At 38.4% G+C, this 113582-nt stretch overlaps 5 protein-coding genes across 5 annotated transcripts; 3 read left to right on the top strand and 2 right to left on the bottom strand.

Annotated features, from left to right (window-relative positions):
• The first annotated feature begins 3314 nt into the window (after positions 1-3314).
• LOC139736334 (cytochrome P450 2D6-like) lies at positions 3315-7390 on the top strand. Its single transcript, XM_071647085.1, has 4 exons — positions 3315-3723; positions 5157-5662; positions 6133-6601; positions 7212-7390. The coding sequence occupies exons 1-4, from the start codon at positions 3315-3317 to the stop codon at positions 7388-7390; spliced, it is 1563 nt and encodes a 520-aa protein (XP_071503186.1).
• A 6272-nt stretch (positions 7391-13662) lies between these two features.
• Positions 13663-47549, top strand: LOC139736338 (RILP-like protein 1). The gene is made up of 7 exons (XM_071647097.1): positions 13663-14149; positions 16326-16461; positions 17183-17301; positions 29946-30293; positions 32212-32363; positions 38497-38586; positions 45833-47549. The coding sequence occupies exons 1-7, from the start codon at positions 13850-13852 to the stop codon at positions 46398-46400; spliced, it is 1713 nt and encodes a 570-aa protein (XP_071503198.1). The 5' UTR covers positions 13663-13849; the 3' UTR covers positions 46401-47549.
• Positions 47550-54910: 7361 nt separating this feature from the next.
• On the top strand, positions 54911-56641 carry LOC139736349 (carbohydrate sulfotransferase 1-like). Its single transcript, XM_071647107.1, has one exon. It carries the CDS (start codon positions 54911-54913, stop codon positions 56639-56641), a length of 1731 nt encoding a protein of 576 aa, XP_071503208.1.
• Positions 56642-58971: 2330 nt separating this feature from the next.
• Positions 58972-71191, bottom strand: LOC139736359 (complement factor H-like). Its single transcript, XM_071647118.1, has 6 exons — positions 71011-71191; positions 70110-70307; positions 64468-64641; positions 63498-63677; positions 62893-63014; positions 58972-59007 (listed from the first exon to the last, which is right to left on the bottom strand). The coding sequence occupies exons 1-6, from the start codon at positions 71189-71191 to the stop codon at positions 58972-58974; spliced, it is 891 nt and encodes a 296-aa protein (XP_071503219.1).
• Positions 71192-71508: 317 nt separating this feature from the next.
• Positions 71509-76522, bottom strand: LOC139736370 (C4b-binding protein alpha chain-like). Its single transcript, XM_071647129.1, has 6 exons — positions 76396-76522; positions 75701-75874; positions 74052-74237; positions 72997-73188; positions 72478-72612; positions 71509-71690 (listed from the first exon to the last, which is right to left on the bottom strand). The coding sequence occupies exons 1-6, from the start codon at positions 76520-76522 to the stop codon at positions 71509-71511; spliced, it is 996 nt and encodes a 331-aa protein (XP_071503230.1).
• Between the last annotated feature and the right edge of the window lie 37060 nt (positions 76523-113582).

The following is a 113582-nucleotide window of genomic DNA, read 5'->3' on the forward strand; positions in this document are numbered from 1 at the left end:
TACAGATAGAGCTATAACCCCTTCGAAAGAGGTGGTTTGAGTATGTTTGACCTTCATGCAAAATTTCAGTCTTTGCATTTGGCAGTCTTTGCATCTGGCATGACTCGCAAACTGCTGAAATTGTCATTCTGATGCAGAGTCTCGAGAAATTTAAGCATTTTGCAAAAAGAACGGTCGTATTTATAGTCGTGGTATGAATTACTGAAGATATATTGAGTTTGCTCAGTCAATTACATACTGAACGAAATATCGTACTTTAATAGGAATGATATCCTTCAATGGATACTACGAATGGTATATAGAGCACCTTGACACTTATTGATGTCTTTGAAAACGAGCGAATGTATTTGTCAGGTTCTCAATTCACATCATTTATAAGTAAAATTTCAAGTTTTCTAAACTTGAAAATGCGATTCCAAAGGTATGAATGAAATGCATATCAGAAGTGATGATCATGATAACACTATCCAAAATTAGGGCAATGATTTGTAAATATAATAAAGTGCAGCGATTACCAAAGATTATCCTATCCCTAACAATGTTCGAAGCAATTCTACAATTTTAATGTGCTTGGACATGTTGGAAGAGAAGTAATTTTAACTATGATAATGTTTTGGGAAGAGAGATTTGATCTTAACTCTGATTGAGATTAAAACGAAAATTTAGAAAAACTTAAAATAATAAACAATGACGACGTCAAAAAATGTTGGTTTCAACCACGACATCGTATTCTGATAGGCATAACGTCGTCAAATTAAAAAAAAGCGTAAATGATACCTCCTGTGCATTTTGTTCTGAAGCATAATAAATTGTGATGTTGTCCTTCTTGAGTGTCCAAAAGTGTCTTCATTTTGGAAAATGTTATTATTTTACACTTAGTCTACAGGGTCTATTTCCGGTAAAACGTTTTGTCTTTTTAAACGAGAAATCGAAAATAATTGGCGGTGAATCACAGCGTCCAGATGCAACAAATACAAACTATTTTTTAAATATACATGCCCAATATGCAATCTTTAAACAGTGTTATGATAAATTTGTTGAAAGACAAAAGACATTCATATAAAGGCTACAAAATATATGGATCACTTTCAGAAATGGATTAATGATAGATAACGTTCAAGAGTTATGTCACACACATTAACCCGTTCCGTGCGGGAACCATGATGACCTGAGTGTTAAGTCTGTGGGCATTTGAGAATTCAGTATCGAACGGGTTAAAAATATTTAGCCACTGAATATTTTACATTGTTTTGTATGTATGTATCAATTCATCAATTCTTCCATTCCTATTCCTTTCTATGTCGCCTGTTGTTGTTTTTTTTTTACAAAAACATAAAAAAGCTGTTGAACAGTTCCCTGAAACAGACAAAGAATAGACATCTCTACTAGACACACACTATCAATTTCATCACACGATGGTGACGGTTGAATGTCGCGTTATATCTCATCAATACCAAACAACATACTTTGGTTTATGAATATGTTAAGTACTGAAACCGGGATTTGAGGGTTGTTTGAGGGTTGTTTGGATAAACTATTAACATATAATTAAGGATGAATTTTTAACATGGCGGTTTTGGTCTATCAAGATGAATGCTCTTGAAAGCATCAAACAACAGAATCATTGAAGACATGATGTTATGCGGTATCATAAATGGGAGCATGACATCGTCAACTTGCTGATTTGAATATTCAAAAGGACTGATCACGGTTTCCAAAAAAAAGGTGAAATTTCAAAATGTCATATCTTTCTTATTTTTTGCCTAATTTTTGTTATTCTTGTATCCTTCTGTAGGGAATATTTTCCTCTTTCTTTTGAAGTTTATTCGTTTTTGGGGTGGATTTTGTCTTTAATGTGTCACGTTAGGCGTCATAATCAAAGATCACGTTGAGCGTCAATAAAGCGTCATGCCAAGTGTCGTGTTGAGAGTCTTATTGACCATTGTGGTGGACGTCAAAGAAACCATACAGCATAGTATACAAACATGGTCATATAGTTGATCATGATAACGTATATGCGACTATTATCAGTTGACTCGCAAAAAGAGCACTTTAAAGAAATTATATCAACAAAGACTCTAATACTAATGATAATGATAACAATCGAAACGGTTAGTGCTGATGACAACGACGATAATGAAAAATAAATGAGGGAATTTGAATAATTACGATAAAGATTAGAGAAGAAACTTTAAAATTCTATATTGAGGAAACTTCTTCCGTTCTCTTTTTAAAGTTTTAACTCGAGTAAATACATCTTGGAATTACACTAGAATTTGAATATACCACATATTGACAGGCAGATATAACTGGTTGCGTAAATGATGAGTATGGGACCAGTGTACCACCACTTTGTCTAGTGTATCCCGTGACTCGCGTTGAGGGACCCCGGTCTCCCATTTTTGATGGTACCCGCGAACTTTTCTGTCTGTGCTCCGCAACCTTTTCAATCGACGTTCCATTTCCAGAACTGTCAAAGCATTATTATCACATTACGTAACGCGACAACGGAAAAGCACACCAGCTCATTCACTAGTTCGTTTTCTTTATGTTTGTGTGTGTGTGTGTGTGTGTGTGTTTGTTTCTTTGTTTCTGTTTTAGAAGCAGTTGTATGAGAGAACTCATAAAAACTATAACTACCTTTGTGAAATGCATAGTGGCAAAGATGATTTATACCAAGTGTCATGACGTATATAGTGAAACGCAGAAACGTTTCTCTCTCCCACCCACCCACAACCATCATCCAAGTTTGTACATTTCTGATTTTTCAGTCAGAAGAATTTACTTAACGTTTTTACTCTCTCTCTGCGAGTCTGCTTTGATATTTTGAATTTTAATTCCTCTAGTTGTTTATTTTTTAGTGACTTGCCTCAGGAAGACTCTTTTTCGCGAAATTCCACAAAACTTATTAGATGTTTTTATTTCACTTGCTCTGTACATCATACTCCATGTGAGTGCGAAGAGTATACAAAACTTCGCAGCGATTTTAACAATTGCAGTTCTCCAAGATAAAATGCGGGTAATACATTCACGCCTTACACAATAAACGTAGCAAGCTGCTGTTTTGTTCACGTGTGTTACTTCACATCACAGCTGGGCAGCTGACGAACTTCGGCGAGCGACCTGAGGTGGGTATCATTAGATTTGGGGAATGTTATCGTCAAGTCGGTCGGACATTTGCATTTCTTTCCAAAAAAAAAAAAAAAATACAACGCCTCCTTCGGAGTCTGATCCTGACTGCTCTCGAAGATTCGTGGACTCCATTCTTGCTTTCGTGTCATCAAAATATCATTAGAAAATACCCAGGATAAGCGATGGGGTTCATCGATTTCTCTCTACCACTGGCTGTTGTCACCGGATGCGTTATTGTGGTGCATTCATTAGCGACATATTACAGAGCATCGAAGTCAGTGAGCGGTGATGCTGCGAGTAGCAGCGGCCCAAGGGAAGGACGTGGCCAATGGCAGCTCCCGCCTGGCCCTCGCGAATGGCCCCTGGTGGGGTCCCTTCCTCGGTTGCTCTTTAGCGGGAAAGATCAGGCGGACGTGATAAGCGACTGGAGCCGACGATTCGGGGACGTCTTCACCTTCACCGTCCTGGGGACGCGCTTTGTGATCCTGAGCAAACTGGAGCTGATACAAAAGACATTTGTCAACGCAGACATCAATGACATGGCTCCAATACCCCCGTGCAACAAAGCTCTGAGTATTCCCCCAAATGCAGGTGAGAGGTATTAATAGTAATCAGTTGAAACTCGGACAAATTACTCAAGCACACAATGCAAGATTATAAACCAGGAAAAAAAAAACCAGTAAAATTATGTTGTAAAGACCATGATTGTTTTGGCACGGGAATAGAGATACATACCTACGTATAGGAAACTTGACGTATATATACGCTGCTCTACACTGTAAAAAAAAAGAATGTTAAGTTTCTAAACATTTAACTAAACACTTTTCTGTGACAGTTTTAAAACACTGCGACGCGTTTATATTTTTAACATGTTTAGGAGTTAAACATTTTCATCACACCCTAGGTGTTTATCACATACACATGTTTATGTTTGAACGGGTCTTATGTTTAAAAACTATAAACACCTGCTCTATGTATGCTAAACACCAAACATTTACACCATAATCACTCACAGTGTTGAAATACTAAACACCGCAAAGTCACATTAATCACCCACAATGTTTAAGATCTAAACACTGAACCAAAAAATAAACATGACGCACTGTTTACGATGTAAACACTGAAACATGTTTATTTGCTGTGCATATTAAAAACACTGCGACATGTTTATTTGCCATTTTAGTGTTTATTCTTAGAACACGTGTCTTATTTTTTAGATCGATCACAAAATTGCATACACTAAACATGTGACATGTTTACATATTATAAAGGCAATTTCCCAGTGTTTATATGAGACATGGTTACACCTTATACATGTTAAGTGTTTATATGAGACATGTTTATACATCATAAATGCTAATTTCCACGTGTTTATATGAGACATGTTTACACATCTAATTACACATTATTTGAAACGAATTATAAAATACTAGGACGTCTCTAAAGGAATGGTATAGTTTTGGTTGAAATGAGGCTGCATGCTTTTAACGCTTTTTGTGAGATAATGAGAAACCTCATGTGAAATAGTAAAGAGCATGCATACAATCGTCAAAGAAATTCAAAGTTTGCTCCATGAAAATTGGTTTTAAAGTGACTGAGATATCCAAAACAAAGAATAAAGATGGGACCCAGTTTGATTTACTTTCTTTCAGGATATCACAGCCATTTCAAAACCAATTCTAATCAGACAAACTTTGAATTCCTCTTTGAAATGCCTTCTTTTTTATATTTCATAGGTGGTTTCTAATTATCCCGGAAAATCTTAAAATCTAAATTTCCTATCTCAATCAAACTATACTATCCCTGTAAGTCGGTAAATCCCTGTAAATCCCTGTCTGCTTTTTTTATGCTGGTATATTATCAAAGTCAAGAACTCATTCTCAGGTTCAACTCGCTATATTGTTTCGTTGCCTTTTGACTTCATTTCTGTTCTATCTCTTACCCCCTTCCTTTCCCTCCCCCCCCCCCTCTCTCTCTCTCTCTCTCTCTCTCTCTCTTTCTCCCTCCTGCCTTATTTGCGAAAGGTATTGGTATCATCGCGGCCAGCGAAGGACCCGGCTGGAAGGCTCTCCGTCGATTCCTCGTGACTTGTCTTCGGCGAACTAAACTCGGCTCGAGATCTTTCGAGAACGTCGCCGCCGATGAAGCTGAGCGGCTACTCGCCAATTTCCGATCATTTGGCGAGGATTTCTTCGACCCCCTACCCAGCGTCAATGTCGCCGTCGCCAATGTTATGACGCAGCTCGCTATGGGACAGACGTACGACTTCGACGACGAAGAGTTCCAACACCTGACGAGACTAGCAGACGACGTCTTTGCTTATTTTGGCACGGGCTCCATTCTCTCGGCTGTTCCCGCCCTCTCGTACTTCCCATCTGAAGAGACGAGAAAGGGCGAGATTGCCATCGAGCAGATGTTCGAGTTCATCCGGAAATCAGCCGAACGTCACCGAGCGGATTTCGACGCCGAGCGGGAGCCGAGAGATCTGATCGAGTGCTTTCTGCTGGAACAGCATGAACGGAAATTCAAGGTTTGTGATACAGTGTATATTGTAACCTGGTAAAAGGCTGCCAAATCGTCATGTTGACTATATTCGATGGAGATTTTGAGCAAACTCATAATCATTAAACACTTGGGCAGTAGTTAGATAATATGTACGTGCGTGTGGGTATGGTTGTGTGTCTGTGTGTCTTAATTTTGGCAAATATCTTTGTGCCAGGGTATGCCTGCCAAAGCAGTCAAAAATTCACAGAGTAGAGAAATTGCACTACATACTTTCTGTCTTTTCGAGAGACTACGGATCATGAAGATAATTGCATATAGTAAGGTAATCTATGAACACAGCATTTCTGATTTTCAATGCAGTAGTTGTGATTCTTTATTGGGCGCAATATTAAAAAAAAAAAGCCTACTGATTAAAACGTTGGTTTGGGCAACAAATAACTATAAAAGATATAAAGTTATCAAGTTATAAATAACCATTATTTCCTGTTGGAGCAGGGGGATCTTGGAGTTTTCGATGACAACAATCTCTTGCAATTTACCTGGGACGTTATCATCGGCGGCTGGCAGACGATCAACACGACTATCCTCTGGTACCTCCTCATTCTCGCTTACCATCCCGACGTCCAGCTCCGCGTCCAGGCCGAAATCGACCGCGTGGTTGGCCGCCATCGACGGCCAAGTCTCGCGGACCGTCCGCGGCTTCCGTTCGTGGAAGCCGCCATGGCAGAATGCTACCGCCACAGCCGGTTGCTGCCGGTGCAAATCCCCCACCGGACGCGGCGAGACGTGACGGTTGCTGGCTACCACCTGCCCGCCGGAACTTACGTGGCGTCCAACACACACTTCCTCTGTTCTTCACCAGAGCTGTGGGACGAACCGGACGAGTTCTACCCCGAGAGATTCCTCGACGAGACGGGGGCGTTTGACCGACAGCGAGAGGCTGGTCTAGTCGAATTTGGAGTAGGTAAGAACATATACGAAAATCACTTCAGCTTATTGTTTAATGGGAGTAAAATGTTCGTAGAATTATCAATTTACCATCATATTTCGATATTCTATTCATATGCAACATTGTATTTCTAATAGGCACATTCAGAGAGAAAGCAAGAGATGAAACACTTTGCTGCTTCATCTGAGTAGACGTATTCACGGTTTGCTAAAATGATAAATTTTAGCAATTCATTCATTTAGCATATCTTCATTCAACCATTTATAGATTTGTCATTCATTCCGTTGATCTAACAGGGAAGACGACATTCAACGGGATTCCTTGTCCTCGGAAATTGTTGCAGCGCCATCTGTGGGAGCATTCCGTAACCAACTAACGGTTGATCACAGTGGCTTGTTTTTGTTTTTCATATTTGTTAATATGTGCTTGTAAATATCTGTACATAAACTGTATCATAATGTAAATAAAACAGTCTGCAAGAATCTTTAACTTATTTCAGAAGGCAGACTTAACCAGAAGAGGAAGAAGATTTAATTATTGACTGGAATTACAATACTCGTACATTCACACACACACACACATTCAAAAAAAAACTGTCTTTGTTTGTGTTTATTTAATTGTTTAGGTCGGAGGGCCTGCCCGGGTGAGCAGCTTTCGCGCATGGAGCTGTTCATCATGTTCACGTTCATCTTTCAAAACTTTACCATCCAATTGCCGGAGGGGGCGCCACACACGATGCAGGGAAAGAGCGGTCTGACGGTCAACCCTCTGCCGTTCAAGATACGGGCTTCCAGGAGAGACTGAGCGAGATGGTGCATTGTGACGTCTGGGGCATTTCATGATTGCATTTTGTCAGATGTTTTCTCCGACAAACTGTTTTAAGCTACCAAAATCCTTGCATCTGATTGGCTGAGAGCAAATTTGTCCGACAAATTTGTCAGACAAAACGCTTCATGAAATGCCCCATGATGCTGCGCATTCTCCCGTTCAGATCTCATTTCTGCCAATCATTGCCCAACGGGAACATTGGTTCTCAGGGGCGGATCCAGGAATTCCGTAAAGTGGAGGCGCTTATATGTTTCATCATAAACATCATAAAGTTGTCAGCAATGACAAGTTGTCATTCTCTGACATTTACCATAGTAGCAGTCAGTGACCAGAGCTTCTCAGCCAATCAAAACCAAAGATTCTACTGAAATATTATTGTCAGAGACTAACAACTTGTCGAGGCTGACAACTTGCATGGAACCGTGCCCTTTGAAGTGGGTCTTAAAATCCAAATGGGCAACAATGTTATACAAATTCATAATCAGGTCAAGCAGATATGATTTCTTCACCCTCTTCCCTTTTATACTATTTCAAGAAATCTTGCTTTTACTCTACAAATTACGTTTCCTTTACAATAAACTCCAATTTTCATAGCTATAAATGCCTCTCATTAGATTTTGCATATGAGTGTGGACTCGAGGAGAGCAAAATTATTTCGGGAGCGTTTTTATGCAAAAGCACAATATTGATAAAATATGAGGCAAAGCATAATATGATATCCGTATAATCCTTCAAAATTTGATGACTCATGATAGTTTTATGCTGAGCATAGACACTTTATCTAATGAGATGAATGGTGACATGATGATGACATTGAGCTTTCTCAGACTTTCAACATTTCTAAATGAAACTTCAAAAAGAAATATTTATTCCACTTGTTTATTGGATCATTCCTTCCCTTTCCACTCCTTCGCCTATTAACCATAAAGATACACTGCAGACTGCCCGAACATATCCAGTGTGATTAGTTTCACAGTGCGACAATTCAACAGCTATTGATCGCTTCAATAAAGTATTCAGCTCTATTTGAATAATTATGCTTTGGATATGTAAAAATAATGAAAAATGTATGTAGTTAATCAAGGCGAGCGTATAATACAGCGAATGGGCAATAAAATGTTGTTTTGGTTGTCTTTTTCTTTTGCAATGACATAAGCATATAGCCTTTGCATCAGTCTCATTCACCCTGTGTGTGATGTATATGTATATATTGTGACGAACTCGCCTTCTCGTCGTGAAGTAAGAGAATGTATTTGACTGTTTGTACAAATGTCTCCGCGAGCCGTGTCAGGATGGCCGAGTAGGCGGGGTTCGTTTTGTTGCAGTTTACAACGATCCCTTTAAATTATTAAAACTACTAGTCTGTACACTACCATGTATTATGTTGTGTCAGAAGCAGCTCACTAACACAAGCGGCACACATACCAAGTTCAGCATCACTTAAAGTATGTCACTCCCAAGCGTCACTTGTAGAGGATGTTAAATTGGTACACTTATTTTGCTACCAAGTTTTGCTACCAAGTTCTGCTACCAACTCTTGCTACCAAGTTCTGCTACCAAGTTTTGTTACCAACTCAGTCACACGCTAACGTGGAACACCTTTCACAACCATATGGCAGCACAGGTATCGTTGATAGCACGGGGTAAAAGTGCTGTATCGCACCGTTACCAACTTCCTCAAGCGACGACTGGAACTGGACTGGATTGGGCACAGGGCATATGCGACAAGTCACATTACCACTATTCCCGAAATCCATCGGCGACGACTGGAACTTGGATTGGGCACGGACTATGCGACAAGTCACATTACCAATATACCCGAAATCCAACGGCGACGACTGGAGCTTGGATTGGGCACGGACTATGCGACAAGTCACATTACCATTATGCCCGAATTCCAATGACTTGCTAGTCGGTCTTCTCAGGAACATGAACCACCACCCTCCAAGCTGTCGTATTGTGGTAGAACACTCAAGAAGACACAGTGCAGACAGCAATTCAGGAACACATGTACAGTTTATTATACATAGAAACGAACATTAACAACACAGTGGAAATGTATCATACACGGGCTGCTTGTTGCGGCCTATGTCACACAACGGCCACTTTATATGCCTCCCCTCCTATCGCGGATAAAGGAGGCAATCCCGCACGGCCGTGAGCAACGCGGAAAATACCCGCTGTAGTCGTTCAAATTATTTACAATGTTGGCGTGGTTACAAAATTCGTACAATGATTATACGTTTTAACAATATCTCTTGTACATGGTTGCTATATTTCGGCATGTATCATCGGTCTAAACCGGAGTTGGTATTAAGATAATCCAAACTTGTCCATGATAAACAAGTAACCACATATTAGATAATACATGTTTAAACTCATAATGATGCATTACCACCTTGAAACGTTTGTCCAACGTTTCGATAGTGTGCCCATTTCTATACTACAGACACAATCGATTATGACAAATTATAATCGAACGGTTAAATCGAATTTCGTTACAATATATATATATATATATACTGTAACGAAATTCGATTTAACCGTTCGATTATAATTTGTCATAATCGATTGTGTCTGTAGTATAGAAATGGGCACACTATCGAAACGTTGGACAAACGTTTCAAGGTGGTAATGCATCATTATGAGTTTAAACATGTATTATCTAATATGTGGTTACTTGTTTATCATGGACAAGTTTGGATTATCTTAATACCAACTCCGGTTTAGACCGATGATACATGCCGAAATATAGCAACCATGTACAAGAGATATTGTTAAAACGTATAATCATTGTACGAATTTTGTAACCACGCCAACATTGTAAATAATTTGAACGACTACAGCGGGTATTTTCCGCGTTGCTCACGGCCGTGCGGGATTGCCTCCTTTATCCGCGATAGGAGGGGAGGCATATAAAGTGGCCGTTGTGTGACATAGGCCGCAACAAGCAGCCCGTGTATGATACATTTCCACTGTGTTGTTAATGTTCGTTTCTATGTATAATAAACTGTACATGTGTTCCTGAATTGCTGTCTGCACTGTGTCTTCTTGAGTGTTCTACCACAATACGACAGCTTGGAGGGTGGTGGTTCATGTTCCTGAGAAGACCGACTAGCAAGTCATTGGAATTCGGGCATAATGGTAATGTGACTTGTCGCATAGTCCGTGCCCAATCCAAGCTCCAGTCGTCGCCGTTGGATTTCGGGTATATTGGTAATGTGACTTGTCGCATAGTCCGTGCCCAATCCAAGTTCCAGTCGTCGCCGATGGATTTCGGGAATAGTGGTAATGTGACTTGTCGCATATGCCCTGTGCCCAATCCAGTCCAGTTCCAGTCGTCGCTTGAGGAAGTTGGTAACGGTGCGATACAGCACTTTTACCCCGTGCTATCAACGATACCTGTGCTGCCATATGGTTGTGAAAGGTGTTCCACGTTAGCGTGTGACTGAGTTGGTAACAAAACTTGGTAGCAGAACTTGGTAGCAAGAGTTGGTAGCAGAACTTGGTAGCAAAACTTGGTAGCAAAATAAGTGTACCAATTTAACATCCTCTACAAGTGACGCTTGGGAGTGACATACTTTAAGTGATGCTGAACTTGGTATGTGTGCCGCTTGTGTTAGTGAGCTGCTTCTGACACAACATAATACATGGTAGTGTACAGACTAGTAGTTTTAATAATTTAAAGGGATCGTTGTAAACTGCAACAAAACGAACCCCGCCTACTCGGCCATCCTGACACGGCTCGCGGAGACATTTGTACAAACAGTCAAATACATTCTCTTACTTCACGACGAGAAGGCGAGTTCGTCACAATACATATATAAAATATATATATATGTTTATACATATCGAGAAATATAATTCTTAAAGTCTTAAGAACCATTCCATATTTTTATTTCTTCTTTTGTTTTTATTAGTTTTAACTACAAATATCTCGATTAACCGGAGTGTAGTCAACTCGCTTTGCGACCAAAGTCTTCGTATTCATATATGATTATATATATATATATATATATATATATATATATATGAAGAGTTTGTTCGCAAAAACCGATAAGTCCATATTTGCCAAATGGAGATATTTGCGATTTAAGGTCAAGAAAAATAAAGAGAATAATAAGAAAATGTTTGCTTCTTTTGACCACAGATTTCAAAAATGTACCTTATTATGTAGTGACCAATATATCATTTAAAAGGTGTTATTTTGTACTTTATGACAGAGACCGTACTTTAAAATCTTCAAAAATGGACTTATCGGTTTTTGCGAACAAACTCTTCATATATAGTGCATGTGTGTGTGTGTGTGTGTGTGTGTATGATTACGCAGAGTACTAGACAGTGAAACAATTTAGATAGAATGTTGAGTGACAGTTAGACACTCTAAAGAGTTATGGAAAACCTCCGATAAGAAGAATACAAACACGAGGTGTCAGGACTGTATACAAGGAGTTGTGGTGCTGGGATTAATGCTACTTTCCACCCTGTATATCCCACTACCAACACCACCACCCCATATCCCACCCCATTCCCCACCCCATACTCCACCTTTATATGTTTAGGGGAAATTCAGGGAGAGCACTTATGACCATGCCAATTAGAATCTGATGTCTGATTTCGGTGTCATGGTCGTATCTAAACATCTTTTTTTTCTCTCTCGCCAACTTTTTTCTCTCAAACTTTGTTTTCTCTCGAATTTTTTTCTCCAACCTTCATGAATGCACATACACTCTAACACACATACACATGCACACACACACACACACACACACACACACACACACACACACTTTACATATTTTGGCTCCATTCATGCAAAAAGTATTTTGATATATTCAAACCCCAGATTATTCTCTTCTTCTTCCAAGAATTTTCAAGGAACTTTTGGAGTATGTGCTAGGATAATGATGTTCTGTTTTCACTCCTCCTAATTCTTTTTATTATCCTTTATCTGTTTCTAATTGCTCTTATTTCTCTATTTGACCTCGTCTTAAACTTCTTCACTCTACCTGCCTTCCTTGTTCCTTTACAGAGGAAGATTATTCCACAATTTCGGAGCAATGCTCAATGCAATTCAAGTGATTTTATTTCCACATGAAGTAATACAAAGCAATATACATAACGCTCTCATGAGTACGTAATATTTTAAGGAACTTTGAATCACGTAAGCTTCAACAAAACATGGATACAATTATATTAATATCAAAGGAAGGAAAAGTCAGAGCATCTTAGAGTGTCGTCAAGGCTGTCCCGCTTTACATTGTAAACATTGTACCTCAATCTTCCTCTTTTCTTACTCATTTCCTCTCCCTTCCGAGAAAAATTGAAAATGATAGATTCCTCTCGATTTGTTTGTTTGGCTCACAAATCTGACTTGAACCAATATGAAAGTCGTCTTCCTCAATATCTACGTGTATATAGGCCCCTAGTATTGATTTCTAAAGGGCTTTTTACACTTGTAAATTTTTGCTTAGCCCCGGACCAACGGTGGGGCTAAGGGGGGGGGGGGGGGGGGGCCTTAGCCCCACCGTTGGTACGGGACTATCCTTAGCCCACTTTCTGTTTACACTCGTTTTTGCCAAAGTGGGCTAGCCCCACCGATAGTACGGTACTATCTGGCCCTGCAAAATAGCAGGGGTTAGCACCGCAATTGCGGTGCCAAGCAAGTGAGTGTAAACAGAACGAAAAAATAATCCTGGGCTAAGCGACGGAGACGAAGTCCGACCCTCACTGACCAATCAGAAACGAGGCAATCAAGTGCTGCCGGTGCGTGCGTGTACGTGTACAGTACACAGCGTAATTATGAATATTCATGTGGTTTGGAAAGTCCGGGGCTAAGAAATATGAGTGTAAAAAGGTCAGTTTTCTCCTTAGCCCCGGACAAGAGATAGTACGGGACTAATTGGCGAGTGTAAAAAGCTGAAAAAATTGGTACGGGACTAACGATAGTCCTGGGTCAGAGAAAGTCCGGGGTTAAGAAACGCAAGTGTAAAAAGCCCTTAAAGGTCAAGCAGTTTTGTTGGAGGGGTGGAGCGGAGCGTGTGTGTTGAACGCCTCACTGCACACGTATGTAAACACACATAAAGAACTGTGTGCACACTCACACACACACACCCCTACGACCTTCTATCGTGGAGCTACGGCCAGTGCCTACCACTACCCAGTGGTATCGTGTACGATATGTCCTGCATCCCGCAATGCTATTGCACTGTGATATGTCTCGCTGAGCAATTGCGCCATAAGTTCTCTGCGAGGCACGACATAGTTTGGGTGAGAGATTCAACTAATTTTGAAGTGAGTTAAACTTTCTTGAATAATGTTCAAAATGGCAACTTGACCGATGAAGTGTCTCAAAAAGCGCGTAATTCTTGCTCTTGACGTCTGATATCATGGGAATTACTCTCGATTGGTGAACGTTCGGCTAAAACTACCAGCATGACGGAGGAGATTTTGGATAACAACAACACCGCTCCGGTGCCGGTGGAAATCACCGCCCTGCAGGTGTACGAGCTCGCCGCAGACGCTGGGAAGGAGTGTCAGCGGCTAATGGAAGTGTACGGGGAGGAAAGCGCCAGCAGTGTAACTCTAAAGATTATTTCGATTCTGGAACATCTGGAATACCTCGTCAATGCCAAGGCTGATCTCGAGCAGAAAGTTGCGTACCTGAGCGAGGACCTGCTGGCTCACAAGACTGAAATTTCGAGAAAGAACGACCAAAATCTGCATTTGAAATTAGTGAGTATCGTACACAACTATGCCATGGCATCCGACTGTAAGCTAGCTTAGATGCTTGACATGCACAGTCACGTGATTGTCCAGTGCCGTCATTGATTGTATCGAATAGGAAACTGTCCCTCCTGTCCCTTCCAATAAGTTATTGCGCAATAATATATATATATATAGTTTTTTTATGGCGTCATAATGCTTCACGGTGGTATTAGTATCAAGTGTGTGCTTCAATCAAGAACATTTATACGGTATACAACAAGTTTGACATTATGACAGACAGAACAAATTTGTGCATCTGTTTCTAATGTAGAATTTGATAGTTTAAATTCATATATTAATACAATTCATACTTGGTTGTTTGATTAAGTTTTTAGCAGGGCCTACACCTTGTACTATTATTGTAGAAGTATGATTTTAGTACCGTACATATAGTGTCATACCATATTGCTCTCATTTTTAAGTGTGATGTTAATGAAACTTCTTCCACATTTCTTTGGTCAGTTTACTTAATTAATATTATATCTTGCAGCATGTATGACAGCAGCAATTATTTTCCTTAATTGGTAATATGAGAGAAAAAAAGCTGCCAAGTAAGACACCAATTACATGAGAATATCCAGTGGAATTGTTCCAAAGAAAAAAAAATCCACCTCCCCCCCCTCCAAAAAAAAAAATAAATAAATAAAAAAAGTAATAAACTTCGAAAGAATGAGAAAAATATTCCCTACAAAATGATGCAAAAATGACAAATATTGGGTAAGATATAAGAAAGATATGACATTTTGAAATTTCACATTTTTTGGAAAACATTTCTGTCTTTCATTTCAGTATTGAAATGACTGTGGTATAAAAAGAAAGTAAAACAAAGTGGCCCTAATGAAAGGTGGGTCCCACATTTTATTAGGATCTCTTTGTTTTTTTGAATACCTGTAAATATATCTCAGCCATTTCAAAACCAATTTTCATCAAACAAACTTGAATTTCTCTCAGAATTGATGCACTTTCATATTTCATTTAGATTTCTCATTATCTCATGAAAAAGTTGGAAACTTGAAGACCCATTTCCACCAAAACTATTTCATCCGTTTATGGATCATCCTGAGAATAAACACAATCTGAATTTTGTTCATTGTCTAAGGACTTTCAAAACATTTTTTTTTTCAACAGTGTCACGACATTCCATTAGTCTATAATTTTTTGTAATATAACATCCAGTAATGCCCTGTATTATTAGCATTCCCAAACTAAGCTGTAGGTTTTGTCTAGAGTTACATTGTACGAATTATATGTGAATTTACAACAAGGAAACATTGTCAAACTGAATATACACAGCTCCGTTTGACTTTCTCATGTTCCTCTTCCCAGAGCTGTGTGAGCCATTTTGTCCGATTTTGAAATTCAAATTTAGAAATATTAATTCTCATGCACTGGAAACTATTAAATTAATGTCTTCCTCTGTGAAGGCTGAAAGCAGAATTATTGTCATTTTGCCCTTTTCTAAGCTTGTTAAATTACCGGTAATTTCAGTACATATGAAGAAAGGATTTTTTTTTCTCTGAAGAAATAGAGATACAATGTAGGTATTGCAATTACATATTTTGCTGTTTTGTTTTGTAATTAAGTAGATTAATACAGATTGAGTACCTGGTAGCAATGTAAGATTTAGCAACTATGTATAATCAGAAGGAATGCACCAAGAGAGTAAAATCTTTTCGCTATGGATTCTGTAAATGCTGACATTTTCACATACAACGTGTACATTTATCACCACTGTTGGTACATTCAACTTTTTAATGAGTTGTTAATATCTCGCTTTTGTTGTCTTCTCATTATCGATATGACTGCAAAAAGAAGAAAAAAAAAAGCATGATTGCACAAACTTTCAGAAGAGAGTGTGAGGTCTCAACAAACTTATTTGTTAAAACATTGCTTGAAATGAGAAAAAAAGTACATGATACCAGTATTCTCTAAATTTGCAATGCTAGTGTGCTGGCATTAGCTGGTGGTTACAGGGCAAAGTTTTGTTTCTATTTGTCTCAATGTTTTGATTACTTAACAGTCAAACTGCAATTGAGAGCCTATTCGTGAAATTCAACATAATCAACACTACCCCGTAAGTTTTAGCATGATACAGTAACACAGATAAAAGTCAAACACCATAAAGTTTATCCTTACTCCACAGGAACTGCAGAATCTGGAAGATGAACACTTCGAAAACTTGGAGGAGTGGAAGGGACTGCTGGCGAAGGCTCGCAAGGAGAACTTGGCGCTCAAACAGCAGCTCAACATCAAAGAAGGGGAGGTTTCACAAGAAAAAGGTGGGTGTCCAGGACTTATCCAATTATTCTGTGATTGTCCCGTAAAGAGGAACTGTGCTCCATGTTCTAAGCACACTGTGGTTGAGGAGACATCGTTAGCAAAAGTTTCTTTACCTGTTGAGGATGAGTCCCAAGTATACTCGGGCAGGTGTCTATGGGAGATGCGTGTTGTAGCAAAATCAGTCAGTCCTCAACGGGTTAAAGATGGTGCAACCAGTGGGAGAGTACCAATGTTATGGCACCACTGCCTCATTTGCTAACTTTATATGAAATATCGAACAGTATATTAGATTTTGATGTTTGACAACTGTGTTATGAGAACTTTAACTTGTTTCATGGTTTGATAAGCTTTTGCTGTTTTTGTTTCATGCCTTTAAGAATAAACTAATTTTTGCCAATTTTATTGTGTCATTATATAATCAGAAAAACCTAAACACAATAAATGCTCAATTAACGCTCAGTTAATATAAGCCTTCTATTGCCTTGTTGGTTTTTGTTCTGTTAGGTTTTTGTCTGTCTGGGATATTAATGAGCTCTCACAAGATTCTCAATGAACGAGAAGTTTTTGTCTGAAAGTTAAGGAAACCCTCTACAGTGTTGCTTATACACGTCTATATGAATGTATGGAGGGTAACCTACTACAGCACACAGTAAAGAAAACATGGGATGTTGGTAATCATGCTCATTTTGATTCATTTTTTTTTAATCATCGGGTGAACAGCTCATGAGCAGGAGGCTCTCAAAGTGCTGATGAAGCTCAAAGAGACGGTGGACAAGCAACGGGACGAGATTCGGGCAAAGGACAGCGAACTCCGGGCCAAGAATCTCGACGTTGAAGCGGTAAGGGGAGTGTGAGAGGGACAGCATGATGTACAGTACAAGTTATAGTCATGATGGATCTTCAAATTGGCAATAAAACAACCTGGATTTTTATCTCACATTTGGGACTCTCATCCGAACTTGCCACTTAGTTACCCTGACTCTTGGTAAAACAACCTACTTCCAAAGAGCATTTTTTTGCCCGTTCAGTTAAAAATGTTTCACCCTTTTTTTGCCAGTGTAAATGCTCACTCATCTTTTACCAGTGAAAAATTCCAGCTTTTGATCATGTCATGTGACTCTACCACTTGCAAGCATAAATATTATTACAAGCATCTATATTAAATGGGTTAGTCAAATACTGGTTAATGATTGGTTAAACAGAGTCACGTGATGGAGGTACATTCGTTATGTTCTCCCATGGGCGAACATTCTTGGTAATGTTCTCCCATGGGAAAACATTTCCACGTAACAAATGACAGAATGCCTACGCGTAGGATCGCACGCACAGTGAATTTGGCTCTGCGCGAGCGAGTTATATGTAGTGCGTAGTGCGCGCTAGCTGCACATGCACGCTTTGCTGGTACATGGTGGCCGTGGCTGCAAAGTTCGTAGGAGCCTACAGATCTCTACGATCTTTGGTGGTTGACGTTGACGTTGGTATTTGACTAACCCATATAATATAACAGATGATGACTTTTGTTGTCGGGAACATGTACCAAACGTTCCCCCCTCAGGGTTTGAAATGCTATTTCGGGAGGCTATAAGTCCCTCGACTTCGTCTCGGGACTTATAACCTCCCTCAATAGCATTTCAAACCCTTCGGGTGGAACATTCGGTATGTTCCCTCCCCCGCCAGTCATCATCTGTATAATGTCCTGCACCTTTCAAGGATACTGCATATATCCTTCTACAAGGAGCAGGGCAATACTACTACATACAACAATAACAAGTTTTGAGGGATGCATATACTTTAACATGCATTTCTGGTACTGGTATTAATAGTGGATCAAAAGAGTCTTCGTTTTGGTTTTACAGGGAATAGGGCAATAGCACTACATGTACTTACAGCAACAGGAACTTTAGAGGGGTGTAAACTTCAACTGTCTGCATTTCTAGTAGCGGTAATAGTGGATCAAAAGACCCTTGTGGTTTTACAAGGAGTAGGGCTAAGTACTAACTGCAACAACAACAAAAAGTTTTTAGGGGTGCAAACTTCAAGTGCTTTTCTGGTAACCTATGTAAACAGTGGATCAAAAAATCTGGTTTGGGGCTCTGTTTTATTTTTCATATAGATATATGTGTACAGGGCTATTGGTATTGCAACTTTGCATTAAAAAAAAAGAAAGAAAGCATAGTTGCTGTCAATCATTTTGTAGACATGTCCTCATTATCAGAAGTGCCCATTCCAAGAAATGTGTGTCGGTTAAAGAAACAAAGTAGGAGAAGATGTATTGCCTGATATCAGAGTTTGATGTGTGTTTTATAATGTACTGCACTGTACATTCAACTGTACATTGTATGTGACATTAGTGTCCATTTTTTTGTTTGTTTGTTTGTTTGTTTTGGGGGGTTTTGTTTTTTTTTTGTTTTTTGGGGGGGTTTTTCTTCTTTTTTTTTTTTTTTTTTTTTTTTTTTGGGGGGGGGGGGGGTCTTTACCTCAGTGTAGTCCCAAGTGCCTTATAAATCTTAAGTGATGCAGATTCAAAAATGCATACTCTGTTAACCTGTAACCTGCAATATCAGTGGTATTCATAATCGAGAAAATTTTCTTTTGTATGTCATGAGTGACTTGATTGAATTTAAAGGTCCACAATGTATGGTTTGTATAATAAAGAATAGGCAACGCTTAACACTGGCGCTGGTCCGCCGGTCCCAGACCGATAAAAATCACTGTCAAGCCAGCAACTTTCCAGGAACTGCCAAATTTACTGGTCAGACATGACTGGTAAAGAAAAAAATGGCATTGCGGTTGAAAGAAAAGAACAGGACTAATCAATTTTTGGTTGGGACCAGTAAATGTGAAAAAACTTAGCGTATACTGGTTTGACAGGGACAAGTCGGACCGGTAAAAAGATGGGTTAGTGTGCAGCCCTGGAATAAGTTATTCTTTTCCTCACCTGGTTTATTTTTCTGCAAGTAAGACAATGAAAGAGTGATCAAACTTCCATGTTATCATTAGTCTGTGAAAAAAAAAGAAAAAACTTTACCCTGTATGTTTATTAATATTTATTATTAACCCTGCCCACCGGGTTTTTTGAGGGACTTGAAACCACCGAGGAGGGGGCCTTTTTGCCCCCCCCCCCCCCCCCCCTTCAGATCTCAGTCGTGGATCGCTCTAAGGTAGAGGCCAATGTAATCTACAAGACTGTATAGTTATATTTTTCAAATTTTAATGTATGTATTTTATATTGATTTATGCTAATTTATGCAAAAATAATTTTTTGCCTATAAATCAAAAAATAAAGCTCCGAGACTTCTAATTTTTGGTAAACATATTCTTTTAATATCCTCAACAATAATATTGAAGCAAAAATTCGTCCTCATAATTATTTCTTATGTATTTTACTGTTTATTAAATTTCTTATCTATTTCGTTGTTTTTTTACCTTTTGTTTTTGTGGGGTTTTTTTCGTCAAAACTTGTCGCAGAAACTTTTTAAAGCATAATCAGGCTAAAATAAATCATTATCAGCCATTAAAAGTTGAAATATTTCTTTTTATATGAATTAATTGCAAAAACACAATTTACATTGGATTTGTACACAAAATCATGTTTTTGAGCAATTTTTGGGTCGACGAAGTTTTTTCAAAGGGGCGTGGCTTCGAAACGGTATGCCCGGGAGCGACAAATTTGGTCTCAAAAGTTGCACGACACTTGAAAGAAAAAAGTCATAAAATGTCACGGCGAGAGCATCACGCATTGCGGAATAATCACGCGAATAATCATGCGAAACGGGGGGGGGGGGGGGCATTTTGCCCCCCACCCCACCCCCGGTGGGAATAGGGTTAAACCTTGAGACAAAGGCTTATACTACATAATGTAGATCAATATTCCTGTATGCTGAGATTTAATTGATAACCCCCTCAAAATTTATATTTTGACGTACAATTGACATCCATTCAGTTTGTGTGCCTTTTGTTGGTGACAGTTTTACAATTGTAGAAGCACCAAAGTTGTAAAACACATCTTAGTGCATTTCAGCTCTAGACGTACAACTTCATTTTCAGTCATACACCGGTGATGCTCCCTCAGTACACTGTACTTGTATACAGTAAGCTTCATTTCGATGTTCTTGTATGATATTGCAGGGGCAGAGCCAGGAATTCTGTACAGGGGGGGGGGGGGCAACTAATATTTCTGGTGTCACTTCCAGGTTTCATTTCATTTTTTCTTTTTATTTCTTTTGTTTTTAACGATAAATAAAGGGGGGCGTGCGCCTCTTGCGCCCCCCTCTGGATCTGCCACTGATATTGTACTGTATCACCCCAAACTATCAAAGTTTGTTTGGTGGTGGACCTCAATCTTGCAGACATTTACAGAATGCCATTAACACAGCAGAGTAATCAGTTTACAAAAATAACCATGCATTGGAGTGTTCCAGAATGCCGACACATGTACAATACTGATAAGATATAAGTGGGTCGTTCTCTGAACGAGAGAATGCCGCCGCGCCGAGTATCACGTCACGATTAACAGCGGTATTGATTTGGACATCATCGTTGTGTTTGCATTTTTCTGATATCAGCATCACTGGTTCTGCAAGGAGGATGAATCGGTGTAGGAATGGGGGAACCAACCATGGAATAGATCCATGAACCAGCCATGCTACCTCTCCAAGCAGATGTTGAGTTTATGCATTAAACTTTGTCTCACAGTATTATTACTGTATAAAAGTGACTTGCATGTCTACAATGAGACCTGTACAGTTGGCTTTTGGACCCACATTGTGGGCTCGTTAGTGGGTGAGGGCTCAAGGTTGACGAAGGTCCATGTATAAAGGGGTGAAATACCGTACCATCTGGTGAACTCCCACTGTGCTTAAAAGGCACAAACAGATCTTGAGGGATGTACGGTATGTAAGATTGGTGTCAGGGATTGAGGCTTAGGATCACGAAGACAAGAAAAAAATTACTATTTAAAGGGATCGTATAGTTTTGCTTGAGATCTAACGTCAGGTTTATAACATATTTTTTTTGAAATAATGAGAAACCTCTTATGAAATATGAAAGAGCATGTAATTTCAAGAAAGATTCAATGTTTATTTGATGAAAATTAGTCTTGAAATGGAGTTATCAAAAAAAGCGATTCTATTAATATTAGCAGGCAACAACTTTTATTAGGATCTCTTTGTTTTACTTTGTGTTGAGATATCTCAGTCATTTCAAAACTATTTTCATCAAATAAACTTTTGATTCCCCTTAGAATTGTACATGCTCTTTAATACTTCACAGAGTGGTTTCTAAATATCTTTCAAAATGTTACAAGCTGAATCCTCACCTCAACCAATACTGTACAGTCCCTTTTGTGTGGTTTGAGACTTACAATGTAGGTGTGTGATTTCATTCATATGGCATGGATATGATGAGGATTATAATTTGCCAAAAAATTGGTTATACAACCATGTTCACAACATTTGCAACAGTGCAAAGTGTATAAATGGATTAAATGACAATAGATTTGTTTCAAGCAGATACAAGTTTACTGTAACTTCAGGTGTACAGGCTGGTTGGGCTTACATGTATGAGGTCATCGGGATTTGGTCATGAATACAACAAAATTTGATATCTTGACTATAATCAACCTGCACACACACAAACACACACACCATCAAAAATTCATTGTACAAATGTACTGTAAATGACGATTCTTTGTGGCCATGGCCCTGTCATTTCATCACATTGTTTTGCATTGTCATCAAATGCCCTCTTCCCAAATTGTCTTCCGTTCGGCTTCATATCACCACATCATCGTGTCAGTGATCCTTTTGCTTTGTCACTCAACGTAGGACACTGACGTACATCCTGGAAACTACCACTGGAACGAGGACCAAAAAAAAAAAAAAAATGGCAGGAGACAAAAAAAGAAAAGATAACAGCGTTTGAGAGCACTCAGTAACTTCCTCTTCAAGTGAAATGTTGGCAAATGGTTTTACCCGTAGGCAAATTTGTGTGTCGGTGGAACCTATGTTTGGCAGTCTGCGTAAGTGGAGCGTTCTATTCACTTCCCCTCTGTCTGTCTGTCTGTCTGTCTGTCTGTCTGTCTGTCTGTCTGTCTGTCTGTCTGTCTGTCTGTCTGTCTTTCTCACTTTCTCATTCTCTTCCAGGAATGTACACGTTATGCTTACCTATAAATATTTCTGACTTATCTCCACAAAATGACAAAATTAGTCTCGTTGAACATCTGAATTATGATTGGTCATTATTTCATTTGTCAGATAATAAGCTGTCCAAGAATATTAACTATTTCCCACTCTATTTTCAATTAATCTACCACACTGTGGTAGGAAAGTTTACCACAAGACCAGGCCAGTTTTACAGAATATCAGCTTTATGAAGTTTTCATGTGTACGCTACAGGAGGTTAGGTGTTCAGACACAACACAGATATTTGCAGGTCATTTCAAAATCCAAATCCAATGCACTCCATACAAATGGAAACATTTAGATTTTTAAACATTCTCAGACTTTGAACTTGAGATACAAAGTACAACACATGAAGGCATGATATCAAAGTTTGTAGATTTTTTGTGCTGATATCATGGACTGACGTCTTTGTTTTCAGACACATTACTCTCGTTTTACAGTTTCTCAGCTAGAATGTGTGTATGACTTTTTTTTGGGGGGGGGGGTGGGGGGTAAGGTTTTAGTGGGTCACACTTCATTACCCTTGCAAGTCTCTGCAGTGATATTCATTGTATAATATTATATTTAAAGAAGAACAGGAGAAATATTCAGACAGATTAGTTTAGGAATATGCCAGACAGTGTCTGGTGTAATCTATACACTATTGTGTAGTATCCATACTTTGTAATGTAAACATGAAGGTCTCTAATTTTTCTTGTATGTAGGTTGTTAGCATACAATCTCGACACACTATTTCATAAATGCCAGTAATTCAGACAGAGACAAGAACATACTATAGACTACAGCATGTAAAATATCCAGCCAGCACACTTGATAATCACATGTTGTGAAATAGGTGGTACTGGTACTGTAGTCTACAGAGAAACAGAGACAAATTGGACATATTAAAGTCTGCAGGAATACATTGGGTCTGCATTGTCAAGACTACTCCCAGTCACATGAGCCGCTGCTTCTGAAGTGCCTATTATTGATCAGCAAACATCTGGCAGGTTTCGAGTGCCATGCTGCTATTTGATGAGACAGATTGGCAGGGGTATCAACTTTCTCTGTTCAGCATTCAGCTGTCACGATGTTGTCAAAAATGAAGTTCATACCCAGCACATTATTTGATAATTTTGTTACTAAAATAATTAGGGGGTACCGGAGGGTGTCTTGAAGATAGACTACCTGACAATTATGCTCCTATAGGCCACAGAGAGAAAACATTTCTGAATGATGGCTTTAACACAAAGATAATTGCTTTGAAAATGTACAATGCAGGACACTGACCTTTCATATGCGTATACCCTCTTTTATATGTGCACAATGGTGTACATTGTATGTGGAATCCGTAGGGCTTTGAAATTTGCAAAAGTGCCATCACATGGTAAGACATCTAGGATGTTTAATACATATAGTCACTTTGTGCTTGGTGAACATTACTCTGCATCTGAACTAATGACTATCTGTAGAGACATACTTCATTACATTCATGGACAGACAATTTGGTCTTTAACTTACAGTATGTAGGTGATATCTTTTTAATCTTGTATTCTGAAGAGTGTACCTTTTTTTTTCCATGTGAAGGGGGGAGGGAATACAACATACAGTACATATCTGTGTTTCATGGTAGTATTCACCCCTCCTGGATAAGAATTCACAATAAACTGAAATAATTTGGAGATGTATACTAGAAAGAGAACAGTGAAAGATACATGTATGTACATTAGATTCTGGCATGAATAAGAAAGTCATCACACAGAGACTCCAACCCCAAGCACCTTCTGATCTGGAGATTCTCCCGCCCGAAACCCCTAGCAAACGGGAGACTCCAAGTTGATGTGTGCGAAGCGTGAAGTTCCTAGGGTTCTAGATGCTCTCTGGTGCCATCTAAGGCTTATTTTTTTCAACACACAATTGCAATAAGTAAGAAATCCTTTCCAACGAAAGACACAGAGCCAGGGCGGGAGGAATTAAATCTCAAAGGGGAGAACGGGAGATTTTGCAAAAATGGGTTTTCGGCGGGAGATCTCCCGTCGAAAACGGGAGAGTTGGAGTCTCTGATCACATGTTTTATAGATAAAGTGGCATCAGTCACATTCATATTCATGTGAAAATTTGACAAACGGATATCATCTTTGTTTTTCTAATCTAGTATTTTGGCTTTCACATAAAGCTGTGCCTTACTGAATTTAAGAGGATAAACTTTTTATATATGAATTTGAATTATTCTTTGAATTAGATTACATATAATGACTTTATAAAGGGGATACTAATATTTATTGGAAAGTATCAACATTTAGATGTTGGCATAGTTGTGTAGGATTTCTTTCATTATTATGATGCCCTCACTTTTTTGTTTATTCACATTAAGGCTTTACTCTTTGCATCATTGTCAACTTTAACATAGAATGAATTTCCCCCAAAACAGAGTTTTTAAGTAGCATACACAGTCTGCTTCCCATCAAAAATTAAGAAGATGTGTCATGTCTCCTGAATAGATCGTTCACAGTTCTATACTGCGAGCCATTGTATCTCCTGTGGTGTCAAGAGCCTTCTAAAGTGATGAGTCCATGGGTGTCATTGGCCGCCATAGATAACGTGTCAGATGAGATCTGCACATGTATATGTAGTTCAAATGTACCCAGCAGGTCCATCAGAAAAGGTCACCCTGTTGGACAAAATATCAACAGACTTAAAGGGACTGTACAGTACTGGTTGAGGTGAGGATTCAGGTTAATACCATTCCTAAGTGAGATAATGAGAAACCTCTTATGAAACATGAAAGAGCGTGTAATTTTAAGAAGGATCCAACGTTTATTTGATGAAAATTGGTTTTCAAATGGCTGAGATATTCAAAAAAGTGATAATAATAAAAGGCGACAGGCCACGCCTTTTATTAGGATCTCTTTGTTTCACCTTGTTTTTAGATATCTCAGCCATTCCAAGACCAATTTTCATCAAATAAACTTTTGATACCCCTTAGAATGGCATGCTCTTTGACATCTCATAGAGTGGTTTCTGAATCTCGCAGAACGTTAAAAGCTAAATCCTCACCGCAATCAGAACTGTACACCCCCTTTAAAGGCAGCAGTCAGATCTTTAGATGTGAACCTATACATGTATCAGACCTCTTGTTGTTGCTTGATGACATCACTCCTTTGGGGGAAAAAAGCATCTTTAATACATCTCTCATTAAAAAGGTTTCTCTTCATCATTTCTTAGAGAGACATTGTAAAACATGCAAGGGTGGTACAGTCTTGTGCTGACCAAGACAGACTGGAAAAATTCTGAGTTAAGCAAACATGATCCAAATCATCATGTTATGATTTGAAAATGTTCCCTGTAGAACTGCAGACAAATTTTGCTCTGCGTGGCGATTTTCCAGCTCTAAACCAAGGAGCACCAAATCCACTAATTTTCCACTAGCACTCATAAAACAAGGGGAATAAAGACTCTACCGGTCTAAAATCTGTCTATAAAGTGGACCAGCGTGAGCCATATCACTCGTTTAGTGCCAAAGATGCTAAAATGTATCTGGAAACAGATTATTTATATAAAAGTATGCAAAATAAAGTAGCCATACAAGCCTGTTGAAAACTAGTCGAGTTTGGTTTAAATAATGAGGGCGGACCCCTCTACAAAGTACACCTCATTTAGAGGCTTGAAAATTTAGAGGGACTACTAGTACATTTGTTTCAGCATACAAGCTTGTAGATTCAGAAAAAAAAATGTTTTTTTTTTCAGTAGTAAAATCATAGTCCTTCTTTGAGGATTGCTTTGGAAGCCGAGTTTGAGCAGAAAAACAAAACAAACAATACAAAACTTGCATACTTCCAGACTGGAGTGAAATGAGTTGGTTTACTGTAATACAGTGTAGATATGAAACACAAAAGACTCTGAATCTTTTGTGTATTTTGTTGGGTTTTTTAATCTTTATTTTTAACTATGGAGAATTGTTTACAGGTGTGAGACCAACCCTGCTCTGTCTACCAGCAACTTATCCATTCAAATCTTAATTCAAATTTTCAGAACTTGTTGGAAATAAGTTGGTTCACTTTAAGACATAAAACACAAGAGACACTGAATATTTTGTGTATCTATTCTCAGCAGTGGAGAATCAGTTTTACTGGTGCCAGACCTACCATGTTCTCTCTACCAGCAACTTCTCCATTCTAATCTGAAGGAGGACCCTACCATCAGTGTGATCATCACTCAGCTGATGTTGGCGTTGTGTTTTTTGCCTGTCAAACATCAGCAGAGACAGTATTGGAGAATGAAAATGAAAGTGCTTTTCGAATGTGAAAGGGGACCCAGAAATAATGTTGGTGATCATGATAATACTATATATAACTGGATTTCTTTTCAGTGCAGTATTATCTTTGAGGCAATTCATTTTTTATGATGATTTTTTTTTCCAGAAAAAAGAAAGTTTGAAGCTGTCATCAATCTTTGGGCCCAGATGGCAAATGCTTGCTTACATTTTTTTTCTTAGTGATGTTCATAATACTAGTGAATAAGTACTCATCAGATATTAGGGGTAGGGTCTATAATTCATTTTGACACAAACTTCTCATTCTTTTAATGGATTGATATCTCTGGAGGTTTAAACCTGTTTTATATAGGATGGGCTGATTTTGCTGCAACACGCATTCTCCATAGACACTTACTTGAGTATACTCAGGACTTGTCCTCAATGGGTTAATACCCTTCAGTGGTTCAAAAGAAAAAGAAACATGATAATCATTATTGTTATTATTGATAATAGAAATAGTGCATATGAGTGTATCTGTTCCTCTTGCATTCACATCATTCTATGATGTGAAATACTGATTCCACAGTTAGAAGACAGTATAGAATGGGTAGCGAGAATCCTGCGATCTCATTGGTCGAGAGCTGTGTGTTAATTTTGTACTGGCCACACGCTGAGTCACAGTGGTAAACATGTTATCACGCACTTGTAGCAAGAGTACGCGCACTTGTAACAAAGGTTCGCGCACTAAGCAAGCGTTCGCGCACTCAGTACGAGACGCCCATTGGCCAAAACAACTATGCATCAGTTTTTACTGGATGCATGGTTCTGAAGAAAAACCATGCATCCAGTAAAAACTGACGCATGGTTTTCGGGCTCTCATCTATTGCAAGCCAAAAGGAAATGCATCCAATAAATTTGTCATCGCGTAACACGATAGAAAAATGGGTTTTTGGCAAGAAAATGACCCATTCTATAAAACAGATGACACACATGCCTTTTCGTGCTTCCGTCAGAATACATTTGTATGGTGTGCATGCGGTAACTATGGAATTTAGCCTAAGCCGAGTTAAGCATTCCATAGTTACCTTATGCACACAATTCCGACTGATGCACTCAGACCTGTGCATCATTTGTATACTGTTCCTACAAATTTGTATACAATGAAACAAAGATTGAGCAATCCTGCAGTCTGTAGAAGGAATTAGCTCACTTTATGTGAGCTACAGTACAAGAGTTGTGAATTTGAGGGTTTTTTTTAAGGAAACATGACAATGATGATATACTTAAAAGGATAACATTGCAGGCTGTCATGGCTTTTATTTGTCGATCTTAATCACTTCCTTTTGGGTTGTGTTGCATGATGTTACTGACATAAATACCTCATTTCTGTCGTAGGGAGTGCCAGATAGAAAGTGTCATTAATCCTTTCCTGTAAGGCATAAATTTGCATTTTGTAGTGTTTTACTTTGGATTTATCCTCTTTCTGGCATGAGCATCCTAATGAACCTGTCCAGAAATGTCTATAAATAATATCACTGAATTAATGCTTCAGGTTTTCTGTACTGTGGCACTACCTTGTACATGTACTGGAAACAGAAATGTAATATTGGCAACATGTACATGTAATGTATTTTTTTTTTTTAAGTGAATCAGGATGAGGTCACCCATTTTCAGTTTCAATCTGATATTCTGTATCATTACTGTAGTTTACATAAAAACGTGGAGCACACTAACTTCACAAACACAGTATGGTGTGTGTAGAATTATAGTCACACACACTATGGATGGTCAGTGTGTCTTGTAAAGATATACACGTACATGTACATGTACAGACTATAGGGGTTAGGGTTAAAGGGACTGAACAGTACTGGTTGAGGTAGGGATTCATGTTTTTAACATTCCTATTAGGAAAGTGAGATAATGAAAAGCCTCTTATGAAATATGGAAGAGCATGTGATTTTAAGAAGGATTTAACATTTATTTGATGAAAATTGGTTTTCAAATGGCTGAGATATCCCAAAAAGTGCTAATAATAAAAGGCGACATGTCCCAACTTTATTAGTATCTCTTTGTTTCACCTTGTTTTTGGATATCTCAGTCATTTCAAAACCGATTTTCATCGAATAAACTTTTAATACCCTTTAGAACTGCATGCTCTTTGACATCTCATAGAGTGGTTTCTGAATATCTCACAAAACATTAAAAGCTAAATCTTCACCTTGACCAGAACTGTACACCCCCTTTAAGGTTTGGGTTAGAAGACATTACATGTGCACAAACTGCCGTACTTTTGTCTGCATGTGCTCATCATGAACATCTGTGTGAAGTATTGTATGCGGTACCATGGTTATGGGACATTATTAAGGCAGGGGTAATTATCCCCTTCAGTGATATTTTTAGTTTTCTCTGTATGTGATCATCCTGAATATCTCTGTAAAATATGTTGCCATGGTTGCTGGACTACATTAAGGCTGGGGTATTTATCACATTCAGTGATTTGTCTAGTTTTCTCTGTACTGATCTAACATTCTGAATATCTGTGTTTGAGACATGTTGCCATGGTTACTGCACAATATTAGGCTGGGGTATTAAAGGTATTGTTTACCATAGGGAGCAGTGATTTAAAAAATGTTTGAGTCATCACATTTGATGCAATTGTGTAGGTCTGTTGTATCACAAAACATCCTACCATCATATACAAATTTGCAATAAAGCCTAAAGTATTTAAGGAGATACCACTGTTCCTCTCCATAAACCATAACTTATGGTTTATTTTAGAAACAATTTTATTATAACTATTGTTCATATTTTGTATATTTACAATGCTTAGTATTTATTACACTGATTAACACTTTTACATTGGTTGTTTCTATCCCTAACTCACATTTTAGAACTATTTTGAAGCACTAAATCTGGGTTTTGGTTTCTTAATAGTAAATAATGCCTTTAATCACGCTCAGTGATATCTCTGTAGTTATCTCTGTTTGATCATCCTGAACATCTGTCTTATATTCTTCTTCTTTTTTGTATACTTTACCTCCTTTTTTGTATCTTTTGGCTACCATAGCTGCAGCAGCAGGTGGAGAGGCTGGCCAAGGTGAACAGCAACCTGCGCCGGAAGCACGACGTAATGGAGAACCACTCTCGCTCCCTCATCCGGCAGAAGTCCACCCTCCAGGTGAACGTCATGACCCTCAACAAGAACCTCAATGCCCAACGCTCCCTGATGGAGGTGGAGGAAGAGGATGAGGATGAGGAGGAGGAAGAGGAGGAGGAGGAGAAGGAGGCGGTGGATGAGGGGAAGAAGAGGAAGACGAAGAAGAAGTTGAAGGAAAAGGAGGGAGGAGAGGGCAAGGGCGGGACCGAGACGGAGCCATCGAGTTCGGAGAATGAGGAGAAGAAGGCAACGTGCGAGGTATGCCATAGGGCTTGCTTCCTAGATACCGGTATCTGGACAAGAGCCAGTACCGGTATTTGATGCCTTTAAACCTTTTGCTATACTTAGTTCGACAATTGGCAAGCCTCCTGGATTGCCTTTTTTGCCAATTGGCGCAGATGTCTGGAAACATATTGCCAGTGAGTGCGTGTAGATATCTATAAGTTTGGAGCGATTAGCTGAATGCTTGTATGAAAAGTTCGCAAATTGAAGTTACACGTACAGTGTGGACACATAAAAGGTTAATGGATACCAGACCATTGTAAATTCGCAAACTACCTATTAATCAACTCCGTGAACCCGTTGAAGACAAGTCCCGAGTATACTCGGGCAAGTGTCTATGGGAAATGCGTGTTGTAGCAAAATCAGCCCATCCTCAACGGGTTAAGCAATTCTTGGCTGAGTCCCATGTCTTCCAGTATTAAGTTGGGTTTGGTTTCCATGGAGACAAGCAAGATATTTCACAATAGAATATAGGAGCTTTGTTAGTCATCATTCATCTTTCATTTTAACCCATTGAGGATGGGCTGATTTTGCAACAACATGCATTTCCCATAGACACCTGCCCGAGTATACTCGGAACTTGTCCTCAACGGGTTAAGTGACAAATGTTAAATGAAGGCTTTTGGTAATTATGGAGGATGCAATCAGTGACAGCGTCTTGTGATTTTTTCTTCCCTCCTTCATGGATTGGTTGATTCAGGAAGCATGAGAAGAACTCATCAAATGATCATGTTAGGTCATAAACACCACATTGTCAACACAGAAACAGAAAGTGGTCAGTGCTTTATTAGAGAACAGAATATCTCAGTCAATATAGTCGAATTTCCTAGTTGGGTATCAATTGAAACATAATTCTGGTTTCATATTTCAGTGGATACTGACTCATTTGTCAGATGCCTTTTTCAGCTAGATATGAGAATATTGAATGCATCATGGTTAGTGATCAAATGCCTGCTTGCCTTTCTGCATCCTGAATAAGTCACAAAAAATAAAAATATTAAATTAATGCATCACAGAAAAATAGAGTAGTTAGGGTGGTTGTTGTTGTTACAGGCCATTTGTTTGTTTGGTTTGGGGGTTTTTATGGAGCATGCATGGACTACAAAATACCGTATACCTAGATTTCATTAGGCAAGGTACGCAACAAAATAACAGACAAACTAACGCCAGTGATGATTAACCTCCTCCTTCTTTGGCGGAAGTAAAAAGTTGGGTCAGGGATTTTTTTATTGTGGGACGGTTACGCCAATGCACCATTTTTTTTTTTTTTTTTTTTTGGGGGGGGGGAGGGGGTGTCCTAACATATAAAACATGTATATAATGTGTATTGTATACTGTATACGCTATATATTTCGCGGGGGTTTTATTTTCGCGAATTTCGCGAGTCGGGAGCTATTCGCGAAATTAACAACACGCGAAAATATTACCTTCCAAAATGAATCCCTTGCCTTGATGATACGAACATTTCAGTACTAGTATACCATGTCATGTCTTACTGAACAGACCATGCTGGCTAAGCTTGTTTACGTACATATAGCACGTCCACGTCTACTTGCGAATACTAGTACTGTAGAGAGCCAATCCATTATCGCAAGGGGACCACTCGTCAGAAATCTAGCGCGATGGACTTAACCACTTCAAAAATGTTGAATTCTAACTTACTAGTTCGCAGAGTTTGGTAAAGTATTTTTCATGCAGTGTATAACTAGTATCATTCTTATTTGCTAGTAAGTTGAAAATTCACACTTTCTTTGCCACTTCATATTTTCTCTGGTCCCCCAATCGCGAATTTAACCACTCGCGAAAATGTGTGACAGCGGCAATTCGCGAAAATTTATGTATGAGAAAATTATAGCGCATACAGTATTCCACCTCAATAACCATATTTTCGTAGATTGACTGCAGGAGGGAAAGTCGCCGAGCGGTCATCAAGCGCGACCCCGACCGGCCCCGCTTCACCCTCACTGAGCTGAGGAAGGTCCTGGAGGAAAGGGATGAGATGCACCTCAAGGTGGTCGCCTTGGAGGAGGAGTTGGAGGAATACAGGTACATCTTATTTTCTCCTTCTCTTTTTTTTTCTCTTCTCGTTCTCTCCTCTCTTTCTATGTCATCTCTCTCTCTCCACCTTTGAGGAGGAATTGGAGGAATACAGGTACATCTTATTCTCTCCTTATCTTTTTTTCTCTTCTCTATCTCTCCTCTCTTTCTATGTCATCTCTCTTTCCACCTTTGAGGAGGAATTGGAGGAATACAGGTATATTTCAATCTCTCCCTTTGCTCTTCCTCTCTCTCCACCTGCCTACCTATCTATCTAGATTATATCTACACTTGTATATATCTCTCTCTGTAATTAGGTGATACGCTATCAGCGTATCACCTATTGTGATTGTCAAAATTTCTCTTTTTTTTTATTCTTCTTTCTTTCTGCCACATTTTGTGTCGTCAATATCTCAACAATGACATTACGGAATGACATGACATTTTCAGTCAACATGTCTCATAACAATATCTGGGCACAATAAGGTTTTCATGACAGTAACATATCTATGACGTCATCTAGGCGCCATTTTGTGATTTTCGGACCTTGTCACATGATCGATCATAACTTCATAACTAGATATCATTTCTGTATCATTTTCGGTGGACATAAAGTTCAGGTCACGCTCTATCTCACTTTTTAACGCTAGTTACCCAGGTCATCATTATGCGCGCGTTTGCGCGCGTCAAAATTTTAAAAGGCTCAAAACGACTTCCCAATGGGAAATCTCGAAGTTTCAGACAATTTTAAGCGTTTCAAACATTTTCTCGCGTGCGCGTCCGTCCGCGCAATTTTGCGCGCAGAGGGCGTAACCAACATGAAAATGCAATTTTTTTGACTGATTTGGATTTCTGATACTTTGAGTAACAATATCCATTGATTTCCGATCGATTTTGACCTATAACAAAGGAATGCACTGGCGTCAAAGTTGAAATTCCGCGCGCGCGTCTTTCTGCAAATATAGTGAAAAAACATGTCTTTGTTTATTTCGGCATAGCTCTTTAAATCGTCCATTGACCCTATATTTCTATTGCATATTACAAAAGCATATGAATTGGAAATAACGTTTCAAGTACCAATATTGCCAGGAAAACTCATGACGTCATCATATCATCATCTGAAATAAAAAAAGTGGAATTAATTTTTTTGAGGTACTGTTTCTGACATTCATTTACTCGTATCTCTATTGTTTAAGCTTGATATTACCCCAAATTCAGATATGTTTTACTTTGAACATTTGCCTTTCAAGTCCATGTCATGGTTTTGAAATTTGATGACGTCATCATACTCTAAATTGTGATTAAAAGTAAAGACACAAAATCGGACAAGTTTACGTGTTATGTCTATGGGAGGTGATTTTTTTTAAACCATGCATTGACTTGACAACGTTTAAGCACCTTTATCTCAGCTGATTTTGCCCCATTTCCTCTGAAACTTAAGTATGTTGTAGCTCAGACAATAAGCTGCAGTCATCATGTATTTTATATTTTCAAATCTCCTCATTAGGTTGACAATTTTGTAGTTAAAAACTGAAAATGAGAATGCAATCTGTACGGAACGATTCCCGATTGTTCTTTACAACTGGATATTGGTCGAATCCACGCTGCCACTTGTGGGAAGTTGAATAGCGCCATCACAAGTCAACACTGTGACAGTCACGACAGTATTATTATACATTTAAGTTTCTCATTCGATCTTCAGGACAGCCGTATGGCGTAATCGCTTAGCGCGCTGGGTGTTCATAACGCCATACCGGAAGGAGAGAAGTTCGACTCCCGCAGGACTTTTCCCGTTCTTTCTTTTTCTTTTTTTTTCGGCAGTTCAGCTTTACTCCGATGTCATTTATCATATTATTTTAGCAAGTGTACGTAACCCGTGAACACGGCTGCTCTATTTCACTTGTTTTGTATTGGAGTTTGGAGATTTGGTTTGCTTCATTAATTTTGTCACACTTAATGTTGTAAATTGCCCCTTGTTACAGTGTCCCGCTTGCCACCTTTCGTTTGCGCTTTCCTTTTCTCTTCATTGGTTATTGTTATACTGTAACATGATAGGTAGGAACATGTACGTTTAAATAACTTGCAGGAATGGGAGCTGAATTGATTAACTCTAGTCCAGGTGTATGGCGTCTCGCTCATCTCTTTGAAATTCCCGGTTGTTATTGTTTGACCCAATAACGGAGTTGTAGACAGGTTTTATGTTGCTATAGAGGTATCTTGTGCCACATGAGTGGAAGGCATCGCTGTTTAGTGGTAGTAATGAACTTTTTCATGTTGTATATGGTATAAAAATATAAGTTTCACATCCAATCTTCGGGACAGCCGTGTGGCTTTATAGTCACTTGGCGCGCTGCATGGTCATTACACACAACCTTAGTACGAGATGTTTGAGACCCGCAGGACGCTATTATTTTTTTCTCTCTCTCTCTTTCTTTGTTTTTCTTTTGGCAGTTCAGCTTCATTCCGAAGTCATTACCCCACGACACACAGTCACTCAAGTTCCCTTTTTTTTTTTGTCCGAGGCTGGAGGTTGGATTTGCTTCATTTATCATACGTAATGTTGTAAATTGCCCTTGGCATACAGTGCCCCGCTTGCCACCTTTCGTTTTCTCTTTCCTTTTCTCTACGTTTGTTCCTGTTACACTGCACAAGACAGGTCGGAAAATAATTTACATAACACAACCGGAGCAGGAATGGCAACTGAATAAATTAACTCTAGGCCAGGTGTATGGCATCTCGCTCGTCTCTTTGAAATTCCAGGTTGTTATTGTTTGACCCAATAACGGAATTGTAGACAGGTTTTATGTTGCTATAGAAGTATCTTGTGCCACATGAGTAGAAGGCATCACTGTTTAGTAGTAGTAATGAACTTTTTCATGTCCCTCCTTGTCAATTATAGTGTGTTCAAAGGGGTTGTGTGTCTATCTGCCAAAGAAAAGGAAAACCTTATTTTCGTCATGGCTATTTCTCTATACGTAACCGTAGGTGATGAGTATTGTTGGTTTCTGAGCAGTGAATAACACAGCATCAGGCTAAAATCCCCCTTAGTTATACGCGCTAAGCGTTCAATTTGATATATCTTTATTTATGTAGTCAATCACTGCTAATGGAGTTACAGAATTATGTTATGACACCTTTCACTGAAAGTTTGTAAAGCAAAGTTTATGGACAAGGCAAGCAATAATATTGTACATGAATAATACCAATGATTTCAGAGGGAAATTATGGTATACCTAAATGTAAGGGTATCATTGCTTTGGAATTGCTGAGACAATGTCTTGGCACGAGGGCTTTCACCTCTAATAACTGATCCCTTTGAAGATGTGTCGGTCACGGGTGATCGTCATGATTCATCTTTCACGTAGAAGCTTCCGTTCCACACTCTTAGTTCAAAAAGACTTACCATCATACTTCAAATTGTGATTAAAGGTAAAGACTCAAAATCAGACAAGTTGACGTGTTATGTCTATGGGAGGTGATTTTTTTTTTTTTAAAAACATGCATTGACTTGACAACGTTTAAGCACCTTTATTTCAGCTGATTTTGCTCCATTTCCTCTCAAACTTAAGTATGTGGTAGCTCAGACAATAAGCTGCAGTAAACATGCATTTTTTTTTCAAATCTCCTCATCAGGTTGACAATTTTGCAGTTTAAAACTGAAAATGAAAATGGAATGTGGACAAAACGATTCCTCATTTATCTTTCACGTACATAAGTTTACGTTCCCCATATTTTCTCGTCGAGACGTATGGCCGAGTGTTTAACCCTAAAAAGACTGGGGGGGGGCCTAAAAGGCCCCCCCCTCGACATTTCGCGCGATTACTCTGCAACACGCAATGCTCTCGCCGCGATGCTCTATGACTTTTTTCTTTCGAGTTTCGCGCACATTTTGACACCAAATTTGTGACACCCGGGGGTACGGTTCTGAAGTTACATAACTTTTTGTACATGCACGTGAGGCCGAAAATGGCTCAAAAATGTGATTTTGTGTACAAAGTCAATGGAAATTGAGTTTTTTCACATGGTTCATATAAATATGCTTATTTTTACTCTCAATGGCTTAAATTAATTTATTTTAGGAGTATTATGCTTCAAAAAGTGTCTGCCACAAATTTTGTTAAAAAAAACAGCAAAAACAAAAGGTCGAAAAAACAAAGAAATACATAAGAAATTCATGAAACAATAAAATAAATAAGAAATTAATTTTGATACCGAATTTTTTTTCGAGTGCATTTGCCAAGAATGCCACAAAGAATAATTAGACCAAAAATGAGCACTTTTGGAGCTTTATTTACTGATTTAGATCAAAGATTCTGATTTCACGCATAAATTAGCGTAATTAATCAAAATAAAATAAAAGAAGACTATTTTGGAAAATTTAAATATACATTCTTGTAGATTACATCGCACACTACCATTGTGCAAATTTCCGCGGCGATCGCGCGATCTGCGGCCGAGATCTTAAGGGGGGGCCCTTTAGGCCCCCCCCCCAGTCTTTCGAGCTACCAAAATAGCCCAGTCTTTTTAGGGTTAAAGGCGACGTCTCAGAGACGTGAGGTTGCGGGTTCGCACCCCACAAGATCACGAAACAAAATACTTAGCTATTTTACTTTTTTTTCTTCAATTTTGTATTACATATTCGTCCATGTAGAAATCACGTTCATATATAAACGCACCTATACACACACACAGACACACACACACGCCATATCCCTCTTTTTTGTGTGTTGGAGACCACATTGCTTCGACTGCAGCAAAATTTTCCAGGTTGACTTTGTCAAACCGATCATAGTATGTAATGACGACGACTGAGGTGTTGTACTTTGAACAATTGTCTTTCAAGACGATGTCATTGTTTTGTAATTTGATGACGTCATTACACTGAAAATTGTGATTAAAGGCAAGGTATGAAAACCAGCCGATTATAGGTTTTATGTCTGCGGGACGTATTTTTCCCAAGTTGCCAGAAATGGCATAGCGACCTCAGTCGTTACAAGGCCGCTTTTCCGTCTAGCAATGCAATAGATGTTCACACGGCCACGTTAGTTGAGTGGGCATTGACTTTCCCCCTGTTATATCTATACATTGTTGTTTTTATTTGTCTAACCATTTCCGTTCATGACCCGTGGCCGAGTGGTTACAGAAACGGTTTCCCATGCACGCTCAATATAACTTCAAGGTGCCTATATCACATTCTTTTCTTTGTCGATCACAGATGACTGTCATCTGATGACCCCAAGCGTATCACCTAACTCGTCCTCAATGTGACGAGTTTTCATGTCTCGTTTTTTATTGATCTTTTTCCGTTTTTCCCCTTCGATCGCTTTCATTCTCCACATCAAAGTATAAATCAATTTTTCTTTAATATTCACTACCTCTCTTCATCTCTCTCTCTCTTTCTTGCCCTCTTTCTCTCTCTCTCTCTTCCTCTGTCTTCACCTGCCTACCTGTCTATCTATCTACCGTGGTGTATAGTATATCTACATACAGTGTATCTTCCTATCTCTCTATTTCTTTTTTCTCCATTCTCATTCTGTGTATGCTTGTAGGACAGTTACCCCCTGGACAATTACCTCAGACCCTCTCCCGTCTGTCCCTATCTGAATATTATTCTGTGTACGCTTGTAGGACAATTACCCCAGACCCTTTCCCTGGCACTAACCCTAATCCTAATCCTGAACCTCACCCTAACCCATACTCTAACCCTTAACCTAACTCTAACCCTAATCTTTACTCTAACCATATCACTAACCAGTATTTAGGTGGGAGTGTGATTGTTCTCGGAAGGTAATTGTCCTGGTACACAGGTTATCTGTTTAAATATTAATCTATCTACATATGTATCAACTTTAATTATTTCTCTCTCTCTCTCTCTCCCTCTCTCTCTCTCTGTCAATTGTCAATCAAATAAGATATTTTCATTCATGTTAACCCTTTTTCATGTAGCTCTTTTGTAGACCAAGGATGCTTGTTTGCCATTTTTTTTCCACTCCATACATTCTGCTTCTGCTGAAAAAAAAAAATCAAGCCATTCTCTCCCTACCCCCCCCCCCCCCCCCTCCCTCCCCCATCCAACCTCAGGCCCTGTGCTGTCTCATACTCATGTTTTCCCATTCTAACTTTCATCTTCGTCAATCTACAGACCGAAAGAGGAACCACGCCCGTGCGCGGGGAATGTCCCAAGCTCGGAAGAAATGCCGTGCAAGGAGAGGACGTCCGGAATCAGAAAATTGTAAGTCTGTGGGACGGAGACATCCGCTGATGCTGCTTTGGCTGTCTGTTGAAGTGTTTCACTTTCGTTTTTCCTGCTGCATATTTGCGAGCAAGTACAAAGATATGAGTGAAACAAGATTTCCTTGTGGAAGACAAGTGTAGGTTTAAAGGGACTGTGCAGTACTGGTTGAGGTAGGGATTCATGTTTTGAACATTCCTAAGTGAGATAATGAAAAGCCTCTTATGAAATATGCAAGAGCATGTAATTTTAAGAAGGATTCAACGTTAATTTGATGAAAATTGGTTTTCAAATGGCTGAGATATCCAAAAAAGTGCTAATAATAAAAGGCGACATACCCCAACTTTATTAGTATCTCTTTGTTTCACCTTGTTTTTGGATATCTCAGCCATTTCAAAACCGATTTTCATCGAATAAACTTTTGATACCCCTTAGAACTGCATGCTCCTTGACATCTCATAGAGTGGTTTCTGAATATCTCACAAAACGTTAAAAGCTAAATCTTCACCTCGACCAGAACTGTACACACCCTTTAACTGTATTGCAATTTATGTTCATTGAGTTCTGGGTCCCATTGACAGTAAAACAATTTGTGCTGCATGTTCTGACCCAATAGCTAAAAATTTCAACCAATATATTGAAAATTGACACTATTGGTTCATGAATGGATCCACAACTTTGTGATGTTCTTCTTCTTCTGTTCACTACAAGATACTCTTTGTGTGGGACTAAACACCACCACTCTATTCTGCACATTTGCACATGCACTGGGCCGAGAGAGTCTAACATGCACTCTGAATGATAAGGGGCAGAATGAATGAATGCCTCAAATTGGTCCTGGACTATCAGGAACACAAATGACTTGCTTCTGTTTGTTTTATGTTTTATGTAGATTTTGATTAAACATTTTTAGAAAACAAATCAGTCTTTGTGGATGGCTGATTACTTTCACAACACATTCACCCTCTGTGTGTGGTTATATTAAACTAGTAAAAAAAAAACATGAATGGGATATGAGTACAGTGCATCTACCATCACAAAAGAATCAGGGCATTTTTATAGGGTTACATTTCTTTTTCTTTTTCTTTTGTTTCATTTGGGGTCTTGTTTCTTTGTTGTTGTTTTTTAGGGTGGGGGAAATACTGCCTACAGCTGTAATTGATATAATGGTATCTACTTCATTCTTGTCAATATTGAGACCCTAGTTCTGAGGTAGGTCTTCAATACCCTCGGAAGTATTCATTCAAACTCCCATGCCATGATATGACCCTTTTTTGTCAGTTTATCAGTGAGTAGTTTTCTTGTGTTTTGACCTGCACTCAGCAAAGCAGGCCAGAGTAACTCTCAAACTCTTGGAAATTCCCATTTGGCTAGACTAGCTGAGAGAAGATTTGTCACAGTGCATTTATTTTGTTCCAGTTTGTGTGAGAAGTTCTGTGAAAAATACTTGTACACCAAGTGTTGCGACTTGCCTTGATATAATTTCAAAGATTCTTTGCTGATATTTGTGGAATGTTTGGTCGTTGACAGCTCAGCAAACGTATGATTTATAAAGTTTCTACAGCATGGTGCCTATCAATATCACAAGACAATGTCCAATGTGCATGAGAAATTTTATCTTTTTTTTCTCTTTATCTCTCTCTGTATTTGTATTTTGTCCTATCAAAAAGCATAAACCAAGCTGTTGACATGTCTGAAGTTTTTGTTTCTGCCTTTCCTCTCCCAAATTATATTTTGCAAGTTCCTATTGTATCGCGGCTATTAATGTCACAAGACAGTGTCCAATGCACCTGAGAAATTTTCTTTTTTTCTCTCTCTCTATCTGTGTATGTCCTATCTAAATGTTTAAGTTAGGCTGTTGACATGTCTCAAGTTTATGTTTCTTCCTCTCCTTTCAGCTCAAGAATGTTTGCCTCCTTTGATTGCAAAGATTTCTTTGAAAAATGCACTTTTACCTATTGAGTTTGAATTAAACTGCCTGGTGGCACATTTTGTTCATATTTCCTTAAACTTTTCTTAGCTCTGTCGTTACCATCAGCCACCAGACTGTACACAGTGTCCCTGACATTTTGCAGCAGTGGTACTAGCAGGCCTGGGTTCAACCTAGATGGGACAGAGTGTTACTGGCAGACCTTAATAGTCCCATACACTGTTGCAATATGTTTCATCATCCCAATAGAGACCTGCAAACTTTTCTTAGTCTGAATATGTAATTTGCAGCATCAGTTGTCCTATGTGCAGATTTCTTGGCAGTGTGTGTTTGTGTGCATGTTTGTACACTTGTCTGTGCATTTGACTGTCTGTCTGTCTGTCTGTCTGTCTCTATCTCTCTTTCGCTCCCTCTCTCTCTCTCTCTCTCTCTCTCTGTCCTGTCTATCTGTAGCTCTCTTTCTCTCTCTCTGTCCTGTCTATCTGTAGCTCTGTTTGTTGTGTTGTATATTTGTCAGTCTGTCTGTCTGTCTGTGTGTCTGTCTGTGTGTTTGTGTCTGTCTGTGGGATGGTAGCTATGGCCTGGTACAATACAATCAGATCAGATATCACTTTAAATTTCTATCTCATATAGACCCATTCGCATTCTTCCTTGGTACTGCTGAGTGATCACGTGTCCATCAAAGCAGTTTGCCATTTTGGGGAGAAAGTTAAAACATGAGGAACTAAAAAATGTTATAATCTACTAATTTGTCTCCCCAAGATCACTGATTAAACAGTATGCTTACAGGAGACATGATACTCTTTTGCTTTCTACGCACACAGATTTGCAGAGGCTTTAAACTACATCCACCACAAAAAAATTGGGGGAGTTAAAGACATAGCATTGGTATCCTAGTTTCCGTGGCGATGGTATCGAGGCAAGGATAAGACTTCAACTTTTCACTGCAAAATTTTGGAATGTTGCATGGCACTCTTGCATGGTGGCACTAATAAGATTTTGTTCCTGAGAATGCACACTTTAATCTACTAACCCGAATTATATGACTACTCATCTTAGATACCTCGTGAGGATTCACATTTGTTTTGTGAATACGTATGTGGATAATAGCTTTGTTTGCTTCATGTCTGAAGTGAATTTAGTTGTACAACATAATTCATTCATTTCTCCACAGGCGATTTGTCCTGTTTACCTAGATATATTTGCCATGTGTCATTTTACTCATTTGTTTTGCTTTCTGTAGTGATTTTGATTTTATCAGAATGCATCAAATGTATAAGCTGTTATTTCTGTGAGGGTTTAATTGTCGCAAATTTTGCGAATCATTTTTGGACCACAAATTCTAACAACACGGGAAAATGTTGCCACTGGCTAGGGTAATTCTGCATGCGATAGCCTCGGTGTCTGTTCATGAGAACAACATCTTGCGAAAATGACCGTGACCTCCTCATTCATGGAAGTAACTCTACCCACAAAAAGCAGCTTATACAGTATCAAGTTTTCGATGTACAATGTGCTTTTAATTTCATTATGAATAAGAAGACTTCGTGACCATTTGAGAATGGATGACTTACACTGCGTTCAGGCGATCCCCCTCTTCGTGGGGAATGTCCCATTTGCCAGGACTTTCCCCGGCAATCCCATCGTGTGAACGCTCTGTGGGACATTCCCTACTCCCCCCCCCCCCCCCCCCCCCCTGCAAGCTTGTCGAGTCCGGCAACAAATTTCTGGCGGGGGACTGACCTTAATCTCTCGCACAGCTGTTTTCCTTAGAAGTGCGCATGCTCGACATGTTGTGGCAAAGTACAGTAGTAGGCAATCAGGTGCTGTACATGTTGCTATCGTATAAATTTGCAATCGCGCACCCTACAGTGCCATGTACGGTGACCTAACACTCAGCTGAAACCACCAGCCGTGATTTTGTCCCCCTTTCAGCAGGGGACTTCAATGCATGTGTGGACGGTCGACCGTAAAACTCTCCAAACTGCCCCCTCACAGTGGGGGGATCGTCTGAACATAATAAGCTGGCTCATTATTATCAACTGAAATTACAATGTATGTGTTTCAAACTTCCCAAATAGAACACTTGAATACTTTCTGTTTCAGATTATATGCATTAATTCCTCAACACAATCATACACAACAGTTGTACACTCTGCCATAGGCATGCTTGACATAGCAATAACTAACATAGCTAATCCAAAAATTCATTGAGTGATGCAGATTTGAAATAATTTGTTTTTAAGTACTCTAGAATGTCACTTTGCTGCTGGCCACTTCCCATTTACTCACTGTCACTCCAGTTTTTTAATTTTTCCCTCCATGTTATTGCCCTAACATCTGAAATCCAAGATAAATACTAACATGTGACAGAGCGAAGGCCCACTTACACTTTGTGAAGTTTAATTCTGTTCATCGTGTGCAGTTGTTTTCTTAGGAGACCACCTACTCGAAGGTGGCACAAAGTTTAGATATTGATTTGTTTTGGTTTGTTTTACAATATGATGTATATAGCTATATTCCTTGCATGTTTCAGAATATTAACAGCAACTTATTAAGAAAGACAGATTATGCCAGATTTTTTTTTTCAGCTCTCCTCATTTCAGTTCTCTCGTAAGCTTCATCTTTAAAATATAATCTTACTACATATACTGAAGGTTGCTTCGGTGTGCTGAAACAATTTTTGAAAACATGTTTCTAACCCTAAAAACTAATTTTGCGCTTAGAATAATGAAGGCCAAAAAAAGAAAGTAAAGTTTATCCGGCTTTCATGGTGCAAATCACGTAGGCCTACTGCTGCTTTCTTCTTCCTTGTTTTGTTTTTGTTTGAAGAAGACTCTCTTTTTGTCATGTAACTACCACTTACTGCAAGAACTTTCAGATTTAATTCTAACTGATTTGTGGACAACAACCATCCTACATTTATTGCAACTGATTGACAAAGTGCCCTACATCGATGTAGGGCAATTTGTCAATTAGTTGCACTAAAAACACCTCGACGGAAGAATTTCATTAATTTAAATAATTACGCAGCACCCATTGCATGCTAGAAGGATTAGAACCAACACTTGCTGTCGGGCAAAAGCTCGGTGGTCTAGTGGAGATGATGCCTGTCCGGAGACCAGGAGGTCGTAGGTTCGAATCCTGCTCGAGTGCGTACACCCATGAGTTTTTATTATGGCTACTACTAAAAAATACTGATCAATTCAGTGTTTATTTACATCGATGTAGGGCGATTTGTCAATCGGTTGCAATAAAAACACCTCGACGGAAGAATTTTATGAATTTGAATAACATCCTACATTTGTACGTGCATTACTAATGGCACTAATTCAACAGAGAGGGAAAGAAATTATGAATGTATGGAGTTTTCATTGCTTGCATTGTTAAAGTAACAATTTCACACCAAGTAGGATGGATTCAGACAATCAGAATGATAGATCAGGGGCAGATCCAGGAATTCTGTAAAGGGGGGCGTGACTAATATTTCTGGTGCCACTTCCGGGTTTCATTTCATTTTTTTTCTTTTTATTTCTTTTGTTTTTAACCAAAAATAAAAGGGGGGCATGCGCCGGTTGCACCCCCCTCTGGGTCCGCCACTGTAGATGTTTTATTGAGATTGGACACAGGATAGAAAAGCTGTGGAATTCTAAGACTTGAGTTTCACATTTCTTTTTCAAGGAATGTATGAACGGGTGATGCAAAGACATCGTCACATCCACCAGGTTGATTATGCGATGCGAGTAATATCACAGATTCATGGAAACATGAGAAAATTTTGGAATGCCATAACTTTCTTGCTATAGTTGGGATTATGATGAGACCTCTGTCATTGCATTTGTCTGCCAATACTCTGTGTATAAAAACAAACTCTGAACATGGTGTGGATAGTGTAATATCACTCTTTGCAACACTGCAAGAGGTTTCTATTAGTTTTGAAACCTTCCAGATACAAAGAGTTGTATGCATGGCTAATGTCGTATGTTTCCGCATCATTCTAATTTGCAAATTTTTGCTTTATTTCAGTTCATTTGTCATTGCCATACTGTATAATATGCTGTACACATTCAACAGTGTGATGAGAAGTTTGTTCAGTTCAAGATATCTCTGTAGAAGGTAGTACTATAAATTAAAGGGATCGTATAGTTTTGGTTGGACCTAACTTCATTTTTTTGTCACTTGGGGTAAGATGATGGGAAATCTCGTATCAAAATATGAAAGAGCATGCAATTTCAGGTCGAATTCAACGTTTATTTGATGAAAATTGGTTTTGAAATGGCTGAGATACCCCAAAAGAGTGATCCTAATAATAGTGGGGAACTACATTTTATTGCGATCACTTTGCTTTACATTATTTTTGTATGTTTCAGCCATTCCAAAACTGATTTCCTTCGAATAAACTTTAAAGTCCTCTTAGAATGGCATGTTCTATACTATTTTATACATGGTTTCTTGGTATTTCACAAAAAGTAAAAAGCCCAATCCTCATCTCCACCAAAACTATACTACCTCTAATAACCTCATCTTCATGCAACACAACCATTGGCATGACACATCAATCCTTGATGACCCTTATTGTATGATAGCGTATTTTGCCAGCAACACCATTGTTGCACTTTCAATGAAGTATAGCATGTACAATGAATGTAAATCTATGTAGCATGTTGGTCTGGTAGATTAAGTTATCAAATGGTAGCCAATGATTTAATCATATAAAACTTATTCAAACTATTGAACCATGTATTTGTTGTTTCCACATAGACAGTGAAACCCAACTGTACCAAGTGCCAAACATTGAGTTAATTACCAAGCAATTAAATTTTATATTCTGCACAGGCTTTATTGTGTGAAAAATCATGACCTAATTAATTAAGTCTGGTACTGAACAGATTAAAAGAACAAGTGAAAGCATGATACATTTGTACAAATATGTGCATTTCATAATATCAATGTGTCTGCCACACTTTATGAATTCCCATACTGCATGTTTTATGTTCTAGCCATTAGAAAGTGACAGAGAATATATTGGCCACTCTGTTTTGTCATGTCAATGACAGAAATGGTTAGAAACACACACATACAAACAGCATGCACAACCAAACTCTTACATGCAAAACCATATGATATCCTTTTGGTCAGTTTCTTTGGCCATGTTTTGTGTTCTCTTCTTTTTGTGTTGTAGTTTTGTTTTATATTTCTGTTGATTTGTGGTGTATGAGTAATTCACCTTTCATCATTCCATCATTCAAGATTTGAACCAGGGATCAGACACTTTGTCAATTTTCTTCTTTTCTTTCTTTTTTTTTAATATTCCAGCTTCAATAATCTCTTTGGGATTGGCAAGAGTAAGACAGACGTAGAGGAGGAACTGAAAAATTGGGAAGTGCTGGACATTGAGAAAGAGGACATTCCATCCGCGGATGATGAAGAGATTCTCAATCTGTCCATGAGCTCGGACAATTCCAAGAACGGCTTTGCATCACCGCCCGCTGCCGTGCCGCGGAGGAACTCTGACCTGACGCAGAATCGCCGCAGCAATGGCGGATCCGTCGTCATGAGCGGCAAGAATGAACACTGGTTCCTCAACGCCAAGCAGCGGTCGGCCAGCGAGGCGGAGATGTACGAGATGACCGCCACGCCGCCGCACAAGTCCAGACTCGTGACGTCCGCCAGCAGCTCCCGATCACAATCTCCTGTGGAAAGGTGCTTGCAGATGTTTAAGGGCACACCGTCGCAGAGTCCACACTCTGAGAACGTTGGAAACGAACCAAAGACGAACACTTCTAACGGCGATGCCGGTGGTGGATCAAGAGACACATCGCCATCAAGATGTTATGATTCGCGTCTGGTTCCAATCCAGGATTTCGTTGGCACACCGTTTTAACATTGCTGATGAACATTGTCATCCTTGAGTCCAGCATACAATATACATCTACTAAAAGCTGCCCTCCTGAATACACTGTAGACAAAAAGTACTCAATTGAAGCAGAAATGCTTCGCCTTTGCATTTCTATTATCATGGTAATTGTGATCAAAGCTTTTGCAGAAGTGTGAGACACATTTTTCTTTTTACTTAATATTATATGTGCACATATCCTTCTATTCATACATATATTTTTCCTGCAAGCAAGTCCTGGTAATAATGCAATGTCAAAAAGCATATTTATCTTCTAGAAATATTGTACTATTGCGTATATAAGGACACTCGTTGTGTTGTGTGTCTTATACAGAATTATATGGAGGCAGTGCACCATGAGCAAGACACTTCTTTTAGTGCCTGTGACATTTCAGCGAGCAGATTTTTTTATTTATTTTTTTTTTTTTGCCTCAAGCATCCTGCTGGTGATGAACATCAGAGCTTGCTGGACTCCGTGGCACATCTGCAGGAGAATTCCTGGATCAGTGACCCTGAGACCGAAGAAAATAGCCCCCTCTCAAGTCTATGTTTTGCAAACAAGTGTACCTTGATAGTTGCTCATCTATCTTCATCCCAAGATTGTAAACTTTGAATTATATAACATAGAAATGGTTGCAAAACAAACAGACTAGTACCGTTAGACATCAGAAATGACCATCAGTGGCAAATGAACAAAAAGCGAAAGATAATGACTATTCTGTTGTTTTTTCTCCTTTTTTCTTCTTTCTGTTGCCCCCGTTTATAGGAGGATTTCAGTGCATTGGAAGCAATTGCTCGCAAGCTGTATGTAGCATTGTAAGGTTTGGATAGCATGTGCAGCACAGCTGACAGCTTAACAACTCCTAGCTACAAACCGTACCCTTCATATACACTTACTGGAGTCTTTACAGTGACAGATTGGGTAGACACAATGTAGTAGACAAGTCTACAAGTAACAAGGATGAACAGAATTCTGACATTTATGCTTCTGACATGGTAATGCGTATGTAAGGGATTAATGTATACTGGTACCCAACATGATTTGATTGTTAATGAGTGGATGTATGTTGTCTTCCAGATTTAAAGACAATAATAATAATGATAGCTGTTCAGCTACTGTAAAGCAAGATAGTTTCATAGCATGACATTTCCACAAATTGGATCAGACAGCCTTTTCGCGGCATGAAATTTTTGCAAATTGCCTCTGGCATACCATGCGTATAGTGCAGACAAGAAATTTAATGTGCCTTTTTATTTTGCAAATCTTGGCTTTTGTGAAATTTCTGAAATATGATGCATGCAAAAATTTCTGGTTTTACAGTATTTAATGAATGACTTCCATTGACAACGCAATCTCTGTCCCAATTGTGCCTTACATTTGTATTAGGATGTTATTGGTTTTCTGTAATGCTGCTCTAACTGGAAGGAGAAACTCTACAAGTTTTTGTGTTGTTTTCCAACCAGTTTTTGAGGGCTTTGAGATTGGGAATATCTTTGTACGTTATTATGAATACCATTATGTCCTCTTCAGAATTTTTGTGCCTCCAGTGTACGATGTGACATTCAGTACTTGTCAAATCTTTACAGCTAGAGAATCCACTCTGAAATCTGTCACTATGGCCATTACAGACAAAGAGCCTCTCAGGGCATACGTCATGGCTGCCATGTCTGAACTTTGAGCATTGATGCCCATTCATAAATCTGTTTCATATAGCAATGCCATTCACAGGCTATAAACCACACTTTATACAGATGTTTACAGTATCCAAGAGGATAGAGTTTAAAATTCTTCTTCATACATGGAAAGCAGTACATTCTTCAGCTCCAAAATATTTGCAAAACCTTGTTTCAGAATACGTCCCTGGCAGAAATCTCCGTTCATGTAATAGTAAACAATTAACAGTTAAAAGAACAATCTCGACTCTTGGAGAAAAAGCCTTTGTTTCTGCAGCCCCATCTCTCTGGAACGCTCTTCCACTTAGGATCCGATCAGCAGAGACCATTGAAACATTTAAAAAGCTTTTGAAATCACATATGTTCGTATCTTGTTTCGATTGAATTTTCAACGAATTGTTCATTGGTGTGTATATCTCTACCTATCTCTTTCTTCTTTTTCAACCTTCTTATGTACAATTATGACTACGATGTATGCTATTCTTTTCATAATTACGTCCCTCTGCGCCTCAGAATAGGATACTAGATCGAAGGCGCATTACAAATGCTGTACTTATTATTATTATTATGTTTGTATACGTATGCAAACACAGAGTGTTACATGATGTTTATTGTGTCTAGGAATGTATCGACTGGCAAATTCCATAGTGCCTATGTATGTGAAAGTGCAATGTACACTCAGTTGATATAGACTACAATGCCAAAATCTGATCCATTTTCATGCTACTATTGGCCCATTATAATCTCCAGAGTATGTATGTGTGTTATTGTGTACAGGCAGTTACAAAGTGGTGTAGCATTTTGCTGGCGGCAGTAGATTGCTAGTAGATTACTAGTAGATTGCTAGATATATAAGAAACTGATAACAGGAATAAGATCAGATGGCCATTGGCCATGTTAGACAAATGGCCATTGTTAACGACTACTTTTCCATGTATTTTTGTCATGGGGTAATGTCTGTGGCAGTGACAAAGTGGTGCCGCCCAACCCCCCCCCCCTTTTTTTTTAGATAGGTGATTACTGTCACAGATTTTAAAGGAATGATATAGTAATGGTTGAGATGATGATTCAGCTTTCAACTTTTCTATGTGATACATGTAGTTAGAAACCCTCCATGTGATATTAAAGAGCATACAATTCTAAGAAAAATTCAAATTCATTTGATGAAAATCAGCTTTGAAATGGCTGAGATATTTAAAAACAAAGTAAACTGAAGGTGAATCCCACCTTTTATCAAGATCCTTTTGTCTTGGATATCTCGGCCATTTCAAAACCAATTTTCATCGAATACTGAATTCCTCTTTATATATGTATGCTACTTCTTCATAACAGATTTTTCATTATTTCAACAACAACAAAAGTTGGAAGCCTGAAGCCCCAATCACAACCAAAACTGTAACATCTATTTAACTGTAGTTTCATACAAGCATTAGTCATTCAGGTGCTGGTTATTGGTATTAACCTGTTGAAGACAAGTCCGCAATTAACTCTGGCAGGTGTCTATGGGAAATGGATGTTGTAGCAAAATCAGCCCGTCCTCAACGGGTTTAATAATTCCTTCCAAATAACACACAATAATGTATTGTGAAAATTGTAGACAGTGTTAAGGTGCCTTATTATAGTTTGTGTGTGTGTGTGGACATGTGTGTGTGCGTGTGTGTGTGTGTGTGCATATTCAGGCATGCTCGTAAATCCATTCTTTCTACTCAGTTTGCCTTACCTGCAAAAATCCTCTCATGCAACTCTGATAATATGATCTTGTAAAAAAAAGTTTCACTATATAACTACTTGTGGCCATGTTATTCTATGTATTGTTCTGAGAGTGCCTTATTCTGAACTAGAAAAAGACAGAACTGTGCAACAGTACTCTTTTTTAACACATCTGAAATCTTGATGTAAAGTTTTTGTATTTGTGTGAGTCACTTTGTGTTCATTGCATGCAAATGTTTTTAGAGTGGAACTCATGAGGTCAAAAGGTCATGGAACTGAATTTGGGGGGACGAAAGTAGCAAACTAAAATCGATTGTGGGAAATATTGTTGTGTGCATGATTTTATCGTATTTCCAGGTAATATGTAGAAATGTACAGGTTGTTATTATAAGACAGTGTCACAATGAGAACATTTGGTTAATAAAGATCAATATTTCAAATTTTTTATTGCAATGATGAGTGAAATGAGTAATTTGTGTAAATATGCAATAAAACAGCTTCAACCTGCAGTTAATGTGATTTGAGCATGCTGTTTTTGTTTTAAAATGTTACAGCGGTATAGATTAGCCAAAGGAATCTATACTATTTTACTCAAAATTTTAATCTTGGGCATATGCAATAGTGTAGTTTGCAAACTTCATTACAATAATGAACATAGTATCAAATGGCCTAAATTTAGATTTAAATAAAAATAAGAGCAATATCAATCAAAATTTCAAACATGGTGAAAACTTGATCTGTTGATGTTGGTGTCATAGAGACTACTTGGAGATTTGTATTTCTAAAATGCAATTTTTGTAGTTTCTTTCTCTTGTCTAAAATTGAACTGTATTTACCTCTGCAGTGATTTGGAGTAATAAGTTCCTATTTTCTGGGTAGTGACATCCTTGTTCCAAACATTTGAAGTTGGCATTATGAAGGGATTGCCATTTACAGGTAACAGTTTGTTGAGTTTGTGGCATCACAGATATATGATATTATGCAGTAGGTTAGACATGTACCATAATTACTTTTGTTGCCATTGTTATTGTTATCATTAGTTTTATTGTTATTATTATTATTATTATTATTATTATTATTATTATTATTGTTATGATTATTATTATTACTAGTAGTAGTAGTAGTATTACCATTATTATTATCATTAACATTATCACTATTTCTGTATCAAGTGAGGACATCCTAAATCAAAGGTTGGTGGGTTTTTTTTTCTGAATGACACTGCTAAAGAGTGCAGCAAGTGAGTGAAATTAATATGTTCTGATTTTATCATGTGGATATCAAACGTGAGTATGACTGCTTAATATCACACAGTTACCAAAGAGTCAAGAAAAAAAGTCAACTCAGGATTTCTAATAAATATATTTTTGAGCTTTGAAGTGTTCAATTTTCATAGAATGATTGCAATGCTGTGTTTCAGGACAATGTTTAGTATTAGCAAGTAGGTTTTATGATTCTTTTCTGTTAGACACATAGGGCCAGTTCACACCTACGTTTTTGTTTGGCTTAAACCATGATTCAAACATTGTTTAAAGTTCAGATTGAAATTTTGATTTCCTTTTTTTTTTCACACTTTGTGTTTGTGTTGGGGGAGGGATACTGACAGCATTTGGGAGTACAGTATCTTGATATTACAACATGTGTTAGTAAACAGGTATATCTTTTTTACCCCCTAATCAGTTAATAGATATGCTAATTCAGAAAATCTTCCGCCTAAAATGCCAGGAACTCAATTCTTTTGCATATAATTATACAGTATACAGTGTATATACTGATATACAATGTATACAGTACACTATAATAATTGTTGTGCAGTGTTATGAAGATAAATCATACACATGGTGTACAGTAATGATGCAGTGGTTTAGATTTGACAGTTCTTAAAACCACTTGCTAAATGCATAGAGAGTCCAGTCTCTCTATTATCATTTGATTGCAGTATTAATTTTGAAAGATCTTGTCGTGAAATGATTATTTTGCTGAGGTTATGGTGTGTTTCATTCCAACTTCAGACATATTATTTTATGTAAAATTTGTACAGAATATATCGTACATTGTATTTCTGCCATCGATATCATGTAGTAGCAATTTATCAGAAATTGAGATATTAGAAATCATGAATAAAGCTTATAATATTATTATGAATATAATTTTATATGGAAAGATATAAGCGTGTATTTTCACAGTGTACTACAGTATTCTATCACACTGGACTTCCAGTTTTATCACCAAATTTTGGAATACATATTCTGGTGCTCACTTACCATGTGCCTTATATTGCATATTCTGCTGGTGTTATTGTTGAAGTAATAACACATCAAAACCACCAATTCCTTCCTAAATGATAAGTGTGTGTTCCATTTTAGCGTATTGTATTTGTTTTTGACGTTGTATCATGTGCCATTTTGTTTTCCCATTCTCTATGCCCCTTATGCAGACCTGCCCCCCACGAAAGATAACAAAGATATTAAGTAGATATACTGTATGAAATAAACCCGCAAATACATAGAAACTGAAGAATTGCCTCCATTCTGTCTTATAATTCTGTCTCCTTGCTTTTGCTCTTTATCCGCACGCGGAAAATTGAAGCACACGCCACTTTAGGCGTCAGAAGGTGATCTGTCAAAAATCTCAGCACCTCTAAAGATGACAAAAGTACATGTATACGTGGATTTATTAACAAGACGAAGCCATTTCGTGACTTCCTTTTTTGATCTTCTAAAATACACACAGAGGTCTTCAAGGCGTTCCCACAAAAGGAACCGTTTCCCTTTTTATATCCTCTACCATACTGCCGAAGGAACGAGCTCTTGTGAAACGTTATTTGTTTGCTAGTGAGGTTAGCACCAGCGTGTAGAAAAGGCCGTGTCATTGAGGTTTACTTTAATGGTTTATAGGCCTGCATTAAGGCCTATGTCCCATGCAACCCGCAATAACAAGTATATTAAGCCAGTTCGGGGTTACACTGTGCGCATGAGCAGAAACAAAAAGGGATCATGTTGTACCATAGAGCTGCATTTACAAACTTACAGCTCTATGTGTTGTACAAACAGGGAATGCTCTGTTTTAAAGATACTGTATATGACTATTCAAGTAATCCTTAATGGTGAATGCCAGCATATCCACTTGACGGCAAAAGTGGTACATGTATTATTTGGCAATACTAATAGGAATAGATTTTCTTTTTTGTGGTTTATTGTTTGTTTGCTTGTTTATTATCGATTTCATATTAGAAAGTTCACGGAACAATAATTATATGAATCATGCATGCATAAATCAAATTGTGGCAATATGCAATTCAAAAATAATGAAATTGACGCTTTCCCAAGTGTTTATTGTCGGACCATCATGGTCACCTAGGGAGCATTTCATGATCGGAGCATTTTGTCCGACAAAGTTGTCGGACAAATTTGTTCTCAGCCAATCAGATGCGAGGCTTTCAGTAGCTTGTTACAGTTTGTCAGAAAAATATCAGACCAAAACGCTTCATGAAATGCCCCCTGATCTATGCAAATGCATCCTTCGTTTGAACATGATCACCTGATGATAGATGAGTTCCCATAAGTTGCTGCGTAGGGCAAGCTTAATATGCATGTGAGACAGGTGACGAAAGAGTGAACGGTTTGACATCCGTCCACCGCCTCGCTCTACGATTGGTATCATTTACACGGAGGAGTCTTCTTACCCCACCCTATGGAGCTGCAGATTGTAGCCCCATTCTCCACCTTTTCGGAAGTTAATTTCAGATGAAAAAAAAAATACAGAAGCACAAAAAAAAAAGAAAAGAAAAGAAGATGAGATATATCCATCTATTCAAGAGTGGTCCTTATTTTGTGCATTGAGACATTGTCGCTTGTATTTTTACGCGAAATCTGGTATCATACCCTTTCCCTCATCGTACATAACTTTTATTGCGCTACACAAACCAGCGATGTTATTTGTAGGATTGAATTCGCAGAAGAAAAAGAATCCATATACTGTAAAAATTGATATGTATTGATATTTGTCCTCATCATAGGGTGTGTATGGATAGCATCATCACACAAGCTACTTTGCATATAGGTTTATAAACTGTATCGCTATTCGATCAGGACATTGTAAACTTGATGTCTGTTACTTGATGTCAACATGTGCAATTTTGATGAGATTTTGCTGAGATCGAATACTGTATACTATGTTCGTCTGATTGTACGCATAACATATACATGTATTTTGTTTCAACCCAAATTCGAACACGATCCAGACTACATACTTCATTGCGTCAGAAAGTTGTTATCTGAAGTGTGACTTTGCACAAGATTCTACCATTTTGTTCGTAGGATTCCACTCGCCCCCCCCCCCCTTGAACACGGGGTGGAATTTTGCTTTAATAGCTTCTTTACTATACTTCGCTTGTGTAGATTAGGTTCATCAGTAATAGATGACAACACATTTCGTTGTAAATGCAATATACACTTTAGAGGTAACTGATCTTCCAAATCAGGTTGTGTTCATGAAATTAAAAAAAAAGATGAAAGTAAGAAAGAAGTCATAACTTTTTTTAAACGATATGATGCACCGCATTGACCAATACGCTACAACTCGGGGAGTGGTAAGTTTGCCTACATACTGGGACTGAATATCAAGACTATTATCGTATCGCGACGTGGTCCGAAACATGGCGTAAAGCTTTACAAAAGCCGATGGAATCTGTTACGCAATCGAACACAATAGGAATGATTTCCCTCGGTGCTGCTGTATAGCAGTCATGTCAACACAGGAGCGTCTTCTGATGGGTAAACCTCTCCGTGACGTTATGAATAGCGGCAGAGAGCGAGAGAAAGCTCGTCTGAATCGTTTCTTTTGAGTCTTCAAGCAAACTGTCAGGCAAAGGAGCTAATTCAGAATGGAAACTGTCTCAGCGAGAGTCGAAACTCTACGAGTGGAAGCAATAGGTGCTGCTGGTGCTTCATTTATCAAGGTATGATGGTCTTGCCAAAGTGTAGTGGGCCTGCTACAATCGTTCGTGCAGCAATGTACATGTGAGATCGAGAGTTACTCCGCATTGCAGCTGCAATTCATGGGTACTGTAAACACACGCACAGAGAGACTGGGGAGCAGACTGCGCTAGTACGATGTCGCTGAAGTTTCGAAGACAGTGCGTACCCGGCAGGCTCCGGCCAGTCTTCCTCCTGCTCTTGCCCATCATCGTCTTCTACACCGTGCGATATCTGGTGAAAAGATACGAATGCAGCGGTCAGACGACTCCGTATAGTGATTGCGACGTTGGCTTCGGATCGTCGTCGCGAAGGAACGACCAAGCCAGCGTGATCAAGGCCGTTCAGGGGAACATTGTTGTTGAGGACCTTGATGATCACGATCGAGAAAGGCAAGTAGGACAGTTAATGGATCAGGGCGGTCCCGACGGGGTACATGGGAGGGAAGTCGCCCACGACGACGGCCTCCACGCAGATGTCGGGCTCGTGCAGGGAGACATCGTAGAGAGGAAGGACCTGCCACACGACTCCCCTGGCGCAGAAACGAAGATCACTGAGGGCAACAAGGATTCGGAGGATCTTGCCACCTCTGATTCCGATGATGGTGATGATGGGGCTATGCTGAGCTTCAGGAGGGATGAAGATGTCGTGAAGAGTGGATCCGCGGAGGACAATGAGCTCGAGGGTGTAGAAAACTTAAAGGAGAATGACGCACTGAAAGCAGAAATGAATGAGATTTACAAGCGAACTCATGACAATGTTGCTGAAGACAAACAAGCAGGAAATGAAGGAGGGGTCGATCAGAAACCACCTGCTAACAAGGGTGATGAAGGTGATAAAAGAGTCACCGCCTCGATCCAGAATAAGAAGATGTTGGAGACCAGCAACGACGACGATGCTCCGGTCTTCGTCATCATCATGGCTCAGTGGAGATTTGGGTCCAGCGTCATTGGGGAGCTCTTCAACCAAAACCCGGAAGTCTTCTACCTTTTCGAGCCGCTGCTAGTAGTTGAGGACATGGTCAAACTTTGGCGAATACCGGGCCCGTTCACCCGGGAGACGTATTATTACTCGATGAAAATTCTCGGGGATATAGCAAAATGTGACTTTGGTGACAAGGTCGTCGACTTTGTGAATATAACGAACAGCCAAGGGGGACGGACTCGCAACCGAGCCATCTGCGAGGCATTGCCTTTGGAGGCCGATCGCCGGATTCCCGACGCGTTGTGGCTGCGTGACCTGTGCCAAAAGCACAATCGGAGTTTAGCGACGAAGATCATCCGCGGAGAACTCGGAATGATCAAGCCCCTCGTGGTGAGCGATAAGGTGAACGTAAAGGTCATTCACCTCGTAAGAGATCCGCGAGGATCCATGGCATCGAGGCTGAACTACTTGTACGAATGGGGGCACGAAAACCTCGCTCACAAGAACTTCTCCACCTCCGGCCGACTGAAGCCGCTGCAGCTGCTCGACAAAGAGACGCGCCACATGGAATCGGTACCTTTCATGTGCAGCTGGCTCCGGGAAAACTTTATGGTGCCGTCGCAGCTCCCCGAGTGGCTCCACGGGCGGTATCTTCCCCTACGCTACGAGGACTTCGCCGACGATCCCGTCGGAAAGACGGAAGAGTTGTATCAGTTCGTCGGGTGGACGCTCCCTGATAGCGTGCGCGAGTGGGTGAAGCAGAACACGAATGCTCAGATGAGCGACCAGGGTACGTTCGGCATCGCGAAAAACGCGACGGCGACGGCGAGCCGGTGGATGAGTGAGCTCAGTGAGGTTGAGATCGGGCAGGTCGAGAGCTTGTGCATGGACGTCATGAAGTTATTGGGATATCCCCCGTACAGTGCTCTCAAGCGGAACACGTAATAATGAGCCTTGGTGTATTAATCATAGAGGCATAATACAACTTTGTATACTCATGTATGTTCCCCTTGACCTTCATCAACTTTCCTTCCTTGTCCTTTATTTCCTTCCCATCTTTCATCTTAGTTCTCTTTTCTTCGTAATATTTATACACCGTCTCATTTACTCTCTCCTTTACCCTTCGTTTTACTCCTTATTTCATTTCATCTGTCAATTCCTCCATCTTCTTTCTCATTTAATTCCACCATTCTATAATTCACATTCTGTTACTCCTTGTTCTCCTTCCTCTATTCCTTGTAAAATGTATTGTCATTTCTATCCGTCTGAGTGTGTATAATATCATTCCGACATGAAGCGGTGTTAATATTCATGTTTGAGAACAGTATACTTGTCAAAATATAATTTCCACGTATCACTGCACTTCATCTAGAAATGTGCCTCATTATGCCTTTCATCTTTTTAGGGGATTAACGAGCGCCTCTTTACCAGTGGAAGGCGAGTTATTTTGTGCGTATTTTGTATCTAGAAGAGAAATAAGGTATCAAAGGAATTTTCCACTTGACTGGATTAATCAATACTGGAAGAGGGAGATACGTACCGTGAAATGACCTTTTAATACCCTCTAATTCTCCCTGCTGGTGAGGTCAGAGAGGCAGAAATATTCTTTGTTTCTTTTTCTTTTTTATTTCACTGTCGTTTTTCCCTTCTGTTTTCACATTTTCCCTTGATTCATTTCTCATTGTTTATTTTGTCGCTTAAAAGAGCACTTTGAAACGTATTGTCATTTGCACAAGAAAACATTTTTTTTTCTTGAAGTATATGTTTTATCCTCTTATTTAAAAAAAAAAAAAATCCTTAATCGGGAAGACCAACGACCTTGATTGCAGCAGTAAGATAACCGACGAAGTAGTTGGAATTATGCACTTAAAGGAAGCCCATATACCAAGCGGACCACTCTCTTATCACAGAAGGGACAGATTAGAAATTGTGGCAACTCATCAGAGTTGTGTTTTGTATAATGCATTTGTTTTCCAGTTCAAATCTATCCTTAGAGATACAAATATAAAACTATATGTATGTATATCAATATGTATATTTGGTGTTCTCAGCACTATATTGCGAAAATACGTTCTGCGTCCTGCAAATCACGCTAATCATTCTTCTCCGTTCTGAAATAGGAAACCTCGCAATTGCATTGTATATCGTTCAGACGTCATATATCACTGTCAGCTAGTATTTATTTCATACTTTGTATACTTATACGAAAGAATAATCTAGAATCAGAATTATAGAACTTGTACTGTCTACTATTCAAGTCGAAATGTATGCTCTCTGTCTGTTCTGCATGTACCGTATCGGTTAAGTTCAAACTGATGGCCAGCGCGCCCAATGTTCAACTCAGTGTCATATTGGTTTTTATTCTATTTTGAGGAATTTTCCGCCCAAAAAGGGGTATATAATAATAAGATATCTTTATCTTGAGTATTTTGAATTTCAGTTGTATAGAGAAATACTGAAATCGGATCAGGTGGTAATAAATGATACACGACGAAAATCGCGATGGCATAAGGCAGCAGTTATTGTCATTTGTAAGTCACCTGAATAGAGGCCAGTGACGTCAGTAGCTAGATGAAGAAGGGAGGAAAAGAATCTAACAGTTAATCATGATATTAATAATTGTCCATCCACGAAATAGAATGATGATGAGGAGGATGAGGATGGTCAAGTGGTGGTGGTGGTGATGATGATAATGATAATAATAATAATAATAATAATAATAATAATAATAATAATAATAATTATAGTAGTGGTGGTGATGGTGGTGGTGATGATGATGATAATGATAGTAATAAAAATAATGATAATAATAATAATAATGATAATAATGGTGGTGGTGGTGGTGATGATGATGATAATGATAGTAATCATAATGATAATAATAATAATTATAATAATAATAATGATAATAATGGTGATGGTGGTGGTGATGATGATGATAGTAATCATAATGATAATAATAATAATGATAATAATGGTGATGGTGGTGGTGATGATGACGATAATGATAGTAATAATAATGATAATAATTATAATGATAATAATGGTGATGGTGGTGGTGATGATGATAATGATAGTAATGATAATGATAATAATAATAATGATAATAATGGTGGTGGTGGTGATGATGATAATGATAGTAATAATAATTATAATAATAATGATAATAATGGTGATGGCGGTGGTGATGATGATGATGATAGTAATCATAATGATAATAATAATAATGATAATAATAATGATAATAATGGTGGTGGTGGTGGTGATGATGACAATCATGATGAAAATGTGACAGTGTGTGATGACGATGACTGTGGATCAGAATAGATGAGGGGGAGAACAGTTTGAGTGTCATCAGGAAGGAACAATAGATGCGTCACTGGATGGATGAGATCTGCCCATGAAAGTGGCCAAAGAAATATGTCATCCTGTAATATCTTTGGTTTGTGTTTAGAGTTTCTTCTGACATTTCCATGTTTCATAAACTTTTAACATCACTACCTGTCCGATAACTTTGTTGGTCACTCCAACAAAAGGCCAATTTACTCAGCCCATTTTTCTCTGTTCATGTTCAACACGTAGCTCTCGGCGAGAAGCCCTGTCTTGAATATCAAGAGAGAAATGGATAATAGGTTAGCCTTTGTGGGAATGACCCAAGTTATCGACAACGTGACCATGTTGAAGGTTATGGACCATAAAAGGTTAGAAGAAACCCTGCAACCTGCAGTCGTGCAGGCTGGCCTCTTAATCTGACCTCTTTCATTGACAGATATCATCCATTCAGTGAGATATTCATTGTTTCTTCACGATCACACGCAAACTTGAAAAAAAAGTAATTTGTCATGGTTGTCTTTAAAGTGCATGTACTCACAGTCATGCGTGACATTTGTCCACATATACAGTGTAATTAGCTATCAATGGAAAGAGGAAGAGTTCTTCTTTCCTCACAACCAACATTGCGCTCTCCATGGATGGCAAATGGATGAAATAGTGGCCCTCCAGAGTTGAATTACGTCTTCATCTTCTTCTTCTTCTTCTTCTTCTTCTTCTTCTTCTTCCTCTTCTTTTGATACACACTGTACAGTGAATTTAGCGACTGACTGGGAAGCCAATGCAGTGCGTATAGTCAGCTTTTGGCCGAGTCGGCCCTTTGAACGCGCTACAGGCAGCGGATTTTGTGTGTGATTCAATCGGGTTAGGGTGAGTTAGATGGGCGGAAAATCCGCACTAGCTACCGAGAAGTTAGTATCATAGCAATAAATTGCCTCTATTGTTGGCCAAGAGCTCTAATACCCAGCTTTAGCAAAGCGCAATAATGAGTGTTCTTCACAAAGTAGTCCCGTACTACTGTATGCGATTTTCGGTGTCGAATGAAATATAATACCATGTACTTTACCGGTTTATATACGCGCGCCAAATGAAATATGAGCTCAGGTACAGTTTGAAGGCCTCAACAGATAGAATTGCTCAATATGCTGATCTTCAATATGAAACAATAATTATAGGCCTCTGAAATCATATTAAAAAACACGATTCATCACAAAAGCACTGGAATGTTCAGTTCAACTGGCTTCAATCAGACTTAAACACAACATGAGAACCATTCTGGTGAGTAGGATAAGACAGAATGACTCCTCTCTTTATTAAAGTATGGGCAAGAATGTCGTTGTACACTTGGAAATAATAGTTTATTAAAGAAGTAGAAAACGTACGAATAAAGCGATAGCGGTAGAAGGAGGAGGAGCGATGGTAAAAGTGGTAATGACAAAGATATATTAGAATTTGGTGAAGTAATTATCATTTCAGTATAAGTAGTAATGAAGGTAGAAATAATTGAACAGTAGAGTAGAAGTTGCTGTAGTAGTAGTAGTAGTAGTAGAGTAGCACTAGTAGTAATAGAAGTAATAGAAGTAGTAGTAGTAGTAGTAGTAGTGGTGGTGGTGGTGGAATGAATTTTAATTGAAAATGTTTATTTTCACTCATTTTTATAGTGACCTCAAGGATCACTCCAAAAACCATCGAGTGATTCCTGAGGTCACTCCAAAATGAGTGAAAATGAACATTTTCACTTAAGATTCATTCCAATTTCACTCTAAATTCACTCTTTTTTTGTATTCACTCCTTTAAGAGTGAATATTTTCACTCGATTTTGTTAGAGAGTGTGTAGTAGTAGTAGTAGTTGTAGTAGTAGTAGTAGACATGTAGTAGTAGAAGTAGTAGTTGTAGTTGTAGCAGTAGTCGCAATATTTTTTATTCTCCTGATTAAAAGAGGGAAAAAAAAGAAATTAAATTACGACTTGATCACTGATGACGGGACATAATCTATTGCTGGTCCTCCATGGTATATAGCGTCCAGAATACAATTGAACGGTAATCATAAAGTAAAATCATAAAGTAATTATAAATCACAATTAACAAAGAAGACAATATCGCAATCTTTCCAGAAATACACGCAATGTCTATGAAATAAACAGCCACTGACCCATTTGACAGAATTATTATTGTAATTTTATGTTTATTTCTACATACTAACATAATACAACATGCAACGTAATGACACCATAGCTGACACCAACTTTACTGAACACATGCTAACTTTAGAACGTTAAATGTGATGAACAGCAATATACAACGTAATGAATCCAGCTCGGAAGATACAATACATGACATTAAATTAACGAAAAAAAAAAACTGAAGAAAAACGTCAAATGAAAGTCTCTGGTAGTCTAATGGAGCTCAAAATGGGAGGGACCTAGGACGTAGCTAGCATGTATTGTAAAAGCATCTCAATACAGAACGATTAACCACGACAGGGCAATGTCCAGTAATTGAATCTGTTGCACACATGATTATGGTAAAGTAAACAGTCCTTACATACATGATTGTCAGACAGAAAATGGTTTGGAGCGTCATGTAAGTCCATACTCAGTATAGGAAACTTCTCATAGAGAAAGAAAAATAAAGAATTTACTTAATACTGGAAGTTCACTATCAGAACTACCTTTTAATATCTAGGATGAGATATTGGGAAGAAAACGAGGCAAGGAGCTTAAAAATAGATATCTTATAATCTTAAAATGTCACTTTTCGTAGAAAATTTCCACAAGACACTACACCATCATGCATCAGTACACTTTCTGACTCGTTCTTGGGCTACATTATTGCAATCTCCATAGCATGAAATATTCCTCAGTTGCAGCCCCATGCGGTCACCACTGACAAGTAGAAAATGTAATACAAATGCACACGTATAGGTAAGTATGTTCATCTTTACTAATTCATTTCTCTTTTTTTTCTTTTCTTTTCTTGAGGTGAACGGCAAAAGGAAGGTATTGTATTTTCTATATGACATAATTCTGGAGACGTTTTGACTTTACTTCCAAGGATGACATTGGAGGTGTATTTTATAGGCGAGAAGATTGGCTAAACAATCGCCAACTTATCCTGCGCACAAACAAATTGTCGAGCTGTGAGACGATAACATCATTCCCCAACATCTTTCATCATTACGGTGAAAGAAGGAAAATTCTTAAATTGAATTCCTAGATAGACAATTGTGCTATTTTACCTCAGATTTCTGTGGATTGTTTTCCTCCTCTGTTTGTTATAGCTCCATTTTGTATAACTTGAAGATGATGAAGACTTTTTTTTGCTTTGTTTTGTACCTCTTTGAGACAGAAAAAAAAGAGGACAGAGCCCCATGCCTGTGTCTGGGATGAGTTTGGCGGGATGCTGGTATAGTTTTGGTTGAGATGACCGGCTTCAGGTTTTGAAGTTCTTAGTGAGAAAATGTTCAACCTCTCATGAATTAAAAGTTTATATGATGAAAGTTTATTTTGAAATGGCCGAGATGTCAAAAACAAAGCAATCCTAATAACAGGTATATAGGTTTCATTAGGATCGCATTGCTTTACTTTGTGTGTGTGTGTGTGTGTGTGTGTGTGTGTGTGTGTGTGTGTGTGTGTGTGTGTGTGTGTTTTGATATCTCAGCCATTACTAGCCAATCTTCATCAAACAAACTCTAAATTCCTCTTAAAAATATATGCAATTGTCTCGTAAGGAGGTAAAAGCTGAATCCTCATCTCAACCAAAACTATACCATCCCTTTGAACCATGAGTTAGATACACACAGGTAGATAATCCGGAGTCCAATATCCATCATTACAGGTTAATGTGCCACTCGCCGGGCCATTTACGTGTCGGTAATTTGGCGCGCACGTCACCGTGATGTCGTCGTTGTGGTAGTAGTACCCGTCGTCTGTTCTGGCGGCTGGAGTTATCCTCAGAGAAGGCGGGAAAGTGGGGGCTGGGCAGTTGGCTACATGGAGGATAAAACGATGTGATAATAACAATTAAAATGTCAAAGAAAGAAATACTGCACTAATACTAATAGAACAACAACAATGATATTAAAAATGTGAACGATTCTGATGACGTAAATGCAAAAAAAAAATCATGGATTATGTAAAATAAGGAGAATGTCTCAGACATTCTTGGGTTTTTTGTTGTTGTTGTTTTTTAACATGAATGCATAATTGGAATTATTTTGACTTCATCAGTGTGTGTGTGTGGGGGGGGGGAATCATTGACTCACACTTGACCCATTTAACAGCAAGCACTCCCCTCCTCCCCCCCCCCCCCCCCACACACACACGCACAAACTAAAAACAACAAAACAAATAAAACAGAAAAAAAAAGAAAACCAGAACCTTCTGATCATATTCATGTCTTTCTTTTTCCAATAAACCTTTTTGAAACATTAGAGACACTGTGTGTCACCCCTATCCTATCGTATGATTACCGTAGCAGTCGACAGAAATGTCCCATACGCCATCACTGCAGGTCATAGGCGTAGAGTAGTTTGACCCGGATCCGGAAGTGTAACCGTTGTCGCACGTTACCACCACGTACTCTCCGTCAGCTACCTCATATCCGAGTGCTTCGTAGTTAGAATTAGGAATCAGTGGCGAGATGCAGTTCTCTGAATCCGGAAACGTGTACAAAGAAACGTATATTATCCAAGGCACTCTCAAAATGCATCAACGAAATGCTATAGTTCATGGGTACATCATAGATTAAATGAACATTTACTTTTTTTCTGAGAAATGTAGAATTCACGTTGAATGAATTCAACTCATTTCAGTCATTAAGAGTCATAATTTTCAAACTTAAAGGTATACGTATGGTATAGTTTCGACTGAGATGGGGCTTCAGGTTTCCAATTTTTTGTGAGATGATTAAAAACCTCTTATGAAATATGAAAGAGTATACATTTCTCAGAGGATTTGAAAATTTATTTGAAGCAAATTGATTTGAAATGGCTGAGATATCCAGAAACAAAGAGTTCCTAATAAAACATGAGAACCACATTTTATCAAGACCACTCTATTTTACTTATGTCGTTGGGATGAGTGACGAACTTCCTTTGGATCTTAGTGCCCTTTTCTTACCCCATTATTCCTAAATCGTAAATCCTACCTATATCAAAGGCTTCATTGATTCTGCAAGTTGTGAAAAAAATCGAAACTTATCTACACTGAATGAATTACATGACCATTAATTCCTGTGTCACAAGAAATCTTGTGAAAATAAAATTAAAACAAAACAATGACCTCAACATGTCCACTATCGCTGGTTAGGTTTGATTAATGTTTCTAAAATGTAACTCAATGTTGATCTTTTCCTCTTAATTATTCACAAATTCCCATCAAGAACTTATAATTCTAATTTAGAAGTCAAATGGAGCCCCAGACTGACAAAGTCATACGCACCTAGACATTGACCAATAGCAGCTTGCCAAGTTCCATCCCGACACGTGACCGAGTTTGGACCATTCAGAGTGAAGCCTTGATCACATGACACGATGAGTGCTTCTCCGCTCAGCACCAAGGTGCCGGGTGCAAAAGAGGCGTTACCATTGAACAAAGTTGGCACAACGCAATGCTCTGTGGAATACATTGCAAAGTACAAAGAATGACATCATCATGAAAGCATCTCAAGAATGCGTTCGACTTTTAGTCATATTTCAGTTTGACTGGGTATTGTACATAATATTTCTAAGGTTCATCAAAAAAGACAAAGAAAGGCATAGAAGGATTTTTTCACTGATTCCTCTCAACAATTTATTCATATCACTATTTTTGTTTAAATTGGCTCCGTGTAAAACCATTTACGATATTTAAGAGGAGCTGACAAAATGAACTGAAAGGTAGAAACAGTTACATTGTGGTTTATGCACTACAAATCTTACACCCTTTGTACATACACACACGACACCTATACCTTCACACGTCGGTACAGCCGGTGTCCACTCGCCAGTTCCGCTACACATTACTTCCTGGGATCCGAATAAACTGTACCCATAGTCACAGGAAAAGAACGCAGTGTCGTATAACACGTAAAGGTTCGTGGCATCTTCTTCGGATCCGTGAAGGGGAGGAGTTGGTGATGGGCAGAAATTTTCTACAAAATGATATATAGATTTGATCAAAAGAACTTAAATCTCATGAGATTCCTGAAGCTAAATAGAAAATTATAGGTTTGTAGATGAAGGCCTTTCAGTTCTATAATTTACGGCGTTGCGCTACTTAGCCTAGAAGATGAGTGTAATAACTGCTGATCGTTTCTCAGTGAATGCATCAGCATACAAAAATATACGAGAAAAAAAGGAAATTTATTTCATTCCAAATCATCAGTCACCCTGTGTGTGGCAAATAAAATGGATTCACAAAAATAGACCTCTGAAAACACGCAGTCCTAAGCTTCTCGTAGGAACATTTATTCCTCAATTAATGAAATAATGAGATACATAAAAGTGATGTACACAGATATTTGTTAGTGACTGTTGTCTTTTCTTTCTTCTACAAAACGTGTGGTAGCAAAACTTTTGTTTTTACACGCCTTTGAATACATGCAAGCCACGTCCATTCTATTCAATTCCATTCAGCTTAATTCAAACGTATTTCATTTATCAACAGCAGACAAATCAACAAGGTAGGAATTAAATACAGTGTACTCAATTGACAGTATACTGTTCATTATCAAACAAATACGCTTGTCATTACAATTAAAGGAAACTTTAAGACATGTTCAGAGAAAAATGGAGGGGCAAAAAAAAAAAGATAAAGCTTGCAATGTGCGGGTCCCTGAAAGAAAATCCACGTAAATGGATAAGGTTAAAGCATGCAAAATGATTAAGTCAAATGATATGATTTATGCATGGGCGTCACCAGGGGGGGGGGGGGGGGGGGGGGGAGGGGGGTGCGTTGGGTGCGAACCCACCCCCTTCAGACCCTGAAAAACAAAACAAAAAAAAAACTTCAGTCTGCGAGCGACCTCAACGCCGTACCCTAAATAATGATTATTTTTTTATCTATTTTTTTCTTTTGGGGGGAAATTTTGCATCGGGGACAAAAAAAAAAAATCGTGGGCAAAAACAATTCGCACCCCTGGTTCTGGCAGCACTGATTTTATACATATCTACTAGTACAAGTGTATTCTATACAGTGTTTACTATTTAGATAGATTTTGGACATCCTTCCCATGCTTGGTCACTTCGACGCCACCTCGCTGGTCATACCTCCCCCAGTCATGAACATAAACCGACACCCTTGACTACCAGTGGCGGATCCATGGGGAGGGGCGCACCGGGCGCCCGCCCCCTCTTAATTTCCAAAGCGAAAAAGTATAGCTACAAACAGCAGTTTTTGGACTGTAAAATGTCAAAATTTTCAAGCTCGCTCGTTCCGCTCGCTGGCATTTAGTCGTAATGCCATTCTATTGAAGTTGCTGCCAGTAATTGCCGGCAGTTCCACCCGGTGCGCCCCCCCCCCCTCTTACTCCAAACAAATATAGCTACAAACGGCAGTTTTTGTACTGTAAAATGTCACAATTTTCAAGCTTGCTCGCTCCGCTCGCTCGCATTTAAATTCTCCTGATATTGCTGGCAGTAATTGCCAGCAGTTGCGCCCGGTGCGCCCCCTTTAATTTCGAAAGCAAAAAAGGTATAGCTTCAAACGGCAGTTCTGGGACAGTAAAATGTCAAATTTTTCAAGCTCGCTCGCATTTAATCTTTATTCAATTCCCCTGATGTTACTGCCAGTAATTGTCTGCAGTTGCGCCCGGTGCGCCCCCCCCCCCCCTTAATTTCCAAAGCGAAAAAATATAGCTACAAACGGCAGTTTTTCTACTGTAAAATGTCAACATTTTCAAGCTCGCTCTCTTCGCTCGCTCGCATTGAATCGTTATGCAATTCACCTGATGTTGCTGCCAGTAATTGCCAGCAGTTCCGCCCGGTGCGCCCTCTCCCTTAATTTCCAAAGCGAAAAAATATGGCTAAGAACGGCAGTTTTTGGACTGTAAAATGTATAATTTTCAAGCTCGCTCTCTTCGCTCGCTCGCATTTAATCGTTATGCAATTCACCTGATGTTGCTACCTGTAATTGCCAGCAGTTCCGCCCGGTGCGCCCCCCTCCCTTGATTTCCAAAGCGAAAAAATATGGCTAAGAATGGCAGCTTTTGGACTGTTAAATGTAAAATTTTAAAGCTCGCTCGCTCCGCTCGCTCGCATGTAATCGTTATGCTCTCCTGATATTGCTGCCAGTAATTGCTAGGAGTTGCGCCCGATGCGCCCCCCCCCCCCCCCCCGCCTTAAATTCCAAAGCGAAAAAATAAAGCAACAAACGGCAGGTATTTTTTTACTGTAAAATGTCAAAATATTCAAGCTCGCTCGCATTTAATTGTTATGCCTTTCTCCCGATGTTGCTGCCAGTAATTGCCGGCAGTTGCGCCCGGTGCGCCCTCCCCCTTTATTTCCAAAGCGAAAAAATATAGCTCCAAATGGTAGTTTTTTTTACTGTAAAATGTCAAAATTTTCAAGCTCGCTCTCTTCGCTTACTCGCATTTAATCGTTATGCCGTTCACCTGATGTTGCTGCCAGTAATTGCCAGCAGTTGCGCCCGGTGGCCCCCCCCCCCCCTTAATTTCCAAAGCAAAAAAAAATATATATATATATATATGGCTACAAACGGCAGTTTTGGGACTGTAAAATGTCAAAATTTCAAAGCTCGCTCTCTCCGCTCGCTCGCATGTAATCGTTAAGTCATTCTCCCGATATTGCTGCCAGTAATTTGTCGTTTTACACCGTCATTCCATAATCCATTTATAGGGGGACAACCCCCTCCTACAACCTCCCCCTTACTCGTTCCGCTTGTTCGGGCTCGGTCGCGTTCATGACATCAGTGTAAGAATTATTACTAGAAGTTTATTTGAATTATGCCATTTATAGGCAAATTCTTCAACAACAGTTTACTTCAAAATGTACTGATACCTTAAACAAGTGGGACTGTTTCAAGTCGATAAAACACGCAAAATACCTGCATCAAATTGCACCATTTACAACATAAAAATGCAAAAAGTGCTCACCGTGGGAGGGGGACACTCCCTCCCATATCCTCTCCCTCGCTCACTCCTCTCGCTCTTGCTTGGCCGCGTTCATGATATTCAGTGTAAATATTAAAACTGGAAATTTATTTGGATGATACTATTTTATAGGCAAATTGTTCGATAATAATCTACATCAAAATATACTGCTTTACTTTAAACAAGTGGGACTGTTTCGAGTCGATAAAACAAGCAAAACATGCATCAAATCCCCCCTTGCTCTCTCCGCTTGCTCGGGCTCGGTCGCGTTCATGACATCAGTGTAAGAATCAATACAAGAAGTTTATTGAAATGATACAGTTTATAGGCACATTGTTCAACAACAAATTCCATCAAAATGTACTGCTATCTTAAACAAGTGGGACTGTTTCAAGTCGATAAAAACACGCAAAAAGCCTGCATCAAATTGCACCATTTATAACATCAAAATGCAAAAAGTTATCACCGTGGGGGGGGGGGGGGGGGGGGGGGACAACAGGCACTTCCACACCCTCGCCCCCCCCCCCCCTGCTCGCTCCCTCGCCTACTAACACACCTCCCCCCCCCCCCCCCCCCCCCAAGATGAAATCCTAGCTACGCCGGTGCCCATTCCCCGCTTGGTTTCCCTCAACAACAGTTAAAGTCTAGGGATTGAGAGCTTCCTATATTCCAAATGTCTGTCAAAAAGAAAAAAAAAATCTCGTTACATTAGGGTCAAAACGCACCCTCCCCCCCCCCCCTTGAAAAAAAGAAAAAAAGCTGGTGACGCCCCTGTTTATGTCATTTTGTGTCTCATCTCAGAGGAGGCGTATCGTTTGTCGTGTATCCACTATAGTGGCCACGGCGAATTGCGGGCTTATAGATCTGCGACGCTAGTCCTATATACGAAGCGGCAATCAGGCAAAAAGAAAAGAAAAAGGTTTCGTTCTGCACAATATGCGCGATACAATGCTGCTGTTTCCATTGTCCAACTCGCATGTATCAACGCGTGTCATAACCTTGATAGCATCGCACATCTATACTGGGTGTCCCCAAAAAAGCGGAACGGTGGATTTTAAGTACCTTACGTTCTAAAAGTGATATATGTTTTGACATCATTAGAAAGAACATCTTCCGCAAAAGACAATGATACCAAAATCTTTAAATTTGGTTTAGCAATTTTTTTCTACGCCAATTTCTGTAAATGCAGTCATTTTCAAATTTCGTCGGATTTTTGCGACTAATGAGATAATAATTTGAGCGAGACAAGCGATCCATACGGTGAATATTGTGTAAGCTCGGTGATCCATGTCAACAAAATCTGTCTAACAAAAATCGAGTGAAAATATTCACTCTTAAGAGAGTGAATACAAAAAAGAGTGAATTAAGAGTGAAATTGGAGTGAATTATTAGTGAAAATGTTCATTTTCACTCATTTTGGAGTGACCTCAGGGATCACTCAAAGATTTTGGAGCGATTCCTGAGGTCACTCCAAAACGAGTGAAAACGAACATTTTCGCTCAAAATTCACTCCAATTTCACTCTAAAATCACTCTTTTTTGTATTCACTCTTTTAAGAGTGAATAATTCTCTCGATTATTTTTTAGAGAGAACGATACAGCTTTCACATTGGGTGCGGGCCAGGAAAAAACGGTGTGTGTGTGTGTGTGTGTGTGTGTGTCTGTCTGTCTGTATGTGTGTGCGCGCCCAATGTGAAAGCTGTATCTTTTGTTGACATGGATCAACGAGCTTACACAATTTACCGTATGGAACGCTCGTCGCACCCAAATTATTATCTCATAAGTCGCAAAAATTTGAAAATGACTGCATTTACAGAAATTGGCGTAGAATAAAAAGTACCGAACCAAATTTAATGATTTTCGTATCATTGTCTTCTGCGGACAATGCTCTTTCTAATGACGTCAAAAAATACAAAACTTTTAGAACGCAAGGTACTGAAAATCCACCATTCCACTTTTTTGGGACACCCGGTATAGCTCTTTATTTTAGTTACCCTCACAGGTAGGTGGCGACCCGTAATCATCAAAATACCAATAGCTCAGATGGCTGTAGTACGCATTCGACGAACCGAACAGAACGCCGCTACAGCCAATGGTCACGTTGCTTCCACCGGGGTAGCAGGAAACGGACGGAGAGAAGCTAGGAGTGCCACCCCCGTAGACCGTAGGAGTGGATGTGCAGTTCGCATACTCTGAAACGTGGGAATGAAGCAATAAGTGACTCTCTTAGTAACTGATTTAAGGTAGATAGAAATACCCGGACAGATATCTGACATAATATTCTAAAAGAGATGTGTCTTCGTGTCTTTTTTTAGAACATGCCTTTACCAGGAAGTATGGTGGATGCTTATATTATGGACCGAAAAGTAAGATAGAGTTTGACATGATTATTAAACACCTTTATACTACCGTCTCTTCAAGGTTAATTTGCTTTCACGACAAAATTTAATTACGAAGGAAACATTATTTCATAGGAAAGAGTGATTAATCATATGGAAGATTTTTGCCTTCACATGACGAACAACGGTCTATTTTATGATATAAGTATGATTATATAGACGAAACTTTTACGCCTCATCCTTGTTTAAGAGGATATCTAAAGCAGATGTGAAAGAATTTTTTTCAGTACCATCGACAAAACAAAGTGTGGAAATGAATTCTTCTCAACTCAGCATGCACGCATAAGTACAATCTCTCTCTCTCTCTCTCTCTCTCTCTTTCTCTCTCTCTTTCCTCACACACCAACACACATGCGCGCACGCACACACACACACATACCTGTCCTTACCCTAGCTCAAGACACAAAATTGATTCTTGCTCAACTCCCCCCCCCCCCACCCACTGATGACATGACTATTCGAGATACTGTAATGCAAGGCAGGTGTCTCTACATACCATGACACATGACGTCAGAATCCAACTGGCCGTCATGACAGGTCACAGGAGTAGGGAAGTCTGACCCGGAAGTATAACTTTCGTCACATTCCACGATCACGTAATCCCCGTGTGCGATGGAGCCCCGGTCTTCTGCGTGGTTCGAATTGGCGATGGTCGGGACGGGACAGTTCTCTATCATGACAATAGAGGACCTAGTGAACTTTTCGCTGCATGCTCATCAAGCGTTATTCATGAGAGAGAATCAATGAAATATCAAAATATAGTTTGAACAATATCTTCTTTTTAACCTTCTCATTGTTTTTCTCTGCAATCAAAGTACAACATCTGTAATACTTCATCTTACTGTCAAAGTCGGAGGATTAAAAATATGACGTTACCAACATTTTAAAATAATCTTGCCTAAAAACTGTCGCTATATATATCTACTCAAACTAGCTACCTAGAGTGTAATTGATTTTCCTTATTGTGTACTTTAGTTTTCAAACAATTATTTCTCTACTCACGGAAGCAGTCGCCGATGATTGGTTCCCAAACTCCATTACGACACGTTACTGAATCCGGCCCAGTGAGCGTAAAGTCGTCTTCACACAAAATACTGATAGTTTGACCAGACAGAAGCGAGGTGCCGGCTGTAATACTGCAGCTACCATTGGCAAGTGAGGGAACAATGCAGTTTTCTATCAAGGAGGGGAGTGGGAAGGGAATAGACAGGCATCAGTCCAGAAATGTAACAATTCAGTTTTTATTTTCCTTTGTTTTTTTATTTCTTTATTCAAAAGATCATGCATGCCTAACACGGCTGGCCTAACAAGGCCTATATGAATGTTACATCAAAAATAAGAAGTGATTTCTAATAGTTTTGTAAACATAGAAATAGGCCATGACATAAGAAAGAAACGAAGTTACGTGACCATAATAAAACAGTTTCTAAATAATCAAGTATCAATCAATATCATATTGTAACAAAGCAAGCGAATGTAAGAGAAACACCAAGGAATCGATGTATGACGTAATCTATTTTGTTGAAGAAGAAAAAAACACCGTGATGTAATTGCTACTTCTTGCATGTTTCTCGAGCACTTATGCGTAAAGTCAAGAAATGCCAAAACAAGTTACTTTATGTTTAATTTCCATGTGTATGCAGTGTCAGAGACCGCATTATAAAAGCAGACTGATTTAACTCAAATTCAGTTGGAAAACCTTTCCGACCAATAGTGTAGTATTGACTAAATTTGAATTTCCAAGAGATTCAAGATTTTACACTACAGTGATGTTCCATCATTGATCCATGCAAATGGAACGTGGTGACTGGAATTGACTTTGATTTCAAATTCGATTGATAAAATCTGTTGCGAGTTTCCTGATATTCTTGACTGTTTTTTTTTTGTGTGTGTGTGTGTGTGTGTGTGTGTGTGTGTTGTTTGTTTGTTTGTTTGTTTTATATCCAAATCATGCAAAAATTACCTGCACACAAAGGAATAGCTGGTTCCCACTGGCCAGTACCGGTACACATCAGTTCCCTGGATCCGATCAAACTGTAGCCCTCGTTGCAATCGAATGACGCCACGTCGTACAAAGCGTACTGATCGCCCGGGTACTCTTCGGATCCATGTTCAGGAGGAGTTAGTATATTGCAGCTGGACTCTTTTAATAAATTGCGCCACCAGGCATTAGATGAAGAAAGAAAAGTACTTTGATGATACAGCTGTATTCACCGAAAAGAGTGCTCCTCAGCGCTTCAAGGACTTTTTTATTTTTATTGCTAACAATAAATTTTGATGAAAAATGAACATTGGATTTTAACCATTAACCATACGAAAAGCTAACGCATGTCAAAAAAGTGCTCTCTATACATCAAATGCAAACCAGATGAGTGGGTTGATTTATTGTGAAATGTGTGAGCGACAATGTTTTTGGAAGGGCTAAATAACATGTTGGTACTGTGTCTCTACAGTCAAGGAGGTTCTTTTTTCTATGACATACCTTCACACGTAGGCGAAGATGAGGTCCAGCCGTAAGCCCAGGAACCGTTGTAGAAAGCACCCGAAGAGCCGAACAGCACCCCACTGCAGTCGATTTCCACCTCAGCGCTGAGTGGGTAGCAGGTCGCATCCGGTGAGAAGCTAGGAGTACCACCCCCGAGTACGTCGGGCGTCGAAGAGCACTCTTCGGATTCTTCAGTGTTCATGATTAAAAACAAAGCATTATAGATCGATAACGATTCAGCGATTATAAAGAGTGAAGATTAATCACTTCGGAATTTTGAGGATCCACGAAACGCACTAGGAGAAACACACACACACACACACACGCACACACAAACACAACAGCAACAACAGCAGCAGCAGCAACAGCAACAACAGCAACAACAACAAACAAACAAACAAACATAGAGGCCCGGTGGTTTGGCGCTTGCAAGTTTACTTTCCACGACTTCTTGCAGATTTACGCAAGAAAAATATAGCAAACTTGACAATATATACTTGGCATATAGCAAACTTTGGGCTATTTTACTGCACGGAAGGCATGGTGTCAATTTATATATTCTGTATCACAATGGCATTGATCTATACCTGCCAAGTTTGGGGAAAAACGTGACCATGCGTCTTCAACAATAAGATCAAAATCTCAGGGCATAGTGCCCATTTAACCCAGTCAGAAATACTTAGGATCCTATCAGGTCAAGAATTCTATCTGCGAAGTTTTGTTAACATCTGTCATGGAGTTTTCATGAGCAAGCTGGAAAAAAAAAAAGCACGTTGCGACGCACAAAGGACGCCAGACCATGAACGGGACCATGAATAAATCTAATAGCTAAAATGAACATTTTCTCTCAGATGAGCTAAAAAAGAACAAGAGCGGAAAATATCCTTGAATTTCAGACTCTATCAATAAACTCACGACTAATACCCAAGTCGCAAGCATACCCCCATCTCATTAATTGAAGAAGTATCAAAAACACATTATCTATACAGCTTTTGTTAATAGGGAATGAAGGACATAAGGAGGCCCTGACCATAAGGGGCAATTAAGTATACCTGAGCAAGTCACTGTGGAGTCCCATGAGCCGTCATTGCATGTTAAAGGCACGGGTAAATTGGCCCCTGAACCAGGAGAGTAACCGAAGTCACATTCAACCACCACGTACTCTCCATGTGGCACGGTCACGTGACTATCGGCTTCGGCGAAATTCGAATTTGGCACGGTCGGGTGTAGACAATGACCTGACATACATATTGAAATAATGGCAGACAACATTAGTCCAACTTTACATTGTTAAAGGCTGCATTAGAATGAAATTCGTTAAAGGTTTCATGTGATATCCCCTCTGACGTAATAGATTTAACTCCAGGACAAAATGCTGGCGACTCTTTGGCTATACTTACAATGCGGTGAGCGTTTGAGCTGGTAAGACAGTTTTCAGCAAGCGACTCAACATTAATTCTTATCTCGATTCATAATATGAAAGCGTTTGTAATCACTAACCTTTGCATGTTTAGGTATTATTTCTTTTTTGCTTAATTTCTTTTTGTTGCGGTTAACTTGAGGGACGTACTCGAACCACGAGTAATATTCGGTAGCGTTTATTGCTTTGTAGCATACACTGTACTTTGAAATGGGATTAGAAAAGCCTATATAGTATGGCAAGCAAAAATAACTTTAATGTTTATAGCCATAATTCATCAGGGTCACGTCGGGTGAACAAACAGTGTTCGTTGGAGTCAAAGTGCGTATATGCTATCTGATTGAAGTGATAACACGTAGAATCAACACCAATTATGATCATTCAACAGAAATTAAGCAGAGCGTTTATGATTTGTTACGCCGACTGGCGTAACCTATACTTTGAGAACATTTCCAATGTGAGGGTGGGAAACCCCCGCTAGAATTAAAACAACATAACAATGATATCTATAGGCAAAGATTCTTCGTGCATTTGGTTGATCTGAAATGATTGGCTAAGTTTCTTTTGAAAAGAAAAAAACAGTTTTTTGTATGTATTTCAGTATTCTCTTGTGCCTTCTAGTAGGTGATAATAAAATGTACATGAAAAAATGAATGTGTATTATCATCTATGTATGATTTATGTATCATGTATACGCACGCCGACTGAAAAATTTGTTCGTTATCAAATATTCTTTCTCAACTTAATTCATTAATTCACTAAAATATACTCACTTATTCATAAATTAGTTGAAATAATTGATAATTGAACTTTTCCCAGTAGTCATCAAGATAATGAAAAACCCTTACACTGAGATTTCAAAAATCCTTCTTCTTTTTTTCTTCTTAACGATAGACTTCCGTGGGGGATAAACAGAATTCAAAACGTATCTATGGACGTGGCCGGATTGTGTTTAGATAGGTGCTGGGTTCGGTTCTTGAAAACAAACAGGAAAAACCCAGCAAATACTGTCTTCATTATTTATCTCAGCAGAACAATTACTTCTGAGATCAGCTCTTCAATGGCTTCAGCATTTCGTTTTATGCAATTTCCCATTTTGTATAACAACATTTCAGTTTTATGATGATATGGTTACAAGACTATATTTTATGTGATTTCCCATTTTAATAGCATCTCATTTTCAGTTAAGTGGGCACAAGAAACAATCCCTGCAACTAGTCTTGTTGCCGCTTAAAGGCTAATCAGCTATATGTGGTAGCAAAAGTCTATAGGCCCACTCACTCAGGCACTGGCCAATGAATGGTTCCCAAATTCCGTCATTGCATATGACGTCACGAGGACCAGTTAGGTTATACCCCTCGTCACACGTCACTTCTATGCCTTGCCCTTGAGACTTCGACGTGCCGTATGCAGATGAGGTGTTTCCATTGGCAACCACTGGAACTATGCAATTCTCTGCAAAAATAAAAGGAAAAATTAATCTAAACGACTAGAATCGTATTCCAATTACTATATAGATGCTCTCCATTCTGTTTGAAGAATGCAATACAGCAATTTATTATTTCAAACTTTTCAAAGACACAGCACACCTTACCTATAAAAAGGCAAAGATTTACATGAAGCAAAAAAAAAAAAAATAGTCCGAATAGGTCCGATAAAGACAGTTCATGCAAAGTATGCATTGTTTGTTTTATAAAATTATACATTCATTTGCACATACATTTTGTACTGTATAGAGTTTACACCTTTTACTTCTTTACTTTTTGCTTGTATAATTTGTATTATCTATCGCCTTTTGTTTGATGGAAATAAAGTAATTGAACTAGAATTGAATTGAAACTTCTGATACACACGTCATTCTTTCTCAGATGGGGAAAATATCATATCAGGAAACGTGTACTTACTTTCAGCACACTGAAACTAAATCAATGGCTAAAAACACAAGATGTCGTAAGATTTAAATCACGTAACGTTACCTTTGCACTTCGGTATGGCTGGTACCCACTCGCCAGTACCAGTGCACCCCACCTCTGTGGATCCGACCAAACTGTAGCCGATGTCACAGGAAAAGAACGCAGTGTCGTAGAGTAAGTATTCATCCATTGGGTATAGTTCGGATCCATGATCGGGAGGACTTGGTGACGAACAGAAGGACTCTGTGGGAATGTGACGTCAGTTTTTTATTTCTAGTAGGCCTTTCTAACAACAGTTTGATTCCACTAATTGGTAAAGCCTTTGAGAAATGATTAGGCGATTGTTTTTTTTTTTTTTTGTAAAGGTAATTATAGGATAAAGTCAATCGGATTTATCATAGTGTAATATTGTAATAGAATATTACGAACTAACGCGCCAAAGTAAATCCTGTAAAAACAATATCATGGAATTTGCCTTTATAAATTATATTACATCCTTTTCAAAAATGTTTTCATTAATTTTTCTGTCAGAAACTTGACCATGATCTCTGTTTTATACAAAGAAGGATCGGGCTCAAATCTTTCAAGGCTATACTATAGTTCGATGCTGCATTTGCATTAAGTGTCCATCAAATAATTTGTGATTCCCGCTCGCTTTGGTTTCCTCATCTGCACATGTACGTGATATGATTTCATGAATTTTGTGTGGACTTGTTAACATCTGACGATAGTAACCGACTCGTGATATTACTCTACCTAAAGACACTGTTTCAGTATATGTGTAATTTCGCAACTGAGTAAAAATTTCAGCGTATTATACTTCAGCAGGCACTAGAATTCCAGGAAATCTGAGTTATTGCTTATCTAAATATTTCTTATTGTGTTTGTTCTTTCACCCATTTTAGCTCCTTATTACAGTTTAAAGTTCTTTCATGTTTGCTTATACCTTCACAGGTTGGCTCTGCATACACGTCCCAATACCCTTGGACACAGGTTGCATTCGGAAAGCCATACAACTTTCCGCTACACTCGATTGTGACCGAGGTCCCTTCCGCGTAACATGAGGCAGCCGGTGAGAATGTAGGTGTTCCACCCCCGTACATGTCTGGTTTCGTACAGTCTTGACCGGAAATAATATTGTAGGAAGCGCAAAGAGTACATGGTTTATTGTTGGTTGAATATACATGTAGGTGAGACGTGACATCATTGGCCAATATACGATAGTATATAGATACAACGTAACCAAAATTCTTGATCGAAAAGTCAGAAGTACACGTGTATGTATGTCATAATATAGTTATGTTCTGCCATGCACAATCCTACACTGTAAAAACATCGGTGTTAGATTTAACACCATGGGTGTTAAATCTAACACCGATCAAACTTCAATAGAGGACCACACCCACAGGTGTTGAAAATGCACTGTGATGGTGTTGAAAAGTGTTCACCTGACACTTCTTGGTGTTAATTTGACACTGTACTGGTGTTAATTCAAAAATGACACCACATGGTGTTGACTTGATATTTGTTGGTGTTAATATCAATGGTTTAACACCCGTCCAGCTTCAATAAGAGACCACACCAGCTGGTGTTACTGTGGTGTAAATTTATTTTCACATTTTTTTAAAAATCTAGTATTTCAATGTAAAATTCTTGATCATCTTGTTTAAATTAAAAATCAACAAGAAGTGCAGTTACTAAGAAACTCTTCAAAAAACAGTTTTGTATTTGGAAATGACACCCGGAGGTGTTAATTTAAGACCATAAATGAGCACCGAAAATTTAACACCAGCTCGGTGTTCACTATTTAACACCGGACTTTTTGCAATGTACAGAATGAAAAATGCACATGATTTCAAGAGGTTTAGATCAGACATGTTATTTCACTTTCCGGTGTAAAGAAGTCACCTTGGAAACAGCTCGTTCCACTCTATCATCTGCATGTGATTTCGATTAACCCTAATGCAAGAATATCAATTTATTCTAATGCAGTCTATAGTCTACTTCCATTAATCTATTTCAATTCTAAACAAAGAATTGAGCATGCATTATATTAACATGCGAGTGAAGAGAGTGGTTTACCTGAGTAATATGGAAGAAAAAAATTCAAAACACAATAAGGGGAAAGCAAAACAAAATAATGGTTTGCGAACAAACTAACAGTCTAAAAGTATTAAAATATAAAAAGCACATGTGACCAACATTAGATTTGTGTTGATGGAGACATTCAAATGTACCAAAGCTTTTTATCAACGCACCAACGTGATCTAGTGGATAGTGCAGAGTTAAAGTTGCTTGCTTGTTTGCTTGTTTGTTTGTTTGTTTGTTTGTTTTTAGGGGAATTTCGGGCCAGTTAAAAGTTATTGCAACTGATTGGCAAGCTTTCCTGCATCGACGTAAATTTACCTCCATCTAGGGCAATTTGTCGCTCAGTGGCAATAAAAACAACTTAGCGCAAGAATTTCATTAACTTGACGTCAAAAATTAATCTGATAAGTAGGAATGATTTGCAAGAACAACAGCAAAATTTTGATTGAAAATCAAATAAGGACTATAGGGAAGTAATGACATTGAAGTTTCGCTGATTTTCACGTAACAATTTTGTAACAGTCGATGTGAATATTCAAATATTAATATGATTGCATGGCCTCGGACCTTGACATAATAGTTATGGCGCAATAATGTTATTATATATTATGCGCAATTTCATCCCGTTGTCAAATCCTATAGTATCATGCTTTACACTTTCATAGTAGAAGAAATGAACTCTCGTCTTTTTTTTACACGAAGAATGAAAAATTGTTAAGTGATGCATCATCAGCTCACTCGTTTGTATTTCATACCTACTGTTCAATAACGGTCATAAAACAGATATTTATTTTTAACAGTTACTTTTCGTCCGATTTTGATCAGATTTTCACTTTTGTGCCTTTGAAGTTGTTAATTTGGTCTGAAAATCATCTCTAAGAAGAGAGCGGCAGAGTATGCATTACAGAATGTCTATTACACTATCCTGAACCATTCATCCATTCCTTCGTTTGAAGATACGAGGACCCAAAACAAGGAATTGTATTTCCAATCTACGTGTCCCTCGCACTTTGATTTAAACTTTGTAACAACCAATAGTGACAACTTCAAAGTAAATTTTCTGTGTGGGTGGGTGTATGTGCGTGTGTGTGACTTGTGCAGAAGTAGAATGATCATGCCGAAAATGAATTATCATCTAAACTGTCATTTAGAAATATACAAGTATTCATCACTTTTCATATACAAAAGGTATAGATTAAATGATAAATATTATCCCGAACTCAAAAGCATCTCATTGAAGATTAAGTTTAGGAATAACAATTTGAGAATCTTTTTATTGTATAAAAGTAATCACTTAACATTGTCAATGTGGACAAGTAGATTCAAAGCGCCGTAGCATTACATGCGTAGATTATGCATCACAGCATGTGCGAACAATGACTGCATCCATTGATATCAACATATAGATACATCGGGATTCCGACATTCAGGAACAAATAAATAAATTTACATATTTATATATGTATTTACGTATATATATATATATATATATATATATATATGAATTTATTTATATAACTCGCTTCTCATTTTGTTGTTCCGATAGTTCCGTGTCATGTTTTCACAACACTGGATTAAGAAATGAAATGAAATAAAATGAAATACGATCATGCGTATTGATCAGTATTCAGCAAAAAAGAAAACAACAACAACAATAATAAAATGTATTACTTTACAGAAATATTGCGACACTGCAGATATTGCTGAAGAACTTACTGTAAAATCCCCCACAACTGCCTCTAACACACACGACCAAGGAGCAGAGGAAGAGGGTCGAAATCCAGAGCGGACTCCTTCCCGCCAGCTCACTGGGAAATCGCCGCGTGAAGCTCACCATCGTCACCTGCCTTGCCTCAGAATGTCCACAACATATGGCAGAATGATACCAGCTATTCCAAGATTGATGGTATACGTTTGGATTCAGTAAATATCTCCTCTTTGAACCATTCACGCTTTATCTATATAGTCAGTCCGAGATGGTCGGAAAACGAAAACGCGGCAGCCCTTCCAACCAAAAATGTTGCTTTTCACCATCATAAAAAAGTAGAAATTACCTGCACGTTGTTTGGTTATTTCTGTCTTGCAGATGATTATAGGGCTAATGTTCGGCATACACAATGTTCACAGGCTTAAAAAGGCTTATACTATTTTCTTATCTGATCTTCGTGTGGAATTTGGTATTAAGAACGCAAAGTCCACTGTCATGACTGATGATAATAACCCTTTGCGTTCTATGAGTCCCGATTGGCACAGCAAACCTTATAGCGTTGTGAGGGTCCTACATACTGTCCAAAGTCCGTGACGAAGAAATGGTTAACAACAATAGAGTTGTACGTAGATATCGATAGAGTAATACTTGGCTGCATTTCTAACATCCTGGTTTACAGCCATTTTTTTTTTCAGAATGTCAATATTTCTGGACAATACTTTGGAAAAGAATGGCACACACCTATTAATACATATATATATATATATTTTTTTTTTTGGGGGGGGGGATAGATATTCTCAATAAAGCTGTTGAAGCACGACGGCAGGATGATCTCTTCAAAAATATCAAAAAGTGATCCGATCCTATTTCAGTCATATCAGTTCTCTTGTGGCGCAGATGTTTAACAGCAATATATAATGTATTTGTCGGAAAACATCTGTATTTAGCTAACAGATTCTGAAGTACACGTACAAATAAAAAAAAAAAAAAAAATCGGTAGAGTAAGCGGCAAACTTTAGTTTGGTTTCCTCATAATTGTGTTACTAGAAAATCTACTCAATTCAATTATTCCAAAGTTCTTCTCTTTGTTTTTACTTCTCTACATCAAAAAGAGAGGAACTCGCATGAGTCCTCAATGGCAGTTAATGAGCTCCCTCTCTCTCCATAACCATAACACTCCAGCATTCATGTGATATTAATTGTGTGGAGGGTTACCCAATGTCAACCGTGGCTAAATTGATAGCTTTGCTTCAGTTACCCTTATGAACTGTTTATTACTTCTCTCCCCAAATCAATGCTTTAATTTCTTGTTCGACAAAGCAAAGAGCCTAGAAAGAGCTTCTGAATATACCACTGTGACATTACAAACATGGCTTAGTCAGCAATTCTCAAGAAGCATGAAATCCCCATCCCACGTTTTACGCAATACCATCGACAAATATGAATTCAGACACATATCATAGAAGACACTTCAAACCCCTCTTGTTGCCATTAATGTTCTAGGAGGAAAATCCAATCCATGTCTGATGTCTGTAAACATTGTAGTTATATCGTAGGTGTTTTAGCGCAAACTGAAATATGTGTGTGTGTGTGTGTGTGTGTGTGTGTGTGTGTGTGTTTTCTTTTTCTTTTTTTTTCTTATTATTTTGGTTTTCAGGCTCAACACCGCTCCACTGCTAAATGTAGAAAATATGCTGCCTGCCCTTTGATATTTGACAAAGAAGAACGAACCTCAAAACTTTTGTTTTTGTCTAGGTCCATAGTGTACATAAAAAATTATGTTCATGACCATCTCGTCTAACCAATAAAAGTACCGGCTGTCAGAGACAGCATAGTGGGATTCATGTCTGTTAATATGTATTATATAAGTATGAACGTGGGAAAATAAACGTATATATTTAGAAGCGACATGGGATGTTCGAAGTAAATTCTTTTCAAAAACGTATTTATTGACGGTCAAAGAACTATGCGAGAAAAAAATATTGAGCAAGGAATAGAGGACAAGAACAAATACAAGCATTTGACAAGAGAAACAGTGGGTATGATTATCTGAGCATGAATTTTGTTAAAACAGAACTTTGAAATAATTGGACGGTTCTACTTGCTTGAACAAAGGCAAAGAGAAAAATAAATACACTCAGCAAAAAAAAAAGTAAACCCTCTTTCGACTTCATATTTTTCATAGAAGATTTAGATGAAAATCGATGTATTATATACCATATAAAGAGTAATCTAATTGGCTATCAAGCTAGTAGGATGATACAGAAGGAAAATTTACGCATGAGTGAACACGTTTTTGTTCTCCAAAGCACAAAAGTAAACATTGCAAAAATGGACATGTCATCTTTCTTTTGCAAACGCCCTTCTCGATAACAATGACAACAAAAGACCAGAATTACACAATGAAAGACATGAATGAAATAGCTAAAATAAGTTTTCGTTCTCTTTATCTCTTTGTAACCTCTAACAAAAACAAAATGGGGAAATAAAGGGGGAAATAAGAACTTTCCATCAACTCAAACATGTCAAATTTCAAATGGCATAGGGAGTAATATGCGTAAAGATGATTAAATGAACAGAATTTCTTTATTTTATTTTATTAATTTAGTAATTTAAGAATCCATAAGACAAATTCAAGAACCAAACATAATTTACAATTTCCTAATTTGAAAAAAAAATCTAAATTCTACCATTTTTGTTAATGATTGCTTTTTCTCTTATTTCATTTGAATTTAGATTTGACAGAAGATTCTTCATTTTCCCCCATTATTTTTAGCCTGTATTGATCTTTTGGGCTTTAAAGATATCATAGAGATCACAGTTTTATTTTTAAAACTTAATTCGTGTTTCTTTTTGTGTGAAATTTGTTGTTTGTTCTTATTGTTATATGGAAGAGCACCTAAGCGTGAATGGCAACTTGTTAAGTTTTGCAATTTTTACTTTTGTGACCTGGAAGAGAAAAACAAATGTGTTCACTTATGCGCAAAGTTTCACTTCTTGTTGACCTACCAGGTTGATAGCAAATTAAATTACCTTTGATATGGTATATAATACAAAAACTTTTAGCCAAATGTAAGATGAGAAATATATAGTTGAAAAAGTGTTTACTTTCTTTTTTGCTGAGTGTATTTGCCTGGAAATTCCATGAACGTTTACACATAGGATATTGATATCATCACGATTTCTCCTCCTTACATATTTGCTTATACGTCAAATAGGGAGAGAGAGAGAGAGAGAGAGAGAGAGATGTGTGTGTATATGTTCGTAAATATATACATGTATTATTTGTACCAATATTCCATCACGCGTACATACATGATTCCATTACTGGTTACATACAGCAATGAATTAATCAGTATACGAAATTTAACGACTATTGTACAGGGGCACTTTAGCTTTTTTTTTTTTTTGACATTATGTTGGATGACTTGTATTTCGGGAGGGGAATATTAAACCGATGAATTTTGAGGTAATTTTGACGGACCGTTCAAATGCTATAATTTTTCAAAGCTTTGCTTAAATCTTCTTACCATCATCGCTGGATGGGAATAAAACAGCAGTACGAGATATCACGATAGTTCAAAGATATAACGAAAATATAAAGAGAATTTCAAAAAAAAAAAACACTTTTCTTCTGAAATGTGCACATTTCTTCTACTTGTTTAAAAAATAGTTGTGATAACGGAAATGTAATTCCCCTGCCTTCTGAAGGAGTCAAGTCAAGAGCTCAATGAGTAAGGTAGATAAAAATGAAAGTGTATGACGTTCGCTTTACGCTTTTTTTTTCTAAAATCGTTCCACTGCTTATATATATAAGAGAACTCTTGTATACTTCCTTATAAAAAAGACATCTTGAAGCATGCGCATAATTATCTTCAAGATAATGTTATCATGAGCAGTTCGATGTATCGACCATTTTTGTCCTTTATTGGTGTCTCTGGCCCATACAGTATCGGACTAAAATGGCTCGTATCTTATTAGAAAGTCGTTTGAGGAAAAGTAGCCTCAATGGTCTCGTAATCGTGATGGACGTCTAGTTCCAAGTACTCATTGTCAATGCCCACATTGTCGTCAGGACCTTGGTGAGTTTTGTCCAGTTTCTGCAGAGAAGCATACTCCGAATGACTCATGCTAGACAAGATTAGATCACTGTAACCGGAAGGGGCGCCCTCCGCGGTCATTTTCGACGAAGCTGCTGGGACTTCCTCAAGAGGTCGGGAAGGAGAAGGATGCGTTCCAGATGATGATGCCCTTGGAAATGACGAAATAGTTGAGTGACAAAGTGAGAATTGAATGAATGACGAAATAATTGAGAGATTCTGATCATGAGGTGCGCATAATCAGGCAATGCCATTCATCCTGCTAGCCCACCCAGGGGCCATAGGGCCAGGGCCATATCGCATATTATCCACTACACATTAACAAATCATTCTCACATGTCCTGATACGAACATGATTATCTAATGCATGCAACGAAGAGAGATTGTATAAGCGACAAGTACATCTTTTCTTCTTTTTTTTTTCTTTCTTGCAAAGTTTGCACAGAGCTGTTCTGTTATGTAGCATCGTCTTATGTTATGGTTTGTTATGCACTGGTATGTTTATTTGTTTTATGCTTGTCTTTCTCTTCTTATGTAATAATTATGTTATGCCATGTTATGTAATGTTTTGCTATGTCATGATATGCTATGTAAGCTCTATTGTTTTGTTTTGTTGTATAGAGTGGGATGGCACTGAAATATCGAATAACATACGAAGTTTTAGTGTGTTGCGACGTGATTTCATTGTTAGTATCATCCAGAAAAAAAAATACACAACTTACTGCAGCTTTCTCTTCTTCACGACGATACAGTAGAATACCACCAGGACATTCACGATAGTGAGCACGGACACTACCCCCGCAACGATGTATATCGCTATCGACCCACTGCCACTTTCCTCTGCGAAAAAAACATGTTAAGTACCCTGTATATTTTCAAAGTATTGTAAACTTAAGTTATTTCAAAGACAATATTCAATGGGTTTTGTTGTTGTTGTTGTTATTCCGTTACCTACAATTTGATCAGTATCAACCAATAAAAAAGTTTTGTTGCAAAGATGGTTAAGCGTCATTTCTAAATATTTTAAAGTAATTCGACCCATCAAATTGAGTAAAATAAAACATTTTTCATTGACACCTCAATTGCTGCATAACAAGCCATATTCTTGAAGTTATTCTCAAAGATATCCCCTATTTTTTTTTTCAATTTCGTTTGTTTTTCGGTTTTATCGCAAGTATCTTAAATCGACAAAAATGTAGTTAACTCGCCTTGCGGTGAATTTTTTCCACTGCAAATATTCTAGCTGCAGCTTATATGGAATACCAATATTATTCGATCAATAATGCTACTGATGTGACTTCACGAGCGCACAACTTGTACTTCCAGACGTATCAGTTCTATAGCACCAGTGAATATCACATCACGAGCGATTTACATCAAACATTCATTTTGATTATATTCATTTTGATTATATGTAACCTTATTCTCTGTTACCAAAGAAAGTGAAATGTTTATGTTCTTTTCGAAAAATGTAATAAAGTTTGAATTGAATTGAAAAAAAAAATCATTGCGCATATTCATTGTAACAAAGTACTACACACACCATCTTTGAAATCATTGTTCCCACAATGTTTCGTACTCCACATATTTATATGAACCTCACTTCTCTTAACTGTCAAAGATTTAATGAATACTTAAATTATTCATAGACAAATTAATAGTTACATCAGAACAGAAATATAAAGCAGGGAATCAAAAAGGACTCGAACGCATTTGTAGAAAGAATATCAGGGCAGTTCGTAGATAGATTATAGATAGGGCGATTTTATGAGGAATGTATATTTCAGTCTAATAATTTCGGATTTTTATTATTCTCCTTTGATTATTCAGATCCTTCTTCTCTGTTCTCCTGGTTGCGTTTAAATACTGTGTTGTTATTACCGTGACAACTGACTTCAGAATACCACTGCCCGTTGTAACAGGTGATAGGAGTAGGGAAGTCTGACCCGGAAGTATAACCTTCGTCACATTCCACGATCACGTAATCCCCGTGTGCGATGGAGCCCCGGTCGTCGGCGTAGTTCGAATTGGCGATCGTCGGGGCGGGGCAATCCCCTATCAAGACAAAAAATTTAATAGAGAAGCAAGTGAGGCACGGTAGATTGAAATATATATATATATATATATATATATATATATATATGTATACCATATAAATATATATATACATATACATATATGAGATTAAAACCTAAAATGGCATTAAAACGCTTTATCCTGGCGAGGAAATTAAGCGCATGTTTTAGAAATTTCCTCGCCAGGATAAAGCGTTTTAATGCCATTTTAGGTTTTAATCTCACATATGTATATGTATACATATATTTATACGGTTAATGTATACCGTATAAATATATATATACATGTACATATATATATATACATATATATATATATATATATATATATATATTCTTCATTCTATTTGCCTTTACCCACTTGTTTCATCTTAAAAGGATGGTTTATTTCCAGAATTTCCTTCCTGTACTTCATGTCTTATCAAGAATGGATCTACTCACTGAGACATTCGCCGATGATTGGTTCCCAAACTCCATTACGACACGTTACCGAATCCGGCCCGGTGAGCGTAAAGTCGTCTTCACACAAAATACTGATGGTTTGACCAGACGGAAGCGACGTGCCGGGAGTAAAACTGCAGTTACCATTGGCAACAGAGGGAACGATGCAGCTTTCTGTCGGGAAGCGAGGGGGCGGGGATATACAGATGAGGCATTAGTCCATTAAGTTTTAATAGTTTGGTGTGAGTTTCACCATTCCACATTTCTGCATTCAAAAGATCGTACACGTCCGGGGACGGCCAGGTAAACGAGGCCTATGAATGTGACAAAGATTTCTATTTCAAATTTCATTTGAATTTCAGTTTGTTTCTCATACTTCCCCAAACAAGAAAACATTGGTTACGAAAGATTATAAACATACAATTCTGATATTACGTTAGAAGGAAAAGAAATACGTAAACATGATTATACATTTCAATATCATGTATAATGGTTATATTTTTTATTAATGTATTTCAAAGTAACTTCTTTTTGTGAGTAATTTCGCTGGCGTATCCTCCGAGGCGGCATAAGTTAACTGATTTAACTCAAACTCATCTGGGAATCTTTTAAAGTACATGTGCTTTGTTGGGATTTCACTGGGTTCAAGATTTTACAGTGACGATTCACCTGTGTTATACTTCAATTCCAAAGGAACTTGAAAATGTTTCAGTTTAAATGGTTTCTGGACTGCACTTATAGATTTGAATAGATCTGTTGCGAGTTTCCTGTATATTCTGTGTTTCAGGTTGCGTTTGTTTTCAAAATCCGGGTCATATGAAATCACCTGCACATGAAGGAATATCTGGTTCCCATTGGCCAGTACCAGTACACATCACTTCCCTGGATCCGACCAAACTGTAGCCGTTGTCACAAACGAAGGACGCCACGTCGTACAAAGTGTTCTGATCGCCCGGATATTCTTCGGATCCATGTTCAGGAGGAGCTGGCAGTGAGCAGGTGGACTCTACATTTGAGCCACCAAGAAGAAGATGAAGGATGATTATTATATACTTTGATGATATAGAAAAAGAGAATATCAATGGTTGATTATCCTCTTTGTGCGAATTTTCCTTTGACGTAATTGTCCATGTACGTTAATCAGTAAATAATCAATGTTACAGGACACACACAATGAGATAATTCATGTTAGACACGCACAGTGAAATAGTTAAAAATCTCCTGGGGCAGTGGTATATAGTTATACAAACTTTAAAATAAAGATCATGAAAAAGATTTAAAAACCCAGAGACGTTGTAAGCCCTAACTTTCAATGAACGTAAAGAAATTGTTGCATTCTGAAGAAATTCTCAGATGATTAGAAGAAAGCAATCACACACACACACACACACACACACACACACACACACACACACACATCTTCAATGGAGCAAAAATGTTTGTTATAAAACACTGCGAAACAGAAATGAGTAAATGACAACTGACAAACCAGTGTTTGACTAGCTAGTGACACTAATTAGCGTCCATTTTTACAATCATTGTGTGTGCCAGAATTGATTATCATCGACAACTGGAGTATCCGATGAAAAACTCTGGAAACCTTTTGCATTGCTAACACATTCGATCGACACAGAATGGCAAATCCGAAAGTAATGTTGATTTATTTTGAAGAGTGTTTGAAAATTTTCCTGGATGTGAGTGACACTGTTTTCATGAAGGTTGGAATGAATGCTGACTTTTGTTTGGAGTCGAAGAGATTTTATACGCCACCTTCACACGTAGGGGAGGATAAAGTCCTGTCGTAAGACCAGGAACCGTTGTAGATAGCACTCGTCGAGCCGAACAGCACCCCACTGCAACCGATATCCACCTCAGCGCCGAGTGAATAGCAGGTCGCATCCGGTGCGAAACTCGGAGTACCACCCCCGCGTACTTCGGGCGTCGAAGAGCACTCTTCAGATTCTTGAATAGTTGTGATTGAAATAAAACAAAGAGAGAACAAACATGATATAGCTAAATCCACAATAAAGGACCCACAATAGAAAACAAAACCATCCTTTTCAAATACAATACTGCCCTACTTTGAATTTTTTTAATGAATATTGACTTGTTTCGTTGATTAGGCACAATTGAGGCATGCTCTATTTAACTAAAAAATCCAAAAGTTACTACTTTGGCCCATTTCTGAGATATTCCGGTGAAAAAGGAAGCAAGTGCACAAAATTGCATGGAAAAAAAAATTGGCAAAAGGAAGCAAGTAATAACCTCATGGTGTGATTGTCACTTGCTTCCCTTTGCCAAATCATTTATATTAATTACACATGATCTTGAATACTTTGGCAAAAGAAAGCAAGTAACATCCTTATGATATGATTGTCACTTGCATCCTTTTGTCATTTTTTTAATGTTTGCTACAAGTCTATAATACTTTTGCAAAAGGAATCAAGTAACATTCTCATGATAATCGATTGTCACTTGCTTAGGCCTTTTGCCAGATTGTTCATGTTTGCTAAAAATCTGAAATACTTTGGCAAAAGGAAGCAGGTTACAACCTCATGATATGATTTTCACTAGCTTCCTTTTGCCAAATTATTTATATTTGCACACAATCTAAAATACTTCGGCAAAAGGAAGCAGGTGACATCCTTAAGATATGATTGTCACTCGCTTCCTTTTGCCATTTTTTTTACGTTTGCTACACATCTATAATACTTTGGCAAAAGGAAGCAAGTAACATAATAATGAGCTTCTACGTTAATATCAAAATTCTTCGAATTGTCATAAATACATCACCATGTGACTTGCACGAATACCAACATCATTATTTTCTCATCACAAATTTGCATGTTGAAGGGCCTACCCAAAAACATATTTTCTTCATTTGTAGTATTTGTTCTCAATGTCACTTGCTTCCTTTTGCCAAAGTAGGGCAGAATAGTATATTATCACAAAAACGAAAAGGAAGCCTTATTGTATGTACATCACATTCATGAAACCAAAAATCCGAACTTCTCCAATCGCAAGCACCTTCGATCCTTACATCCTCTTAAGCATTTCTTAAGGAGGTATCGCCCAGAATTTCTGCTTTGTGCGATATTCAGGACGTGGGATGATTACTGAAAATTACAATACAGTAGGTATGAGAGTGTGTTGCATAATTAACTTTGCTAACAACTTGACCGCAGAATTATTCGAGAACGCATACCATCAAGTCCTTGACATCGCAGTAATATATTTCTAAATTTATCAATTAATTCTCTTTCTGCCGTTATATGGACATGATCATTAAGTTTAAAAATAAAAAGAAATCAGTACAATGGCTTGGCAAGATAGTGTGAACCATGTAGCAGAATGGTTAAGCTGTGTATCGCCATTCGTTCGTGTGTTCACTCATTTACGTTATTCAGAATTGCACCGCGGTGTCCAATGTAAAGAGAGGCCTTTTAATAGTTAAAAGGCAGTACCTGAGCAAGTCACTGTGGAGTCCCATGAGCCGTCATGACATGTTAAAGGCACAGGTAAATTGGCCCCTGAACCAGGAGAGTAACCGAAGTCGCATTCAACCACCACGTACCCTCCATGAGGCACGGTCAGGTTGGTATCGGCTTCAGCAAAATTCGAGTTGGGCACCGTCGGATGGGGGCAATGACCTGTCATACACAAAAAGGAAAGCTGATGATGTTCGTTTCCAGTGGTTCGTTATTCCGAAAATAAAATAAGGTTCGTTATTCCCAAGGTTTGTTATTCTGAAACACACAAATTCACTATACCAATTAGATGATTTTAAAATTTGTGGCGTTATTGCGAAGGACCGTTAATTCGTTAAGGAAATAAGATTTGTTTTTCTTGGGTTCGTTAATCAGGAAAAAAGAAGGTGCGTACTGACGAACCTTCGTAATAACGAAACTTATTCCGTTGTCGGATTAACGAACCTCTAGAACAGAAAAAGGAACCTCGACACCCCCTCTAAAAACAGTGCTAAAAGAAACGAAAAAACAGTAAACACTCTCTTTAAAAGAGAAAACGTATGCAAGTAATGAAAACCATCTTAGCAGATCAAACAATACTGCGAGCCGATGCCTATTGATCCAGCTTTGCTTGTGATGGGATTACTCATTGTACATGTGTAATATGAAGACATTTTTTTTTTTTTTTTTGCTATTTCAGTGCGTACAGAGAAAACACTTTTGAGACTCTTTGAGGTCAGAGATAGGATTAACACTTTCCAACCCCTGGCAACATCTTTCTAAACAATGCGAATAAGATTTAAGATTGGTTGTCCTGAGAGTGTCAACGGTATCGAACTCTGTTTTTATGGGCCACTCACTCAGACATTGGCCAATGGACGGCTCCCAAATCCCGTCATTACATATGACGTCACGAGGACCAGTTAGGCTGTACCCTTCATCACACGTCACTTCTATGCCTTGCCCTTGAGACTTTGACGTGCCGTGTGCAGATGATGTGTTTCCATTTGCAACCACAGGAATGATGCAGTGTTCTGCAAAACATTGATTAGTATATTGCATAAAATATCGCTGATTATGCAATTCACGAATTGTGTAATAGACTTATGCATGCGTTGATATCATTAACGTGATCATATTATTATCAGTAGTGTTGAGTCTTTGTAAGTTTCTTAATTATCTATATCTTGAATCGTAAAGCTCTTTTCTTTTCTTTTTTCAGTTGGCGTTATACAGATTTTTCTTATTATTGTTTCTATGCAGTGTGGCCACGCGTGGCAATCTACATGACCCAGAAATGTTTTTGTTGTTTTGATAGTACCATTAAATTTTCTGAATAGATAAAGGGCCCGAAATGCAAGGTAAAGCTCGCAGTGCTGGAATGATGCCTCATCACGGCACGACGGCGCATGCGTGGTACTTAATCCATCTCAAGAGTATGAAGGGTTAATATTGTCGTTGATTAGTATCAAAACTCATAAAACGTCATCATTTTTTTCTCAGCTAGGACAAAATTATTACAGTAGGAAATGCGTGCTTCCGATCAGCAGATGAAACTAAAACGTGGACGGAATGATGGCTAAAACACAAGATGTCGAAAGATTTAAATCACGTGACGTTACCTTGGCACTTCGGTATGGTCGGCACCCACTCTCCAGTACCGGTGCAGCCCACCTCTGTGGATCCGACCATACTGAAGCCGTTGTCACAGGAAAAGAACGCAGTGTCGTATAATACGTATTCATCCACTGGGTGTAAACTGGATCCGTGATGGGGAGGACTTGGTGACGAGCAGGAGGATTCTGTGAAAATGTGACGTCAGGTTTTTATTTCTGGTGTATGTCTATGGACCTGGTCAAACCTCCAACGACCAAAACTTTCTGGCGATTATCAACACCATTTGACGACTAAACCCCAAAATTTTTGATCGGCGGCTGGTTGCTGACCGACTCACGGCCGGTTGCAGACCGGTGGCAGACCATTTGCACACCATTTGATGATCGGCTGGAGAGCGCTTTGCGAACGTTTTGCGAACAACAGCAAAAGATCACGATGAATAGGCGCCACTGCTCGCAGAATGGTTTGCGAGCGATCGTCAAATAGTCGGCAAATGGTCAGCTATTTTAATGAAGACCGCTAGAAATTGGCTGCTAATTGGTTGCTTGTTTTCGTTTGGGTCTAGGCAACAATAAGTACAAGATTACAAATGTGAAGTACGTTGACACAGACACTATTATATATATATATATATATATATATATATATATATATATATATATGTTAAGGTTTTCAGAAGTATAATTATTACACATGTAATCTGGTCGGCAACCACTCGGCACATGGTCGGCATGGTCGGCGATCAGTTTTAATTTAGTCTGCGATGGTTGGCAACGGGTTGACGACTGAAAATATCAACGCCAAGGGCCAGACATCCTACCGATCAATCCTACAGCTGCGTTTAAACCATGTTCCTGGCAACCACGTGTCAGGCCACGGTGGACAAAACGGGATGGGCTTGCGACAACGCGGTGAGACGGAAAAGGCAAATGTGCCAGGCCGTGATTGCCGTGGATGCCTTGTCATCTTTTTCAACTGTCAACTCTACCTAAATGTTGTTTTAAGTGGATATACCTTTAATTCCGCAACCGTGAAACTTCCAGAAAGCATACGGTGCGGAATAATTCAGTTCCACTTTGCGAATGAGCAGACAAGAAAAAAAGTTTTTCGCACAAACAGACATATTAGTTTTTAAATTCACAGGGATAAGCATCTGTGATGTAATGATTATTCATGTAATCCTTATACATGCTGTTTGCCAGCACATCCTCCTGACAGCAAAAGTGGTGTTTGGCAATATCAATACAAAGAGACTGTTTACACATTAATGCAAAATAATGAAATGGATGCTTCCCTAAGTGTTAATTGACAGATCATTGCTCTGGTCATCTGGTCTGCGCAAGTTCATTCTGTGTTTGAGCAGGATTGACGAATCCCATATCGCTCTAGTAAAACGAGTGGAAAGCCCCTAACCGCCTGGGAGAGAGAAAAAAAAAGATCATCCGGACTAGTGCTCCCATGAGCTAATTCCGAAATGGCTTATTATCTAAATTGTTCGGCTGATTGTGTTCGAACCCCCCCCCCCTTTTTTTTCCCCTCTTCTTTCCCTATCATTAATTTACCTACCTTCACACGTTGGCCTGTCATACATGTTCCAGTAATCACCAACACAGGTTGCATTCGGAAAGCCGTACAACTTTCCGCTACACCCGATGGTGACCTCAGTCCCTTCCGCGTAACAGTCGGCAATCGGTGAGAATGTAGGGGTGCCACCCCCGTACACGACTGGTTCCTCGCAAACTTAATCGGGAGTAATATTGAAGAAAGGAAATAGTGCATACAGTACACATGGTTTGTGATTGGCTGAATATAGGCGTTGATATCAGATATACAAATTCATTCCACATGCATAGGTCCTACTTATGGAGAAAGATTGATTGATTTGTTTTTATAATGTGCTCAAGGAAAAAATTGATACAATGTGTTTGAGGTTAGTTGTATATGTATATATATATATATATATATATATATATACATAAAGATCAATATATAGAGAGAGAGATTTATATCATGGGTGTGTGTGCGCGCGCGCGTATAGACCCATATATACGTGTGTGTATAACATACATACATCTTCTTCATTTCTACTAACCATTACTAAATCATTTCTTTGTATTGAATTGAATTGAATTGTACTGAATTTTTTATGATTATTTCAAAACAAACCAAATACAATACATGTCGCTGGACAAAAAAAAATAACATTAAAATCATCAGATTACAATTCAAAACATGAAAGAAAAAACGTATTACTACAAAACTAATTGCATTGATATCAAGGCGAACTGACAACACAAGGGTACACAAGTAAATGACGGAACCAAAGCTAGGTTCATTACGAATACTGTTGAAAAGTCTGAAATGTGATGGAACCAAGTTAAAGTAATGTTTGTAACTACTATAGTAGGTTCCTAAGGTTGAATGCGTTTTATATAGAAGATGCCAACAATGATATTGTCGGCGTCTTACATACATAGTATGTATGCTCGTACGCCAACAAAATGTATATTTGCTCTGCTATCCTCGAGCTTTTTTGTGTTTTGTAGTTGCCAATTATGCTTCCAGATGTTGTCGCGTCCAGACCAATTCTGCGTTATTCTTTCTTGCTGTTATTTTCATTATTTCTATACCTTGCACTCAAGTTATTATTTATTTCTCTATTAATCCGTGTTTGCGTGCAGTCGATAAAGTTGAGAAAGACAAATGTCGAAACCTGCTACACTCTGGCATCCTGCACCATTCTGCGACATCATTATTGTCATCATTTGTCACATATTTATGATCATTGCAGATGCCACCAAAAAAAAACAACTTACCGCCACCTTGACAATTTTGCCGAGAGCTGCTCCTAACATACACAACCAAGGAGCAAAGAAGGAGGGCAGAAATCCACAGCCCTTGACGAAATCGCAGCGTAAAGCCACCCATTGTCATCAGTCTTGCCTCAGCTTGTCCACTTAACATCAGATGATTGTTTCGTACACCCAAGCTTATAGTCCATGGGCCAAGACCCGAAAAATGGGTTGTTGGTACCATCTGAGGTGGCACAACCTTTTTGGTGTCAGTTTGTTTGTCGGGCATAGATATGCTTATCAAGCTATGATAGCATTTCCAAATGAGTAGCTTAGTCATAATAAATGAATTTTAAACCAATTTGGTCTAGTTTTTATATCCCTATACTTCTGAATCGAAACTAAACCGCTATACAAAGAAGAGCACTGCCTTCTGTATGTCCACAGGTGTTCTGTTGTAAACGCGGTGCGCTTAGTTTTTATTCAAGGCAGCGAAGGGAATATCCAAAGGGTTATGATGTCCACAGCTGTCACGCGGTGCGCTTAGTCTTTATCTAGACCAATGTACCGTTATCATATTTAAAGTTCCTCATAAAAGGGATTATCTATACTGTTTTTATACTACCCTTTCAACAAATACATCAGTTTTAAACAAAAATCACTCTGTTCATTTACAATATCATTCATTATAATGTATCGTAGTGTACCGGTACATTGTTTTTGCATTATCTTATATTGTTGGAGGGAAATAAAGCGACATTGGCGTGGTACATTGTTTTTGCATTATCTTATATTGTTGGAGGGAAATAAAGCGACATTGGCGTGGTATCAGCGTTTTCACCGTAGCGTTTTCGCTGGAAAATGATAAATAATTGAAAGATACGGTAAAATTCACGAGGAATTGCTTTTGTTGTTGTTGTTGTTTTTAGATAAAAGGATATACACTGTATCATACGCTTTGGATATTCCCTTCGCCGTCTAGAATAAAGACTAAGCGCTGTGGACATCATAACCTTTGGATATTCTCTTCGCTGCCTTGAATAAAGACTAAGCGCACCTCGTTTACAACAGAACACCTGTGAACATACCATAGAGCTGCATTTTACAGCTCTATGGAACATACAGAAGACAGTGCTCTTCTTTGTATAGCGGCTAGTTTCGATTCAGAAGTATAGGGATATAACAACGAGACCACATTGGTTAAAAATTCATTTACTATGACTAAGCTACTCATTTGGAAATGCTATCACGGCTTGATAAGCATATCTATGCCCGACAAACAAAATGACACCAAAAAGGTTTTGCCACCTCAGATGGTACCAATATCTGGCCTGGCCCATGGACTATTATGATTATGCTTATGTTTCGTCCCGATGCATATCACCTCCTCGGACCATTTCCGTTGTCCGAGAAGGTCACAAAAGCGACAAGGTGACAGACGTTCCAACCAATGTTGTTTTCTAACCTGTGTATGTAAGCAATATCTCTATACATTACCTGCACATTATTCTTGGTTTGTTCCGTCTTGGCAGACTGAACAATGCTGTGAAAGATCTGCATTCGGCATTCTCAATGTTTACGAGCTCAACAAGCAATACAGCTGTAATATAAGTTTCTTATCTGAATATGGTTTGGGACTTAGATATTAAGAACACAAAGTTCGTTGTCTTCAGTGACGAATCAGTCGACTATAATTATTAAGTCATGGTTCCTCATTTGAGATCATCCTGTATAGCGGCATTTAGAACATTTTTGGACATTTGAAAAAGGACCGCTACAAAGTGGGGGATAAACTTGACATTGATTGTGTTGATCTGAACAAAAGCAAAGAATGGAAGTGATACTGATGACTATAGATACCTGAAATCGATTTTCTTTAAAAAGAATTCTAAATCTGTAATTGCACCGATCACTCACAGCTGTTGAATACTGCCATAAATGGCGGTAGTATAAAATAACGAATTACGACAGATCTCGGTATGCACATGTACCAAAGCAGTGCTTCGTGATCTTAATGCAATAATATTTTGAATGATGATAATAACAGCAAAACAACAACAACAATAATAATGATAATAACAATAATAATGATAATAGTAAAAATAATAATAATAATAATATATAATAATAAGTGCATCAAATAAACATGATAAGGTAAACAGATTCGTATTAGGTACCCGCGTAAACCAGCTTGATTACTCGCATCGAAAGTTCTTTTCCCCCTCAAAATATTGGTCACAAAATGCAGAGGATGTTAAATCCCTCTGGCGGCCGCCAGAAAATTAAGTGGCGGCCGCCAGATAATTATTGATATCGATATCGCTAAACGGTAATTATCTGGCGGCCGCCAGATAATATCGATATCGATATCGCTTAACGATAATTAAGTGGCGGCCGCCAGATAATTATCGTTTAGCGATATCGATATCGATATCGATAATTATCTGGTGGCCGCCAGATAATTATCTGGCGGCCGCCAGTTAGCTTCATTGAAAGTTTTATCCTGCGTGGCACGAATGGGCTTCCGTAGAGTTGTACTAACTGATGGTCACTGTGCAGATATTGAGCACAAATGGACTAGTCATTGTTTGACGCGTAGTGCTGCTGGAAGTGGTCGACCTTGTATGAGTTGATTTATCGGCGTTCTTCTGCGGTGCGCGTAATCGACACGCAGCGACCTCCCTGAATGTTTTCTCTTCGTGGTCTAGTCTTGTCCTATGTTGTTCACGTCTATGATAGTAAGTATATTTATCTGTGAATGTAGTTCTCAGCGGGCTTCCAGACTTCTTCCTCTTTTTTCCCCTCTCCTTTTGTATTTATGATGCTTCAATTAATCTTTCCATTGATGTTATTATTCCAGAGGGGCCCACATTCTACAAGCTCTGTCTTTTTAGTGGGTCTCTCCATTTTTCGCACTTTAAGCAAAGTTATACATCTACTTTATTTCGATCACTTCTTTTTTTTTTACTACAATGTATAATTACTATAAGGTCCTCCTCAATTGTTTTACATTCATTTCAATACATAATGTTCTGTTTACTTTATTATCTGCTGTCAAAAGAAGTGTAACTTATATGTTTTGTCGAAAAATGAAATAAACTTTGAATTGAATTGAATTGAATTGAATTTTTACATGTAAAGCAGGGAGGTGGGAAGAGAGATTCCACTCCTTCTCTTCCCACCTCCCTGTTTTACAGTGCACTCCCGTTATAACGAACACGGTTATAACAACATTCTGGTTGTAACGAAGTAAACATTTGGGCTGCAATTTCATCCACTCTATGTATTTCTGTTGTTTATTTGTTCGATTATAACAAAAAAAAAAAATGTGCAGCTTAATGCTTCCAGGTTAGCGTCCCTGGTCAGTGACGGAGCATTAATCTGCACATTACTTGAATATGAGACCGTTCTGAAGCAAATCATTTTCACACAACAATAGATATACAATGAACTCTTGAATGAATCCCATAAGGATTGGAACAATCATCTCCCAGCATTTCCACTGATTCCCACTGATCAGTTACTAGCCTTCCCCTTTAAAATGACATCATAAGACGGTGAAAACTAGCTTGAACAATGGTTCAACTTTTGCACAAATCATCGGTCCTCCTAGTTTCCTACTACTAGTACTAGTCATACAAGCAGAAGACATATGTCAACAGGTCATCATTTTATCATACATATAGTTTCTATTAAAGATCCATCTCCAAATTAGAAAATAAACCCCTAACAAGTACAGAAAGGAATACAGTGTAATGACTCAAGGTATTAAATACTTCCTGTTTTGTTTTTGTTTTGTTTTTGTTTTGTTGTTTTTTGTTTGTTTGTTTGTTTGTTTGTTTGTTTTGGTCTTGTTTCTGTTATCTTTTATTCCCGAACCTCTGTTGAGACAGATGATACTGGTTACCTCGACGCTATTTGTGACGAGGACATGCTCCCTTTGGCATACGTTATTGAGCAAACAGTTAGCAAACGCTCAACCACACTCAGTTATCTTTCGAGACCATTTGGCCCGAATTCACGAAGGTGGTACAAATGAAACCATGGTTTAAACCATGGACAAAAACCATGGAGCGCCAAGTGTCGCATGGAATATTTCGTCGATGAAATGATTATTTTGTAACGAAATGACATTTTGTAATTAAATGAAAATTTCGTCCATGAAATGATAATTTCGTTAACGAAACGGTCATTTTGTCGACGAAATGACCAATTTCTTAACGAAATATTCCGTGCGACACTTGGCGCTCCATGGTTTTTGTCCATGGTTTTTGTCCATGGTTTCATTTGTACCACCTTCGTGAATTCGGGCCTTTATGTTTGCATCCACATGTCAAACAAAAGGTGACCAGCTGTAAAATTTTACAACAAATTCAAAACTTTACTCCTAATGTAGAAACATGCAGAGCCCCGCTGCATCAACAAAGCGATCATCAAGCATTCTATTTCATTGTGGTTTATACTCTGTAAATCATTTCAAACATTACATTTGCCCAGTTCACTCAGGAATGAAGGGAATAATAACGTTCACGTAGTTCCTTGAAGCTTTACTTATCGTTATGTATAAGGTATATATCTTTGACATACTAGTATACATGAACATTATATCACCACAGGTAAAATGCATCATTATGATATACATATATACCAAGTTCCTCTATCGAGCATCTTTTTAATAGATTGATTACAAAGTATAACATAGCTGTAACAATAATGAATTTCAGCTGCAGTTGGAATTCCTCCAGTGTCCTTAAAGGCACAGGGAATGGAAGAGAGAAAAAGAAATCATGGTTATTTATCGTTCAAAGGATTCCTTTTCCAAATGGTATTAACATGGTGGCAGACAGACAGACAGAGAGTCACAACCAAGATTGATTTGGGTTAAAAGAGCTAAAAACGCCCCATTTATACCACGCTGTAAATCTGACACCGCATTTTATACGTTTAACATTTTCTTGTTGGGCTATTTAGTTGACTCTGAGTAGCTTTACCATAATGATGCACGGGACAGAGTGGATCGGTGAGAATTAGATGCATGAGTCTTTGGAACTGTTTAAACCCACGAGCGCACTGTTACACACTTAAACAAGAGCGTCTAATTTCACTGATCCACGAAATAGGCCGGTGCATCATTCGTGTTCTAAAATGGGCCCGTAAATTCATGAAATACAACCTCTTTTTCCAATCATGCATCTCGGTACACCTACAACACTATACAAGACTTGAGCCATGCGTTCAGTGTGGATCAGTAAAAATCAATGCCTGACAATTGACCAATCAGATTGCAGAGATTCTAAAGCCCATTTTATAATACATTTTAAACACCCTACTTTTTAAAACCTAGTTTGTTGTCACTTCGAAAATATAGTATTGCCATTGTTTGTTTGTTTGTTTTTGTTTTTGTTGTTGTTTTTGTTGTTTTCAATTCAGAACTCAAATCCTTCATTTGGGAAGATCAGCCTTGGTGTTCTTTCTGTGACAGTCATTTCGATGCTTTCGGGGTGAAAGGTCGATCTATATCCCACCATAGACTGTTTTGCACTAAACGAGATCAGCGTTTCAGAATTGTCCTTGGGTGCTGAACTGGTGTGATCGGTACTGGTATCGAATTTGGAGGTAACAGCATCCGAGGACCGGGGCAAACAGCACTGAAATTGGCTCCGCCAAATTCCACGCACTTGCGGCTGCCGCACGCAATACAGCACAAAGATGAAGAACCCCTGTAACGAGTTCAGCAAGGCGAAGACGGCGATAACAGCCTCGTTTGCCCGTCTGATAAAGCTCAGGTACCCGAGGGCCCAGGTGAGGCCCATCAGCAGCAGAATGCAGATGGCGTTTTGGAAGCGTCGGAGGCGCTGTCGCTTTTCTGTCTCGTCGATCACTCGACCTTGGACCGTTTTGTTGAGTCGTCTCATCACTCGAACGAAGACTACCACGTTGAAAACCATGATTACGCCGACCGGAACAAGCACGCCTCCAATCAACGGTGACCTTGTTAAGAAGCAACTGCAGTTACCGAACGGGAGATTAAAAAGGCTAATTTATTCAGGTGTTTGTTTGTTTGTTTGTTTGTTTGTTTGTTTGTTTTTTGAGGGGGGGGGTGTCTTTGCATATCAACTCAGACAGGATGATCTGGGGAGATTTCTGTCAGTGTTGCAACTGGTTAGAATTGTAAATAAACCCGGAACATGAGCCAAAATTGAGCTACTTTTTACCAAGGGAAAATAACAACTTCGACTTTACGTTCTTTTTTTATTTTGTGTACTTTTTTCTCGCATATATTTCGATAGGCATGGAAGACAGGTAACAAAGATTGTAGTACACAGATTTTCTTTTTTCATTCAAATATCAATTTTACATTTGGAAGCAGTGTGGCATAGTGGACAAGGCTCAGAACGTTCACACAGAATGCCCTGGGTGCAAACCCCGTCCGATGCGGATACGTTCTTGGATCATGTTTTACACACGATGCCCCTCTTGACCCGGGTGAATAAGCGGGTGAGCCTATCTGAGAATGTTTGGGCAATCCAAATTAGAAGGTCGTCTGGAAAGAGCGTTGTTAATACTAAAAAAGCTACGCTAGCTTCATAATACCGTATCATTATTACTGTACCCGAAGTAGGCGACAACGATGTAAACGGTACAATTTTTTATTCAGGTACAAAGTACAAAATACCAAGCCGTACGGGGCAGGAAAGAAACTTACTGGTTAGGTGCAGCATACGTCACACCCGTCGCTCCAGCAGTTATGGCAACGATAAGAAGCGGACATCCTGAAGTAAGGTGATGAAGACATACTTAGTCTTAGTCAATTTAGCTTAGTATTTTTGCTATCGAAAATATGAAATGCATGAATATTATTCTATCCATTTTCCGTGACTATGGCAGAGTAAAGCAATGTTCGACAAATTGAAAAATAAAAGATTACACCATTTCCTTATTTTTTTAAAGCCTCCAGGCTTACAAATCAAAACGCACACACAAAGTCAAATACGCGTAAGAACATGTTAATTGTAGATAAGCAAAAGATCTCATTTATACATCTTGCAACGAACCATTGCAAAGGGAGTATGTTGGCAAGGTACAAAAACAAAAGAATGGAATGTGCTCAATTTTTTTCTTCAGCTTTGACACCGCTCAGTCTCCTAATTCAACTCTAAGTGCTAATCAAATGCTAAAACATGTTGATGGAATTGGAATTAATAGGGACTGACGGAGTACAGATGTCTACGTCATACTGGTTAACCTCACCCCATGCAACCAGCGACGCCTTAATTAGGAAGTAAGGCATATACGTGTTGAACACGCGTACACACAAGACGTGCATGTTGTAACCCTCGACCCCCATCCAGAAGAGCGATGCCAGCATGAAGTAGTGGAGAAAGCCCGCCTGAATGGAACATGGAAGAGTTGCTGGCTTATTGGTGACAGCCTCTTCCATCTCTCGCTCATTGTCAAAGCTGAGCAGCAGCACAAAGGTCACATACAAGCCAAGGAGTGCGCAGCACAACGAAATCAAAATTTGGTTGGGTTTCCGATCCCGTAATTTCCTGTCAGATATAAACAAACCCCAACTTACTCATTCCCGATTTATCCAACATTAAACACATGCAATGCATTGGTTAAGATATAACTGTTTACGTTTTGCAAATGATTTTCAGCTAACTCTTTCTTTTCAGGAACAGAACCAGTAGGCCTTATAGACCCCTACATGAAATATTTCTTGTTTACTAAATGTGAATTTAAATGGACTCCAACTTGGAATTGTAAAAGACCTGTCTCAAAAAAGAAAGATGAAGTAACCGATCACATTAGTAGCGTAATATTCAGATATGCACAGAGTCGCCATGTCGCTCTAAACTCATCAGTCAGAATGTAGGAGAGTCTATGTAATATTTAGTTACTTGTGCATGCACTTGAGTTATATATTACACACACATGTAAACACACACACACACACAGAGAGATTTGTTCATCATAAAAATATGTGTTGGAGCTCTAAAAGTGCGTGCCAAGCACCCAATAGGGTATGGTTTACCGTAAGAAATTCATATCTTATATACATACATCTTGTACATTATTCAGCATAAAACAGCAGAAATCTAGTAAGCAACTGCTTCAATTCAATGTAAGAAACACTATCTCTACAGAAAATCCTAGATCTATCGCAAATCACATATCAATAGCAGAAAGGCTCAGTCGAATTCTGAACAATTGGAAGTAACGCTGAAAACCTCACATATTCCTTTTTTTTTTTCTCTTATCACTATACTTGTTTAAGCCCATACTATAATTGTTGAGTGCTTTTCTATGAGAGTTTGTAAATAATTTTACATGAATGCATGCTTTCTATGAAATTGCATGGTTGGTATAATATATAATATGGTATGATATATATGATTTATCAAAGTGAGCAACAAATACCTAATTAACACTAAAAAAAAAGCAAATTGACTTCTGGATTTCAGTTTTTATACGTATCATTTCTTTCTCTATTATCTGAACAGCCAAAACTGTGGAAATAGTTTTTACTTGTTAATGACATAGGTGAGAATGGTGGCAAGAAGTCCCCAGATCGACATGCAGCACCCAAAGTAACTGATGATTTCCAACGTGGAGTCAACAGGGTCTGAGACTGCAGAACCGCCATACAAATCCTTGTGGTAGAAGAATGGAGAGAAAATAGAATAAAAAGTAATTAGCTTATATCCTTAAGATCATTGTTCGTTCAAAACTGCATCATGCATATCATTTTCTTAAAGTCAGTTGTTCACCCATGCGGCACATAAATGTGCCTCTATACCATTATTTGTATTCAGCAGTGGATACGAATATAAAGTACTGTTGTATTAGTGCTTTTTAAAATCTTATATTTAGGGCTGACATTGAAATGGCATTGATAAGTTATAATGGTGTCTGTTTCAAAAATTAAAATAAACTAATGTTGTAGTTGATCTAATCCTTTGTGTGCCCTGAGTGCCTATTGGTACAGAAAAGTGGAAAGCGTGGTACACGTTCCAAAGTCTTTGGCACAGAAAGGAATAAACCATAAAAGCCAGGGCCAAACTCTCAAAACAGATTTTATGTTTTGGTGTGATAAATTATAATCCTGATTTGGAGTTATTTGATGTTTGCCATTTTTGGTAGTAGGTTTCCATGTGTCGTGAAGTAATGATTAGATGATTAAAGAAGGACAAAGTGATAAAGATATATACAGTTTAGTGGTCTTTGAAATCATGATTACATTATAGAGGATAGGCTTAAACTGTGCTAAGTTAAAGAATGTTGCTCTCGGCTATCATAAAGACCATCCCTATAAATGTGTATTACTTGTCTGGAAAATTGAGGTAGGCTTTTTCATTAATGTATTATACAAGCTATGGTTTTGTTCCAGACGATTCCCTGAAATTGAATAATATTTAATTTACATTGGAAGTTCTCAGTGGAATATTTAGAAAATGTGACCTCTTATAACTCAACGCAACTTGAAAAATACGTGAAATATTTGAAAGGCAAGACTGTTGGGAAAATACTTGCACAGGGGTGAATGATACAGTTCAACTGAAGTCAGACTGAACTGATGGTGATGATTGCAGCATTTGTCAGAAATTACACCGACATGATGTTCCCTTTACTCATACATTATCTATGATTACCAAATCCAGAGCAATTTTTCTAGATCGTAGGCTATTACAATAGCCAAATAGCCATTATTTTACTCATGATGTAAACAGACTGTTTACAGCCGCCAGAGGAAAAGAAAATTCGAGTGGAATTCTAATGGTGAGCAAGCTCCCAGTGGCTATCGAGATCGCGCCATCACGCGGCTTAACGCGTATAGTCGACAAAAAAAAAAGAATCTATGAAAAGTGACCAGAACTATACTAATTTCTGGACACGACCTCTATCAAAGGCATAATTTACCATTTGCAGATGAAACAAACACCGAGCATTACTGCTTTAGAATAGTTCCAAATGTGAGTTAGGGATAGAAACGACTACAATAAAATTCTGAATCCGTATAATCAATGCTAAGTATTGTTTGATACACAATATGGGAACAATAATTATGATAAAAATGTTTCCAGATTACACCGTCTACAGTATTTATGGTTTATTGAGAAAAATACTGATATTTCCTTATATTTCAGTTTCGTGATGCAACAGACCTGCACATATGCATGACATGTGATATATCTTGAACATTCCTTAAATCACTGCTCCCAAAGGTAAACAGTATCTTTGAGTCCAATGGGATCTCAAATTCCTTACTCTTCGGCGGTCCACGTGTTCATTATCACTACTGGCACTTTGGTCATCAGTAACAACATTTGACTCACCATGAGAATACCAAAGTTTGTGAGATGGTCACATTCACACTCCGGTCGTTCATCGGGGCTGGAATTGCTCAGCCGGCAACCTCTGGTCGACCAGTTACCCGTGCCATTGTTAGCTTCGTAGTCCCAAAACACGCAAATTGGATTGGTACCATTCTGGATGTTTTAATGAATTGCATTACACGATTAAATAATTCACCATTTGTTTGTTTTTTTTTTTTTAAGCATGAGCTTCGACCTTCCCGTCAGCAAGGAAAAACTTCGCCCATGTAAAAATAATTGCAATCACATTATATAAAACCAGGCAATAAATTACCAAGGTAGGTGATGAACTGAGATGTGCAACGGAAAAAAAAAGTGCAGTATCATCTCAAATCATTTTTAAGAAGTAAATCTTGGTCTCCAATTTGAATGAACTTTTCCATTTTATCACCGATTATGAAACATGTACTGAGAGATTACGTTGGAAGAAGCAAGTTTGGATGTGCTTGAATGGCATTTCTCCCTATTGCTTTGAATACTTGAAAAACAAACAACATTTCTTTGAGTGTGTGTGTGTGTGTGTGTGTGTGTCAAAATGAAGATGATGATACAAAAAAAAATTGAACATATTGCAACATCAACAAGGTCGTTATTAAGAAGAAAGCTATAAAAATCGCAAAAGCTTACCTGTATGAGAGGTGTGAACGAAATTCGGACAGGCTGTTTTAAGCGTTCTATCACCCGATTCCCGATAGACGCCCCTAAGATACGAGAATTAATAGTCCTATTATATTCGGTATTTCCAACGGTCCTGTTATCTTCGGTGTTATTTTCATTCTTGAATGAGAACGGAAAGAGTGACGGGTCACGGAAACCGGTAGCAATCACGCGAGCTGTGTTCATATTCGCAACAACCTCCCCCGGAACGAAAATGCTTGCTTCCGGCAGATGACTTTGGTTCTTTGTCAAGTTTGTGGCATCTCCCTGCTCGAGACGAAGATCATCGGTTGTAATGGTTTCATTGGCACCAGTGACTGTCAGGAGAACTGAAAAACCAGCAAGAATTTCTTCTGCTTCTACGTCGTCAACCTTTCCAGAAAGAGAGAGGGAGAGATAGGAGTCATGAATCAATGAATTCATTGGTCTTCAATTGGTAACACGTTTTCGGTTATGAAGTTTTTTTCCGCCTTAATGACGAAACGTTATTCATTTTTTTTTAATGTGTACAATCCTAAGTACGTGTGTGTTTGTGTGTTTTAATGTGTGTATGCGCGTGTGTATGTGTATGTCTTTTCATGCCGGTTAAGATTGATACATTTTTACCAATATATTACAACTCGCTAGCTATTCGCTCATTTACAAATGTTGAGTTGGACCGTTTTGTCGATTTTGTCTCAAACGCTATCACCTTAAAAACTTAATCTAGATTACAACGATGGTCATTTCACATTGTGAAACTACTCTCACTGCGCTGTCATGACGGCAAAAAGACAAGTTGAATAGAAGCTTAGAATTTAATATCCTTGCACCGCCCACTGCCAACGTATCAATAGTTGTTATACATATATTATGTCACCAACACTAAAACACATCTTCATTTTGTGACAGATTACTCAGCAACTTTCAATGTATCTGTATATTGTATTAGTTACGTAGGGTGGCCTTTCTTTCGACATATTCCACATTCTTAATAACAATAATAAATACATGAATGAATACAGCAGAACCCACTGTGGAGATAAGTTCATCTGATATCCAAATATCTTACAAATCTTCACAAAAACAAGCATGGATGTTCCTTATTTTATCAGAAACTTTATACACGACTTTAGGATCCAGTCAAATATTGAGATTGTATTCCCCCTGGGGTGTTACTTGCTAAGTCTGGTGAAAATCTATCATGGGATTTCCAAGTTGAAAATGTCAAAAGTCAAAGTGCGATTCAGGGCGCGCGACGCACGACGCATGTGGTATGAAGAATTATCGCAATAGCTATCTTAAGCCATTTGTTCAGGTGATGTAAAAGAGGGGAGGGGTGCAATGGCCGGGCGGTGGGTACTGGTGGGCACTCCCCAAATTTTCACCTTTTAAAGTTCAGGCTATTTTGACCCTTCCCTTATCCCACGGGAATACTTTACGTGCCCCTCTCTATAATCTATAATCTATCTAACTTTCGGGTATTATGCTGTCATATTTGCCACATAGATGAGCGACTTAAACTCTACATGACCCCACCTTTGAACTTTCTCAGTACCACCTACTGAGGGCGCTTCTCATGATATAAAGAAATACATAGAAGATATGTTACTAAAATGTTTTTTCAAGCATTGATAGGTCTTGATCATTGGATCAATTATTTGTTACATTTACCACAAAAGAAGAGCATTTCAAATATTATGGTTGAAGTTTCTCAAGGTCACTACATGGGGCAGTATTCATTACAGTAATTATAAAGATGTATAAAGAAAATGAAATATAACTGTACTTCTTTAGTATGTCTTCAGCCAAATAATCTAATGACTTTCTTTCTTCTTTTTTTTTGCACAGAGATGGAGTACCTCAAAATCTATTTCTAACTATAATACCCCTTTTATACTGGACACGACTTTTAGCTCGCTTCTGAAGCGAGCTAACTTTAGCTCGGGCCAAGTCGTTTTATACTGCCATTCTCGACCACCCAAGGTTACATGCGAGACCAGACCTATCTTCTCCCCCCCCCCCCCCCCCCCATTAGCCTGCTGTCCCTCCAACGAGCGCGAAAATTCAGTGACAGTTTTCATGCTTACTTGCGAGTACGAATTCAGTTCCGTTGTTCTACGGTGCGTTACTCGCGAAATTCAACCAATCAGCGGCACACACACATATATATATATATATATATATACATATATATATATATATATATATATATATATATATATATACATATATATATATATATATATATACATATATATATATATATATATATATATATATATATATATATATGTATAGTGTATACGTACTGAGCTGATCTTGTTTTTTTTTCTTACGATTTAATCAGGTCGTTTGCTATTTCAAAGAGTTCATTGCATTGAGAGTTTTACCGAACAGCGAACAAACCAATGCGCAGCGTAATACACAGCGCGCCGGTGGCAACAGTACAGAAGTAAACGTACACATTGGCAACCCGGAAGCACCGTACACGCTTTTCGGTAACGGGTCAGTGAATTTAGTATGGCTAAACTCGCGAACCTTTTATACTGAAGCTAGCTCGGACCTGAAGCTGACCTGATCCACCCCCCTAGGGAGGACTAACTTTAGCTCGGACTATTTTTCGACCTTTTATACTGAGAGTTAGCTCGCTTCAGGTCCGCACCTGAGGCGAGCTAACGCCCAGTATAAAAGGGGTATTAAGTGTACTTAAAAAAAAATTGAAGGTTATCAAATAAGGGCAACATTCAGTAATATGAAAGATACAATTAAATCATTTATGATAACAAAACTTTTTTTATGGAAGTGTGTACAAAAATTACAATAATATGACGGAAACAGAATTCAATTCATTAAATTCTTTTTATTAGAATAATTGCAACATGATGATGAATATATATGTATAATTTAGAGTGAACAAAAACTTGAATTCCTGATAATCACTGTTAATGTAGACTCATCATCTGGTGATCGATGCCATGGCAACAAGCAATATCGTAGCTTATATCATAGCTAAATTACACATTAGAATGTTAGCAGCAAAATGTTGGAAAAGTCTCCAAATTTGGTTAAAATTGAGTTGAGGGTGGAAGAGTGGCAACTGAAATTGTGGTAGGGGCACAATGTGCAATATATCCCCCACCACCCCCCCCCCCCCCCCCCCCCTCGGCTTTATATCGTTAGATTGTCTGGCAGTCGTAAATCGTGCAACTTCCTACTTAGAACTTTGCCACATATTTTCTCGTGATTGACAGAATCTAGCTCAATTTTTTTTTTTTTTTTTTGCTCGGTCTCCCTGATTTAAATTCCTTTAAGGTCATGTAATATTATCATTTAGTGTTCATGATAAACCAAATTTACAAAATAGGTGTTAATTTTAATTGATCTCTGTGTATGTATGGTATAAATGCAACACTATAATTCGTGTGTAAACTTAATAAATGAAATGAAAAATGAAATAGAATTAATACCCACCACAGAGAACTTGCCAGACGTTGTTTTTGTATAAGGGATTATATAAGTAGATTATACCTGTCTGCATGAAAATTGGTTTCCTTTCCATGAACTAGGCTGCTACTCTGGTTTCCATTCCACAAGGTTTACATATCGCAATATTGAATCACCAATGTCTATTCGACTTACCACTGCCGCTACGTTAGGCTCCGTCAATGTTAGCGTTTCGTTTTCCTGGATCTCAACGTTAACGAACTGTTCCTCCATAGATTGTACTGCTCTACTAACAGCACCGCTCATCTCCTGCGCCATTTGTAATTCATCATCCGATGTGTCTGCCATGTTGCTGACAATATCCACCACCAAAACCGTCACCTGTTGAGATAAAGCACTTTCTTGATACACCATGCACGTTGTGGACGGGACTTATCACCCTATTCCAAATAGACACGCGATCTTAGTGTTAAAGAGTAGATCAGATTAAACATTTACTTCGACATTGTTCGAAGTCGACACGGAGGCAAGGAACATTATGACAGCACATTTCTTGGGACCAAATGAGTTTCATTCCACGAAACATCTCATGGTTTAGAAGTTGAATTTCGCCTACTTCACACATCAAAATTCTTTGCAAAATCCGGAGGCCCCAGAAACGGACTACTTTATTCCTTGGTTGGTTGGGTAGGCGAGGGAGAAAAGACCTGACCATCTTCTTCTGTTAAGATAAGAGCAACAAACCCAACAAAATGACCCAATGACGGCGCTAATCTATTGCATGATATGCTGATACTTGACTCACTCATCAGCTGAGAAAGTGATAGTCGATGAGTTTACGAAATAAATTGCCTCATCCTCAAAATGAAAGATAACCCCCCCCCCCCAAAAAAAAAGAAAATTGAATGAATGATAGTATTTGCTAAACATTTGAAAAACTTGCTTCTTGATACATATATCTAACAAACAGCGAACATTGTATAATTCACAATACCTCGATTTCGCTGGAATCTACAGAGGCGATATCCTGGAGAATTTCAGACACAGTTTCGAGTCCTGTTGCTGTGAGACTTTCTGTGTCTTCCGTTATTTCAGCAGCTTGACTCGCGACCATTTCCGCATTTTCAGTGGTCACTTCTTCCTACAGCCATCCAAAAACAAGCCATCGTAAATACACTTTCAAGTTTCGGTTGAAAAATAAAGTAGAGAATACTTCTTCATTAATACAGCGTACAAGACAATACTTGAAAAAAAAAAACATTATATGTCAAAGGCAAGGTTATGAACTATTGCTCTCGTTTTTCTTTTTTCTTTTTTTTTTTACAATTCTCTTTCTCCCCCTTTTCTCTGATCCGATACGTCCGTTTTCGTTGGACCTCGAAAGGTAAACAAGACAATGTCCTCAGGTACATCTACATAACTCGATGTGGTCAGACCCCATAGAAGAACAGCCATGTCTTCGTATGAGCTGAATGGACGATCCTACCCTACGTATTCATTGCTTTTCTCTTTTTCTCTTGCTTTCTTCCCTTTTCCATACAGTATATTTCTATTTCTAAGTATATATTCTTCTGTTGATTATATGTTTGTATATTGCTTGCATACTTTTACTGTACTCTTTTTTTTTTTGCATGAATTTACGGTGAATAAATAAATCCATAAATAAATAGATAAATAGATAGACCGCGGCGAACCGAATCAATCTGTTTGCAGGCGAGGTGTGGGCGAATGATTGGCTCTTTGAAGTTTCTTTATTCTGTTTTTTAATTGTTATTCCCTTCAAGGTGTATTCGACTTTACTAAATATCGTCCATTCACAATGAGTCAGAAAGGTATTTTGCTGACGTCTGTCGTTTCTTTTCTCTCTGTTTTATTACTGACAAAGAATGACATACAATAGAGCAAAGTACTTACACTATATTTGCAATGAACTTCAGTGCTAACGAATAATGTCATTAATATTGTATTTGGTATTAGTTTTGTTAAACCTTATCGTCTCTTCGCAGCAAAACATAGCACAGAAATCACCATTTTCATCCATCTCCCTCTTTAAGTGTTAATAAAATCTTCGTTTAAGATTAAAGACAGATATTGTTGATTTCCACGTATATTCATAACAGTAATGGGTGAGAGGCTTGAACAGTTTTACCCGTTGCAGAATTTCCAGGAGTTCATCGGCAGTGAGGTCTGGCCCACAGGTCTCGTCCACATCTTCTATCATCCAATTACACGGTGAGATCGTATCTCCTACGCACTCCGCTACAATGGCAGGCTGGCCACCTGTCATGTTCATGGCATAACACGAAGAAGTGATGGTTACTAGTACTTCGTCAGCACTATACTCAAATATTGGGATATATCTCTGATTGCAATATTAAAGTCTAGCACTAAATTTCTTGTGTAATACACTCCCGATGCACTGAAGATGGCCAACAAATAAATGTAGGCATCAATACAATTACATGCCTTTGTCAAGGATGAAGAGATGAACTCTCCATATAGAAAGTCATTGATTTTAGGTCAAAGGCCAGTAAATCAATGTGATACAAGGAAATCAGCTTTATCTCTAAAAATGTTCGCTTGGAAAACAATTTCTCCACAATTAAGTGGAGGTCTAGCAGTGTAGACCAGGTGGAGAAAGGTAGGGTGATGACAAACATTTTACCTTATTTGATTCGAATGTGTAGTTTCAACCGCGATGTCACTGTTTAGTAGAGTAATGATATTGCCAAATTGTGATTAAACTTTTGTTCTTCTACTTGTATCTCATCACTAAACAGAGTTGAAGTTACCTCATTCCTGATTACCGACAACTGCCGAGTACGACTTTAATAATGGTGTGTCAAAACGGTGTTCTTGGAAGGGTAAGGTGAAACGCTGGAAAAAAAACTCGCACACCACCTTCATATACATGAGAATTGGTAAATGCAGCAATATTAGTAGAACACATCAGTGAATGTTTAGGGGAAATCGGACAATCCGTTCAAAAGTTATGAATTTTCTGCGCAGTCACTACTGGATGAGAAGACTACCGCAGTGTATCAAGAGAATTTCACTTTTTCTTTTAAAGTGCACATTTCTTCGACTTGTCACCAACGTATGTTAAAGGTACTACATGTACCATTTCCCCTGCCTTCTGAAAGAGGCAAGTCAAATATTCTTTTATTATGCGAGAAAGGTGAAAATATGTTGAAGTTTTATTTTCATCATATTGTTGTACACATGTGACATAACAAGCTGTAGAAGTGTTCTCATCCAGCGGTGACTGACTTAGCAGAAACCTTTAAAAACTCATAACTTTTGAACGGATTGTCCGATTTTCCTCAAACTCTCATTGGTGTGTTTCCGCAATATTGCTGCCTTCATTCAATCCATAATGTCTATGACAGTGAACTTGTCATTCGAAGGCCTGTGTGTGAAAGGACGGCAGAGGGCGTCACTTACGATTTATTTTGGTGTCGGGACAGGCCGGTCCATCTGTTGCATTGATTCTGCTATTAACGTCACCGGCCGGAAATGATGCATTGCCATATTGAGTTACAAAAGTCCCCGGAGGGCATATAACTGTAAAGAAATGTAATGAGATATCCCACAAGAAAGTGCTTATTGTCCATCAAGGACTGCACGACTTGACTCTCGTGAAAAATTTGCTTTTACTAATATCTCGTGGAACAATTTCAGTTTTAAGTTGAATTTAACAATCAAAAAGATACATACAATCTAACATCTGATATTTCAAAACAATCTCTTATGAGTGATTACAGGCGACTCATGTTACAACGAGAACCATTGTGATTGGCAGCTTTATTTCTTTATATCAAACATTTGCAATGTCCGAACAACTGAATAGAAGAAAGAAGTGTATAGGATATCTAGCTAATAATTTTGGGTCTTGAATTTTACTTTTTTTTTGTATCCGAAATTTCGTTATAGCCGTGTTCATTGTATGAATTCCGTTGCGTGAAAATTAATCACTACAAGTTTTGTAAGTGAAGAATAGTTTTGTTTTCGATTACTTTTATTCTGTCGCCGTCCAATGTCCCTTTCGTATCTATGGAACTTTGTGGCCTTAAAATCAACTAGTTGTAGTTTCAAAGACACATCATTATGGAAGAACTCAAATTAATTAAAATGACGTAAAATATAATTCAACGTATACAGTGTAGTCTCCGCATAGTCGGGTATTGGCTGGTAGAGCATTTCCTACACTAACTGCGGAAGACGGGTGTAATCGATCTACTGGAGATCATGCTTTACGTCACAGCTACAACACACCAATTACAATACGCACCGTACTTGATATTCCATTTTTGAACACTCATGTAAATTTGAATTATATTGGATAGGTAACCTCTCGGAAACTGGTGATATAGGCAAATTGCAGGTCGTCGCCAAATCAATTCAAGGTCACTCTTCGCGAACTTTGTGGCTACGCTGCTTGCGCAATCTAAAATCTGGAAAAATCAGAATCAGAAAATGATATTCCGTGTCCTTAACATA

Source organism: Diadema antillarum, unplaced genomic scaffold (assembly GCF_040938485.1).
Source record: "Diadema antillarum isolate AM-2024a unplaced genomic scaffold, OU_Dant_1.0 scf00000028, whole genome shotgun sequence".
NCBI classification, from domain to species: Eukaryota; Metazoa; Echinodermata; class Echinoidea; order Diadematoida; family Diadematidae; genus Diadema; species Diadema antillarum.

What these genes read in the sequence shown, in the direction of transcription:
- LOC139736334 (XM_071647085.1), top strand. Translation starts at nt 3,315, where the DNA reads ATGGGGTTCATCGATTTCTCTCTACCACTGGCTGTTGTCACCGGATGC. An exon ending in GAGTATTCCCCCAAATGCAG is followed by an intron (nt 3,724 to 5,156) that starts GTGAGAGGTATT and finishes TATTTGCGAAAG; the next exon opens with GTATTGGTATCATCGCGGCC. An exon ending in AGCATGAACGGAAATTCAAG is followed by an intron (nt 5,663 to 6,132) that starts GTTTGTGATACA and finishes CTGTTGGAGCAG; the next exon opens with GGGGATCTTGGAGTTTTCGA.
- LOC139736338 (XM_071647097.1), top strand. Translation starts at nt 13,850, where the DNA reads ATGACGGAGGAGATTTTGGATAACAACAACACCGCTCCGGTGCCGGTG. An exon ending in AAAATCTGCATTTGAAATTA is followed by an intron (nt 14,150 to 16,325) that starts GTGAGTATCGTA and finishes CTTACTCCACAG; the next exon opens with GAACTGCAGAATCTGGAAGA. An exon ending in GGAGGTTTCACAAGAAAAAG is followed by an intron (nt 16,462 to 17,182) that starts GTGGGTGTCCAG and finishes TCGGGTGAACAG; the next exon opens with CTCATGAGCAGGAGGCTCTC.
- LOC139736349 (XM_071647107.1), top strand. Translation starts at nt 54,911, where the DNA reads ATGTCGCTGAAGTTTCGAAGACAGTGCGTACCCGGCAGGCTCCGGCCA.
- LOC139736359 (XM_071647118.1), bottom strand. Translation starts at nt 71,191, where the DNA reads ATGATAGAGAACTGTCCCGTCCCGACCATCGCCAATTCGAACCACGCA. An exon ending in TGCTATTGGTCAATGTCTAG is followed by an intron (nt 63,678 to 64,467) that starts GTGCGTATGACT and finishes TTCCGGATTCAG; the next exon opens with AGAACTGCATCTCGCCACTG. An exon ending in GCGCGCCAAATTACCGACAC is followed by an intron (nt 59,008 to 62,892) that starts GTAAATGGCCCG and finishes TCTGATCCACAG; the next exon opens with TCATCGTCATCACACACTGT.
- LOC139736370 (XM_071647129.1), bottom strand. Translation starts at nt 76,522, where the DNA reads ATGGATGAATACTTACTCTACGACACTGCGTTCTTTTCCTGTGACATC. An exon ending in ATTCATTGGCCAGTGCCTGA is followed by an intron (nt 74,238 to 75,700) that starts GTGAGTGGGCCT and finishes TATGTATGTCAG; the next exon opens with GTCATTGTCTACACCCGACC. An exon ending in ATCTTCGCCTACGTGTGAAG is followed by an intron (nt 72,613 to 72,996) that starts GTATGTCATAGA and finishes ATGGATCCGAAG; the next exon opens with AGTACCCGGGCGATCAGTAC.